A 132701-nucleotide genomic window follows, 5' to 3' on the forward strand; every position below is an offset into this window, starting at 1 on the left:
ACAATACAATCACATCCATTCACCACTTGACAGCTGATACACGGCAGACTGAGTTATAAAATCCTCTTTCGATTAGAAAGTTGACATGAAACCTAACCCACTCATATCAAAAGAACATCAACAACTCCTGAAACTGTCAGAAAGCCTTTCGATGTGATAATTTATGAGCGTAAAATGACAAAATCGGGCGCGTGTCTGAAACTCTGTCTTTAGTTGGTGTGTATATGTGCGTCTGTGTCTGCGTTTGCAGCTGTGTCTGTGTGTGTCTGCGTATGTGTCTGCGTGTGCGTAATGTATGTGCATATGTCTGTGCCTGTCTGCGTGTGCGTAATGCATGTGCATATGTCTGCGCCTGTCTGCCTGTGTGTATGATATTTATTGCGTGTGAACGGTCCAACCGTTGTGGCATTGAGCACGGCAGATCCACGTGGATTGATGACAGCTCATTCCCGAACCGTCGGCCACTGTTGACGGAATCGCCTTATGTCAAAGCAGTGCATAGTGTTCAGGTCCTCGCGTGTCTATATTCGCTTGTAATGCAATGCTTTCACATATCTGCAGCATCTGTCGGGGCAAATCAAGTTCAACAGGGTTATGAGCGGCATACGACTCAACTCACTGGAATAAGGACCTTGTATTTAAACAAGGTGGCAAGAATTGCGTGACAATAGCTGATATCCAAAAGATAAGCCTTGTTCCGTCTGTATGCAGTTTGCCCTATGTATATATGTACCATCCTTCCATGGGAATCGATATTCGTCCAGTCGCCGGACACACTTCCCGTGTGTCATTGTTAGTTAATCTAATGCATCCTTAACTGCCAACAGTTGTTTTTATTCAACTTCGCATTTAGTCATTCGTCTTGTTTTTATTGGAAATCAGCCTTTCAAAAGTAACAATTTCATTCATGAAGCAATAAGCAGCTTATGACTGAAACCTTGTCTCCCCCGCTGCATCCCGCCTACCCCCCTGTAGGGAATATGCGGGGGTGAGGATTGAGACCATATCTCCATTGTCCTTCTCGTGAGACTTGAAGCCACACTCGTAGGTAAATCAGGTTGTCATGACAACTGATCTAAGCCCTGAAATCCCGGCAAATCACCCTATAGGTCCAGACTATAAAACCGAAGAATCAGCTGTTTCTTTGGGAAACTGATTTCGTGAATGAGTATAGATGACAGCAATGGTGGACATGACCTTGGCCGAGTGACAACTACCCAGGTGAGGCAGAGTGTTGTGGCTAGACGCTTTCATTCGATTGGGTTTTTTAAAAACAAATTCGTAGCCATTGGTCTTTTTATACTTTATTTCTGTCAACCGGAGACATTTCCGTCATAATTCCGAGCTGGCGTGGTGCTGTGTTTCTTCGGCTTGCAGAGCGAGGCATGTCTAACGCGACCGATACCTTCATGGGCCTGCACATGTACTCCAGTCAAAATATACTTGCACCTTGTGATGCTTTATTTCAGGAAGATGTTGGTTCTGAAAATGTCTTTTTTAATATGAATATGATCATAAAGCACCAATAGCAAATTCGTGAAAACAGACGATAACAGTAATCATTGTAGGTCCTCGATAACATTGATCATTGTAGGTCCTCGATAACATTGATCATTGTAGGTCCTCGATAACATTGATCATTGTAGGTCCTCGATAACATTGATCATTGTAGGTCCTCGATAACATTGATCATTGTAGGTCCTCGATAACATTGATCATTGTAGGTCCTCGATAACATTGATCATTGTAGGTCCTCGATAACATTGATCATTGTAGGTCCTCGATAACATTGATCATTGTAGGTCCTCGACAACATTGATCATTGTAGGTCCTGGATAACATTGATCATTGTAGGTCCTGGATAACATTGATCATTGTAGGTCCTCGACAACATTGATCATTGTAGGTCCTCGATAACATTGATCATTGTAGGTCCTGGATAGCATCGATCACATCAGTTGGTGACATCAGCTTTGTACTAGAAATTGGGAGATATCTGTATACCTTGTGTACAAGTGACATCAACTCTCTTATACAAATTAGGAGATATCTGTATACCTTGTGTACAGGTGACATCAACTCTGTACTACAAAGCGGGAGATATCTGTATACCTTGTGTACAGGTGACATCAACTCTGTAATACAAACTGGGAGATATCTGTATACCTTGTGTACAGGTGACATCAACTCTGTAATCCAAACAGGGAGATATCTGTATACATTGTCCACAGGTGACATCAACCCTGTAATACAAATTGGGAGATATCTGTATACCTTGTGTACAGGTGACATCAACTCTGTAATACAAACTGGGAGATATCTGTATACCTTGTGTACAGGTGACATCAACTCTGTTATTCAAACTGGGAGATATCTGTATACCTTGTGTACAGGTGACATCAACCCTGTAATAAACATTGGGAGATATCTGTATACCTTGTGTACAGGTGTGATCAACTCTGAAATACAAATTGGGAGATATCTGTATATATTGTGTACATGTGACATCAACTCTGAAATACAAACTGGGAGATATCTGTATACCTTGTGCACAGGTAACATCAACTCTGTAATACAAATTGAGAGATATCTGTATACCTTGTGTACAGATGACATTCACTATTAAATACGAACCGGAAGGTAACGGTGTACCTAGTAGACATGTCAAATCTTGAAAATAATTAAATGCTAGACCAGCCGGTTTCACCGTATGTCTATATTCAGCTGCAGGTTCACACTGGCCTGGCAGTCCTTTAATGATGAGCGACATGATGCGAGATATCTTACCGTATCGAATGGTTCCAGAGCTATATTGTACTACATGCTGCTGTAAACTGAAATATGGTTTTCAATTATTGTTTGGCTGACACAGCTGTTATTGTTTCCGATGTTATCAGGGCTTATGAAATTGTTAAAGGTTCAAATATTGCTTTTGGGGTATAAATATGTTAAAGTAAAACGTTTCATATATGTTTGAGACCTATGTAAACGTTGAAGGGATTCAATGGTACATTTTGAGGATATCGAAGTTATGCTAAATGTTTGGATGTTAGATAACCTGTCGAATGTGTCAGTTAGGGTGTTAGAGGATAACGGCGTCATAATAATTGTTCAGGATATCATGTTACACTGTTCATGTTTCAGTTATCCACTACAAGTTGTAGTACATATATAATTAATAGATATAGTTTCGCTGTTGCTATGCAGCTGTTAACGCCAAACGCCAAACAATAAATGATTCAGCGAACTGAAACGAATTGACTAAGGAAGCTGTGAACGGTAGTCTAATAGAATGTGTTGTCAGTTGGTGTGATCTAAAGTCTAACAATATCAGATATGGTTGATGTGATCTAAACAGTGTCAGATATGGTTGATGTGATCTAAGCTCTAACATTGTCAGATATGGTTGATGTGATCTAAGCTCTAACATTGTCAGATATGGTTGATGTGATCTAAGCTCTAACATTGTCAGATATGGTTCATGTGATCTAAGCTCTAACATTGTCAGATATGGTTGATGTGATCTAAGCTCTAACAGTGCCAGATGTGGTTCATGTGATCTAAACTCTTACATTGTCAGATATGGCTAGTGTGATCTGAACTCTTATATTCTCAGATATGGTTGATGTGATCTAAGCTCTAACATTGTGAGATATGGTTGATGTGATCTAATCTAAAACTGTGTCAGATATGGTTGATGTGATCTAAATCAGATATGGTTGACGTAACTGCTCTAACATTGTCAGATATGATTGATGTGATCTGACTGTGTCAGATATGGTTGATGTGATCTAATCTATATCTGTGTCAGATATGGTTGATGTGATCTAAGCTTTAACATTGTCAGATATGGTTGATGTGATCTAAACTATAATTGTGTCAGATATGGTTAATGTGATCTAATCTATATCAGATATGGTTGATCTATCTAAGCTTTAACTGTGTCAGATATGGTTGATGTGATCTAAGCTATAACATGTGTCAGATATGGTTGATGTGATCTAAACTATAATTGTGTCAGATATGGTTAATGTGATCTAATCTATAACTGTGTGTCAGATATGGTTGATGTGATCTAATCTATAACTGTGTCAGGTATGGTTGATGTGATCTAATCTATTGATGTGATCTAATCTATAACAGTGTCAGATATGGTTGATGTGATCTAAACTATAATTGTGTCAGATCTGGTTGATGTGATCTAATCTATAACTGTGTTAGATATGGTTGATGTGATCTAATCTATAACTGTGTCAGATATGGTTGATGTGATCTAAACTATAATTGTGTCAGATATGGTTGATGTGATCTAATCTATAACTGTGTCAGATATGGTTGATGTGATCTAATCTATAACTGTGTCAGATATGGTTGATGTGATCTAAACTATAATTGTGTCAGATATGGTTGATGTGATCTAATCTATAATTGTGTCAGATATGGTTGATGTGATCCAATCTATAACTGTGTCAGATATGGGTGATGTGATCTAAGCTATAACAGTGTCAGATATGGTTGATGTGATCTAAACTATAATTGTGTCAGATATGGTTAATGTGATCTAATCTATAATTGTGTCAGATATGGTTGATGTGATCTAAGCTTTAACATTGTCAGATATGGTTGATGTGATCTAAGCTCTAACATTGTCAGATATCATTGATGTGATCTAAACTATAACCGTGTCAGATATGGTTAATGTGATCTAAACTCTAACAGTGTCAGATATGGTTGATGTGATCAAAGCTCTAACATTATCAGATATGGTTGATGTGATCTAATCTATAACAGTGTCAGATATGGTTGACGTGATCTAAACTATAACAGTGTCAGATATGGTTAATGTGATCTAAACTATAACAGTGTCAGATATGGTTGACGTGATCTAAGCTCTAACATTGTCAGGTATGGTTAATGTAATCTAAACAGTGTCCGATATGGTTGATGTGATCTAATCTATAACAGTGTCAGATATGGTTGACGTAATCTAAGCTCTAACATTGTCAGATATGATTGATGTGATCTAAGCTTTAACTGTGTCAGATATGGTTGATGTGATCTAATCTATATCTGTGTCAGATATGGTTGATGTGATCTAAGCTTTAACATTGTCAGATATGGTTGATGTGATCTAATCTATAACTGTGTCCGATATGGTTGATGTGATCTAATCTATAACTGTGTCAGATATGGTTGATGTGATCTAAGCTCTAACATTGTCAGGGGTGTGGTTAATGTGATTTAAACAGTGTCAGATATGGTTGATGTGATCTAAACTATAACAGTGTCAGATATGGTTGATGTGATCTAAGCTCTAACATTATCAGATATGGTTGATGTGATCTAATCTATAACAGTGTCAGATATGGTTGATGTGATCTAAGCTCTAACATTGTCAGGTATGGTTAATATGATCTAAACAGTGTCAGATATGGTTGATGTGATCTAAACTATAACAGTGTCAGATATGGTTGATGTGATCTAAGCTCTAACATTGTCAGATATGGTTGATGTGATCTAAGCTTTAACTGTGTCAGATATGGTTGATGTGATCTAATCTATATCTGTGTCAGATATGGTTGATGTGATCTAAGCTCTAACATTGTCAGGGGTGTGGTTAATGTGATCTAAACAGTGTCAGATATGGTTGATGTGATCTAAACTATAACTGTGTCAGATATGGTTGATGTGATCTAATCTCTAACTGTGTCAGATATGGTTGATGTGATCTAAGCTTATAACTGTGTCAGATATGGTTGATGTGATCTAATCTATAACTGTGTCAGATATGGTTGATGTGATCTAAGCTCTAACATTGTCAGATATGGTTGATGTGATCTAAACTATTAACTGTGTCAGATATGGTTGATGTGATCTAATCTATAACTGTGTCAGATATGGTTGATGTGATCTAAGCTTTAACATTGTCAGATATGGTTGATGTGATCTAATCTATAACTGTGTCAGATATGGTTGATGTGATCTAATCTATAACTGTGTCAGATATGGTTGATGTGATCTAAGCTCTAACATTGTCAGATATGGTTGATGTGATCTAAACTATAACAGTGTCAGATATGGTTGATGTGATCTAATCTATAACTGTGTCAGATATGGTTGATGTGATCTAATCTATAACTGTGTCAGATATGGTTGATGTGATCTAATCTATAACAGTGTCAGATATGGTTGATGTGATCTAAACAGTGTCAGATGTGGTTGATGTGATCTAAACTATAACAGTGTCAGATATGGTTGATGTGATCTAATCTATAACTGTGTCAGATATGGTTGATGTGATCTAAGCTATAACATGTGTCAGATATGGTTGATGTGATCTAATCTATAACTGTGTCAGATATGGTTGATGTGATCTAATCTATAACTGTGTCAGATATGGTTGATGTGATCTAATTGTCAGATATGGTTGATGTGATCTAATCTATAATTGTGTCAGATATGGTTGATGTGATCCAATCTATAACTGTGTCAGATATGGTTGATGTGATCTAAGCTATAACAGTGTCAGATATGGTTGATGTGATCTAAACTATAACTGTGTCAGATATGGTTGATGTGATCTAAACTATAATTGTGTCAGATATGGTTGATGTGATCTAATCTATAACAGTGTCAGATATGGTTGATGTGATCTAAGCTCTAACATTGTCAGATATGGTTGATGTGATCTAAACTATAACCGTGTCAGATATGGTTAATGTGATCTAAACTCTAACAGTGTCAGATATGGTTGATGTGATCAAATCTCTAACATTATCAGATATGGTTGATGTGATCTAATCTATAACAGTGTCAGATATGGTTGATGTGATCTAAACTATAACAGTGTCAGATATGGTTAATGTGATCTAAACTATAACAGTGTCAGATATGGTTGATGTGATCTAAGCTCTAACATTGTCAGGTATGGTTAATGTAATCTAAACAGTGTCAGATATGGTTGATGTGATCTAATCTATAACAGTGTGTCAGATATGGTTGGACGTGGTTGATCTAAGCTCTAACATTGTCAGATATGATTGATGTGATCTAAGCTTTAACTGTGTCAGATATGGTTGATGTGATCTAATCTATATCTGTGTCAGATATGGTTGATGTGATCTAATCTATATCTGTGTCAGATATGGTTGATGTGATCTAAGCTTTAACATTGTCAGATATGGTTGATGTGATCTAATCTATAACTGTGTCCGATATGGTTGATGTGATCTAATCTATAACTGTGTCAGATATGGTTGATGTGATCTAAGCTCTAACATTGTCAGGGGTGTGGTTAATGTGATTTAAACAGTGTCAGATATGGTTGATGTGATCTAAACTATAACAGTGTCAGATATGGTTGATGTGATCTAAGCTCTAACATTATCAGATATGGTTGATGTGATCTAATCTATAACAGTGTCAGATATGGTTGATGTGATCTAAGCTCTAACATTGTCAGGTATGGTTAATATGATCTAAACAGTGTCAGATATGGTTGATGTGATCTAAACTATAACAGTGTCAGATATGGTTGATGTGATCTAAGCTCTAACATTGTCAGATATGGTTGATGTGATCTAAGCTTTAACTGTGTCAGATATGGTTGATGTGATCTAATCTATATCTGTGTCAGATATGGTTGATGTGATCTAAGCTCTAACATTGTCAGGGGTGTGGTTAATGTGATCTAAACAGTGTCAGATATGGTTGATGTGATCTAAACTTTAACTGTGTCAGATATGGTTGATGTGATCTAAGCTCTAACATTATCAGATATGGTTGATGTGATCTAATCTATAACAGTGTCAGATATGGTTGACGTGATATAATCTATAACTGTGTCAGATATGGTTGATGTGATCTAAGCTCTAACATTGTCAGATATGGTTGATGTGATCTAAACTATAACTGTGTTAGATATGATTGATGTGATCTAATCTATAACTGTGTTAGATATGGTTGATGTCATCTAATCTATAACCGTGTCAGATATGGTTGACGTGATCTAATCTATAACCGTGTCAGATATGGTTGATGTGATCTAAACAGTGTCCGATGTGGTTGATGTGATCTAAGCTCTAACAGTGTCAGATATGGTTGATGTGATCTAAGCTCTATCTGTGTCAGATATGGTTGATGTGATCTAATCTATAACAGTGTCAGATATGGTTGATGTGATCTAAACTATAACTGTGTCAGATATGGTTGATGTGATCTAATCTATAACCGTGTCAGATATGGTTGATGTGATCTAATCTATAACAGTGTCAGATATGGTTGATGTGATCTAAACTGTAACAGTGTCAGATATGGTTGATGTGATCTAATCTATAACTGTGTCAGATATGGTTGACGTGATCTAAGCTCTAACATTGTCAGGGTATGGTTAATGTAATCTAAACAGTGTCAGATATGGTTGATGTGATCTAATCTATAACAGTGTCAGATATGGTTGATGTGATCTAATCTATAACTGTGTCAGATATGGTTGATGTGATCTAAGCTCTAACATTGTCAGGTATGGTTAATGTAATCTAAACAGTGTCAGATATGGTTGATGTGATCTAATCTATAACAGTGTCAGATATGGTTGATGTGATCTAAACTATAACAGTGTCAGATATGGTTGATGTGATCTAAACTCTAACATTGTCAGGTATGGTTAATGTGATCTAAACAGTGTCAGATATGGTTGACGTGATCTAATCTATAACTGTGTCAGATATGGTTGATGTGATCTAAGCTCTAACATTGTCAGATATGGTTAATGTGATCTATAACAGTGTCAGATATCGTTGATGTGATCTAAGCTCTAACATTTTCAGGTATGGTTAATGTGATCTAAACTATAACAGTGTCAGATATGGTTGATGTTATCTAATCTATAACTGTGTCAGATATGGTTGATGTGATCTAAACTATAACTGTGTTAGATATGGTTGATGTTATCTAATCTATAACTGTGTCAGATATGGTTGATGTGATCTAAGCTCTAACATTGTCAGATATGGTTGATGTGATCTAATCTATAACTGTGTTAGATATGGTTGATGTGATCTAATCTATAACATTGTCAGATATGGTTGATGTGATCTAAACAGTGTCAGATATGGTTGATGTGATCTAATCTATAACAGTGTCAGATATGGTTGATGTGATCTAAACTATAACTGTGTCAGATATGGTTGATGTGATCTAAGCTCTAACATTGTCAGATATGGTTGATGTGATCTAAGCCTATAACTGTGTCAGATATGGTTGATGTGATCTAATCTATAACAGTGTCAGATATGGTTGATGTGATCTAATCTATAACAGTGTCAGATATGGTTGATGTGATCTAAGCTATAACAGTGTCAGATATGGTTGATGTGATCTAATCTATAACTGTGTCAGATATGGTTGATGTGATCTAAACTATAACAGTGTCAGATATGGTTGATGTGATCTAAACTCTAACAGTGTCAGATATGGTTGATGTGATCTAATCTATAACATGTGTCAGATATGGTTGATGTGATCTAATCTATAACAGTGTCAGATATGGTTGATGTGATCTAAACTATAACTGTGTCAGATATGGTTGATGTGATGATCTAATCCTAACAGTGTCAGATATGGTTGATGTGATCTAAACTATAACTGTGTCAGATATGGTTGATGTGATCTAAGCTCTAACAGTGTCAGATATGGTTGATGTGATCTAAACTATAACAGTGTCAGATATGGTTGATGTGATCTAAGCTCTAACATTGTCAGATATGGTTGATGTGATCTAATCTATAACAGTGTCAGATATGGTTGATGTGATCTAATCTATAACTGTGTCAGATATGGTTGATGTGATCTAAGCTCTAACATTAACATGTGATCTAAGCTATAACAGTGTCAGATATGGTTGATGTGATCTAAAAACAGTGTCAGATATGGTTGATGTGATCTAAGCTCTAACAATTTCAGTGTCAGATATGGTTGATGTGATCTAAACTATAACTGTGTCAGATATGGTTGATGATTATGATCTAATCTATAACTGTGTCAGATATGGTTGATGCGATCTAATCTATAACAGTGTCAGATATGGTTGATGTGATCTAATCTATAACTGTGTCAGATATGGTTGATGATGATCTAAGCTCTAACATTGTCAGATATGGTTGATGTGATCTAATCTATTACTGTGTTAGATATGGTTGATGTGATCTAATCTATAACATTGTCAGGTATGGTTGATGTGATCTAAACAGTGTCAGATATGGTTGATGTGATCTAAACTATAACAGTGTCAGATATGGTTGATGTGATCTAAACTCTAACTGTGTCAGATATGGTTGATGTGATCTAAGCTCTAACATTGTCAGATATGGTTGATGTGATCTAATCTATAACAGTGTCAGATATGGTTGATGTGATCTAAGCTCTAACATTGTCAGATATGGTTGATGTGATCAGGTTAGATATGGTTGATGTGATATAACAGTGTCAGATATGGTTGATGTGATCTAAACTATAACTGTGTCAGATATGGTTGATGTGATCTAATATAACTGTGTCAGATATGGTTGATGTGATCTAAGATAACTGTGTCAGATATGGTTGATGATCTAAATCTATAACAGTGTCAGATATGGTTGATGTGATCTAAACTCTAACAGTGTCAGATATGGTTGATGTGATCTAATCTATAACATTGTCAGATATGGTTGATGTGATCTAATCTATAACAGTGTCAGATATGGTTTGATGATAAACTATAACATTGTCAGATATGGTTAATGTGATCTAAACATGTGTCAGATATGGTTGATGTGAACTGTGTCAGATATGGTTGATGTGATCTAAACTATAACTGTGTCAGATATGGTTGATGTGATCTAATCTCTAAACAGTGTCAGATATGGTTGATGTGATCTAATCTATAACAGTGTCAGATATGGTTGATGATCTAAAAGCTCTAACATTGTCAGATATGGTTAATGTAATCTATAACATTGTGTCAGATATGGTTGATGATCTGATCTAAAGTGTCAGATATATAACAACAGTGTCAGATATGGTTGATGTGATCTAATCCATAACCGTGTCAGATATGGTTGATGTGATCTAATCTATAACTGTGTCAGATATGGTTGATGTGATCTAAGCTCTAACATTGTCAGATATGGTTGATGTGATCTAAGCTATAACTGTGTCAGATATGGTTGATGTGATCTAAGTCTCTAATATGGTTGATGTTGATGATCTAATCTATAACAGTGTCAGATATGGTTGATGTGATCTAAACTATAACTGTGTCAGATATGGTTGATGTAATCTGTAACTGTGTTAGATATGGTTGATGTGATCTAAACTATAACTGTGTCAGATATGGTTGATGTGATCTAAACTCTAACAGTGTCAGATATGGTTGATGTGATCTAAGCTCTAACATTGTCAGATATGGTTGATGTGATCTAATCTATAACAGTGTCAGATATGGTTGATGTGATCTAAACTATAACTGTGTTAGATATGGTTAATGTGATCTAATCTGTAACTGTGTTAGATATGGTTGATGTGATCTAAACTATGACTGTGTCAGATATGGTTGATGTGATCTAAACTCTGACAGTGTCAGATATGGTTGATGTGATCTAAACTCTAACAGTGTCAGATATGGTTGATGTGATCTAAGCTCTAACATTGTCAGGTATGGTTAATGTGATCTAAACAGTGTCAGATATGGTTGATGTGATCTAAACTATAACAGTGTCAGATATGGTTGATGTGATCTAATCTATAACTGTGTTAGATATGGTTGATGTGATCTAATCTATAACTGTGTCAGATATGGTTGATGTGAACTAAACTCTAACAGTGTCAGATATGGTTGATGTGATCTAAGCACTAAAATTGTCAGATATGGTTGATGTGATCTAATCTATACCTGTGTCAGATATGGTTGACGTGATCTAATCTATAACTGTGTCAGATATGGTTGATGTGATCTAAGCTCTAACATTGTCAGATATGGTTAATGTGATCTAAACAGTGTCCGATATGGTTGATGTGATCTAAACTATAACAGTGTCAGATATGGTTGATGTGATCTAAACTCTAACAGTATCAGATATGGTTGATGTGATCTAAACAGTGTCCGATATGGTTGATGTGATCTAAACTATAACATTGTCAGGTATGGTTGATGTGATCTAAACTATAACAGTGTCAGATATGGTTGATGTGATCAAAGCTCTATCAGTGCCAGGCCTTTGTCCAGTGTTCTGCTGATCAGAGGCTATTGTTTGATGCCCTGTCCAGTACTATATTTGGGAGGACAGCACGTGTGCCTGATTAGCGTGGGACGGCTGGTCATCTATTCGTGACCTCCCTCCCGCTGTCACTCCTATGTGTATTGCCCAGAGACAATGGCATCTCACTGACCAGTGATAGTGTTTAATTACTTAATTTGTTTAATGGTTGGTGTGATCTAAGCTCTTATAGTATCATGTATGGTTGTAACTCATGATAGCTGAGAAAGTGTCAAACCACTTCGGTATTTTATTTTAAACTCACATTGCAAGATACAACATAAGACACTAAGTATTGACTCCAGCCAGGTGTCTTGAGACAGATTTTCAAACAACACAACTACTACTAACACAGCACTCAGCTGAGTTCGCGTTGACTTACTCAAGGGTCGTGCTTGTCTCTGGACATTTACAAAAGGCCTTTTTCTCGGGTTTGGCAATAGGAAGATCATTTTAATTTTGTGTGTGTTATAAAATCGGCCCTGTTATTTGCAGGGTTGTTAGGTTAAAGTGATCATAGCACAAAACTGAGGAAAGTAAATCTTGTAGAAGAACTTGGAAGGTGGGGCGTTTGATCGTTTTCATGAGAAGGTTTAACTGGAATCGCCACTTCCACCATCAATTACATCCATCTCCTTAACGGTCCACATTCTATACCCCTTGTGCTGGAACCAGGATGTGGACTGACAACAATGGGAGACCACGCACTATGCGCCTGTTTGCATACCAGCAGTGATGGTATCAGCGGTTTGTGAATGATCCACTACACCTGTAAACACGGGGGTATTATTCAGCTTGGATTCATCAGAATGTAGGCCCTGCCGCCAGTCAACATCACATGACGTGACACACAAACAGGGTCGTGTACTGCCTGACGTCACACAGCACACTGACGTCACACACAAACAGGGCCGTGTACTGCCTGACGTCACACAACTCACTGACGTGACACACAAACAGGGTCGTGTACTGCCTGACGTCACACAAAACACTGATGTGACACACAAACAGGGTCGTGTACTGCCTGACGCCATACAACTCACTGACGATAGTGTGCAGAGTAGACAGTGTCTGTAATTAACACCGAAATACGTGTAATGTGGTAAAAGGGGAACCGCCAGCACATGACAGAATTAGAGTTGCTGTTTTAGATGATTACACAAATTTGGCCAGTCACATAACTGTAGTACCAGTCTGAAATAGAATAGGACTCGTTTGGGGTTGTGTAGTCAATTGTACGACTACTTGTTCGCCATTCAATGAGTTTCCTGACGTGATCATGCTTTGCAATACTTCCGGTAAAGCCGGCAGTACCAGTCGAAGTGATCCAGCCATAACAGACGATGGTTTTATATTGAGCATTTAATTGCAGCTGCTTAGTCAAACATATGTGCCAGTCTCCCAGCACAGCACGCCCAAGAACATGTCTATTGGAACAGCCACGTGCCGCATCCACACATGTCAGAACAGTGGGATTTATTTATCCGGTCGTACTTTGACATCGTTTAAGGAAACACGGTACTGAAAGGTAGCTTTGTTAATCCAAACGGTGTTCCCAGTGAAACCGACTGGATTAACAAACGTTCGGATGTCCACAGTGACGTGACTTTACTCAAAATGGATTTTCTAACAGTTATCGTCCGGAGAAAAGGTTTAAATGATGTTTCACGGTATAGTTATTAATTCATACACACCTGTAGATGAGATACCCATTTGAGATGACCAGTATCAAACACCTGTGAGAGGTCATGTTACTTCATGGCGATGAACTTGTAGATGAGATACCCATTTGAGATGACTAGTATCAAAACACCTGTGAGAAGTCATGTTACTTCATGGCGATGAACTTGTAGATGAGATACCCATTTGAGATGACTAGTATCAAAACACCTGTGAGAAGTCATGTTACTTCATGGCGATGAACTTGTAGATGACATACCCATTTGAGATGACCAGTATCAAACATCTGTGAGAGGTCATGGTGCTCCCTGATGATGATCTATGGTCAAATCATGGTGGACTAATCGTAATTAGTTGATTGAGTGTAATTTGCCTCCGTTTGTGTTAGTGTGTCAGTAATCGTTCTTTGGACTTAGATAGTTTGTATTACCACCACTGCCCTGATCCACACATACGACAGTGCGTGTTTTGTACAGATTGCATAAGCAAACTAGACAAACTATGCACCAATGCGATGCTAATATGGTGGAGGTTTAGGGTGTTTCAGAAACTGATTACTTCTCTTGTAAGTGTAATACCCGTTTTGGAACAGCATATTGTAACATAAATTGTATCTCTATTGTTTACAAGATATAATAACTAACGTGTTACTATAGGCTCCCCCAGATGTTATGCATATATATTGCATATCATACGCATCACAAACTACGCATAATGAAAGGTGAGCAGGTAGGTTTTTGTACGCCTTACACAGCAGTATTCGAGCTATCTATTAGACTGTCTCTAAAAAGTCGAGTATGGACCAGAGGACCGAGAGACTGACACCATGAGCTTCGGAGTTTGCAGACAGACCTCAACAGAGACAATGTGTCTCCCGTTAGTCGCCTCGTATAACAAGTGTCGGTATGCTGAAGATAAACTGTAACCCGGATCTGCACGTATACTCAAACACAGCGGAATGAGTTGAACTTGCTGGAATAGATCTGTTCCTGTTCAGAACAAATTCCTAGAAAAACAGTTTTCGTCCAGGAGGTGTTGGTATTTGTACCTTGTTGCTCATGGTAGTCCCCTACGCTACCCAGGCAGTCTAGAGGAGGTAGTGTTGGGGTAGCCCGTCCAACGTAGAGACTAACCAGAATAAAGACCAGTTTCAATAACATTCTTCAGAGACAAGAGGGAAGCTGACGCTCACTTTTGTCACATGTGTCAAAGATCTTTAAGCAACATTTGTGTTTGTGTCCACCAAACCCGTGCCATTTTGTTACTGAGGAATGCATAAGGTGGCATTCAGTTTGATAAACAGCTCTGTGTCATCACATTTTCCTTCCTAAGACAAGACCCCCACTTTCAAGACTCGTGATGACCTTTTATTCCAATTTCCAAAAATACATATTTATCCGAGGTGGGTTCCCTTCTGGAAAAAAACCCTGTAATGGTCAAAAACCCATTAATGCTTGAGGTACTTTTTTGGTTTGTTCAGCCGTACCGCAGTTAATGGGGAACTGGAATTGGCCGTCATTTAACCCAGTCAGGGTGGGTGTTTCTAAGCACCATCTAATCAAACAATTTGGTTCGTTTACATTCATTCGCATGTGGGGGGAAATCAGATTATAGGAAGCATAGTGGTTCCTTTAGCTATGTATATTCCTGTGTCATGTCAAATGATGGGAGGCAAGGACACATAAGCTACATGATATTGTGTCAAGGACCTACAAATACCCTCACCACCTATCTAATGACTAACAAGGGACATCCCGTTCCATTCAAAAAGTAGAAACACTCTTCATCCCCGACTATCATCACTATGTTGGGACATCCGTTTACCGCAAGATTGTTGTAGATGATTGGCAGTATACCAATGATGCTTCACCAAAGGGGAGAAGGTTTGGGAAATATTTTGGGTAATTTAAGATGATCAGCATGGTCCATGCCCACGACTGGGGGAAGGTCAGAACAGGAGCACACGACTTCATAGCGACAAGTAGCCGAATTTAGTGTATAATATTCAATTCAATTCAATGCTTTATTGTACTTAAGGCCATAGGCCCATATACATTCGAGTTACATATATTTCTGAAGCAGAACAAAAATACAATGATGTTAACAATAGGATGTTTTGCGTAATATTAAAGCATGGTGTATAAACAGAGTAATTTGGAATTGGATTGTGGGGTTATTGCAGGATAGCAGCTTCTTAAAACTATATATAGACATAGAGTTGTATGAGGTAAGTACTTAGATCTAAGTTGAACATAGATGGGGCAGACATATATGAAGTGGTACTCGTTTTCAACGCCATTGTTACATATTTTGCAAAGTCGGGCTGATTTCTCGATGCCGTGGTGTCTGCCTTTGTTCACTTCCAATTCACTGAGACCAAGTCTGAATCATATAAGGGTATTTCTCAGAGATTTAGGTTTAATGTTGTGGAGATAGGTTTCAGTTTCAAAGATCGATTTTATATTGCGATATGTGTTGTATCTTGAGCTCTCCTCAACACATGAATGCCAATCCTGTTTGAACATGTCAGTGGCGCGAGTACGAAATATTTTCAGAAAGGAATGACAGTCGCCCACTGTTTGTGAAGTCCATACAAGGCCGAATCCATAGGTGAATAGTAAGTTCTTTATTGATGAGGCCCGAGTGTTTTTGCCGATTTCGTGTAGGTGGTAAAGCTTGTTATACGCTTTCTGCGGTAAGCGATGGGCTGGCATATGAATCAGTTTAGTGTATAATATGAGTTGTGAGCATAGGAGCATCCGGAACGGCTTGAAACAACGTTGCTAACCACACAGCAACAGCACCAACCAGGATGAGATGTGGCAAAGGGGCAACACACGTAAACCTACCCCATCAACTCCTGATATGGTAAATGTAATGCAGGTGTGTGCCAGTCTCTGTGACCTCAGGCTGTGTGTTCTGTGTGGACATGGATAGGAACACAAAGCCACAATACTAAATTGTGCTCGAGTGAGTGTCTGAAAGGTCAGGGGAAATAAGCTATATAAGGATAATCCTTCCTCGTGGAACAACTCAGCAACATTCTGAATACACGACCTACTCCTTACATTTTGGATAATCCATCTCACGCTGAGGTGATTTCAAACCTGGCCTATACAGATTATTGCACTGTGTATTTCTCCAAAAGCGTTCTTTGGTGGGTGGGGCGTTAATGATGTGTTTCTTACTTGATCAGTGCTATCGACTTGAACTGACTGAGACGGAGCAGTCATCACGTCCATACTAACCCTTCATACGGGACAAGCATGTAAAATACGAGTGACGGCCAAGTACGCTGTCACAGCCCGTGACAATGAAGCCTCTGTAGGCTGTCCAAATGGGTGGTCTTGTGATTTGTGGACAATAAAGTCTCCGTAAGCTGTCGAAAGGGGTGGTCCTGAGACGGGAAGACAATGAAGTCTCTGCCGGCTGTCCAAATGGGTGGTCATGAGACTGGTGGACAATGAAACCTACAACCGGCAGCAGGAGACAGCTTTACTTTCCTTACCCAACACTTCAAAGTGACCAGCCTCTAATCAAATGTGATTATTAGAATAACAGTGCGGCCACCTTTATGTCATAAATTGCGGGGGAATAATAAGAATGACTCATTGAAGACTGAAACGAGAAGGCTGGTGGACTATGACGTCTCTGCCGGCTGTCCAAATGCGTGGTCCTAAGACTGGTGGACTATGAAGTCTCTGCCGGCTGTCCAAATGGGTGGTCCTAAGACTGGTGGACTATGACGTCTCTGCCTGCTGTCCAAATGGGTGGTCCTAAGACTGGTGGACTATAAAGTCTCTGCCGTCTGTACAAATGGGTGGTTCTGAGACGGGAAGACTATGAAGTCTCTGCCGGCTGTCCAAATGGGTGGTCCTAAGACTGGTGGACTATGAAGTCTTTGCCGGCAGTCCAAATGCGTGGTCCTAAGACTGGTGGATTATGACGTCTGTGCCTGCTGTCCAAATGGGTGGTCCTAAGACTGGTGGACTATGAAGTCTCTGCCGTCTGTACAAATGGGTGGTCCTAAGACTGGTGGACTATGACGTCTCTGCCGGCTGTCCAAATGGGTGGTCCTAAGACTGGTGGATTATGACGTCTCTGCCGGCTGTCCAAATGCGTGGTCCTAAGACTGGTGGATTATGACGTCTCTGCCTGCTGTCCAAATGGGTGGTCCTAAGACTGGTGGACTATGACGTCTCTGCCTGCTGTCCAAATGGGTGGTCCTAAGACTGGTGGATTATGACGTCTCTGCCGGCTGTCCAAATGGGTGGTCCTAAGACTGGTGGACTATGACGTCTCTGCCGGCTGTCCAAATGCGTGGTCCTAAGACTGGTGGATTATGACGTCTCTGCCGGCTGTCCAAATGGGTGGTCCTAAGACTGGTGGATTATGACGTCTCTGCCGGCTGTCCAAATGGGTGGTCCTAAGACTGGTGGACTATGACGTCTACTGCCTATGAAGTCTCTGCCGGCTGTCCAAAATGGGTGGTGACGTCCCTAAGACTGGTCCTAAGACTATGATGACGTCTCTGCCGGCTGTCCAAATGGGTGGTCCTAAGACTGGTGGATTATGACAAATGGGTGGTCCTCTGCCGGAAGTTCTGTCCAAATGGGTGGTCCTAAGACTGGTGGATTATGACGTCTCTGCCGGCTGTCCAAAATGGGTGGTCCTGAGACTGGTGGATTATGACGTCTCTGCCGGCTGTCCAAATGGTCCTAAGTGGTCCTAAGACTGGTGGACTATGACGTCTCTGCCGGTTGTCCAAATGGGTGGTCCTAAGACTGGTGGATTATGACGTCTCTGCCGGCTGTCCAAATGGGTGGTCCTAAGACTGGTGGACTATGACGTCTCTGCCGGCTGTCCAAATGGGTGGTCCTAAGACTGGTGGATTATGACGTCTCTGCCGGCTGTCCAAATGGGTGGTCCTAAGACTGGTGGACTATGAAGTCTCTGCCGGCTGTCCAAATGGGTGGTCCTAAGACTGGTGGACTATGAAGTCACTGCCGGCTGTCCAAATGGGTGGTCCTAAGACTGGTGGACTATAAAGTCTCTGCCGGCTGTCCAAATGGGTGGTCCTAAGACTGGTGGATTATGACGTCTCTGCCGGCTGTCCAAATGGGTGGTCCTAAGACTGGTGGACTATGAAGTCTCTGCCGGCTGTCCAAATGGGTGGTCCTAAGACTGGTGGACTATGAAGTCACTGCCGGCTGTCCAAATGGGTGGTCCTAAGACTGGTGGACTATAAAGTCTCTGCCGGCTGTCCAAATGCGTGGTCCTAAGACTGGTGGATTATGACGTCTCTGCCGGTTGTCCAAATGGGTGGTTCTGGGACGGGAAGATTATGAAGTCTCTGTCGGCTGTCCAAATGGGTGGTCCTGTGACGGGAAGACTATGAAATCTCTGCTGGCTGTCCAAATGGGTGGTCATGTGACGGGAAGACTATGAAGTCTCTGGATGGCTGACACATGGCTGACCAGATTGGTGGTCCTGAGACGGGAAGACTATGAAGTCTCTGCCGCCTGTCCAAATGAGTGGTGACGAGACTGATGGACAATGAAATCTCTTTGGTTGTCCAAATGGGTGGTCATGAGACTGGTGGACAATGAAACCTTCAACCGGCAGCAGGAGATAGCTTTACTTTCCTTACCCAACACTTCAAAGTGACCAGCCTCTAATCAAATGTGATTATAAGAATAACTGTGCGGCCACCTTTATGTCATAAATTGCAGGGGAATAATAAGAATGACTCTTTGAAGACTGAGACGAGAAGGTTGTCTGTCTTCCTTCTTTTCGTTGTTCTTTATCAGTTCACTCAAACGCCCCGCTTACATCTCCATTGACACTCCAAGGATAGTGTTGTACAGTCTATGCCGAACTGTTTTAAGAAATTTATGATTCTCTTGAAGAAGAGACATTGTACTTTGAGCTGATTAGTGAATCTGTACATGGTACCGACGTCATTTGATTTGCCAAGTTCAAGGTCGACGCCTGTGTATCGGCTGGAACTTCCGTTGACCATTGCAGGCAGTGGCTCTGAGAAACCTAGATGATGGCTCCCGCCTTGCTGTCTGACTGGCAGATGGCAGGTTGGCCAGCATGCAAAATACACTGGGCTGGCATGGCGACACTGCAGATAGCAAGGGAGGAAAACAACTGTGGTCGGAGGCCATGAGTGGATTTCAGCTCGGTGGCCACCATCCGTGACGGAATTGTCAACTCATGACCGAATGTGAATGTAGTTTCACAAGTAAACGCGTCAGTTGGTTAAATAAATGGTGTTGAATATATGTCAAACGTGTTGAATACACTGTGTGCGACAACGTCCTATAGCTCACTAAAGGACTTCATAACACACGTGTAGGGTAAAGAACAGTTGCAGCCATGAAATGGTTTTTTATACTTGTAACAGGTAGATACTAAGTACAGCCTGAGGTTTTTTCCCCACATGCATATGTACCAAATATCACAGTTCTGTTGGCGTGACACCCCCGCGAAAGTCGACTCGCCCGCCTCGCTATATTGTACACCAGTCAGTGCTTTGGTAGAGTAGGATCTCGTAGCTAACTTACAAAATGGGGAAGAAACACGATGAAAACATTGAAAACAATCCTGAATTAACGGCTCCTTTGAATGCAGATTCCATGGAGACCCCTGCGATCGTTGCGGAGAGCGACCCCCCAAGAGCTGCCTGGGATAGCAAGATTCAGTACTTCTTCATGGTAATCAGTTATGCCGTAGGACTTGGAAACGTATGGAGATTTCCATATTTGACCCAAAAGCATGGAGGAGGTAAGATATGTTTTCTCTTCTTTATAATGCTGTTGAAACGTTAGTTAGGTCCAGGTCGTTCTGACTCCCACCCGGCCACGTGGTTGCAATACCTCCCTGACCTGACGCCGGGAGTCAGTGATGATGATGCAAGTGCACACACACACACACACACATAGTGCACGTGTACACCCACGTTAACGCGCGAAATGAACATCCTTGAAACTGACAGGCTCACGTGCCACTGGTATCATGTTTCGCGTTCTGGCATTCACGTGCAGACATGTACGTGTTTATGTATTTATTGTTTGTGGTGTGTTGCTGGTGAGCTACACTGGTGGTATGAATGATCGCCACATAGCACGCGGTGTGCCTGTTACGGAAGGATACGCGCAGTGGTCACAAACATGGGACATTTCGCGGCAAGTTGATAGGAGGGGGAGCGGAGGGGAATGAGGATATTGTCCTCAATATTTAGGTCAGCTTCGTGGAAATTTCATTGTTGTTAACCGTTGACAGGTGCGAATGTTGGGAAACTTGGAAATACTGAAATACTGTTCAGTTACTTAATAATTCAGCATTGCGTCTTCTGCATTGCTACAACACGACAATAATAACGTAACATCACCCCCTCCACCTGTTAACACAATCATATGTGCATTGAGCATAGTACATATTTGTTGCAAGCTTTTATTTCCATGTAAGTTCATATGACAAGTATGAGACGTCCGACGATTGTTCAGTGAGTGAGTGAGTTTGTAGTTTGTTTTTACGCAGATTTCAGCACTATTTCAGGCATATATTCAGGGGGTCTTTATTAAACGTGATGATTTCGTTTTGAAAATATTTACGAGGAAATTGAATTGTGGTTTGAAGAGATAGATATGATCTGAATATTATTTTGAACCATGATATATATTATTCTTTAATTTTTTTTATTTCGCCACAAGGTTTTACAAATAGTAATAATTGTCTGTTTGTCCTGTAAAAATATTTTGTGAGGAAAAAGCTGTAGAAAAAAAGACTTCCTTTTATGGAAACCAACTCTATGCCTTGTATCATGTAAGCATCAAATATTCTTGCTAAACACATGGGATAGTTTCTATTATTGATTATCATAGTTCTAATCGGGATGAAGATCAAGATAAGAATTGGTCTTAGGCAACACATGCCTGCCATAAGAAGCCACTGGACACAGTGGTCATGATATCCTGTTTGGGGTAGATCCACCCTCATGATGTAAGGGACAGTTCATAATTTATGACAAGGGGAGGTGATGATAATTTTAAGGGTGGGGGTGTCACCCATTTAGTTCCAGGGAGGTAGGGAGGTCAGCAATTTTGTACATCAGAGGGGTGAGTAAATTTGTACATAATGATATTTAAAAGTTATGCTTAAAAATTATAGGAAGGGTCACTTACTTTGTACATAAATTTTAGGGTGGGTTGGGGGGTGGGGTGGGTTAGTGTCATTCACATTGTACATGCTTCTCCATAATAATCATCAACCCCTCTGGACTGAGGGCTAGAGCTGACCTTGCTGTGGGAGTGTACACCCTACTGCCTAACATCAACATTTTCTATCTATTTCACTCAAACTTCAAACAAAGGAAGAATATTATTGGCTATTGCTACATAATTAGTCTGCCCTACAATAAATGAAATGACCAGACAGTGGGGAGTCCTTAATCTATCTGTCCAACTGAACTGACACTAAACTGGTTGACACATTTACGGGATGCTTTGAAGGAGATTATGATATTATGATAGACGTGCTTGCACTGGGGCAGAATCTTAAAGAGCCTAAGTTTAAGTGTTAGCTTAATGTCATTCTAATATAGGTGATGTCAGGGTTACTTTATAAAATAGTTCAAGGTAATTTCTTAAACTATGTGGACATGACTTTTGTCTTACTAAAAAGTGTGTCTCAGAGTGTGTTCTTGTCACCTCAGGCTAACATGTATCTAGAAACATCTGCTAAGCTATGCAGAGGTAGTATGTATACACTTTTTGATAGTATATCTTTGAGATGGGTTTCTATTACCTTAGACTGGTGTCTTTCTCTAAGCTATGACTGATAATGATGAAACTTATATTTTATATTTATATTTTCCTAATACCTGAATCCTACTCCATCACATTTTGTGGTAATAAATAATGATGAACTTTATTACTCCATGATATATCTGTTGTGTATTTGGAAGTGTTGATTTTACATCCTACCTCAGGGTCATGTGTGCATTTCAAAACAGAGAGAAAAGTAAATGATATGTATACTGAGAGAAAACGAATAAAGGAACATAGAAAAATTCAAGCGTTCCTTTAATATTTTCCAATTTTCATCACCAGCTTTGAATAGCATTGTAGGAGGAAATCTGAGAATAAATAAAGGAACACTGATATGAAGTGGTGTTTCCCTTATTTGTTTCCCTCAGTATATGAACTATACTAGAGACCCTCTCTACTCCAGCGGGCTTACAGAGCTGGCATCTGTATCATCCTCTCTGGTGCTGGGACAGACACGGGGGTGGTCCCCACATGGACATAGAGCAAGTTCAAATATATCATCAACTTGGGACAATAAATAATAAGTGTTGGATTTCAAGACTTTTGGCAAATATCCTTCTAACTCTGATCCTATTATGAAGCTGATGTCTGTGCTGGTTTTAGAAAAATCATTGTTTTGCTCATCGCTGTCATTACTGACTCACCTTTGATAAAACCCCAGTGAATATTGGTATAGTTGTGCACAGCTGTCTGGCCTATTGGTCATATGACCAGCAGCATGCATGTCAAACAACATGGATGACAGGACACATCAGTAGAAGAATGGGATGGCGTGGAGTGTAGGGACGTATACAAGTTGTAATGAAATGTAGTAATTTGTAATGTGAAGTTGAAGTATTTTGTTGTCAGTCATATAAAACACAAGCATACATAGTGATAGTTACAGTATAAGCATAAATACTTAATGAAGTTGATGAATGGGAACGATATGTTAGAGTGAATTTGTACATTCAGTCTGGCATATAAAACCTGAAAGTGACGAAGTTATTCCATCACAATTTAATCAGTTTAATACAAACTATAGAGGGATTGACTAGACCTGGTTAGAGGACAATATTCGACACCAAGCTTGCATCAAATGACAATAAAAATTCCTCATATAAGATATATGACAATACAATCATTAGAATGAATCAAATTTTTAAAAATACAATGTATCATGTTTTTCTTATTCCAGTTTGCCTACCAGGGGCACTCATTCAGAAAGCTGACAGTTTTTTGTTGTACCTAATGTTATCTGTTTAATGCCACACTCAGCTGTCTTCCAAGGTTCCACCAGATAAACCATGAAGTGAAAGAGCTTGTGAGCACTGATCCCCAGTTAAGATATGATGATATGATTTCAACCATGCCACCAAGTTTGTCCAACCATACATTTTTCAACAAACTTTGGTTACTCAAGACCAAACTGGAATCCCCTCAGGGTTAAAATATTGTATGATAATGTTTGGTATCGGAATCTCCAAAGGAGACCATGATATGATACTGGTGATGTTTGGTGCTGGAATGTCCAAAAGAGACAATCATATGATACTGGTAGTGTTTGGTACTGGAATCTCCAAAAGAGACAATCATATGATACTGGTGATGTTTGGTGCTGGAATCTCCAAAAGAGACAATCATATGATCCTGGTAGTGTTTGGTACTGGAATCTCCAAAAGAGACAATCATATGATACTGGTAGTGTTTGGTACTGGAATCTCCAAAAGAGACAATCATATGATACTGGTAGTGTTTGGTTCTGGAATCTCCAAATGAGACAGTCATATGATACTGGTAGTGTTTGGTTCTGGAATCTCCAAAAGAGACAATCATATGATACTGGTAGTGTTTGGTTCTGGAATCTCCAAAAGAGACAATCATATGATACTGGTAGTGTTTGGTTCTGGAATCTCCAAATGAGACAATCATATGATACTGGTAGTGTTTGGTTCTGGAATCTCCAAATGAGACAATCATATGATACTGGTAGTGTTTGGTTCTTGAATCTCCTAAAGAGACAATCATATGATCCTGGTAGTGTTTGGTACTGGAATCTCCAAAAGAGACAATCATATGATCCTGGTAGTGTTTGGTACTGGAATCTCCAAAAGAGACAATCATATGATACTGGTAGTGTTTGGTACTGGAATCTCCAAAACAGACAATCATATGATACTGGTAGTGTTTGGTTCTGGAATCTCCAAATGAGACAATCATATGATACTGGTAGTATTTGGTTCTGGAATCTCCTAGAGAGACAATCATATGATACTGGTAGTGTTTGGTTCTTGAATCTCCTAGAGAGACAATCATATGATACTGGTAGACGTTTGGTTCTGGAATCTCCTAGAGAGACAATCATATGATACTGGTGACGTTTGGTTCTGGAATCCTTAGAGAGACAATCATGTGATACTGGTGACGTTTGGTTATGGAATCGCCAGTATAATATGATCATAACCTTGAAGTAAAGTTTTATAATGGCTACCATTATTTTTGTCCCACAACTCACAGCATTGCCTTGTGTTTCAGGAGCATTTCTCATCCCCTACTTTGTCATGCTGTTTGTGGAGGGCATGCCACTGTTGTACCTCGAGTTGGCCATTGGACAGAAGCTGCGTCAAGGCAGCATGGGAGTATGGAACGAGATCCACCCTCTCATGGGTGGTGTCGGCATCGCCAGTGCGGTGACGTCCTTCATGGTGGCCCTATACTACAACGCCATCATCATGTGGTGTTTCTATTACCTGTTCCACTCCTTCCAGAGCCCCCTCCCCTGGTCTTCGTGTCCCTCCATCACAACTGCCCCCAATGTTAGCGTCATCGTCCCAGAGTGCAAGATAGGGGGGTCGACCTCATACTTCTGGTACCGCAACGCCCTTGACATATCATCAGGAATTGATGATGCAGATGGCGTCAAATGGAAGATGCTGTTGTGTCTGATATTCTCATGGATTGTGGTCTATTGCTGTATCTGCAAGGGAATTAAGTCTTCAGGAAAGGTAAGCTGATTCCTGATCTTCAGCAGGTATTAATACACTGGCAGATGTTTGATATCTTGATCCATGATGGGTTTTCTGACACAGAAACCAATTAGGGTCAACCCTATCTATTAATATTCCATACTATACCAATGATTAAGCCTGCTATACTATCTGGTGGTACATTTATTATAACTTACTTTTGAAATTAATAACTGTATTTGTGAGCTTTGCTTTTTGTGGTCTTTTAATACTTTTATTTTTAGACAAACTGTTGAAGTCATAACTGTTAATGTTTAAGGATTATGTAGACCTATGTGGTGTATTTAAGCAAGTGTGAAAGAAGAGAAAATATGGCTTCACCCTGTGGCGAGTGTCTTGGTACTGAGGCAGACATGGATGAACATCAAAGAATTAATTTATTAGGGCCTAATATTCACGTGACAAAAAAAGCATGATAATTCAGTCAAATGCGAAATTTTGCTGCTCTAGATGTTACTTGATGCAGCACCTCAATTTAAGAAAAAATGTTCTGGTATGTTATAGAATATAGGTTAGAATAGTTAATTAACCATTTGCAATACAACAGCTTTTAATGGATTAATAGCTTGCTGACACAATGTACAATCTCTCTGTCAGATTGTCCCTGCCTACTCTGACGTATGTCGGTGTTACGTATATGTAAATTAAGTGCAGGTGTGTCTTATCTATACTTACCATTAAAAATTTAGACTTACTAGTGTAAATATAGTGACTTATTTCAGGCAACTGTTCTAAACTAAAGTTTGCAAAATATTCAATTCTGTTTATCCCACAACTGGCACCTGCTGTAAGTAGTGACCCTGTGTGATGAACAAATTCTAGATGTCCCTCCACAAGCACCTGTTGTAATATTTTGACCCTGTGTGATGAGCAGGTCCTAGATATCCCAGCACAAGCACCTGTTGTATGTAGTCACCCTGTGTGATGAGCAGGTCCTAGATATCCCAGCACAAGCACCTGTTGTATGTAGTGACCCTGTGTGATGAGCAAGTTCTACATACCCCTCCACAAACACCTGTTGTGTATGGATGCTTTGGAAATATGATAGCTGGTTCTAGACAGAACCTAGAAAATATATGGAAATGACAGTATTCCCAAATAGTGGTATGACACTGGGTACTATTTATAGACAGATCCTTGCACACTTGTTTATAAAAAGTAATGTTTAGTACCAGTAAGAGAAAAACATGCAATTGGAGGTACTCCAGAACTACTGATTTCAGGGAAGATGAGGATCGGTAGAAAAAACTGATTGAAGGTTGTTTACAATGACAGTAGACGAATAGGCATGCACAGTCAGTCTTGAATGTTGATAAACTTGACGGTGGCAGACAGATGCGCATAAATCCAGTCATGTGAAAAGTCCCGTCGCACTACGTAACAACCAGCCTTTATATTATCCCCCGCAACGCGTTTTGCAGGGGGTATTAAAATGGACTCCGTCGCATCCGTCAAGGCGTCGTCGTCCGCCCGTCCGTCATTTGTTTTTCAGAGCAGAACTTTTAAAACCGTTCACTATTTCGTCACCAAACTTGGCAGATACATTCTGTTTTTGCCTTTTGGAGCAGAACTTTAAAAACCGTGGCAACAAGTTTCACTATTTCTTCACCAAACTTGGCAAAGATAGATAGATCTGGGTACTGGTGCCTTTTGGTAGTACTGGTGCCTTTTGGTAGTTTTAGGAACTCTGAATAAAATACTATTTTGGCTTTTCCGTGGCAACAAGTTTGACTGTTTAGACTGAAATTGGCAACAAGTTTGAGTTCACTGGTTTTCACCGAGCTGAACTCTAAAACTGTTCACTATTTCTCTACCAAACTTGGCACATAGATTGGTCTGGTGGTGTACTGGTGCCTTTTGGTAGTTTTGGAATTCTGAATAAAATATTTTTGGCATTTCCATGGCAACAAGTTCGACTTAGACTGAAATTAGTGGTAGTGCACTTTTCCGGAACAGGGTGCCATTGTACAAAGCGATCTTGTGCTAAGGTGACCGTAACTCCCATACTTTAACATAGGCTTAAGGTAGCCTTAGCGCTAAGGTTGTTTTGTACAACGGCACCCAGAACTCTAAAACCGTTCAATGTTTCTTCTCCGAACTTGGCACATACATAGATCTGGTGGTGTACTGGTGCCTTTTGGTAGTTTTGGATTTCTGAATAAAATATTTTGGCATTTCCATGGCAACAAGTTTGACATAGACTGAAATTGGTAATAGTGCTCCTTTCTGGAGCAGATCTTTAAAAACCTTTCAATACTCTCCTTCCACTTTTCTATATACACACCTAAATATTTGACATAATCATAACTCGTAGACATAATCATAACTCTTAGACATAATCATGAAGAGTATTTTGCCATTGCGGGGGATATTGATGACTTTGTCTTCTTGTTGCTCTTACTCAGTTCTCAAGCATTCTAGCCAAGCTGGGCTCCCTCATTATTCTCTCAGAACATTAGGCGATTTTCTCGAACATACGACCGGAAGTCAAAACAAAATAGAGCCAGATAAGGGAGGCAACTCTGAAGTGCTATAAAAAAGGCGTACCGCTAAAAATACTATTGCCATTGACCATATATGATGCGAGATGCGAGCCAAAAGACACACTCAAAACTTAAAACATTGTGACCCATAATAACTATCACTTAATCAATGTGATATTACAAATTACAAAAAAAAACACTCTCATAACATAATATTTATTAATTTTCAAATACACTTGGCAATATCAGTTCCGGTTTGAAATCCTCACCCTATAAAGGTCCTATTCAACATTACATTCTGACATCAAGTTTGTCAGTACAATTTTGGGAAACAATACAAAGAGTAACAATACTTGTTAAATGTTTTTAACCAAATATTCCAGAACACAAACAGTATTGCAATGTGTATCATTTGAGAAAAAAGCATATTGCAGTATAATGGTAATACCATGCAGTCCTATACCTCTCAGCAACATTTCCCACAGTCATGTATTGTAGGTAGAGTATTTCTCAGCAACATTTCCCAATGTCATGTATTGTAGGTAGTGTGTTTCTCAGCAACAATTCACACTGGCATGTATTTTAAGTAGTGTGTTTCTCAGCAACATTTCCCACAGTCATGTATTTTAGGTAGTGTATTTCTCAGCAACATTACCCAGTGTCATGTATATTTAGGTAGTGTATTTCTCAGCCACATTGCCCATTGTCATGTATTTTTAGGTAGTGTATTTCTCAGCAACATTGCCCAGTGTCATGTATTTTTAGGTAGTGTATTTCTCAGCAACATTTCCCACTGTCATGTATTTTAGGTAGTGTGTTTCTCAGCAATATATTTTCTTGTGCTGTCTATTTTAGTTAGTGTGTTTCCCAGAAATATTTCCCTATACAGTCTGCTGTAAGTCATGTATTGCCCAGAAATATTTCAATCTTTTATGCACACTAATAGCTGGTGGGGTATTTCAGATAATATTTCCCTATGTTGTGTGTTCCAGGTCGTGTATTTCACAGCAATATTTCCGTATGTGGTGCTTATCATCTTCTTCGGAAGGGGGATAACTCTGAGAGGATCAACAGATGGATTACTTCACATGTTCACACCAAGGGTAAGATTCTCAGTTTTGTATTTGTTGAGTTCTATCTCAATAACCCAATCCAGTGTGCTTAAGATGCCAACACCATGGCAACATTCCTTTGCTAAACTTTGCACAAATACCAAATTATGAAGAAATCATCCAGTGTAGAAAAGGGTTTCATTGTAACTCGTGTTATTTTGTAGTACATCTATAATCTTAGAAGGCTATACATTATATAGTCAGGGCCGTTTATCATAAAAAATATTCTGACAGTGAAACGTCAATTGATGTGTTTATATGGTAAACAAGTTTGGTTACATCTTGAGTCTGTTCAGAATCGGATTATCGGGGACCAAACTAACACAGCCTGACTGTATTAACTATATACAGTCGAACCCCGTTTACTCGGATCCCGTATATCCGGAAACCCCACCTTCCAGACGATTTTTAGGCGAAACAAATCTTATATTCAGTAATTGTACTCGCTTAGCCGGACCCGGACGGAGAATTTTCAAACCATTCCCATAGATTTCCATTGAAAAATGATCCTGTTATCCGGACAGAAAGCTCTGTACGCATGTGCATGTGCATGTGTATGTTTACTGCACGACTAAGTGTATTCATTTTTAATCTCTCGGCAGGTGTTTGATGTGAATTGATTAACTACCCATCAAAACACTAGGGACGTGGGTCACTTCAGTTCCAAATGAGGATTTGGCAGATGTGAGAACATCTCATCAGTAACGAAGTTAATTAGGATTAGGATTAACTACATTGTAATTGTATTGTAAATGAATAAATTTTCAATATTCATTGTCAATACGTTTTGCTTGTTTGATCCAGTTAACCGGACGCCTCGCTATCCGGACGATTTCCGAGTGTAACCAAAATGTCAGGATAAACTAGGTTCGACTGTATTGAAATATTATTGCCATTATACAAAACAACCTTAGCTTTGAGTCTGTCGAAAGACTATGTTAAGGTATGGGAGTTACGGTCTCCTTAGCAATAAGATCGCTTTGTACAACGACAACCTGGTGTGATCCTTGGTCAGAGCAAACCACCAGTACCCCTTGTTGCCTCCCTGGTGAGATCCTTGGTCAGAACAGGCCAACAGTACCCCTTGTTGCCTCCCTGGTGAGATCCTTGGTCAGAGCAAACCACCAGTATCCTTGTTGTCCCCCTGGTGAGATCCTTGGTCAGAGCAAACCACCAGTACCCCTTGTTGCCTCCCTGGTGAGATCCTTGGTCAGAGCAAACCACCAGTACCCCTTGTTGCCTCCCTGGTGAGATCCTTGGTCAGAGCAAACCACCAGTACCCCTTGTTGCCTCCCTGGTGAGATCCTTGGTCAGAGCAAACCACCAGTACCCCTTGTTGCCTCCCTGGTGAGATCCTTGGTCAGAGCAAACCACCAGTGTCATTAGTTGTCCCCCTGGTGAGATCCTTGGTCAGAGCAAACCACCAGTACCCCTTGTTGCCTCCCTGGTGAGATCCTTGGTCAGAGCAAACCACCAGTATCAATAGTTGCCTCCCTGGTGAGATCCTTGGTCAGAGCAAACCACCAGTATCAATATTTGTCTCCCTGGTGAGATCCTTGGTCAGAGCAAACCACCAGTATCAATAGTTGTCTCCCTGGTGAGATCCTTGGTCAGAGCAAACCACCAGTATCAAAAGTTGCCTCCCTGGTGAGATCCTTGGTCAGAGCAAACCACCAGTATCAATAGTTGCCTCCTGGTGAGATCCTTGGTCAGAGCAAACCACCAGTATCCTTTAGTTGTCCCTGGTGAGATCCTTGGTCAGAGCAAACCACCAGTATCAATAGTTGTCTCCCTGGTGAGATCCTTGGTCAGAGCAAACCACCAGTATCAATAGTTGTCCCCTGGTGAGATCCTTGGTCAGAGCAAACCACCAGTACCCCTTGTTGCCTCCCTGGTGAGATCCTTGGTCAGAGCAAACCACCAGTATCAATAGTTGTCCCCTGGTGAGATCCTTGGTCAGAGCAAACCACCAGTATCCCTTGTTGCCTCCCCTGGTGAGATCCTTGGTCAGAGCAAACCACCAGTATCCTAGTTGCCTCCTGGTGAGATCCTTGGTCAGAGCAAACCACCAGTATGAATAGTTGCCTCCCTGGTGAGATCCTTGGTCAGAGCAAACCACCAGTATCAATAGTTGTCCCCTGGTGAGATCCTTGGTCAGAGCAAACCACCAGTATGAATAATAGTTGTCTCCCTGGTGAGATCCTTGGTCAGAGCAAACCACCAGTATCAATAGTTGTCTCCCTGGTGAGATCCTTGGTCAGAGCAAACCACCAGTATGAATAGTTGTCCCCTGGTGAGATCCTTGGTCAGAGCAAACCACCAGTATCAATAGTTGTCTCCCCCTGGTGAGATCCTTGGTCAGAGCAAACCACCAGTATCAATAGTTGTCTCCCTGGTGAGATCCTTGGTCAGAGCAAACCACCAGTATCAATAGTTGTCCCCTGGTGAGATCCTTGGTCAGAGCAAACCACCAGTATGAATAGTTGTCTCCCTGGTGAGATCCTTGGTCAGAGCAAACCACCAGTATCAATAGTTGTCTCCCTGGTGAGATCCTTGGTCAGAGCAAACCACCAGTATGAATAGTTGTCCCCTGGTGAGATCCTTGGTCAGAGCAAACCACCAGTACCTCTTGTTGCCTCCCTGGTGAGATCCTTGGTCAGAGCAAACCACCAGTATCAATAGTTGTCTCCCTGGTGAGATCCTTGGTCAGAGCAAACCACCAGTATCAATAGTTGTCTCCCTGGTGAGATCCTTGGTCAGAGCAAGCCACCAGTATCAATAGTTGTCTCCCTGGTGAGATCCTTGGTCAGAGCAAGCCAGAGCAGGGCTTCAAGTGATACACCTGTACCTCTTGTGTGTATGGCAAAATTTTATCCAAGTACTTTTCTGTGTACAGATCTGACCACTGCAGATAGGCATTATAGCAAGTGGGTTAGTTCATCCAAAAAAGAAAAATAAGGTTGATGATTGTTGTAAGAAGGCCTACAACCTGGTTATTTTTGACTCAATGTGTCACATCTGAAACCAGTTGGGTACCCAACAGGGTAACCGGTGGGGTAACCAGTAGGGTAACCAGTGGTTTAACCAGTAGGGTAACCGCCGGAGTTGGGTAGCCGGGGTAACCACTAGGGTAACCAGTGGTTTAACCAGCAGGGTAGCCAGTTGGGTAACCAGTAGGGTAACCAGTAGGGTAACCAGTAGTGGCGGGTAACCAGTGGTTTAACCAGCAGGGTAGCCAGTGGGGTAACCAGTTTAACCAGGGTAACCAGTCGGGTAACCAGTGGTTTAACCAGCAGGGTAACCAGTCGGGTAACCAGTGGTTTAACCAGCAGGGTAGCCAGTGGGGTAACCAGTAGGGTAACCAGTGGTTTAACCAGCAGGGTAACCAGTAGGGTAACCAGTGGTTTAACCAGCAGGGTAGCCAGCAGGGTAACCAGTAGGGTAACCAGTGGTTTAACAGTAGGGTAATTGGTGGGGGAACCAGTGGGGTAGTCAGTGGGGTAACCAGTTGAGTAGCCAGTGGGGTAACCAGTGGTTTAACAGTAGGGTAATTGGTGGGGAAACAAGTATGGTAACCAGTGGTTTAACAGTAGGGTAATTGGTGGGGTAACCAGTAGGGTAATTGGTGGGGTAACCAGTAGGGTAACCAGTGGTTTAACAGTTGGGTAATTGGTGGGGGAACCAGTAGGGTAACCAGTGGGGTAATCAGTAGGGCAACCAGTGGTTTAACAAGCAGGGTAGCCAGTGGGGTAACCAGTAGGGTAACCAGTGGTTTAACCAGCAGGGTAACCAGTGGTTTAACCAGCAAGGTCACCAGTAGGGTAACCAGTGCTTTAACCAGCAGGGTAACCAGTGGTTTAACCAGCAGGGTAACCAGTGGTTTAACCAGCAGGGTCACCAGTAGGGTAACCAGTAGGGTAACCAGTGGTTTAACAGTAGGGTAATTGGTGGGGGAACCAGTAGGGTTACCAGTGGGTCAGTCAGTGGGGTAACCAGTTGAGTAGCCAGTGGTTTAACAGTAGGGTAATTGGTGGGGGAACCAGTAGGGTTACCAGTGGTTTAACCAGTAGGGTAATTGGTGGGGGAACCAGTAGGGTAACCAGTGGTTTAACCAGTAGGGTAATTGGTGGGGGAACCAGTGGGGTACTCAGTGGGGTAACCAGTTGAGTAGCCAGTGGGGTAACCAGTGGTTTAACAGTTGGTTTAATCAGTAGGGTAACCAGTGGGGTAACCAGTAGGTTTACCAGTTGAGTAGCCAGTGGGGTAACCAGTGGTTTAACCAGTAGGGTAACCAGCAGGGTAACCAGTGGTTTAACCAGCAGGGTAACCAGCAGGGTAACCAGCAGGGTAACCAGTGGTTTAACCAGTGGAGTAACCAGCAGGGTAACCAGTAGGGTAACCAGTGGTTTAACCAGCAGGGTAACCAGTAGGGTAACCAGTGGTTTAACCAGCAGGGTAACCAGTGGTTTAACCAGCAGGGTAACCAGTGGTTTAACCAGTGGGGTAACCAGTAGGGTAACCAGTAGGGTAACCAGTGGTTTAACCAGTAGGGTAACCAGCAGGGAAACCAGTGGGGTAACCAGTCGGGTAACCAGTGGTTTAACCAGCAGAGTAACCAGTGGGGTAACCAGTAGGGTAACCAGTGGTTTAACCAGCAGGGTAACCAGTGGGGTAACCAGTAGGGTATCTAGCGGTTTAACCAGCAGGGTAGCCAGTGGGGTAACCAGTAGGGTAACCAGTGGTTTAACCAGCAAGGGTTGGGTAACCAGTAGGGTAACCCAGTGGGGTAACCAGTCGGGTAACCAGTGGTTTAACCAGCAGAGTAACCAGTGGGGTAACCAGTAGGGTAACCAGTGGTTTAACCAGCAGGGTAACCAGTGGGGTAACCAGTAGGGTATCTAGCGGTTTAACCAGCAGGGTAGCCAGTGGGGCAACCAGTAGGGTAACCAGTGGGTAACCAGCAAGGGTAACCAGTGGGGTAACCAGCAGGGTTTAACAGGGTAACCAGGGTAACCAGTAGGGTAACCAGTAGGGTAACCAGTGGGGTAACCAGCAGGGTAACCAGTGGTTTAACCAGCAGGGTAACCAGTAGGGTAACCAGTGGTTTAACCAGCAGGGTAACCAGTAGGGTAACCAGTGGTGTAACCAGTAGGGTAACCAGTGGTTTAACCAGCAGGGTAACCAGTGGTTTAACCAACAGGGTAACCAGTGGTTTAACCAGCAGGGTAACCAGTGGGGTAACCAGCAGGGTAACCAGAGGTTTAACCAGTAGGGTAACCAGCAGGGTAACCAGTTGGGTAACCAGTGGTTTAACCAGCAGGGAAACCAGTGGGGTAACCAGCAGAGTAACCAGTGGTTTAACCAGTGGGGTAACCAGCAGGGTAACCAGTAGGGTAACCAGTGGTTTAACCAGCAGGGTAACCAGTGGGGTAACCAGTAGGGTAACCAGTGGTTTAACCAGCAGGGTAACCAGTGGTTTAACCAGTGGGGTAACCAGTGGTTTAACCAGCAGGGTAACCAGTAGGGTAACCAGTGGTTTAACCAGCAGGGTAACCAGCAGGGTAACCAGCAGGGTCACCAGTAGGGTAACCAGCAGGGTAACCAGTGGTTTAACCAGCAGGGTAACCAGCAGGGTAACCAGTGGTTTAACCAGCAGGGTAACCAGCAGGGTAACCAGTGGGGTAACCAGCAGGGTAACCAGTGGTTTAACCAGCAGGGTAACCAGCAGGGTAACCAGGGTAACCAGTGGGGTAACCAGTGGTTTAACAGTAGGGTAATTGGTGGGGGAACCAGTAGGGTAACCAGTGGTTTAACAGTTGGGTAATTGGTGGGGGAACCAGTAGGTAACCAGTGGGGGTAGCCAGTTGGGTAGCCAGTCGGGTAACCAGTCGGGTAGCCAGTGGGGTCACCAGTGGGGTAGCCAGTGGGGGTCACCAGTGGGGTAACCAGGTTTATGTACCACTGATCAGCATATGTGCCTTGTGGAACACCATATTTATCTTGTTGAACATATTTGTCTAATTGGTCAGCATATTTTTCGAGTGGAATTGCAAACTTGTCCAACCAAGAATATGTGGTATTAGCCTGGACATTTCTCCATGTTTTGTCCAACACTGGACAATTCTCATATGGAAACATCCTACCATAGCGATAAATATGGCTGTTGTAAATATAGGTGACAGTTGAGAGATAAGGAGACTACTACCAGGGTTTCTTGTCCATCTGGTCCTGGGTGTTCTGGAACTTGTCTCCCAACCAGAATGTTGTTGTAGCCCGGAAGCAATCAACCGGGGCACAATGGCTGTGGGAGAAGAGAATGGAAGGTCATCAAGTGTTTCTTCACATATGGGAACACCATGTTAAGTTAGCAGGTGTTGTGTTGGGGGAGGAGAATATGGAAGTATGTATTTCCAGCCAGACTGATGTACAAAACACTGGTGACAAGCAACTGATCTATGGATGTCTCTGTGTGTGTGCTAGACATGCTGTCTAGGCAAGAACTGCTGGTCTGCTGGTGCTGGTGTTTTTCAAGGCTTGCACCAGAGGGAGCCGATCCTAGCATGTGACAGCATGCAGAACCTGTAATAAGGATATATGTGTTGTTCCTAAAATACGAACACATTCTTCCGTGAGCACCAGGAACAACATCAACCTCTTTGAGACCTACAGCAGTTCAAGAACATTTAGGCCATAAAATACCCTGCTCAACTCCATCAAATGCCTGACAAATTCATCACGCAGCAGCATATATTATGCTGTATGTTAATCTGAATCTTGATCAGATCAAGTCACCTTTGTAACATTTTCAATATCAGTGACACTTCAGGAGGGATACCTTCATTCCAACATGATGATATAATTTTGAAAAGTATCTGAATAGTACGAGAAAAGTTTACTAGCATTTATAATATGACTTGTATTGTAATTCAGGACCTTTCTCTTTAAAAAGATATCTTAAGTAAAATACAGGTATCAGCTTAAAACTGATGCTCAAAATAAATCAAGGATACTTCTGTATATGTCATGAAGACAGTGTAGCAGATGGAGCTCATGCACCGTTACTATCTCTCTCTCTCTCTCTCTGTCTCTCTCTCTCTCTCTGTCTCTCTCTTGTGTCTCTCTCTCTCTGTCTCTCTCTCTCTCTCTCTCTGTCTCTCTGTCTCTGTCTCTCTGCCCCTGCCTCTCTTGGTTCTCTATCTGTCTCTCTCGTTTCTCTCTGTCTCTCTCTCTCTCTCTGTCTCTCTCTCTCTGTCTCTCTCTCTCTCTCTCTCTCTCTCTGCCTCTCTCTCTCTCTCTGTTTCTCTCTCTCTCTCTCTCTCTCTCTCTCTCTCTCTCTCTCTCTCTCTCTCTCTCTCTCTCTCTCTCTCTCTCTCTCTCTCTCTCTCTCTCTCTCTCTCTCTCTCTCTTGATGCTGCCACCATTTAGCTGGAGTATTGCTGAGTTTGGTGTTAAACAACAAATAAACTCTGACTCTAGATCTCTGTATGTCTCTCTTTCAATGCTAGATAAACATCCTTCTCAAGTATAATGGAATGTGCACATGATATTTTGATTGTTGATCCCCCGCAGAACGGGGGACTATGTAATCAGCGGCGTCCGTACGTACTTCCGTCTGATTCTTGTTAACGCGATATCTCATGAACTGTTGTACCCAATGTCTTGAAATTTGGTGACAGCCTTCATTGGGGGATTACGCACACACCAGTTGATTTGGGTGACCTTGACCTTATTTTCAAGGTCATCACGACACTTTGACAACTTTTCTAACTCTTGTGAACGCGATATCTCATGGACTGTTGTACCCAGTGTCTTCAAATTTGGTGACAGCCTACCTTAAGGGATTATGCAACAACCAGTTTTTTTGAGTGAGCTTGACCTTATCTTCAAGGTCACCACGACACTTTGAACACTTTTCAAACTCTTCTTCACGTGACATCTCATGGAATGTCGTACCCAATGTCTTGAAATTTGGTGACAGACTACATTGGGGGATTACGCATACACCTGTTTATTTTGGTGACCTTGATCTTGTCTTCAAGGTCACCATGACACTTTGACCGCTTTTCAAACTTATTTAAACGCGATATCTCATAAAACAGTGCACCCAATGTTTTCAAGTATGTTGACAGCCTACATTGGGTGATTATGCAGACACCAGTCATTTCAGGCATCTTGTATGTGACCAAAAAGTAAAATGTAGTAAATATGGATATTCCATTCTTTAGTGGCGGTGGACATTGCCATATCAGTGGCAAACACCTATTATTGCTTGAAAGAAGTCCATGTAGACAAATGGCAGCATAGACATGTAAACATTCTCAGTGCAGCTAAGCAATCCTCAAAGTGACAGTTCTATTCTGCATATATATGATATATGTGTGGAGTGAAACATGTCTGAGTGGAGGTTGTGACGGGATGTTTTTAATGGCCAGAGCCTGTCAGGAATGTAATAAACATGGCTCATGTCATAGAGAGTTGGCTTTCTGAGGGTTGGCAGGAATGTGGCATACACAAGCAGTGGTGTCTGGAAAAATGTTCCCTACTTGAGAGTGTTTACACTCAATGTTTTGTCATGTAAGAATGATTAAAAGGGCTTTAGTTTACCTACTGTTAAATATTACTGCTGGCCTTTTTGATGTAGTAGAAATCATTATGAAACTAGGAAAGGAGGTCTATTACTTCAGTATAAAATGTATTTGGGAATATCCTAATGACAAGTGTCATCTGGAATTAAAGTGTCAAGCCAAATTATGATGATCACCTCAACCTCACCACAACCTGTATGTGTCCCCTCCATTGAAAACTCTGATCAAAGACACAGTTCAACCTGGAATAAGATCTCCAATGAGATGGATAAATCTCATAGATAATACTAGGAGTACTATCTTCTCACAGACTGGAACAGTTAGTCATGAACAATTAATTGTATGATAAGGTAACTTTCAAATTATCCTTATGCCATCAACCCTTGAAAATATTTGTGAATTGATATTGAGGTAATCCAGAGACCATATGTCTCTGGGTAATCAAACATATAATTATGAATTTTATCACTTTAAGTTGAATATGAAGATTAGAATGCGATGATGAACCAAATATTTTGAAAGTCGTCCTCCAGTGCAATATTTACAATAGTTGTTTAAAGACGATTGAAAAGGAATATATGTCTTTGTCTAGGCAAGGATCATTTCAGGATTTGAAATGGTGATTGTTAGTCTTAGGGTCTTGTCTTGACAACGTTCTTGGTGAATGGTCTCAGGGTCTCCTCCAGGCAGGGGTGTTCAGTTGATGACACTGATATGACCTGTGTCAAACAGTTTCCAAAAGAGATGTCATGCACACACACACAAACACACACACAATATATATATATACTATCAGGGGCGTAGCTTCCATTATAAAAAAAAGCCCGGGCTTACACATGACTGTTGCCCAAAATGTTGGGCAAGCCCTCAATACTATCCAAACATTAAGCTTTGCAACCTATCGCCTGACTATTCCAAAAAAGAAACGCATAACCCAGAAATCTGTTGCGAAAATGTTGTATTTTCCAACATGTATAACTCGTCCACAACTAGACTTTAGTACATGGATTTTTACATCAGTTTAGAAGGAAATGTCTGTACAACCAAGTGGATAATGTTAGATAACGGAGACGTTGAGCACGATGGTGGTGAGGTAGCACGGTCCTGACGTCGGGTCTCCTGGCTCTCAGTCCAATCTCACTCAACCTGTTCTGTACAGTTTGCCCGGATATCCTCCGAAGTTCAGGCACCCTGGCTGCTGTGCTCTCACCGGTGGCAGTACGATCACACAAACGTAGTACCCGGATGTACCGATCTTTGGCTGTAGTGGTGACTCGAGGTCTGCGTGTACGAGGACGGTCATTGTTATACCTCTTTGGTTGTAACGAGCTGCAAGCCATGATATCTTGCTCAGACTAACATTCAGACGCCTGCAATCAGAAGATTGGTAATCTCCAGCATGCATTCTTTCAATGGCGATGTTCCGTGTTGCAGCATCAAGACGTGGTGTAGTGATTTGACCTTGAAAATCCTTCAAAACGAATGCCGATTTCGAAAGTAGTAATCTGGATTTTTATAGTCCGACAGTGCATGCTCTTTGCTGCACAATTTCAACTGGAAAGTGATTTCTGTTGCGTTGTGGCGATGCCTTTTTAATCCTTGTAAGAAATCTCATCAAAATCAACATTTTCAGGTAAAGTCTTATCTTTTACTCGTGCAATTGTGTAAAATCATGTTATCAACACTTTTGTTTCATATTTTGACGATTGTTTGAACACAATAGGTAATTAGTAGATTTTAAAAATACAAAACATCTATTCTTTTCTTTTTTGGGATAGTATATATTTTTCTGCCAGATTTGTCGTGAATGAAACCGAGTGTATATCTCCTGAGCTAGCCCTGTTGTACTGTGTATCCCAGTAACCCCGTGAGATGTCTGGGAACCAGCAGTGGACCAGTGGAACCTGACCCAGTCTGGACTCCACGTGTAACAGTCTGTCCAGTGTTTGGTTACATATCCATTACACTTGTGTGTAGCCTGGAGCCCCCACAGATAACCCAGGTCTAGTGTTCACAGTCGGCACTCTTCAGTACTGTCTGTTGTGCTAAGGTTTGGCTGAATTGGTCCTTGTTGGCACAGGTACTACAGGTAACCCCAGGTATCCTGGGGTATGTTTCTGTATTCTGATTTTGACTAGGGTACATTTCTGAATACAGTATACAGAAATTACCCGGGGTACACACCTGTAGTATCCGTGCCGACAGTGCCGCCTTCAGCTATAGTTTGTACTCAGTAGTAAGTGAGTTGGCTTTCAACACGGCTTTGAACAGTATTTCATTAATATCGTAATGTTGAAGGAAAGCCGTATATGAAGCATGTCTGTGACATTCACTGCATCACTGAAACCCATGAGTACAGATATTGTGCTGACAAACATATAAACTTTAGTCTTAAAACAGGGCAAATCTAGGATTCAAACTCACAATCATAGGTTTTTGCATCCTAAGGGGCATAACTCTGTAAAATATTAGCAGTGCCTGTGATGGGTAGGTTACAAATGTGCCTGTATTCAGAAAGGTTTAATTATGAGTTTCTGAATTTGAGAATAAAGTGCAATGTTTTATTATCTTTGAATCATTGAATCACCAGAAGAGTGAGTTTGAAATTTTAGATTCTTACACAAATAAATTCAGATTCTGGAGAGTTCATTTTGAGATGTTTTTCACTCAGTCACTATGTTTCGATTCAAACAAAGACATCACATTATATTCTATGGTAAGTATTTGCAAGCAACAATATGTTCCATAGTAAAAAGTTTCCACTGGTGAAGATTTTAACCTGAAATAGTACCCCAATATGTAAAATATCCCAACAATGAAACTCTTTTACTGTGAATTTACTGAAAGCACAGAGTTGTGGAACAATCCCAAGGGTCGATAGAAAGAGTTAACCAGGTATAGGTCATGCATTCATAAAATATTCAGGAACCTTTAAGAAACAGATATGCCAAATGAGCCAAGAGAATAATCTGATAAAATACTAAACATCATTAAGTGATTATTGAAATATATGATTAACTTAGTAAAAGAGAAAATAGGGATACTGTATATCGCCACAAGTGAGGCATACTTTTCATACCAAGAAGTAAAGGGTGGGGGGAGAGGTGCGCTTTATACAGGAGGTAGAAGATGCCACAATTATTTATTTTTTATTTTTTATTAAAATGGAGTCACATTGAACATTTGTCTTTTCCGGAGCAGAACTCGAAAACCGTTCAATATTTCTTCACCAAACTTGGCACATGGATAGATCGGGTGGTGTACTGGTGCCTTTTGGTAATTTTGGAATTCTGAATAAAAAAAAATTGGCATTTCCATGACAACAAGTTTGACTTAGACTGAAATTGGTTGTAGTGCTCTTTTCTAGAGCAGAACTCTAAAACCGTTCAATATTTCTTCACCAAACTTGGCACATAGATTCGTCTGGTGGGGTACTGGTGCCTTTTGGTAGTTTTGGTATTCTGAATTAAATATTTATTGGCGTTTACATGGCAACAAGTTTGACTTAGATTGAAATTGGTGGTTGTGCTCCTTTCTGGAGCAGAACTTTTAAAACCTTTCAATACTCTCCTTCTACTTTTCTATATACACACCAAAACATTTGACATGATCATAACTCGTAGACATATTCATGAAGAGTATTTTGCCATTGTGGAGGATATTGATAGGAGGATATATTCTTGTTTCTGACTGACAATGTCAGCTGGCTTCCAATTTCCATTAATATTGTTTGACAGTAAAACTTGGCATTTCGTTCAAAATAACTGTTCCAAGAACTATTTTGGTATATGAATCCATATCCTTTGTTCGTACTAAACATTCTGCAAGTAAAGTTTAAATGAGCCGCCTCCGCCCACTCCTTCTCTCTCTTCCCCAATTTTACATACCAGTATAGTTTTTAGACGGTGAACTTTTCATCTATTAGCATGTGTTGTATTAAAGACTACTGTATAAACATGCTCATAGTTAAACAAAACTAATCCTAGTTATTTGAAAGTTTGATGATTGGTGGTTAAATTTCGGGAAATAGACTGTCTTTGTCTGATCTTAGTTCAGTAATAAAAAATATATATTTTTACTGTCACCAATTTGTGCTGCACCACGTCAATGCACAAAATGGTGCCATATGCTGGAGTTCTATGCAATCAAGCATCCTAAAAACTAAAAATCAGAAACAAACATGTTTTATTGCAAATACAGGGATCATGTAGGTTCCCATGATGTGCTTCGTTCAGGGCTGCTTTGTAGACTGGGTATATAAATCAGCATGGATTCTGAAGGTTGAAACAAGGTGATAGCTTTATTGTACAGTATATTCAGTAATGATAGGGTTTATCTGAGCAGATGAAATGTACACCAGGGACCTTATGGTCTTGTGGACATGAATTAAATCATGAGACTTAATGCAGCTGACAGCTGTTAGATGATCAGGAATTAGGTACACAAATGAAGTTGAGAGTGTAAGGATCAAAAGAACTTGTAACAGAGCCGATTGTCTGGTATCGTTGGAATATTGGACCAGCTGCCAGTGTGTCACTGATGTTGTTTACCTGTAAGGTAAAATACAGCCTGAAGCTTAGGAATTGATTATAGAAAATATTCCTGGTAAAATATTACAGGAAAATGTAATACCCGGTTTAGGGGCTGGGACTGGTCTCAATTTTCTACCCGGGTACCCCACCCCCTATTACCCTACCCTACCCGGATACCCGTTATGTTAATTCCTGCATTCAAATTTGAAAGAAATGGCAATATATTCTTCAGCTTGGAGGCTATTGCTCCAATATAACTCAATATCTTAACCATGTATTATATTCAAAAGACGTGACTCTTCAAAGACAATACAACCTTTTAATCATGAAAGAATAACATATTGCATTGTTTAATATATTAGTCACATCAGCATAACGGGTCCGGGTATTGAGAGGGGTACCTGGATCCAATTCATTACCCACCATCACAGGTATCTGGTTAACCCTTCCCAGCCCAAAACCTGTTATTCCAAGGGAAAGTATTCCAGGCAGAATATATATCTAGTTACACATACATCTCTGGAAATACTTTGTTATGTTTGTTGATGCCATCATGGTCACCATAGAATCTCCATGTACAGGAACCCAATGTTGCTGAAAGGCCCTCAGTTGTCTGGTCATCTCACTCCTTCCTGTGCTACTTCCTTGTCAGTTATATGTACATATATATAGTGTTCACGAGATGGTCATCTCGCCTCCCTTTGTCCTTCATCGGTCTCTTCCCTTTGTCCTTCATCGGTCTCTTCCCATTGTCCTTCATCGGTCTCTTCCTTTTGTCCTTCATCGGTCTCTTCCTTTTGTCCTTCATCGGTCTCCTCCCTTTGTCCTTCATCAGTCTCTTCCCCTTTGTCCTTCATCAGTCTCTTCCCCTTTGTCCTTCATCCATCTCCTACCTTTGTTCTTCACATTTTGCGCGGGGTATTAGAATGGACTCTGTCCATCCGTCCGTCTGTCCATGCAAATTTGTGCAGAACATGAAAATCATTCTATATTTCTTCACCAAACTTGGCACATAGACAGGTCTAGTGGTGAACTGGTGCCTTTTGGTAGTTTGGGATTTCTGAATAAATTATTTTTTGCGTTTCCATGGCAACAAGATTGACTTTGTCTAAAATTGGTGGTGGTGCTCTTTTCTGGAGATAATGCTTCAATGCTCTCTTTCCATGTTGTGGCTATCCAAGAACCTAATGACATAAATCAACAGTACCACCAGTACTGAGGTACATCAAACCATACATTTGACATAGTCATTTGACATAGTCATGATGAGTATTTTACCATTGTGTGGGATATTGATGACTTTGTCTTCTTGTTTTCTTAGGGACAGCTGTCATTTCCTCTCAGGTATGCAAAGACCAGCCTGGTTACTGAGTATACATGTGTACATGGTGGTCATCAGTCGATCTCAGTTTCTGTTACTGATTAAAATGACAAAGATGCCTGCAAAGGGCAAATAACTATGAATATTTGTGAAACTCTTATGCAATAGTATAAACTTGACAGCAACATTACTGCTAGTATTATTGTGAGGGGGTAATTCTTGTTGTGCCATACACAGAGCAATGACATGTAGGCTGCCTGAACATGGCCTTGGCAATCAATGTGATAATTTGGTCATAGTATGAAAAAGGCATGAAACACAATGAACATGTGTAGCGCGATTACTTTACTGTTACACATGCATTGAAATATAAGCACACATACATTGCTGAACAGGAAAACACAACAAAATTGCAAGTTTAATGGAAAGACAAGTATGCTGCAAGTCACAAATGAGCAATGTGAACATGCCATGAGTAGGCTTAATGCTGGACAATCTGTAGCAGGAACCCTAGGCTCAGTTTTTCAGACAATAAACGGTCTGTGGACCTGTGTGAAACAGATGGCCAATGTTCCAGATTGACCAAAGCAGTGTGCCACCATGTGTGACATCACATTAAGATGACATACAAATCAGGTTATGTTATCTCTGCAACAGATTTGTGACTGCAACCTCCTCTAGCAAATAGTTGTGAGAGGTTGAGTGTCACCACATACCTTCAGGATGTATCCTGACGCAGGACCTATCTGCAGGGGGTCTTCTCGTTCACCCAGCAGCTTATGGGGGTTAACAGTTATGCTTGCTTGATTGTGCAAATACTGTTCATCACTGTGAGATATGGTCCGGCAAGCTGGAGGATTAGCTCACCTCATTAGCCTGCTGAGGGCAGTTCACCATGACACCAATGGACATTAAATTTTATTTGTTGTAACATCACTCTAAGTGAAATATGTTGACTGAATACAAGTATATAATGTTGCACTGTGGTCTAGTGCATTTATTCACCATGCCAAACGTTCAGGCTGACTTACATTTCATTCCAAGGGGTAATGTCACACACAGTGTTGTGTTCTTGAGGTTGACCGATTTGGAAGGTGCACTGTAATGGTTTGGGAAGCATCTTGTGCCAATGGTCAGTCTCAGTTGATTGTTGTCCAAGTCAATCTTACTGCTGTACAGTATCACGATCGGTACTGACATTTCAACATGAAAATACTAAGCCCCATACTGAAGCTTTGATAATGCCAGTGTGGATGTCATGGACAGGGCTTCCTGTTCCCCAGACTGAATCCAATCAAACACATTTGGGATGAGCTGTGAAGACCAGCAAACAGGAGGCATGGGCGGATCCAGAAATTTTGAAATGAGGGGGTTCACGGGGTTTGAACCCCCTGAACCCCCCATTGGCTCCGCCAACACAAAAAATATCTTCAATGTGATCTTAAGTCATTTTCAAAGGGGGGGTCGAACCCCCTGAACCCCCCCTCTGGATCCACCACTGGGAGGTGAACCAACCCCAGACCATGCTAGAACGTGGGCAAACGCTTATTATCCCCCGCAGCGCGTTTTGGGGGGGTATTAAAATGGACTCCGTCCGTCCGTGCACATTTGTCTTTTCCGGAGCAGAACTCTAAAACCGTTCAATATTTCTTCACCAAACTTGGCACATAGATAGATCGGGTGGTGCACTGGTGCCTTTTGGTAGTTTTGGAACTCTGAATTAAATATTTTGGGCGTTTCCATGGCAACAAGTTTGACTTAGCCTGAAATTGGTGGTTGTGCTCTTTTCCGGAACTGAACTCTAAAACCGTTCACTATTTCTTCTTCAAACTTGACACATAGATTGGTCTGGTGGTGTACTGGTTCCTTTTTGGTAGTTTTGGAATTCTGAATAAAATATTTTTGGCATTTCCATGGCAACAAGTTTGACTAAAACAGAAATTAGTGGTAGTGCACTTTTCTGGGGCAGAACTTTAAAACCGTTCAATGTTTCTTCACCAAACTTGGCACATACATAGATCTGGTGGTGTACTGGTGCCTTTTGGTAGTTTTGGATTTCTGAATAAAATATTTTTGGCATTTCCATGGCAACAAGTTTGACATAGACTGAAATTGGTGATAGTGATGCTTTCTGGAGCAGAACTTTAAAAACCTTTCAATACTCTCCTTCCACTTTTCTATATACACACCTAAATATTTGACATAATCATAACTCGTAGACATAATCATGAAGAGTATTTTGCCATTGAGGGGGATATTGATGACTTTGTCTTCTTGTTGACCAATGGCAATGACTTCTAGTTAGAGCGATGGATGGTGTGTGTGTGTGTGTGTGTGGGGAAGTGCATCTTGTGCATGGTGGCGGAGGTGTGGTGGGTGTGTGCATGCGAAGCTGGCGGGTTTTGAACACATTTACTTTCAACAAAATGCACACACTTCTTCTATTGTGGGATTCAGTGTCGAGTTTTTAACTTAAATGAGTATACCTAAACATGACAAGTTATCTGTAGAACTGTTGATGGAACTGTTTGTTTTGTATCAGATGGAGAGTTTAAAAGATCCGCAGTGCTGGCTGGATGCGGCTACCCAGATCTTCTACTCCTTCGGCCTGGCGTTCGGTGGCCTTATTGCCTTTTCCAGTTACAACCCCAAGAAAAACAACTGTGAAAGAGATGCAATAATTGTCTCCCTCTGCAACTGGTTCACCGCCATCTTTGCCTGCACAGTCATCTTCTCCATCCTAGGGTTCAAGGCCACGCTGATGTATGAGAACTGCATCAGTCAGTGAGTATTGTAACCGGTGATATTTTCCACTCTGTTTACAGGGACAAGTTACAGGGACTACCATGATCTTGGAATGATATTCAGAGAGTTTGTCATTTTGTAACAGTGAAAAGTTATGATACTCTTGATTTGTACATTGAGTACTGAGTCCCTGTTCGGACATCTGACAAACCCTCCCTATAGAGGCCATCTTAGTGAACTTCTAAACCTTGGCTCTGTTAGCACTTAACTAGGGCTGGGATGGGTCCAAATGTCCTACCCTGGGACCCGACCCCCTATAACCCGATCCGACCCGGGCACCCATTATAACACTAATTGCGAGGTATTCGCCTTCAATAAAATCAATCATGGCCGAGATTAAGAGCGGTGTCTGGAAATATTTTGAATCTGTCGCATCAGGCACAAAGTCAAACACATTCAATTAATTCTTCATTTATTAGTCATGTGATCAAGCGGGTCTGGGTAGTGTGATGGGTACCCCAGTCCAACTCTTTACCCACCTGTCCTGGGTATCTGGGTTATCGATCCCAGCCCTACACTTAACCTACATTTCTTTGTACAATCGTGTGGATCATTCAGAATGCAGATAACTGACTGATTCATCCAAAATAGGAACTAGAATAGGCAGTTAGTCCCAATGGGAAAAATGACATAAAGTCTTTTAGCTCACCCTATCACAAGCTGTCAAGGTAACTGTTTTATATACTGACATCGTCTTGGCACAAAAATGCATGTGTTCTTCATTTTGATTGGACAGTCAAAACCTGGTAAGGGTTTACATGACACAACCTGCTTTGAAGGTTTGGTCAGATTTTGTGGGAGAGAGGCATCAAATTAGAGTAAGAGATCAAATTGTTTATGAATTTTGTTAATAGTGACATTTATCCTTCTTTGTGTTCAGTATTTCCACTGTTTCAAGACCATGTCTTGAGGGATTCTGTAGTAGGGTTTGCAAAACAGACCAGAAATTAGATATTTTGGGGTCAACTCTGTTTTACATCTAGGTGAAATGAAAAAATACCAACAGAAATTTTATCACCACCTTTTCTTATGTGGATAATATGTTTAAGAGTATCTATATAACAGTGTTATCTTCAAGCATGTCACGTGTAATTCTTAGAATTTTGTAACGATATCAGTGATTTTATAATGATCAATTATTGAATGCATGTAATTTTTTATACCGATTAATGGCCCTTGAATGTGTTTTTCTAAAAAAAATGTTATGTGACATTTTCCTGAAATCTGAATTTATAAATCTCAGATATTTCATGTGCTTCATATACAAACTTATGATTTGTTTACCTTATTTACAATTTTTAAAGTCTCAATATTATTCCAGTAAAGTTTGTAATCTTACAAAACATTTACATGTGGAATATGTGAATGAGAACAGTGTCCTACAGTGTTCCACTATGTCCTTAAATCAAGGCCAAATCCAGTCAGTACTGAAATCAGACTTCTGCCATGACAGTATGCCAAGTTGTATTTGTAGAGGCCATTGACAAATTACCCTAGCTATGACTTGTGGAATCAATGGGAACAAGTCTCCCCATGGGCATTGTGAAGCACGACCTGGTGGGGTTATGTCTGATAACAAGTAACTTGTACAGGCAGTGTTCAACAGGGCATTCAACTCTTTGATAAACCAAATCTAGTCGGGAAAGGGAGGAATTATTCAGCTTGACTTGAAACTTGACTTGTGCAAGTTACTGAATGACAATGATTTGTCAGTAGTAAACCTGTTTTTGAAAGAGTTGAATAAATTGTTTTCAATGTGATATTGTTTGGCATGTCTGTTCAGTGGATGAAATAGGGGTGGCATCTACTGGTGCTAAGTGAAGACATCCCTATTCTTGGTAGTTATATCAAAGAATCCCTTATAAGGGCAAAGTGCTGATGTTCTCGTTAGGCTGCCCTGGGAAAGGCACATTAATTTATTTAATTTTTTAATTTTATTTGGGAACACATTAATTTTTTACCGTTTACCTTTTATTTTGCTGGAAGAAGAAACGTTACTGTCCTGATGAGCAGATTTACTTATTTTGATATGTCAGAGACAGGGAACAAAATAAAACAGAAAGTGTTGCTATAAATTGCAGATCTGAATGGTAAAATGAGACAAAATGATAAAGATAAGCTGATTTCAAATCATATGATTTTAGAATTGTTGTTAGTGTAGGCTCATCTAATAACATGAAATTCAGCTTCAGCGATTCCAAACTAATTTACAAAATGCCCTGACTTGTCATCTTATTAAAGGCCATATATTGTTTTTTGTTGGTTTACAAGAATGACAACAACAAAATGAAACGGGGGAATTACTTTTGACAAGAACTCTGTTTTACAGTTTTTCATTACCTCTGTTTGCAAGAAATTGTGAATAATATGCATATAAAACTCTTTTCGGGAAAGAAAAAACAATCAAACATCATTATCTCAAGTTTAAACTTGTTTCATCTATTTGGAACAATACCGATCTGGAAGTTGAAAAGTTCGGCTATATTTATCTGCGTTGAATTTAAGGCGAAATTGTTGGATAACAAGTTAAATGAGAATGAAAGTCCTAATGAGTATTCACGTTAATTATTTATAGAACATGTTCCATGTAGTGTCTGATGTTTGTTTGTCTCCCTGATTACATGTATTAATGAAATTACTGTCATATGTTGAAAATGTCAAGTTCTTGGTCCAAAACTGTCTTGAAACACAACAGCAATGTATAGAAAATGCCCTTTACAAAGTGTCAGCCCAAATATATGTTACACACTGCAGCAGCTTCACTGATTTGTGTGGGAAAATGATTATATTCCTTTGATTAACAGTGTTACATCTGTTTCATGTTTTTCAGAAACATTGAACTGCTTCTTGAAATAAGTCCATACAACCTTGAGTATAACGAGACGACACTGACACAGTCTGTGTACCTGGAACAGTTTGCTGACAACATCGCTAACATCACCAACACCACAGAAAAACTACGACATTGTAGCTTACAAGATGACCTCAACAAGGTAACAAGCGATAGAGAGAGAAATGACAAAATATTTATAAAGGAAGAATATACAAGTGAATGTTCTCAGTTCTAACTCAGCTTACTGAAAATCAAACAGGCTTATATCTTGGTCCCCTGTCCTTCATCCATTGACATCTTCTACACTAGTTCGCACCCTGAAGATTATTTCTAGCAGTGATGAAGTACCACTTTATTCATGTTGTGGCAACCATTTTGAAAAAATGTGTTGTGGCTCCGACTTGGAGATTCTTGTTCAAAATGTAATGAAACTTGATTTATATGCAGTTGGTTGTAGGAATATAAACATTGTATGTGATATTTTCAGTTCATCATAGATTTGACTTCTGCCTTTTGACAATGTTTCATGTGTTTGTTTAATTGTTATTAACATCTCATCAGAAATCACCATTGAATCTAAGACTACACCTTTCATCCCATCAATGATCATATTACAATTGGTCTTCAGTGACCCATACTTGTCCTAAGACACATGTCATCATATCTCAGTTGGGTAGATCGATATTCTGGTCCAGACTCTATTATTTACAGACCACCGCTATATAGCTGGCATATTGCTGTGTGTGGTGTTAAACCACAAACAAACAACTAATGATTATATCCAAGTTTGTTCAAGAGGTTTAAATCCCCATCTTCAACATGGCTGCCATGGAAGTCATATTGAAAAAACATACTTATCAGTATTTTGGCCTAAACTTCTGTGGCACTCCACTTATACTTACCATCATTTGGCATTATTTAAGTTTTCTACTTTCATTTCATAAGCTCTGTAAACATCATCTATCAGAAACTGCCAAACTTGTCATGACATGCATGTGATTTTATTTTGGTTTATTGATATTACATCAATTCATATTTAACAAAAGTTCATATATTGTTTTTATTAAAAAATTCAATGAAAGCTGAGGCTGTTTGTGTGTGATGATGTAAGAAGATATCATGATATGGTAGATGACTTTCTGTATTTTCTCAGAATTTGTAAAACTGAATTTGATGAATCTCAGTATTAATGTTCATCTCTATTTTAAGGTTGAACTTTTATAAAATGAATAAAAGATGTAACTAAACTTTTTTAAAAGTACATGGATAAAAATGTTCCTTGTGTGGAGCAATGTTAAGAGCATATTATCTCCAGTAACATTGGTGTAGGTGCAATAAAAGATGATTTTGGATATTTTTATAGATTTAGATTAATGCAACAACTGATGATTGAAAAGATGGATGGTTTGACTTGTCATTTACATCACTATGGCTACCTGTTTTGTTCATAAAGGGAGCTGAAGGCACCGGACTGGCCTTCATCATCTTCACTCAAGCCATCAATGAATTCGGACCATCGGCGCCATTCTGGTCCATTGTTTTCTTTCTCATGCTCCTGTCTTTGGGTCTGGGCAGTGAGTTTGGCACTATTGAAGGCGTTTCTACATCACTTCATGACCTTCAACTTTACCCTTGGATGAAGAAAAAAATGGCTTCTTTCAGGTATGCTTCTGTTTTGGATGGTAAAATTGTCATAATACTTGACAGTCAGCTGCTGAAATTTGCTGTTTTGTTTATTTCGATTGCACACACTTAATATATATAGTGTTGTCAGTGCTATTGTCAGCATCAATTCTTTCAGCTATGTACTCAACAATTATAATTACGATGCTCTGATGTGGCTCGCTTGTTGAATGCTGTGCTGAGTCTGGCAGGGTACAGAGGCATGCTGGGTAACTGCAAGGCCTTTTGGGTTCTTAGATACATGCCCTCATGATAATATACATATATACCAACATAAAGGTCCCAATTTTGCATAACAGATTGAGGTACTTTTGACAAATGTGCTGTAATAGTAACATTGACTCTTGTAGACCTGCGTTGGTGGTTTGAGTAGTGAGGATGTTAGAAGAACTGAGGAAACAGTTGTGCCACAAATGCTTACGTGTGACTTGCACTAGGACTGAATAGTTGAAGCAGTTAATTGGATGAAAATATAGATGGTAGCAGATGGTTCATACCATGCGTAATTTGATCATGTGCAAAAATGGTAATTTGATGAAATAACAGAAGTGTTTTGAATATTCTATACTATAGTATACCACATGCAAGATTTGTATTTCATCAATACATTTTGTGATTGATGTTATTAATTACCTTTATGGTTTCTTATTCAATTGTACTAACATTTGTTGTATGAGATTTTTACTGCATAGGGCTCAGATGTCATGCATGTTTCTCTGTACAAAATGTCCCTTGTTCGGTTGGGCGCCAAGAGCCAGCACGCAGCCTGAGATTCAGTGTGTATGTTAGAACAATAATTACATTGTTGATTTGCCATTGTGTTATAGTGAGTGATTCATATTTTCCTGAAATTCTTTTAGCAATATCTGCTTCTGCCACCTCTCGCTTTACTTTCCTTTATATCCTAAACAATATGGCTGTGTGGAGTATCATACTGACTGCCACCTACAACATGTACACAGGTGTCCGGACTAATCAGACGTCCAATACAGTTAGTACAGGCCATTACAATACAGTTAGTACAGGCCTTTACAATACAGTTAGTACAGGCCATTCCAATACAGTTAGTACAGGCCATTCCAATACAGTTAACACAGGCCATTCCAATACAGTTAGTACAGGACATTCCAATACAGTTAATACAGGACATTACAATACAATACAGTTAATACAGGACATTACAATACAGTTAGTACAGGACATTACAATACAGTTAACACAGGACATTACAATACAATACAGTTAATACAGGACATTACAATACAGTTAACACAGGACATTACAATACAGTTAACACAGGACATTACAATACAGTTAGTACAGGACATTCCAATACAGTTAGTACAGGACATTACAATACAGTTAACACAGGACATTACAATACAGTTAACACAGGACATTACAATACAGTTAGTACAGGACATTACAATACAGTTAACACAGGACATTACAATACAATACAGTTAATACAGGACATTCCAATACAGTTAACACAGGACATTACAATACAGTTAACACAGGACATTACAATACAGTTAACACAGGCCATTCCAATACAGTTAGTACAGGACATTCCAATACAGTTAGTACAGGACATTCCAATACAGTTAGTACAGGCCATTCCAATACAGTTAATACAGGACATTACAATACAATACAGTTAACACAGGCCATTCCAATACAGTTAACACAGGCCATTCCAATACAGTTAGTACAGGACATTCCAATACAGTTAGTACAGGACATTCCAATACAGTTAGCACAGGCCATTCCAATACAGTTAATACAGGACATTACAATACAATACAGTTAACACAGGCCATTCCAATACAGTTAGTACAGGACATTCCAATACAGTTAGTACAGGACATTCCAATACAGTTAACACAGGCCATTCCAATACAGTTAACACAGGCCATTCCAATACAGTTAGTACAGGACATTCCAATACAGTTAGTACAGGACATTCCAATACAGTTAGTACAGGCCATTCCAATACAGTTAGTACAGGACATTACAATACAGTTAGTACAGGACATTCCAATACAGTTAACACAGGACATTACAATACAATACAGTTAACACAGGCCATTCCAATACAGTTAACACAGGCCATTCCAATACAGTTAGTACAGGCCATTCCAATACAGTTAACACAGGCCATTCCAATACAGTAAGTACAGGACATTCCAATACAGTTAATACAGGACATTACAATACAATACAGTTAACACAGGCCATTCCAATACAGTTAGTACAGGCCTTTCCAATACAGTTAGTACAGGCCATTCCAATACAGTTAACACAGGCCATTCCAATACAGTTAGTACATGCCATTCCAATACAGTTAGTACAGGCCATTCCAATACAGTTAGTACAGGACATTACAATACAGTTAGTACAGGACATTCCAAAACAGTTAATACAGGACATTACAATACAATACAGTTAATACAGGACATTACAATACAGTTAACACAGGCCATTCCAATACAGTTAATACAGGACATTACAATACAGTTAATACAGGACATTACAATACAATACAGTTAATACAGGACATTCCAATACAGTTAACACAGGACATTACAATACAATACAGTTAATACAGGACATTACAATACAGTTAGTACAGGACATTACAATACAGTTAGTACAGGACATTCCAATACAGTTAGTACAGGACATTCCAATACAGTTAGCACAGGCCATTCCAATACAGTTAATACAGGACATTACAATACAATACAGTTAACACAGGCCATTCCAATACAGTTAGTACAGGACATTACAATACAGTTAACACAGGCCATTCCAATACAGTTAACACAGGCCATTCCAATACAGTTAACACAGGCCATTCCAATACAGTTAGTACAGGACATTCCAATACAGTTAGTACAGGACATTCCAATACAGTTAGTACAGGCCATTCCAATACAGTTAGTACAGGACATTACAATACAGTTAGTACAGGACATTCCAATACAGTTAACACAGGACATTACAATACAATACAGTTAACACAGGCCATTCCAATACAGTTAACACAGGCCATTCCAATACAGTTAGTACAGGCCATTCCAATACAGTTAACACAGGCCATTCCAATACAGTTAGTACAGGACATTCCAATACAGTTAATACAGGACATTACAATACAATACAGTTAACACAGGCCATTCCAATACAGTTAACACAGGCCATTCCAATACAGTTAGTACAGGCCTTTCCAATACAGTTAGTACAGGCCATTCCAATACAGTTAACACAGGCCATTCCAATACAGTTAGTACATGCCATTCCAATACAGTTAGTACAGGCCATTCCAATACAGTTAGTACAGGACATTACAATACAGTTAGTACAGGACATTCCAATACAGTTAGTACAGGACATTCCAATACAGTTAGTACAGGCCATTACAACACAGTTAGTACAGGCCATTACAATACAGTAAGTACAGGACATTACAATACAGTTAGTACAGGCCATTACAATACAGTTAGTACAGGTCATTACAATACAGTTAGTACAGGCCATTCCAATACAGTTAGTACAGGACATTACAATACAGTTAGTACAGGCCATTCCAATACAGTTAGTACAGGCCATTCCAATACAGTTAACACAGGCCATTCCAATACAGTTAACACAGGCCATTCCAATACAGTTAACACAGGCCATTCAAATACAGTTAGTACAGGCCATTCCAAGACAGTTAGTACAGGCCATTCCAATACAGTTAGTACAGGCCATTCCAATACAGTTAGTACAGGACATTCCAATACAGTTAGTACAGGACATTCCAATACAGTTAGCACAGGCCATTCCAATACAGTTAGTACAGGACATTCCAATACAGTTAGTACAGGACATTCCAATACAGTTAACACAGGCCATTCCAATACAGTTAACACAGGCCATTCCAATACAGTTAGTACAGGACATTCCAATACAGTTAGTACAGGACATTCCAATACAGTTAGTACAGGACATTCCAATACAGTTAGTACAGGACATTACAATACAGTTAGTACAGGACATTCCAATACAGTTAACACAGGACATTACAATACAATACAGTTAACACAGGCCATTCCAATACAGTTAACACAGGCCATTCCAATACAGTTAGTACAGGCCATTCCAATACAGTTAACACAGGCCATTCCAATACAGTTAGTACAGGACATTCCAATACAGTTAATACAGGACATTACAATACAATACAGTTAACACAGGCCATTCCAATACAGTTAACACAGGCCATTCCAATACAGTTAGTACAGGCCTTTCCAATACAGTTAGTACAGGCCATTCCAATACAGTAAACACAGGCCATTCCAATACAGTTAGTACATGCCATTCCAATACAGTTAGTACAGGCCATTCCAATACAGTTAGTACAGGACATTACAATACAGTTAGTACAGGACATTCCAATACAGTTAATACAGGACATTACAATACAATACAGTTAATACAGGACATTACAATACAGTTAGTACAGGACATTCCAATACAGTTAGTACAGGACATTACAATACAGTTAGTACAGGACATTCCAATACAGTTAACACAGGACATTACAATACAATACAGTTAATACAGGACATTACAATACAGTTAGTACAGGACATTACAATACAGTTAGTACAGGACATTCCAATACAGTTAGTACAGGACATTCCAATACAGTTAGCACAGGCCATTCCAATACAGTTAATACAGGACATTACAATACAATACAGTTAACACAGGCCATTCCAATACAGTTAGTACAGGACATTACAATACAGTTAACACAGGCCATTCCAATACAGTTAACACAGGCCATTCCAATACAGTTAACACAGGCCATTCCAATACAGTTAGTACAGGACATTCCAATACAGTTAGTACAGGACATTCCAATACAGTTAGTACAGGCCATTCCAATACAGTTAGTACAGGACATTACAATACAGTTAGTACAGGACATTACAATACAGTTAACACAGGACATTACAATACAATACAGTTAACACAGGCCATTCCAATACAGTTAACACAGGCCATTCCAATGCAGTTAGTACAGGCCATTCCAATACAGTTAACACAGGCCATTCCAATACAGTTAGTACAGGACATTCCAATACAGTTAATACAGGACATTACAATACAATACAGTTAACACAGGCCATTCCAATACAGTTAACACAGGCCATTCCAATACAGTTAGTACAGGCCTTTCCAATACAGTTAGTACAGGCCATTCCAATACAGTTAACACAGGCCATTCCAATACAGTTAGTACATGCCATTCCAATACAGTTAGTACAGGCCATTCCAATACAGTTAGTACAGGACATTACAATACAGTTAGTACAGGACATTCCAATACAGTTAGTACAGGCCATTCCAATACAGTTAGTACAGGCCATTACAACACAGTTAGTACAGGCCATTACAATACAGTAAGTACAGGACATTACAATACAGTTAGTACAGGCCATTACAATACAGTTAGTACAGGTCATTACAATACAGTTAGTACAGGCCATTCCAATACAGTTAGTACAGGACATTACAATACAGTTAGTACAGGCCATTCCAATACAGTTAGTACAGGCCATTCCAATACAGTTAACACAGGCCATTCCAATACAGTTAACACAGGCCATTCCAATACAGTTAACACAGGCCATTCAAATACAGTTAGTACAGGCCATTCCAAGACAGTTAGTACAGGCCATTCCAATACAGTTAGTACAGGCCATTCCAATACAGTTAGTACAGGACATTCCAATACAGTTAGTACAGGACATTCCAATACAGTTAACACAGGCCATTCCAATACAGTTAACACAGGCCATTCCAATACAGTTAACACAGGCAATTCCAATACAGTTAGTACAGGCCTTTCCAATACAGTTAGTACAGGCCATTCCAATACAGTTAGTACAGACCATTACAATACAGTTAGTACAGGCCATTACAATACAGTTAGTACAGGCCATTCCAATACAGTTAGTACAGAACATTACAATACAGTTAGTACAGGACATTCCAATACAGTTAGTACGGGACATTCCAATACATTTAGTACAGGCCATTCCAATACAGTTACCTAGCACAGGCCTTTCCAATACAGTTAGTACAGGCCATTCCAATACATTTAGTACAGGCCATTCCAATACAGTTAGTACAGACTATTCCAATACAGTTAATACAGGCCATTACAATACAGTTAGTACAGGACATTACAATACAGTTAATACAGGACATTCCAATACAGTTAACACAGGACATTCCAAAACAGTTAGCACAGGCTATTCCCTCTGCAGCTGTGTCAGTCAGATCCTGTTTGTCCTGGAGAGTACATCTCACTCACAATGTGTGAAGCTCCTTTCTGGTGTCCCCCGCCGTGATATTGCTGGAATATTGCTAGAAAAGCGGCTTAAAACTAAACTAACTCACTCACTCACTGACTCTTTCACTCACTAACATTGTCGTCCTCTCTCTGCAGCTGTGTCAGTCATTACATCTGACTCACTAACATTGTCGTCCTCTCTCTGTAGCTGTGTCAGTCATTACATCTGACTCACTAACATTGTCGTCCTCTCTCTGTAGCTGTGTCAGTCATTACATCTGACTCACTAACATTGTCGTCCTCTCTCTGCAGCTGTGTCAGTCATTACATCTGACTCACTAACATTGTCCTCTCTCTGTAGCTGTGTCAGTCATTACATCTGACTCACTAACATTGTCGTCCTCTCTCTGTAGCTGTGTCAGTCATTACATCTGACTCACTAACATTGTCGTCCTCTCTCTGCAGCTGTGTCAGTCATTACATCTGACTCACTAACATCGTCGTCCTCTCTCTGTAGCTGTGTCCGTCATTACATCTGACTCACTAACATTGTCGTCCTCTCTCTGCAGCTGTGTCAGTCATTACATCTGACTCACTAACATTGTCGTCCTCTCTCTGTAGCTGTGTCAGTCATTACATCTGACTCACTAACATTGTCGTCCTCTCTCTGTAGCTGTGTCAGTCATTACATCTGACTCACTAACATTGTCGTCCTCTCTCTGTAGCTGTGTTGTGTGGCACCAGCTGTGTCACTGGAATCCTGTTCGTCCTGGGGAGTGGATCTTACTGGGTGGCCCTCTTTGACACATTTGCTGGGTCCTTCCCTCTCATCCTGGTGGCTCTAGCCGAGACTATCGGAGTCGCCTACGTATATGGACTCAACAGGTATCATTGTCCTGGTTTATGACATGTGTCACAAATATCTCACCATATGTCTGTGTTTGTGAAGTCATACCCAGTAATGGTAGGTTTGTTTAATGTGTCACAAGTAGGGGGTATGATATATACAAGCTGACCCTACTAGTTAGATATGTAATTCATAGTATCTGATGTGTCAGAGATTATTTGGTTAAAGTTGGAGGAAGTGGTGCAAGTTGTAGAAATTAACTCAGGTACACCCATGGTAAGGCTGGTTGTAGAAATTAACTCAGGTACACCCATGGTAAGGCTGGTTGTAGAAATTAACTCAGGTACACCCATGGTAAGGCTGGTTGTAGAAGTTAACTCAGGTAAACCCATGGTACGGCTGTTTGTAGAAGTTAACTCAGGTAAAACCATGGTAAGGCTGGTTGTAGAAATTAACTCAGGTACACCCATGGTAAGGCTGGTTGTAGAAATTAACTCAGGTAAACCCATGGTACGGCTGTTTGTAGAAGTTAACTTAGGTAACACCATGGTACGGCTGTTTGTAGAAGTTAACTTAGGTAACACCATGGTACGGCTGTTTGTAGAAGTTAACTTAGGTAAAACCATGGTACGGCTGGTTGTAGAAGTTAACTTAGGTAAAACCATGGTAAGGCTGGTTGTAGAAGTTAACTCAGGTAAAACCATGGTAAGGCTGTTTGTAGAAGTTAACTCAGGTAAACCCATGATAAGGCTGTTTGTAGAAGTTAACTCAGGTAAACCCATGGTACGGCTGGTTGTAGAAGTTAACTTAGGTAACACCATGGTACGGCTGGTTGTAGAAGTTAACTTAGGTAAACCCATGGTACGGCTGGTTGTAGAAGTTAACTCAAGTAAACCCATGGTAAGGCTGGTTGTAGAAGTTAACTCAGGTAACACCATGGTAAGGCTGGTTGTAGAATTTAACTCGGGTAAAACCATAGTACGGCTGCTTGTAGAAGTTAACTTAGGTAAACCCATGGTAAGGCTGATTTTAGAAGTAAACTGAGGTAAACCCATGGTAAGGCTGGTTGTAGAAGTTAACTCAGGTAAACCCATGGTAAGGCTGGTTGTAGAAGTTAACTCAGGTAAAACCATGGTAAGGCTGGTTGTAGAAGTTAACCCAGGTAACACCATGGTGAGGCTGGTTGTAGAAGTTAACTTAGGTAAACCCATGGTAAGGCTGGTTGTAGAAGTTAACTCAGGTAACACCATGGTAAGGCTGGTTGTAGAAGTTAACTTAGGTAAACCCATGGTAAGGCTGGTTGTAGAAGTTTACTCAGGTAAACCCATGGTAAGGCTGGTTGTAGAAGTTAACTCAGGTAAACCCATGGTAAGGCTGGTTGTAGAAGTTAACTCAGGTAAACCCATGATAAGGCTGTTTGTAGAAGTTAACTCAGGTAAACCCATGGTAAGGCTGGTTGTAGAAGTTAACTCAGGTAAACCCATGATAAGGCTGTTTGTAGAAGTTAACTCAGGTAAACCCATGGTACGGCTGGTTGTAGAAGTTAACTCAGGTACACCCATGGTACGGCTGGTTGTAGAAGTTAACTCAGGTAAACCCATGGTAAGGCTGGTTGTAGAAGTTAACTCAGGTAACTTTAGGTAAACCCATGGTAAGGCTGGTTGTAGAAGTTAACACAGGTAAAACCATGGTACGGCTGGTTGTAGAAGTTAACTTAGGTAAACCCATGGTAAGGCTGGTTGTAGAAGTTAACTCAGGTAACACCATGGTAAGGCTGGTTGTAGAAGTTAACTTAGGTAAACCCATGGTAAGGCTGGTTGTAGAAGTTAACTCAGGTAAACCCATGGTACGGCTGGTTGTAGAAGTTAACTCAGGTAAACCCATGGTAAGGCTGGTTGTAGAAGTTAACTCAGGTAAAACCATGGTAAGGCTGGTTGTAGAAGTTAACACAGGTAAAACCATGGTAAGGCTGGTTGTAGAAGTTAACTTAGGTAAACCCATGGTAAGGCTGGTTGTAGAAGTTAACTCAGGTAACACCATGGTAAGGCTGGTTGTAGAAGTTAACTTAGGTAAACCCATGGTAAGGCTGGTTGTAGAAGTTTACTCAGGTAAACCCATGGTAAGGCTGGTTGTAGAAGTTAACTCAGGTAAACCTATGGTAAGGCTGGTTGTAGAAGTTAACTCAGGTAAAACCATGGTAAGGCTGGTTGTAGAAGTTAACTCAGGTAAACCCATGGTAAGGCTGGTTGTAGAAGTTAACTCAAGTAAAACTATGGTGAGGCTGATTGTAGATTCTAACAGCTCAGGTAGGATCACAGTGAAGGTGGTTGTTGATGCTGTGATTGAAAGTCAAGGATATAGTCCGAGTAAATAACATCTTGCAGTTACAGGATCTGTTAGGAGGGATCAACAATGTCAGCACTTCTTTTTACCAGAAAATCACAGTTATTCTGTCAAATGTTTAATGATGAATTAAACATTTACTGGCAGTAGTTACTCCAGAAAGTCAAAAAGGAGTCCCAGCAGATAGAGGCACACACATTTGTGTACATATGTCCCTGTGTGCACCATGTTGATTAAATGTATACACGGCTAATCCGTCATGTGCACATATTGCATAAAATAGGAGTGTGTGTGATGCCGGCTCCTGGAAGGTACTAGTTACTACTGTTGGTGATTGCAGGTTCTGTACAGATATAGAGTTCATGATAGGACACAGACCCAACATCTACTGGCGGATCGTGTGGAAGGTGGTGGCACCACTACTCATCATCACGCTCCTCATCTCGACCCTCATCAGCAAGTTCAGCAAGCCTCTCACGTACAAGCCTTATGATATAAACAATGTAAGATGGCAGGAAATATTCAAAAACAACTACACTCAAGCTCAACAGTAACTGTGTTAATTTTATATATCTAAAACTATGAATTCCTAGATCAGGAAAAAATGTGTCACAAGAAAGAGCACACAATATATACGTCACAGCTCTTTGCAGGTTAATGGAATATGAGATGAGTTTTGAGAATTTTGTTTCTAAAGATTCACAATATGAATAATGAAGAACATGGTCATGGGTGCTGCTCCTGTGAGACAGGTGTTACACCTTGTCCACAAACATCTGGTGTCATCACTGTAACATACCCGTTAACAGGTACACTCTTCAAGTAGGGCAGCAGCATGTAATTAATGACATCTTGGCCAGGCTAACTCCTGACACACAGTTAGGCTGGTCGCAATATGACATTATTACCGTTTGTGACCAGATCATTACGGTTAGCTGTTTGTCACTTGACAGTTCTTACAATAAACATGGGTGCTGAAGACTTTTCACCCAGATTTTGATTTGGGTCACTAATTTAGATAACTGTCTTGAAATAAGAAAATCAAACCTCTTTTTATATTGCCTTTGTTTGACGTCTTACAGGGTGAGCTGGCTGTTGATGAAAAGCCCTATCCATGGTATGCCTCCACTGTTTGTGCCTTCCTGGTTCTCTCCTCAATTCTATGGATGCCCGCTATTGCAATATTACGCCGATTTGGATGTCTCTCATACAACGTGGCCAAGGCAACGCGGGCCGACACACAGGGCGTTACTAGCTCTACTATGAAGTTCATCAGGAGCAACGCCACTATAGAGGACAATGACTCTGGACACAACTCCGATGAGGGGGCGGGGCATGATGAGATCCTGTACGTCGGAAAGTCATCTGGGCAAGAGATCCTACAGGAATTCAAAGCTAGAGATTCCCATGTATAATTCCTATGATATGCATACATTAGTTGTGGTGTACATACTGTGTCCTGATGGTTGTTTCACGAGTTGTTTGTGTTGATGATCTGTTGTCCTGATGATACCTGCGTAAAGCACTGCTGAGAATATGTGCCTTTATTCTTATGCATCATCACTGCTTCACCAGTTTGTACACATCATACTCCTCCATTACCCAGTAAGACATAGGGAAACTGTTTTGTTGTAATGATGCTAGTCTGTTAGTAATACACCTTGTATAAGCTAATGAAAGGAAGCAATTTTAGCCATCATAATTTAAAAATAACTTTTGACAGTTTTGTGATGTATGTGTGTGTGTGAGGGGATGGGGGGTGTTGGGGTGTCATCAGCTTCTTTTCTAAACTGGAACATACTGTGTCTTTACGAATTCTACATGTGTCCAGTTGCACATCATGAGATTATTTTCAAGTTTCATTTTTCGTTTTAAGATGTGTCAGCAGAAGTAAGCAATTACAAATTTTGTGTACTCTTTTTTTTCCGATTTTGAAAATGAAAATGCTTTCAGCACATCTGTAATCCGACGAATTAAAACTAATGGGCTTATTTGTTACTGGAGTCAGATTTGCCCTCTTCAGTGCCTGAACTTATTTTAACCCTATGTTAATATGTTAAACTACAAAGTTGCTGGTGTATTCACTGCTGTGAGCACTCAATGATTCCTAGAACCAGGCCTTTTGCTGGATTCAGTACATACACCAGTAGCCACTATACAACATGGCAGCCATGTGTGTTCCTGGGTAAGGGAGGAATGTCGTGTAACCACTGAATTATGGACAATGTCTTACGTGAATGTTTTCTTTAGAAGGCCTTGATCAAAGAGATGACTGACAAGGGTATTGAAATAATAGCTTCTCTTTTTAAGTGGAATATCAACAGTATAAGAACCTTTTTTTTTCATGATTTACAAACGAGCTTTGTATGAAAACATAGATTTGATAGATAGATAGGCACACACAATAACAGTAGACTGTTAAATATTCTGCATTAAGCCAACATGCTGCAGTAACATTACTAGTGGTAGTGCTATTGGTTAAGTCTAAATATGTGCATCAATTTGTACCCACTGACGTTGGGGATTATCTCCCTTGCGTCATCCTTGATGTGCCCATTATTCTCATGATGGCATATGATATATCTTGTAGTTTGAGGCATGTGTTGATGATTGGCACATGCTGCATACTTTTCAGAAGCATTTTTATATGCCGCACTCCGACATTATCATTTGTTTACCATTGAAATGATATAACTGAACTATGTGTAGGTGAATATCTGCACATGATTTCTCCAGAGGATGCTCGGTTAGAATTCAGACTGTTGCTTCACGTTCACACTTGTCACATTTAGAATGAACACAGGAGAATTCTGAACTGAACTCTCTGACATCCCAAGTTGGGAAGAGTTGCCTCCCTTTTGTGCATTTGTATTTTTTAAAACTAAACACTGTTTAGCTGTTTTATTCATGTGTAACTTTCTTGTTACTCCCCACTGTCACCCTCCTATTGTATCATTGTAAGTATTCTGCCAAGGTATGCTTTCCTTTGCCATGTGCATGCAGATAATGATACGTCCTAGTGGTGCCAATGGAGTTGAATACAGAAATGTACCCTAAACAAAGTCAAAATACAGAAACATACCTGGTACCCTAAACGGCGACAGACGAGTCCATTTTCCGCAAACCAAAACTGTATTTAGTTGTTCCTGTTCAGCTGATTGCGAGTGGTGTTGTGCATCATGAAATATTCCTTACTGTGTATGCTCATTCCTTATATAACACAATCAAATACATCTCATACAGCAGTATGATAGTTCCAATGAAAACACGCGACCAAATTTGGAATGGACTCGTCGTAGGGTACCTTTCTGTATTCAGATTTGTTTCGGGTTTGTTTCTGTTTACAGAAACATACCTGGGGTAAGCATCTGTATTATCGGTGCCGACAACAACCTCTTCACAGCACCAGTGCAGTTTTATATGTCTTCCAGTCCAACTTTACAAACCTGTCATTTTAACACTTTTTTTATTAGAAGCAAGGACATTATATAGGAGGATATTATATAATGACTAGAACCTTTGTTAAAAAGGTGGTAAGAATCTACATATTTACATAGCTGTGTGCCATGACAATATGCCTGAATGTATAGAGTTTGTGGCTTGATTTAGAGACTGTACGGCATTGATCCAAAGACTGATTCACGAATGTAAATTTTTAATAATGTAAATAGTTTTAAATAATATGTAACAGTGATATCATTTGTAGCAGTGTTATCATATACAATTCAGATGTATATTTCTATATAAACTCTGTATGTGTTATACCAAGTGCTACATATATATACAAATCTATATTTTCTTATACCGGTTATTGCCCCATACACATTGTGTCCAGACACTCTGGTTGCCATAGAAACTCTGCAATATTTTCATGCTGCCCAGACAGAGAGTATCATATACTGTAGACTACACCCCCTGCTTCTGTACTGGTGTTTCAGGAGCACCATGCCAGTCATACTTGTGTTTCCACAGTCTCGCCAACAACACTTTAATGGTACTGATAAAAACAATCTTCACCTGGTTGGTTTAAATGATATCATGAATTGTTTTTATTAATTCTTTTTAAGTTTTACATATTGCCAAAGATAGTTTCCGTGGCAACCGATACTGACGCCTTAATGTGCATCCGTCCCTGCAGCATTAACTGCTGAGTCAGCAAGGTTGCCTACCGTCCTCAGGTGATGACACTGTTTAGACCCTCAATAGTCACAGCACTGTATCACTGCACAGAATCTCAATGGTGGTCGCACTATAATATCACTGTATGTAAACCTCAATAGCTGTAGTTTTATGATCTCACTGTGCTTAGATCCTGGATAGTCTTAGTGCTATGATATCAGCATGGTTAGATCCTGGATAGTCTTAGTGCTATGATATCACCATGGTTAGATCCTGGATAGTCTTAGTGCTATGATATTACCATGGTTAAACCCTGGATAGTCTTAGTGCTATGATATCACTGTGGTTAGACCCTGGATAGTTTGAGTGCTGTGATATCATTGTGGTTAGACCCTTGATAGTCTTAGTGCTATGATATCACCATGGTTAGATCCTGGATAGTCTTAGTGCTATGATATCACTGGGCATAGACCTTCCATAGTCACAGCACAATAATTACACTGGGCGTAGACCTTCCATAGTCACAGCACAATAATTACACTGGGCATAGACCTTCCATAGTCACAGCACAATAATTACACTGGGCGTAGACCTTCCATAGTCACAGCACAATAATTACACTGGGCGTAGACCTTCCATAGTCACAGCACAATAATTACACTGGGCATAGACCTTCCATAGTCACAGCACAATAATTACACAGTCGTGACACCTTCCATAGTCACAGCACAATAATTACAGTGGGCGACCGCATATAGTCACAGCACAATAATTACACTGGGCACCGTAGACCGTACATAGTCACAGCACAATAATTACACTGGGCGACATTGGGCCGCATATAGTCACAGCACAATAATTACACTGGGTGGAATTACATAGTCACAGCACAATAATTACACTGGAAGTAGACCTTACATAGTCACAGCACAATAATTATACTGGGCATAGACCGTTACATAGTCACAGCACAATAATTACACATGGTAGACCTTCCATAGTCACAGCACAATAATTACACTGGGCGTAGACCGTACATAGTCACAGCACAATAATTACACTGGGCATAGACCGTACATAGTCACAGCACAATAATTACACTGGGCATAGACCGTTACATAGTCACAGCACAATAATTACACTGGGCGTGGACAATAATTATACTGGGCATAGACCGTCATAGTCACAGTCACAGCACAAATAATTACACTGGACCGCATAGTCACAGACAATAATTATACTCCATAGTCACAGCACAATAATTACACTGGGCATAGACCTTCCATAGTCACAGCACAATAATTACACTGGGCGTAGACCTTCCATAGTCAAAGCACAATAATTACACTGGGCGTAGACCGTACATAGTCACAGCACAATAATTACACTGTGCGTAGACCTTCAATAGTCACAGCTTCAGTAGGCCTGGCACAATGTCATGTTCATGGACCTTCAATAGCCACAGCACAATGTCAGCATGCATCGACTTAAACAATCTAGGCACAATGATGTCACTGTACATAGATCGCTGATACCCAGTTGTAGTGCTACGATACTGCTGTGTGGATAGGGTCCCCAATCTGTTTGGTGAACTACCTCATTTCACATCTGCCAAGTGGCTTTGTTGTTCCATCTGGGCATCGACAGCATCAACATTCGACATCATCGTTTGTTTTTGTTTAAGGGCAAGTTTACACGAAAATTAACCTTTTGTCTTGCACTTTTTCATCATAAAAAGTGTTTGTCAAGTTGTTTTATAGCCAAAACAGTATTTTATCGTGTACACTTCCCCTTTAAGTACAATACGTATATTTCCAGTCATGTTAAAGTCTGGCATTTTTATTATGAGAGCTTGTCAACAAATACTGTATCAACATTCAACCACTCACTCAACTAAGCACCCCAAACCAAGGTCTTTAACTGCTTCTCAAGTAACCTTTATAAGCAACCCTGAAACATTCAACCTAAAATGCGATGTATTCTATTGAAAGTGTGGTCAGTGAAATAACTGGTCTTTTGCCACTGAAAATATTCATTTTGCTGTTTTAAAAAATACAAATTTGGTTCCTTAAGTAACTAGGATGTTGTCATGTTGTGTTGGTAAATGTGATAACTGTGGTGTCATCAATGAAGTGTTTTAAAGATCATTTAAGTTGGGTTTAGTTTTGTGTCGCCCATGGAAATTGTAATGTTTACTTTCATTTGATCCTTAGGCATATAATGTGATCTGACGAGTGTTTGTCTGCCCATACATTTGTTTGTATAAGTATATCAGGTAAATAATTCTTCTCTAGAAAGTGGAGCCCTTTACGGATGATTTAGAACATTTTCAAGCCACCAACTGTAGAGTGAAGTGTTTGTTCCTAAAACCAAGAAACTTGTCACCGATGTCATGTCAACATGATGGGGAAATGGGGCTTTTTTTATGACAAGATGTATTTGGAATTCAAATGAACTGAAGCTTGGGACAGAATCCTGTATCAAGCACAAAGACCAAGCAAATATGGAAATGAGGTTGTGAAGTAAGTCCCATTATGTGTTCTAGGGAGAACAGTGATATAGACCTCTATATCCCCCCCCCTTTGAAAATGACTTAAGATCACATTGAAGAATGTTTTTTGCGTTGGCAGAGCCAATGGGGGGTTCAGGGGGTTCGAACCCCTGAACCCCCTCCTTTCAAAATTCCTGGATCCGCCCATGGAGGTTATCAAACTTTGGTTGTTATCATTCAACACTGCAATTATCTGAAGGTAGGAAATGTTACTGTTTATAACGACGATGGCTGTTTTTTGCCAAAATACACACAGCCCCTAGGTTTTACTGACTGGGACCTTTTTCATTCGCATTTAAGACATACGTACTGTCTTGCTGGAGGTGATGGAATGTATTTCTCAACTAGATGTTTGTGCTGGTAAAGGGGATGTAGGTGTGATTAAGGTTCTGGATTTTGTTGCTGAGACTGTCATTATTGCAGATTACACATCAGTTGAGAGTGGCAATTAAGTCAGTACACTTAGTCAGAGGAAGAGGCAAGAAGTCACCCTGAAACACTGTCGCAAATCATAAAGAAGTTGATATCAATAGGCTTCATGTCTTCATTTTCTACCACTTCTAAATGCCCTCCAAAGAGCACAATTATAAGTGAGAAAGACGTTGACATTTCTCAAGTTTTATTATATTTGTGTATTTGATGAATATTGTTTTCCTTAAAGTTTGTTAAGACATGGATGAAATGAATATGTCTTGATAGTATACCCGTAACCTATTAGTGTCTTCCATAATAAATGTATTCCGCATTCTAGAACAGTTGCTATGACAACACCAGAGAAGGGGTAGGGGGCTAAGAAACATGGCTGTGTTTACCCTTCAAAGATTGAGTTTTCTATATTGTTGTGTGTGGACCTATGTGTATATATTCGACCTCAGTATTTCTGCATTTTGGCACTACTGTGTTATGTTCAGCATGGCATTAATATTCACCTGTTTTGTAGTATTTGAGATGAGCGTTCTGTCGTCATTATTTACCATTTTTCTCATTATTTGAGACACACATTATGAATATTCTTGGCCTGTAAAACTAGTAGTTAAATGAACTCCCTATGTTTGTGAAAGTATGTAGTGGAACCTCACTAATGTGGACCCCTGTGAAAATGTACACAAATTCACAAATGTACAGTTGAATGAATCAAGGGTATATATGTAATTATATACTTGTCAATTATTAAAGGCACTATTTCACACCACACTTCTCTAAAAATAAATAATGCATTTCTCTCAGTAATACTAACTATTAGCCCTCACTGAGAAGCCAAAGTATAATTTATTCCCAGAAGAATTACGTATTTAGATTACAATATTGAATTAAAAAGTTGAAATGAATTAATGCAAAATTGCATTAAATCGACTCTTACGCCCTCCACCGGCCAAACATTATTTCAATCGAATCCCATAGAGTTATGTCCCTTGGGGCGCTCTTTACGAATATCCTACGCACAACTTGTGATTGAAACCAGTTCGGCAAACACCGACAACACAGCATGCACCAGTTTTCGATGTATGGAGCAATTGTTTCCATACCACATATGGCAAGTGTTCGCTGTTTGGAAGCTGTTCACCCTGAAGTCTCAATTATCGATTTCAGGCAATTCGTAAGGGATAATAAGCCTTTTATTGCATCAATAGGAAGCTTAAGTGAGTGCATATGCCCCAATATAATATAGGCCAAAATATTGTCGAAAATGTGTGACATTGTGCCTTTAACTAAATAATGAGAAAGAATCAGTTGTTTCCCTAGCATTTCTTTCAGTAATACATCTGCAGTTCCTGCATGTAAGATACACAGGGTCGAGACTGATGACGTTTCCCAGATGTATACTTGTTCGGGACTGTTAAACAAGACATCACTTTCAGAACCAAAAAAGATGGTGGATAACAAACAGAAGATTGAATTTGAATTGTTGAAATTTTAAAAGCTAAAGTTTTAAATTCATCTGAAATCTGCTAAACTGATACTCCCCACAAGAATGGTGCCCACAAGTTGGACAGCAGGCCTCGATTTAGAAATGTTTCACCTACTCGCACCAGGTGCAACCTAAGATAAAAACCTAGTAACACCAGACAAATTCCATTTGCACTGCTTTTATTTTGCAATTGGTAATGAAATATGCTATTGAATTATTTAGATGTTTTATTCAGAAGTTTACCCACTCAAAAATTTACTTGCACTTGGTGCAAGTTAGACTAATAACTAGGTTGCACTTTGTAATATTGGGTTGCACCTGTGCAAGTAACAAAGCACTCAATCGAGCCCTGGACAGCATTCCTTAACTTCAGATTGGTTTAAGAAGGACCTTAGTGGAGTATTCATATTCACCAAATAGAAGTAAATTAATATGAAACATCAGTGGCAAATTACCCAGTAAATTCAAATGACTAATGTTATTCTGATGTTACATGTTTTGAGCCATCAATGTTTTCCCACAATGACAACTCGACAAAGAGGACACACAATCCCTTGTTAGATCACTGTTGTCCTGATATATGTATTTAAATGTTTTTGTTGGACTTATTTTAATTGTTATATAATCCAGTTGAGCTGATGGGAGAGTTCTGTCAGTTTACACAAGCCGTTTGGCTTCATCTTATCAACATTGCAGTCTATCACAAGATTCATTACCCTATTGAGGCTTATCCTTGTAAGCTCTACCCTTGCAGGTTTCTTATGTCTCTACCAGATCTACCTTTGCAGGCTCCTTATGTCTCTACCAGATCTACCCTTGCAGGCTCCTTATGTCTCTGCAAGCTCTACCCTTGCAGGTTCCTTGTGATTCTGCAGGCTCTACCCTTGCAGGTTCCTTATGTTTCTACCAGATCTGCCCTTGCAGGGTCCACATTTCTCAGCAAGCTCTACCCTTGCACTTTCCACCTGTCTCTGCAAGCTCTACCCTTGCAGGGTCCTCATTTCTCTGCCCCTGCAGGTTCCACCTGTCTCTGCAAACTCTACCCTAGCAGGGTCCACATTTCTCTGCCAGCTCTATCCTGCAATCTCTACCTGTCTCTACCAGATCTACCCTTGCAGGCTCCATATTTCTCTGCCAGCTCTATCCTGCAATTTCTACCTGTCTCTACCAGATCTACCCTTGCAGGCTCCACATTTCTCTGCCAGCTCTATCCTGCAGTCTCACCTATCTCTCTCAGACTGTTTGAATCAAAGGACGGATCTTGTGAGGTGAAACTAACCAATAAGGAAGTTATTAAACCATTTTTTATTCGCAATTTCTTCTCCCGTTTTCCAAAGAACACAAGATATGTTTGTTGTGTTGGCAGCTGCAATGTGTACAAGACTAAAGGTTGGACTGTCTTGTTTGTTTAAAGCATTACTGGAATTTGATGACAGCTATCAAAACTGATTGTCAGCTTTTACCTCTGGATATCTGTCTTCAAATTCCATCCTGACTTGTAAAGCTTATGATTTTCAGAATAAATTGCATTCATTGTGTCTGCAGGAACTGTTATGTTGTTTTTCAATAGTGATTTTTACACTTTTGAATCTTTACATTAGCAGTGTGTTGTATGTAATAGACCTTCAGCATCTTTCCAACCATATCACAAAGAGTGAGCTTCTCAGATGGTAATCGATCTGGCTTCTAGGCAAGGCTCATAATCTCTTCACCACAAAACAAACCAGCAGGAAGCACATGAGGTGAAACATACTGAGTTTATTCAAAGACAATGGATGTGTACTCGTAACCCGGTAACACCACCACCCGCCTTACCGTAACCGTTCCATAACACGTACAAACACGCATCCTCGCTTTCCAAACTGTCGGTTCCAAATACGGACGGATCGGAATACGGATCCATAAACCACGCACAGTCGAAACAAACGTCACACTCAATACATTATAAGAACCACTATTTCAGCGACGAATTCTTTCCTTCTGCTGTTCCATTTTCCTGTCCTTCCATCCATTCCAGTTTAACCTTCTCCACTCCACACTTTACCACCCATACCCAATACCCCAATCCATCACCTCCATCATTACCCACCCTTGCCACCAGTGTTCTCCTTTGTCCTGTCATCAAGGCTGTCATCCATTGTCCATTGAGTGTTCATCTGCATCTGTGTCCATGTCTTCCTGGGTCTTCATCTTCAGCACATATTTCATGTAAAAACATGCCTTTATCCACTAAACTATTTCCTTTCAATTCCTGCTGTATGTCTTTTCACTGTCCAACGAACTGCACTGGTTATCAATTCTGAAACCACCACCTCACCCTTGCAAGCTCCACCTTCCCTTCCACCTTACCCCGCACCCACCTTCCCTTCCACCTCTACCCCGCAATCTCCATCTTCCCTTCCACCTCTACCCTGCACCCCCACCTTTTTCCTGCACCTTTCCCTTCCATTTCCACTTACTCCTGTGACCTTTCCTCTTTGTCCACCTTTCTGTGTCACCCCGCAATCTCCACCTTCCCCCTTCCACCCCACCCTGCACTCCACCTTCTCTTCCACCCCACCCGCAATTCCCACCTTTTCTTCCACCCCACTCCCTGCAATTCCACCTTTTCTTCCACCCTCACCCCGCAATATCTCCACCTTTCTCTTCCACCTCACCCCCTGCTCCCCACCTTTCCCTTCCACCCCACCCCGTAATCTCCACCTTTCCCCTCCCCCACCTCCACCCTCTCCACCTTCTTCCTGTACCCCACTTCCACCTTCCTTCCACCCTACCCCGCACCTCCACCTTCTCTTCCACCCCACCCTCCACCTCCACCTTCCCCTTCCACCTCTATCCTGCACCTCCCACCTTTCCTTCCACCTCTCACCCCCACCCACCTGCCCCTTCCCTTCCACCTCCACCCCTGCACCCCCACCTTTCCTTCCACCTCTACCCCTGCACCCTCCACCCTTCCACCTCTATCCTGCAACCGACCTTTCTCCTTCCTCACCTCACTCCTGCAATCTCCACCCTTCTCTTCCACCCTCGTGACCTCCATCCTTTCCACCTTCCACTCCCTACTCCTGGGCCCCTCCTTTCTCTTCCACCTCACCCCTCCACCCCACCTTTCCCTTCCACCCTACCCCTGTCCGCACCTTTCCCTTCCACCTCTACCCTGCAATCTCCACCTTTCTTCCACCTCACCCTGCAATCTCCACCTTCCTCCCCACCCCTGCACCTCCACCCTTCTTCCACTCCACCCCTGCACCCACCTTTCCTTCCACCTCACCCTTCCCACCTTTCCCCTTCCACCTCTACCTTGTGCAACTCCACCTTCTTCCACCCCACCCTGCAATCTCCACCTTCCTTCCACCCTACCCTGCACCCCACCTTTCCCTTCCACCCTCACTCCCTGCACCTCCACCCTTCCCTTCCACCCCTACCCCTGCATCTCCACCTTTCCCTTCCACCCCACCCTGCACCTCCACCTTTCTCTTCCACCCCACCCTGCAATCTCCACCTTCCCCTTCCACTTCCACCCCTCCATCTTCCCACCTCTTTCCACCCTCTATTCCTGTCCATCCCACCTTTTCCCACCTCTTCTTCTACCCTGCAAGCTCCCACCTTTCTTCCTACCCCCACCTCCACCCTTCCTTTCCACCTCACTTGCCTCCACCTTTCCCTATTCCACCTCTACACCCTATTCCACCTCCCACCCCGCAATTCCCCTTCCCACCTCTACCCTGCATCATACCTTTCCCACCCTTCACCCTTCCACCTTTCTCCCCTGCAATCTCCACCTTTCCCTTCCACCTTCCACCTCACCTTTCCCTTCCACCCTACCCCTAATATCCCACCCTTCCCTTCCACCTCTACCCCTGCAATCTCCACCTTCCCTTCCACCCCCACCCCAATCCCACCCTCCACCTTTCACTTCCACCTTCCACCTCTACCCTGCAATCCCCACCTTTCCCTTCCACCTCTACACCCTGCAATCTCCCACCCTTTCCCTTCCACCCTACCCCTGCAACACCTCCAATCCCACCCCTTCCACCTCCACCCTGCAATCCAACCTTCTTCCACCCTTCCCACCTTTCCCCTTCCACCTCACCCTGCACCCCACCTCTTCCACCTCACCCTGCATCTCCACCTTTCTTCCACTCTCCACTCTGCATCTCCACCTTTCTCTTCCCACCTCTACTCCTGCAATATCCCACCTTTCTCTTCCACCTCTTGCAATTCCCTCCCACACTTTCACTTCCCACCTCTACTCCTGCAATCTCCACCTTTCCTTCCACCTCTACCCCCTGCAATCTCCACCCCTCCCTTCCACCTCTACCCTGCAATTCCACCCTTCCACCCCTTCCACCTCCTAATCTCCACCTTCCTCTTCCACCTCTACTTCTGCAATCTGTCCACCTTCTCTTCCACCTTACCCTTCCATCTCCCCACCTTCAATCCACACCTCTTCCCACCTCTACCCTGCAATCTCCACCTTTCTCTTCCACCTCTACCCTGCAATCTCCACCTTTCCCTTCCACCTCTACCCTGCAATCTCCACCTTTCCCTTCCACCTCTACCCTGCAATCTCCACCTTTCTTCCACCTCTACCCTGCAATCTCCACCTTTCCTTCCACCTCTACCCTGCAATTCCACCTTTCTCTTCCACCTCTACCCTGCAATCTCCACCTTTCCTTCCACCTCTACCCTGCAATCTCCACCTTTCTTCTTCCACCTCTACCCTGCAATTCCACCTTTTCCCTTCCACCTCCACCCTGCAATCTTCACCTTTCCCTTCCACCTCTACCCTGCAATCTCCACCTTTCTCTTCCACCTCTACCCTGCAATCTCCACCTTTCCATTCCAGCTCTACCCTGCAATCTCCATCTTTCCCTTTGGTTCTACACTGCAATATCCATCTTCATCTTTTCTCTTAAGTTCACTATCTTCCTTCCTGCACCTTCTGCATCTCTATCCCTTCTGCTCTATCTTCAATCTACATTTTTCTCTTCCATTCTATCCTTCAATGTCCACCTTCCCCTTCTCCTCAATCCTTCAGTCTACATCTTTTTCTTCTCCCCTGCAATCTCCATCTTTCCCTTCCATTCTATCCTTCAATCTCCACCCTTCCCTTCTCCTCTATCACTCAGTCTCCACCTTTCTCTCCCAGCCTTTCTCTTCTAATTCCTACCTCTATCCCATGTCCATCCTTCTAATCTCTACCATTCATTCCACGACCCAGATCTACCTCTGCAATCTCCACTTTTCTCTCCCAGCCCTACTCTTCTAATTCCTACCTCTCTCCCATGTCCATCCTTCTAATCTCTACCATTCACTCCAGGAACCAGATCTACCTCTGCAATCTCCACTTTTCTCTCCCAGCCCTACTCTTCTAATTCCTACCTCTCTCCCATGTCCATCCTTCTAATCTCTACCATTCATTCCACGACCCAGATCTACCTCTGCAATCTCCACTTTTCTCTCCCAGCCCTACTCTTCTAATTCCTACCTCTCTCACATGTCCATCCTTCTAATCTCTACCATTCATTCCACGACCCAGATCTACCTCTGCAATCTCCACTTTTCTCTCCCAGCCCTACTCTTCTAATTCCTACCTCTCTCCCATGTCCATCCTTCTAATCTCTACCATTCACTCCAGGGACCAGATCTACCTCTGCAATCTCCACTTTTCTCTCCCAGCCCTACTCTTCTAATTCCTACCTCTCTCCCATGTCCATCCTTCTAATCTCTACCATTCACTCCAGGAACCAGATCTACCTCTGCAATCTCCACTTTTCTCTCCCAGCCCTACTCTTCTAATTCCTACCTCTCTCCCATGTCCATCCTTCTAATCTCTACCATTCACTCCAGGAACCAGTCCTACCTCTGCAATCTCCACTTTTCTCTCCCAGCTTTTGACTTTCTTCTGTATCTCATACAGATCTGCCTTTTCTGACACATACTCCATGACCTCTGGCACACGGAAGTCTGCTAGCTGCTGACGCAGTTTGCGGTTAATGTTCTCAGCCTTGGCTCGCTCCTGAAAATTCGAAGGTATACATCATATATCCATCCCTAAGAATTATATAGAATGACTTGAACTATTCAGAGTTACAAAGTACCTACAAATGTAAAATCAATCATGCAAAAGTAAGGTCAGTTCCCCAAGGTTAGTATTTTCAGTCAGCTGCCACTCTATGGAAAGAGCATTTTAACCTTGAGAATGAATGGACAGTGGTTTAATCCCTGGTGACATTATACCAACACTTGTTTAGAGATGGTACTAGTAAGTCTGCCAAGCACTCAGAGTCAAGGCTATAACAGGGACTAGCGAACACAGGACACTGTGTCTTAGTTGTCTCCAGGATAAACTACGGTATGATATGTCAGGGGACTTGCACTGAGTCATGGTTAGTCCGAAAAATTAGCATGAGTACAAGCAGACACGTGCATACAAGGGTACACATGTACACACACCCCATTTCACCATACATAGATATACTATCTGGTGATTTTTGTAAATCCTGGTAACCTGTACCTGCTCAACAACCTTGGTCTCAGCATCTATCTTGGACAGCAAGTCATTTCTTGAGGATATCTCTGATCCAAGACGTTCAGACTCCATTGTTAGTGTATAGAGCTTTTTCTGCAATGACAAATACAAATGACAAATTGGGTACATCACCTGGGCACTCACAGCACATCACTAATGACCAGAAGCAGCAGTGACAATCAAGTCATTCTTCATGAATCTGACCAACTAGTGCTTTATAATACACGGCTCAATTTAGTGACATATAACATGCACCAGTGTAAATAACTTGAAAAAATGCAAAATTTTAAAATTGTGTCATCGCTTGCTCTCAATTTGTCAACACATAGATCTTTGAATACACGCAATGCCTCTAAGCATTTTTTCAACATTCTACAGTGTTTGGTACCATATATTAACCAGACACAATACGGCATATATGTCACAAGGCGATACTCTTATCAATTCACCAACTTCAACACATGTTCATAACACTGTATTCACCCGTGGAGATCTGGGTTAGAATTGATCTTCAGTAACCCATGCTTGGCAAAATAGGTGAATAACAGGATCGGGTGGTCAGGCTCGGTGACTTAGTTGACACATGTCATTATATCCCAATTGCGTAGATCGATACTTATGCTGTTGATCACTGGATTGTCTGGTCCAGACTCCATTATTTACAGACCGCCGTCATATAGCTGGGATACTGCTTAGCGGGCATAAAACTAAACTGACTCACTTACACATAACAGTTTATTTCCTATTCTCCAGCTCATATGGCGTTTATTTACCTATTGGTTTGTCAAATTGCTGTTTGACATTGAGTCCTAAAACTACACAGCCTGACTGGCCTCACCTTGTACGAGTTGAGGACCTGCAGAGTGTTCCCTGCCATCAGCTTGAGGCGCAGCAGGTCCTGGTTTCGCTCATCTATCTTCTCCAGGTACTGCTGGTTCTCGATCTTCAACTGGTTGAAATCCACCTCATGCAGCACCTCTCCCATCTCCTCTTTCTACAACACAGATACTTCACACTTACAGACACATCCAGCCATTACAGAGGCATAGTATTGTTCAGACAAACACATGGAACACATACAGGGGCTTCTACAACACAGATACTGCACACTTACAGACACATCCAGTCATTACAGAGGCATAGTATTGTTCAAACAAACATCTGGAACACATACAGGGGCTTCTACAACACAGATACGTCACACTTACAGACACATCCAGTCATTACAGAGGCATAGTATTGTTCAGACAAACATCTGGAACACATACAGGGGCTTCTACAACACAGATACTTCACACTTACAGACACATTCAGTCATTACAGAGGCATAGTATTGTTCAGACAAACATCTGGAACACATACAGGGGCTTCTACAACACAGATACTTCACACTTACAGACACATTCAGTCATTACAGAGGCATAGCATTGTTCAGACAAACACATGGAACACATACAGGGGCTTCTACAACACAGATACTGCACACTTACAGACACATCCAGTCATTACAGAGAGACATAGTATTGTTCAGACAAACACATGGAACACATTCAGATTTCCAACTCACCTGTTTACAAAACAAATGCTGAACTTATATTGATGAGATACATCTACTCAATACAGAGGCATGTGGTAGGCACAAAGTTCTTGAAAAACATACAGACTGACACATGTATGTTGACACTCACCTTTTTACAACACATACTGAGCATGTGTTGTAAAACACTTTTTTCCATTCAGACACATAAACATGTATAAAGGTGGTCGAGTCACCACATCCTGAACAAAACAAAGCCAAACTTGTATACAGGTAGTCCAACCCCCGATATATAGATGGTGAATACCTACAGACAGGCATGTATTCTACAACAATTATTGTTGATTTGATTACATATGTAACTCACCTTTCTAAATTGAGGATGAGGTACAATATTAGCCTGACAAACATATCAAACATATGGATGGTTGCTGTTTCATGACACACTCAGAATTAGGGATGTCACAGTACATGTGCATCATGATACAGGTGTCTCACGATACAATATGTATCTTGATGCTAAAGTCATGATACAATATGTACCATGATATTGCATTTCCAACATTTTGCTTAACAAGCAGCCATTACCTGAATGCCAAGCTGATGATATAATGAACTCACTGACACACATTTAACAAATAAAGTAAAACCTAGCCATGTACTTGCTCATTTTGCCCAGAACATAACATACTACTTGCATCTTTCAATGCAGATAAACACCAATCATCAAATGATCTCCTCAGACCTACAACATGCCTACTGATAAGTTTAAAACATTCAGAGTTAATGTCCAACTTGGCAAATGTACCCAAAGGACTCTGTCCCAATTCAGACCTCCTACAGACTTTCTTTATGACTGGAGTCTAGTCGTCCCGGGCAGGAACTCAAAATCAACAAAATCCATGACTATACTTTTGATATCTAGAAGAAATGATGTGTCTTCCAATGGTGTATGTCGAGGTCACTACCATGGCCAGGTCTTATCCAATCATATTTGACTTAATGTTTTATATCTTAGGCAGAAATGTAGCCAGACTTGTTATCAGGGTGGTTCCCATTCATCATAGGGCCAATCTAGTCAGTGGGCCTGACCACATGTTAGATGCCTCTTACAACAAGCATGTGATACTGAATACCAATTCTAACCTGAATCTTGATGAGTTGATAAATATGTTCATGTACATAATCACAACAGGAGGAAACATTTCACAATCTGGTCAATATCTATATCCACAATGGTTGACCCACTATCCAGGCTGAGACTTGTACCGGTATTTAGATTTTAGCAAACCTTGTAACTGCCCAATACAGATATAACAACATTTCACAATGTGTATAATGATGTGAACTCTTTAAGACTGATAAGACAGTAATCCACTGTGTGTTGAGGATGAAGGTCAGTAATGTGAGGCATTATACTAACCTGTTTCAGCTGAAGATGAAGCTTTTTCTTCTGTACTTTCAGCGTGGAATTTTTCAGTCGCAACTTTTCAATAAGTGTATCCTGGGGGGAAAACACACACATATACATATACTCCAACTATGCCAGAATACTGCCTAAAAAACAGTTGAGACAAAGTAATATTAGTACTGTTTTTCAGGTGAAGTTCCGTCTAGGATTCAAACCCAAACTCTCAGAGTCAAACACCTGCCTGCCTCTGAGAGTGTGGGTCTGAATCCCTGATGGACTCCGCCCCCTCCCTTGTCAACCCCCAATTTTGTACTAGAATCTGCACTTTACTGAGAAAGTGTAATCCCAAATATAGCATGTGTTACTTTTCACCACTTTCTACATGGCATTGTGTATTCATGATAAATGACAAAAGTATATTTTAGTCACTTGAAAAATCAGCTTGCTGAGATAAGCATATGCCATGCTATGAAAGGGAGAACCAATTTCCTAATGAAAATAGGAACATCAATCAGCAAGTCCAGTAGTACTGACATCAGACCTGCCTGCCATTCAATGTTTCAGTGAAACTGAACTTTTACGAGAAGGCAACAACAGTTGTTAATATGCTTACCCTTGCTCTTAGTTTATCTTCAAAATAACGGATGACCTTCTCAGCAATCACTTTGGTTGTCCTCTGGTTGACAGCACCCTTAACAATATCTCGGTCAAACTCATAGGAGTCTTTCTTCATCTCTGCTAGACGCATGTCCGCCTCCTCCATTATTGCCTTCAGGTTTAACGGTTGAACAATTAGATGAACAGTTGAAATTACATTAAATCACCTACTTTAAAAAAAGTATACTAATTGTCATTAATTATTCATAAAAATCACAAAGAATGAGGAAAACTTCACATTTTCCTTAGTAATGACTATAACACTGATTATCATTTATACATGCCATTGACAATCTGTTATTAACAAAGCATGAAATTTAAGTTTGCTTAATGTGCTTGACCATATTAACATAAAGAGCACTTATGTCACTTAACAAGACAAAATTATCATACAAGACTGGCTTTTGACTTCAGGCTAAATCTGCAGTCTAAAATAATATTTTCATACAGTTCAAAGTTACACCAAGTATATTCATGTCTGGAATGTTCATCTGATACCGGGTAGGCGGGGTAGCCTAGTGGTTGAAGCGTTCGCTCATCACACCAAAGACCCAAGTTTGATTCCCCACATGGGTACAATGTGTGAAGCCTATTTCTGGTGTTCCTGCCGTGATATTGCTGGAATATTGCTAAAAGCGGCGTAAAATCAGACTCATTCACTCATCTGATACAACACACCTTGTAAGTGTCCATGATTTTCTCAGAGTCTTCCTTCAATTTCTCTATTTCCTCTCGCAACTCTTCTATTTCTCTCTGAGCAATGTCACATTTCTGTTCAGCAGTAAGTTTGAGGGACTTATCCAGGTTGCTACTGCGTGACTTGGACCGCTTCCGTCCCACACCTCTCATTTCCTGGGTGGACTGAGACTGAAGGGCTCCCATGGTTGGTTGAACCACCACTCCAGGCATGTCCTTCGGCTCAACACGCTTGAGAAATTTCTCAAACATCTGCGTTTCTGCAGCAAGGACCTCATTTGCCCGTCTACAAGTAATGAAGTAATGAGATGAAAATTAAAATGAGAAATTATGACAATCAAAATCTTCATGTCACTAACTTTTTTAAAGGTGTTGTATGATTTAGGCCTTTTTTCCTTGTGACCCAGGGCAAACTTTGAAATACTGACAAGAAAATGATCAGACATGTTCAAGTAGCTGATAACTGGCATTTTGTTCTTTCTTAAATTAGCAGGCTTGAGTTTGCCTACAACAAACAATTCTCTCAATAATAAATATGTGTGTAAGAGCCAATGACACAAACAAAATAACTACACAGGGATATAAGTAAGTAATCAAGTCATTGAAGATGTTCATTGGACTTCACTTCACTTATGTCCATAGATGACATATTGTATTTGTCACTAAGAGGAATTGCTGTCTAAATAACATAACATAACATGAGCATGATTATTCATTTTTCAAACCACCGCTATTTTGGTGGGGAAATCATATGGTTATAAATTTTCCCAATTCTTTTCAGAATTGAACGTGTGAATTGCAATGACTTAATCAACATGTGCATTATCCTGGCTGATCATTACCAAATGACAATTACTATTGGGTTTGAGTTGGTGCAACTGCTTGAACCTGGATTTTAGATATTCTAATACTTCCACTCTAAAATGTCCTTCTGTCTAGAAACTAAATCTGTTATGTAAGTATGTGGTTTACAATAGCATGAAAAACACAACATATTGATAATTCGACATTGCAAAGTACATTGTTAACAAGGTTGTGTTGCATAAGATCTTTGTGATGAACATGGGTTTATATCCTTTGATCAATTGAAGCTTAAATTTGATATAAAAGGTACTCACTTAGATCTTGGATATGTTATATATATTTTACCTGAACCTTGGAAAAAGACTTTAAAGGAATATAGATATATAAACATTAATGACCTCACAATAAATTCACTCCAAAAGGATTTCATATCCCCAAGAAAAGGTTCAAGATTATTTTATGATAAATTGTTATCTGAAAATGTTAAACCTCACATGTGCCAAAAATGGGAAACATTATTTGACTGTATTGATTTTGATTGGCATCTGATTTTTCATACTTGTAGAAAAGATTTAAGAGATGTGAAACTGTTAGATTTTCAATATAAATTTCTGCACGGAATTGTTTATACCAAAAAAGAACTTTTTAGAATGAATCTGGTGGACAATACAATATGTTCTTTGTGTAATGATTCTGTTGAAACTTTATGCCATGTATATTGGGAATGTGATGAAACCAAAACTTTCTGGAAGAAACTTGAACAGTGGATTACTTAAGCGTATCCAAACACTTAATTTGACAAAATCTTTGATTTGGTTTGGCTTTTTAGGTAAGAACCCATTATTGAACCACAGAATCTTATCTGCTAAGAGATATATTTACACTTGCTCTTTGACAAAAACAATTCCAAAAGTTGATAATTACTTAAGGATATTGAAAGACATATTTACCACTGAATCATTCATCGCCAGAAAAATAATAATGTTGAAAGCTTTTTAGTCAAATGGTTTCCTCTCATCCCTGAATTTAACCCTGAATGACTATTAAACAAAGAACATATCACTAACATTGATATTCAATGCACTTAGTGTACTATATCGCTATTGAGCCCACTAGCTTGTATGATTATGACACATTCCTCTATATGCTTGTACTCATCATGTTTTTGTACTCATCACATTGGGAACAATAAAAAAAAAAAGAGGAAAAAAAAAAAAAAGTTTAAAATTATAATCAACTTGTAAATGCCATTTTCTTATGAAACAAGAAATTGGAATTCAGTGAAAAAAAAAAAAAAAAAAAAGAAGCTTGTGTTGCATGAATTGAAGTTCTTAGCAGACATTATGCCATGGATATACAGTGCAGGGCTCCAGATAATTTTTCAACATCAGGAGTACGTACTCCTTATTTTTTCAATATAGGAGTACTGGAGTACATTTAGAGTACTGAATGGAAAATAATGGCGTATCAGTAATCTTGTGTTTTGTTTTATATATGCACCACAACATTGCTGATCTTGTGTAAACAGGTCAATAAACAATAAAACAATACTTTTTCAGATAAATACGTCTGTAAATGGTTTTAAGACCATACACCATTGCTGTGTGGTGCGTATCTGCGATGTTTTCTAAATTATTTCCTACGGTATCGTGCATATTTTCTATCCGTACATACACCGATTCGGCCCTTATCTGGAGCCCTGCAGTGATACATGATATCTTGATATGTATTATGATTTATGAATATTTTCAGAGGCCCAGATAAGCTGCGTATCTGGGTAAAATACGTATAGAAAATTTTCAATTACGCATTGGAAAATAATTGTTGTGTACCAATTACGCATTTAAAATGTTAGATACGAAAAAAGTTTAAAACAAATGCGTACGCAATATATTTATAAAAATCGATGCGTAATGAAAAAGACATTGATTGCTATCAAGTTGTACTGTTAGTATAGGACTAGTGTTGTACTGTCAGTATAGGATGAGAGATTTTTTATGAAATCATTTCCATTATATTTAAGTTGGTTTTGATTAGGTATGACAAAAGGCAGAACATACCTGCTTAGTAAACTTACTCAATGACATAATACTTAGGTAAGTAAATGACTGAAATACGCACATATTTGAAAGCAGTGGGTAACGGAAAATGAAATACCCACTCAACATTCATAATACCCACTCCAAAAATACAGTGGGTACAGTACCCACATGAGCTAAATCTTATCTGGAGCTCTGAGTTTCAAGTAACTAATAGCTAAGAGTATATATTGGTAGATTTATAGCTAATCAACTTTTATCTTAAATATTTACATTACACTTGTTTTAGCCACACATTTTCATAAGTTATTCACATTTTCTTCAGTGTGTTCATTTCAAAATCCCACCAGAGGTATGGCAGCTATGTTACGTGCAAGTTTACACAAATTGACAAATACCCATACATACCTTGTAATCTACACTATATATCTCACTCACCAGGGAATGCTTCTGCTTAAGATATTTTAAGGAGTCATTCTTTGACAGCCTTATACCTCACTGTGGTGGGAATTAGGGTAGAAACAGCGTTATTGTTTTGAAAAAAAATAGTTTCCTTGTACATAGGACAATATGAAATCCTTCCAGACAGGCACAAGTCTCTATTCGCCCTGTCCCGAAATAACACCACGAATGGTAATTTGAAAAACAGAAGACCATGAGAATGATAATATTTTGGGAGCAATATTTTCAGTCAATGAGAAAGTTTCATTTACAGTGTTTGTAAATCGATGTGACTACCTACTATCGTGTTATAAATCGTGAATGATTCATATACTCTGTATACAATCTTAATACAATCTGGGTGTTACTATTGTGCTGAATCAATGTTGTATACGAAAATATTTACATATCGAGCAAGACGTTGTTGAACTGTTGACAGCAAAGATCACTGATCTCAGATTTCGCGGTGAAACCAGAAGTTTACAAACACTTTTACAATCTACCAAATCTTAGCAAATACATAATAGAATACATACAGTGTCTCTTCGACGAGTTGAAATAATTGTTCATCTGTAAGATCTTGAAGTGGATCTTCAGCTGTATCATTGCTGGTGTCAACACTCATCGTCTCCGATTCAGCCATTTTGACTTGAATGACTCGTTGCTATAGTGAACATCCGGGGCATTTGGCATTGAAAATAAAAATATGTTCAAATACCTATTTAGTTACCTTATATCTACACATATATAAATATGATGTTAATATGTCTGTAACTGTAGAGAAGTCTCAATATTTGCGACGCATGTGGAACAATGATTGTTTTACTACTATTTTGTATGATGTCAGCGGCCGTTGTCAATCGGGTAAATTCGGCATCACTCGCCCAGCCGATATTGCCATTAAGATCCTGTTGCCATGTCATGTTGCAGGTTGCGGAATAGAGGCTGCCAAGGACCATTCTTTTCGATAACTGGGGATATTTGCTTAGTAATATCGGCATGTCGATGTTTACGTTATCATAAAAGAGTACATCTGACAACCCCACTCGTTGATAAATTTTGTAGTAGTTAAATTCATTAAAATATAATTAATTTAACATATCAAATGATATATAGTTGAATGGATTTCATTGATCACCAGATGATACCATCTCTCAGGATTTTGTAAAAACCAGGGGCGTAGCGACCATTACGAAAAAGAGCCCGGGCTTAAACATGATTTTGGCTAAAAGGTTCGGCAAGCAATACTACCTAAATATATAACGCTTTGCAACCTATCGGGCTTACACAAAAATGGCTTGCTACGTGCCTGAAAACAATTTAAACAGCCATCCATACGCACTCGTGGAAAGGATGTGTCGTCACTGAATATTTTGAAGCGTTCCTAAATTGTGTTGCTGTCAGTCATAACAACCTGAGCAACCAATGGTGAGAGAGGACTATCTGTGGATTGGGTGGTCTGGGTAGCTGACATTAGGGATTGCGTGCCGCAGCCACTGAATTGTTGAATCTCGACTTGATATTTCAGAGGCACTTGCTCGAAGGAATTAGGCGGTCAATTTACTAAATTGTTTACCATTGCACAAATAAAATTCGAAAATCAAAAGTAAGCATATACAATAATTAACTCAGATGAATTGCTGACTACACTATTTAGAGTTTTTTTTAACCCCGAATCCTTATTCTTCAAGTTGAAGCATGGATGATTATGGCTTTATGTGTTGGCGATTAGTTGCCTGACCCTCATAGTGTGGGTTTGAATCCCGGATGGGACACAACCTAACAAAAGTAAAGGGTTGTTAAATATGTATGATAATCCACAGTTATTAATATATACTCTCCCAAAAAAGAAACGCATCATGAAAATAGCAATTTCATGTAGCAATGAATTAAAACGTGATTCATTTCACAAAAGGTTTTGCTCTGTTTATGAGTCCTATGGTGTTGATGTTTTGAAACATCACAACAAAACGCACCATCTGTAAAATACCCGTATTTAACAGCATGATTTTAAATTTCGGCGTGTAGTGTCACAGAATACACAGTTCACATGCAATGCACGTGAAAGTTGGGGATCAGATAGTCTCAATGATGGGTATAAAAGGTTGATCGCTGTCTGTCGATTATTCACTGTATTTGGATATTGTTGACGAACGCAAAATGCCACGTCTAAGTGAAGCCAACCGTCATATCGCCATTGGTTTGCTTGAAGCTGGCCAGTCTCAACGTGCAGTTGCCCGACGCATGAATGTTCAGCAAAGCACCATTTCACGGCTCTGGGAGAGATATCGCCGGCAGAATTCGGTAGCAGATGACCCTCGTAGTGGGGGTGTCCTCCCATTACGCAGACAGCCAGTTCGGTTGTATCCCATTACCCCTACATCCCATTACCCCTACATCCCAGTACCCCTACAATTAGTTAAAACAACACACGGCATTTACCTGTCTGGCATAATGAACTTACCCATGGGAGCGATTAAAGTGTTGTGTATACAAATTAGAAAGGATTAAGGTGTTCTTGGTTAGAGAAAGTTTGTTAAGATGCAATGAAGTAAATGTTGAAATTGACACTGAGATGAGAAATGTTTTGAGGAATGCGACGGAGCATAATCATCCGCCTGAGGATAGCCAGAAGGTCCGGTTTGTCAGCAACCTGAGGAAGAGAGCGAGGGAGGAGTCAACATCGATTCACACCCTCTACAACAACGAGATTACGAACTTGGACAATGATAAGATACCATTGATGCCATCCTTCCCGACCATGAGCAGTGCTATGTACCGCCATCGACAGAAGACAATTCCTGTTTCGCCGCAGACGAGATCGGAAGTGAACCTTCAAGATTCCTGGACGCAGACAGCAGATGGTCGACCCTTCCTCCTGTTTTCAAATGGTGATGACGATAAGATCCTGGCATTTGCCACCATGGATAGTCTTCAGGCCTTGCAGTCTTCTGAAATCATCTATATGGATGGAACCTTTACTGCCTGCCCTGGTCTGTGGAATCAAGTGTACATCCTACATGCAAGACGTGGAACCACAACCTATCCCCTCATCTTCACCTTAGTCCCCGACCGTCAGACTGAGACCTACTCCAGACTCTTCAGACTCATCAAGAATGAAGTTCAGCAGAGACTTAACCGGCCGCTTGTCCCATCCTGTGTCCAGACAGACTTTGAGCTGGCGGCAATTCATGCTATAGAGAGAGAGTTTCCGACTGCTGAAGTGAAGGGTTGCTTCTTCCACTACTGTCAGGCCATTTGGAGGAAGGTCCAGGATCTGGGACTTGCTGTTGCTTACAGAGAGGATGTCCAGAACAGTATCCAGGACACGTGGGTTGGCGCCATGGACGACGCTCCCGATGTACCAAGAGCGGCCACCTTCAACGATTACACCGACGACGATGCAAGATTCCGTCTGCCACTGTGGAACCATCACTCAACAACAGGTCCAAGGACAAACAACAACCTAGAGGGATTCCACAACCGCCTGAACCGGGGACTCCCACATCCACACCCCAACATCTACCGATTTGTGGAGGTGATCAGGAAAGTTGAACACGCTGAGAGATCGAAAATTTCCCAGATAGACTTTGGAGCAGCACAGAGAAGCAGAAAGAGAGTGTACAGGGAGATGGAGCATCCTTTGTGTCGCCTCAAGGAGCAGCTCAATCTTGGGATGAAAACACCAATGCAGTTCCTTGACGCTGTGGGCCATCTCCTCAAATTGGGATAGAGACTTGTTTAAAAGACAAAAATTAACATTAAAAAGTTAACATGACCTGCTGCTCATATTCATGTCACAACCAGGAAGATATCTGTGTATTATATTCATTTATTTGTGTAATTAAATCCATAAATTAAAACATTAAATCTTGTGTTCATGTGTTTGGGCTAGTCCATTGTCCAGGTAACAGGGCGGGGATTAGCAGTGCATTGGATCGTGAACTTTGTTGTTATAAGCTGTAGGGGTAATGGGATGTAGGGGTAATGGGAGGATACCGCCAATTCGCAGACACCTTAAAACAACAACATTTACGGTTCAGTGAACAGATTATCTACTACCTGTTACCTACACATTATAATGGAATAGTCCAAATAAAAACATAGGAACAAACTGAAGCTATATTATTTATTTTGAAAGATGGACGAAAAGACAGTAATTTGAATTTTTATTGCTGCAATATACAAACAGTTTATTTATTAACAGGTTATTTATTTTCATAAACCTTTCGGTTTAACCTTCTAGTCTAACGGGAGTCGGCATCATCATATTGAAAACATTAGCTTAGCTATTAGAAATTGCGACACTGTTGTATTGTATAAATCAAATATAGATAAATGTGAACCTAAATATTATTCATTTGGAATAAAGAAGTTATATGTTTTGAACACAATATTAAGATATATGACGAATGAACTTTGTTACGATTTATTTAGAATAAATATTTAAAATATGACGCATCATGTCAATGTGGCCATGGATGTGAGAATATACTACTCAAAGACATAAAGTGTTACAATCTTTAGAAAGTATTGTTGAAATTAGAACACTGATTGGTGTTAATGGTATCTTACATGGCAATGCAGGTGTCTCATTTACTGCAAATAAGATTTACTGCAAATGTTTTCAAATATGTACATATCTATATCTCTCCAACAAAACGTTTTCTCAGTTAACTTCTGTTGTACATATGCTATTATTGGGAGGGGACTTTTCTATCAATACACACAATCAAACCTCTCAGTGACAAACCTGTTTTTATATTCGATAGTAATTGATAGTAAAATCAATTTTGAGAAGAGAAATCATTTTATCACAACAAAGTTCTATTTACCCACAATCAAACTTGTCAGTAACGAACCTGTTTCAGGCTCACCCTGCTCTACTCACTAGACAGTGGACTGTTCCATTATACCCGTAGGTGTTACCCTAATTAACCTTCTAGTTCAGTGTCTGTCAATTGGGTGTCTGTCAATTGGGTGTCTGTCAAATGGGAGATAACCGTAGTGGGCGACCTCGAGCGACCACTGCGGCGCAGGATCGCTACATCCGGGTACATCACCTGCGTCATCGAACAGCTACGGCGACCAGTACCGCTCGACAAATACCCGGATTGAGGAGGCTTTCTGCACAGACCGTCAGGAACAGGTTGAGAGAGGCTGGTTTACGTGCCAGAAGACCTTATTTTGGCCCTGTGCTTCGACAACAACATCGTCGACATCGAGTTCAATGGTGCACCAACGTTCAGGCCTGGAACCTACCGAATTGGCGTAGAATCTGGTTCAGTGATGAATCACGATTTCTATTGGAACGACGCGATGGAAGAATGCGGGTGTACAGACGTCGACGTGAACGTTTCGCCGACACTTGCGTTCCCCAGGTGGACTGATTCAGCGGGGTAAATGTTATGATGTGGGGAGCGATCACCTGCCGTAGGAGAAGTGATTTGGTGATGATCCAGGGCAACCTGACAGCTCAACGGTACTGTGACGAAATCCTACGCCCACACCTCCTTCCCATCATTGATCGCCAGAGGGAGCTGTTTCAACAGGACAATGCCAGGCCCCACAAAGCACGTCACACTAGAGACTTCCTCCAGAACCACAACATCAATGTGCTCCCCTGGCCCCCAAGATCACCGGACTTAAACTTGATCGAACATCTGTGGGATGCCCTGGACACACGGGTGCGACGCCGTAACCCTCAGCCCCAGACGCTTCAGCAACTCGCACAGGCATTACAGGCAGAGTGGCTGCGATTGGGCAACATGAGATTCGTTCAATGCCGAGGCGATGCCGTGGAGTTCTGGATGCCCACGGTGGTCACACGAGGTATTGACTTCAGCGCCACCACACGTCTCCATGTGACACTCAAACTGGCTTTCCTCGAGTTGGTGCCAAAGACGGATAAGTCTGCATTCCCAGTGTGCAATTTCGCTATATTTCATTGATTCATAAAGCCTACAAGATGTTTCAAAATAAACATAAAAATACAGTTGAAATTCCTATATGCGTTTCTTTTTTGGGAGAGTATATTTTGTATCCATAGTAACTTTGCATTGGTTGTACAATGATACATTTTAATATAATTATTTACAAAATTGGGAAAGTTTCTTATCATTCATAGAAGTTGCAACGAATAAGTGACTTACATATGGCGCCGTTTTGACTCTTTGCCGTTTTAGCCTGATGCAGTATACATTCCTGTAAAACTCAATGTTTGATGTGACTATGCTGTTACGTCACAGCCTCTGTCTACACGTATATTGAGAGAGGCGTTCCCGCGGTGCCCAGTCACAGTAGTACACTGGTCTCCAGGTCCTGTACAAGTATCACGGATCCTCTGTGTATTGTACACAGCAAGGTAATTCAGCGTATGGATACTTAGCTGTATTTAGGTATACTAATGTGTAATGTTCTTCGATTGACAGGTATATCTGAGGTATTTATTTCATTATGTGAACGTCACTGACACACTGCTATTTTCTATTTTCGTTTTGGCTCGTGAATCAAATTTCACTTTTGTTTTGACACAGAACAGAAGCAGATTTCAAAAGCCCATTAACACCACTTCGTTCTCGAGCTGTTTATTCACAAAGGTACATATACCTGAGACTGTTTGTTGTACGGAATAGCCACTGCTCTTTTATTTTTAATGTTTTTTTAGTACTATGTTTTTCTTACTGCGTATGCACTTCTGGCCATCGTTCTGGGTTGTAAGTAGTATTATTGTAGCTCATTATTTCAAACTGTAAATAGTATTGTGATGTTAGGGTGTGTGTAGATGACAGAAAGTCACTTCCTTATTTAGAGGTATGGAAGGACTTTGTTTTGGACTGACTGACTGACTGAGTTTGGTTTTACGCCGCTTTTAGCAATATTCCAGCAATATCACGGCGGGGGACACCAGAAATGGGCTTAACACATTGTGCCCATGTGGGGAATCGAACCCGGGTCTTCGGCGTGACGAGCCAACGCTTTAACCACTAGGCTACCCCACCGCCCCACTTTGTTTTGGACAGGGTGGTAACTGCGCGTGGATTGTAAGAGCGGTTTGGTGTGACATTTAAAAAGTGCATCGCTGTGAGTGGGGAAACTGATATACGACTGTGATGGACGTTATGATTCTTCCACGATATTTGTAAGTGATATATTTGCATATGATATATGTATTTATGAAAGTGTAATTTATCAAAAAAATGTTCATTTGAAGCCAAAGTCGTTTGAGTGTTTCCACTGTGTTGTGAGGTGTGCATGTTATTACTAGGGCTGTAACGATGCATCGAACTATCTATGGAAGAAACGAAAAACATTCTGGGGTTAACATCTCAAGACACGAAGACTTCTTCCAAGAGCATCCCACGTGTGTTCGATGGGGTTGAGGTCAGGTGATCTTTATGGTCAGTCCGGACACCAATGCCTGCATTTCGCAGGTGCAATTGTGCCCAGCACAGACGTTCATTACGGTTTACCGGTCCCAGAATCGACCCAACATAAGGACGTCCTTCGTATGGTCTGAGCAGTTACCCATAAACAGTGTGTTACTGGTTGACGTTGCGGTCGTAAAACTGTTATGCAAAGGACGCAGCGGAATTTGATTGTCCTCGGCATGTGAAGTCACACGAGGCGGTCCTGACTCGGGGTGATGAGATGTCGTACCCGTTTGATGGACACGTACCTTCATGGTGTGGATTGTCCTCATGACACGTGCAGCAGCTATATTTGACTGACCAGGATCGAGCATGCCAATTGCACGTTCATGTTTAACAGTTGTAAGGCGTGGCACGCGAATTGCTGATCTCTCAAGGATTGTAATGATGTTTTGTCTGATCACCAGCAAATTTGCACACGTTTTGGTACTTAGGCACATGACACTGTGATCACATGACTCTGCACACGTGCAAGGTGGCGTTTTCACAAAAGAGCTTGCTGTATGCACCCCGCTTGGTTCACCACTGTTGAAATATGGGCGAATGAGCCAGGTTAGACCTGGCCTTAGTGGTATTTGCCCATATCTACCTTGTACTACCTATTTTCAATATGATTAATTTTTCCAAATGTGAAGTGTCTTTTTTTGTTTGGTATATTAGTAATATTTTGGACATTTAGGAACGAAAGACGCAGATACGAAGAATAAATAATTAATTTGTTGTGACTTAAAGACCTGCGCCTGTTGCTAAGTGTATCTGTCTATAATGTATTGTGTGCCTTCATTCAATCAACCCATGCTTGTTGTAAGATTAGTCTATCGGGTGGTAAGGTTCAATGATTTGTATATTTGGTTACCAAATGTCATCGTATCCCCACTGCCCAGGTCGATGCTCATGACGTCCACCACTGGATTTACGGACCGCTGTGATACAGCTTACATATTGCTGTTGTGACGTTTAACAACGAAACACCCTGTTTCAACCAGGTCATCAATGATACCGTAATGTGTTATCAAAGTGTAAAACTTGTAAAACTGTGTCAAACCTCCATATACTAATTATCATATTCTCTTGTATATCAATCTTTGGGTGTTTGAAGTGTATTTCCCTTTGTTAAAAGGAACGGAATATACCATGGCTATGGCTGGGCCACTGGACCCTCAGCAGAGGCTGAAGCATAGTCTGATTGATGTCCCTCACTCTCTCCAATTCGACCACATCGTCAACATCACACATGAAAAACGTGTCAACATACTGGAACGAATCGAGTCAGAAGGATTGCAGCCATGTGGCTATGAAGAAGAAGAAATCAGACGAAACAATTTCTTATCATTGCTGCATTTCACAACTCGTGAAAAACAGAAAGCTTTGGAATTAAATTCTAAAGTTTGTGAAAATGACCCGACCAATATAACAGCATTAGTTAACAAAGCCGTGATGAAAATGGCGACTGGGTATGAGGGTGAGTCACGAGCAGCTGTCGAAGAGCTGCATAAACTGAGGACTAGAGATGACTACAAACAGTTAGTCGTGGTTGCCAAAGCCGAGCAGGCATACTGCATGTCTCGCATTGGCCCTCACCTGTATGTCAAAGCCATTGATCTTTATGAAAATGCCATTAAAGAATTTCCTGAACAGTACATGTGGAAATTCGGGTGTGCATTGACTTGTAGGAGATGCTTAGGGATGCCGAAATGCATTAAGGACATGACACCGGAAAGGGTTAAAGAGTTTTGCGAAAGAGCAGTACGATATCTTTCTGAAATTACTATCAACTGCAAGAAGCAACTGCTTATTGCAAAAGCGTTTGTGGAGTTGGGAGACCTGTACCAATTACTGCAAAAACCTGTTTACCCTTTAACTCGGCAGATTGTTGACCAAGTCAGAATAGAAGGTCCATCATTGACTGCAGAGCAATGCCTTGATATAGCCCTTGAAACAGTCAACAAGGCCTCTCTAAAAGATGAGTTCGTTCTTGGCAGATGTGGCAAACTTCTGCTTTATGTAAGACCACGCTCTCAGTTTCCTAACACTTTACTGGAATGTCGTAAGTTACTTGAGCAGGCATATGCTATCCGACCAAGTTCATTTATTTGTGATAATCTAGCGAAGATATTATTTAAATTGACAGAGCAAAGCTCTTGTGATACTGGTGGACGTGGGCGGGGGCATGGGCGCGGGCGTGGTGGCTGGAGGGGCCACCGTGGACATAGACAGCCTGGGAGTCACGCAGGAGGCACTGAAAAGCCATACAGAGATCCCTCTGATAGAAGCGGGTATGCCTCCCTAAGTGGTAGCATAGAAGAACCGAAGAGGGCACTTGCTGCTAAGTCATCACTAAATGCATTGGCTGCAGAATTTGTCCCAAAGATGCAGGCGAGCAGTGATCAACATCTCATGTCAGACAGTGCCACAACTGATCTGGCTCCTGAGTTTGCGAAACTCTCAACACAAATCCACGGATCACCACGAAACCAACTGCGAGGGGGCGGGTCTCCTCAGAGGCTTAGGAAAATGCTTAACTCTCCAAAGCAGTTAGTAAAATACCCTAATGACGAATATATGATCAAGGCTGTGCATTATCTTCAAGAATCAATTGATATGACCAAGGAATGCAATCACCACGCCATGTATCACTTAGGATTAAACTATAGACGACTTGATAAGGTGGAAACTGCAGAGGAGCAGTTTCGCAAGATCATCGCTGATCCGAGTGCTTCACCTTATCACAAGAGTGTCGCATATGAACAGTTAGGCTTCTGTCTGTTTGAGAAGATCGAGGGGAGTCAGTATAGTGATGAGGAGAAACAGGGCTTCAGAAAGGACGGCATGATGATGATGAGACGATCCATAGAACAAGCAACCTTTATAGTTGCTCAGAGCCCAACAATGGGAGAAGATGCTTTAAATTCATGGGAAGCGCTGCCCACACTACAACAGCTTCTAAAGAACGAACCAAACGAGCTTGATAGTATCAAGGAAGTAGCAAGTCTGTGTGCACTAGTCGGCGCCCACAGAGAATCCATAGAGTACTACGAACAACTGCTACTCGTGAAGCCTGGCGATCCTTCTTTGCTTTCTCAAGTCATTAAAGAATACATGTTTTCAAGAGATTTTGAAAATGCCCAGTCGTGCCTTAACCTTTTGTTGTGTACACGCGAAGGACGACAGATGGCCGACCACGAAGAAGATTTAGTTTACCAAGTTTATCTTGAGACTGCTAAGTACCTACTCGGCTCCGAGCCCACTCCTTCCAACGAAAACAATATACGGTCATGTTTTCAGAGTGCTTTCATTCACAAACATGGATGCACGTCCAGTGAAGATGATAAAACTTGGGACGTCTTTGTACTGGATGACCCCGAACAGACAGATGCTGAGGCAGACGCAATCCAGTCATGGTTCAGGGAAACATGCGGCTTGTCTGTAACCCGGAATTATGAAAATGCTCTGGGTTGTGAATTTGAATTCATCGCAGAAAGTAATAACATGAGTAAATGCAAATGTTTGGTTGTCCTGTTGGGCAAAGGGACTGCTACCAAACGACTCGAGAGCCTTGTTGCTATCGCCCGCAAGTGTGACGGCCTGGATGTAATACTTCCCGTATTGACCTGCCCTCAAAAGATGTGGCAGAGCTTGAAAGACAAACGTCCAGTTGAGTTACCACCAGACTTTCTGACATGTCAACCATCTCAACCTCTCATGCATATTTTTTTATCACTCCTAAACTTGGATTATACCAAATTTGCATGGTTGGGTGAAACAAGTAAAACTGAACTATAATTCCATGTACATGGACACTGCCAATAGGAATGAGTGTCTGTGAAGCAGGATGGGTGTCTGTCGATCGAGATAGACGATGAAAGAGTCCCTCTTCTCTGGAAATTGCGAAACCTTGGACAGACTAGCTATGTTTAAATGTTACAGATTTTGTATTTAGACATGGCCACTCATTAGACATGGCCACTCATTCTACGGGTTTGTTTTTGTGAAATGTGCGACTCAAATTGGAAGGTGAAGTTAAAATCAGGGGCGGATACAGCTTTTTGAGAAAGGGTGAGTGCACACTCTTGGGGAAGAGGGGGGGGGGGGCACACTTCATTTTCACGGGTCATTTGATATTTCAGGACCCCTGCATCCTCCCTCTGGATCCGCCTATGGGAGTATACAATGAAAATGTGTATATATAGCTATGGCTTGTTTACCGCTACTGTCCTATCTACAGTGACTAATTTAAAGTAAAGTAATGGCAGCTGCATATAGTGCCTCCCGATGGAAGACAGAAAGTAGATGTATCAGCTTTGGTTGCAAACTGTTGTACTGCGTAATTTCATTATAAACATAACTGTCCCAAATTAGAAATTGAAAGAGAAAAATACATTCACAAGTATTATTATATTAGACCAAATATGTTTGAAATGGATATACTATTTAACACCAATAACCTAGGATGTAACTTGGTCGATGTACATTGCTTCTATCATACCGTTTGTTTATACGTTTTATGTTGTATATTGTATACATGTTATGTTATGTACCCCTTATGTTGCAGTTTGCAGCCTGAATGAGTGAATAAAGTTCCGTAAAAAAAAATAATACATACGCTACTGCGTAGATAGGCTTTAACAAAATATCATAATTGATTTTTTTCAGAAAGGTTCATTGCTATTTCAATATTCCCATGCAGGTAGTTAATACACGTCGGAATAAATAATTGATTGAGTACGGGTGAACACCACTTGAACGATATTCCAGTTATATCACGACGATCGAGCACAGTATTATGGCAAACCGGAATTTGAATCCACGATATTTTAGGTTCATGGTTTTGTCCAAGGGACACAACTCTGGATCCGTAAAGCGAATTCCATCGCCTTGTAATGACACAACCTCCCGTGACTGTACATATATACTAGGGCTGCAACGAATACACTATGTGGTGAATATGATATGTATCATGAATTTTGGGTGATGAATACGAATGATTATTCACGAATACAATATTGTAGTTAAGTGATTGATGCACTTTATGGAACGTCCATGTTGACAGTTTTGATTTGTCACAGCAATAACCAGTGATCGTATGACACTCAAATTTGGTATGTAATAGTTACAGTCGACAGTACCATGTGCAGTCTTGGCAAACTAACATGACTTGCACTACTGCAATGCTAGTACATGTTCCATTCTTGCATATCTCACTTTGGAAAGGACATAAGGGTTCAAGTAAAACATGCTCCCTTAACAAAATCGTAAATATTCGGTTATGGTGACCACGAATAACGAATTGAATTCATGAAGGGCTACGGTTCGATTCAGCGAATATGCGAGTGAATTGTTACAGCCTTAATATATACTGCGGATAATATCTATCTCAAGTTGTGTCTATCACTTGAACGCACGAACCAGTCAAAACTACGGTGTCCTCCCATTTGTGAGACATTAATTAATGGTTCAGTGCACATAGGTGGTGTTTCCACATCCCTACAATGAAAGTAGGATCAGCCCAGCCCAGCCCAGTACCCACAGGAGGCATAGTTCATTGATGAGTTGGTTAATGAAATAGATTATCAAAGATTATATTTACACAGAAGAAATAGTTCATTGAATATTTTATTTATTCAGAAGAATATGTAATTATGATAACACATTTTTATTGACTATTATGAAGTTTGAAAGTCATTTTGGTTTAAACATATTTTATTATTATTTATGAAAATGAATTAGGATTGGTGAAGTATTACTGCTTATGTTAACACCGCTCCCACGCAACATAAAATATAAAATGAAATGGAGGATGTGACGTCATCGATATTGACTATTGCATTAATATATTTTTAAGTACATATAAATATATACAGATTACATCAAATACAACTATTCTTTAAGTAGTCATAATAAGAGACTTACAGTTGTGTGTGTGTCTAACAAGGTATTGTAGGAATATTGATCAATCACGAGAAGGTTGTTGAGTTAATTTCAGTATTTCCCTGTGAAAATTTGAAGTTTGTGTCTTGATATAATCGTGGACGGAGAAGACCGATATTATCGTTCTGCGTCCAGTCCCCATTTCTTGTTCTTAAAATACGAAGGAACTTTGAAATGTTATCGGAACTTCGATATTTGTAAATACTGAATATTATCCGGGTGAATAGATATTGTATGCTTCATAACGATAATACATGGTCAGACGTCTAGAGACAAGCTACTTGTCACAACACCTTTTACCGTCATGTTTAAAACATGTTACTTCCTGTATTGCGTAGTTTGTGCAATGACGTAGACTAGGCCTAGAACTCCGAGAAAAGACCAGAGTTTATTCTTCATGTAACATTAGTAACAGCGACCAGGAGGTAAGTAAACAGCGAATTGACTATCCTCAGTTTGTCACACACCCAACTGTCAGCTCATGATCACACAGAGCGCGATTGAGTGGATTCTTTCCCATGGGATGATACTTTCCCGAAGCAAATTATATCTATGAAAGGAACGAATTACTTTAGAATATTCCCCAAAATGTAGTCTATATTGAGAACTGAAGGCCACAACACATGGTACAAGTCTATACAGTGCTCAACAGCAGAGTGGATTTATTTTCTTAGGTGCATCGTAAATAAACAAAGCAATAAATGTAGATGTTTGATTGGCATTTTTGAAGATGCTATTTGATGAACACAGAGACTTTTCTGGGTTTCATCTTCTATAAATAAATACAATAAAGGTAGTTTGAATTATTATACAACTACTAGCTGTGTATATATTTGCTTCTAAGTTTCTTATAATGCATTAGTAGAAACATGGTATTCGTGTAACAGCGGCATCACGTCAAGATTGAACACAGAAGAATACTTGTAAGGGGTTCAGGGATTTATTGTCTTGGATGATGGATCAGGTGATAAAACCCTTGAAATTAAACATAAACATCTCAAATTACTGGTATACAGCAACAAGTACATAGTAAACATATAATTATATTTAGCATTTTCTGTACACCACAAGGGTTACTCAATCTAAGTATAAATATAAGCCTATCTTACAAATTACAGACATACAGATGAAAATCTGATATGTAACATAACATTAAGAACATAACCCATGCAAGTACTAACCTCGTCTCAGGGACGCAGGTAATCCACAGTCTAAACCACCAGTGGCAAATGAGTGCTTCAAAGACCTAATAATAAAATAACACAATTAAATACAATCTATATTACACACACATGCACGCACACACACACTCTTTCTCGTGTCATCCATAATATGTACCTAATCTACAATTAACCAAACGTGTAATAATCATAATACATAACAGTGTGTCATGATATTAAGCATATAAAATATTTACATCATATCATCATGTAGATGATATAACAACACATAATATATTTCAGACATATGATTAAAACTAACTAGACTAAAACATCATATCCTAACCTCCTTATGATAATATACATACAAAGACATCTAAAGTAACTTACCCCAATAAGTGTAGTGCTGTGATAAAGGAGACAGAGTTGAAATAGTTGCAGTCAGAGTTGAAATTGTAGCAGTGACCAGGAAAAAGAATGTTGGGGTACATAAAACTCCAGATCTGGTCACATGCTCTAGAAACAATAGCAATTCAACCACTGGCCAAGCCGTGGCTGGACCAGGAGTCTGAAGAAAACTAGAACCCCATGCAGGCTTACATAACTTAACCTAAGGATTAGTAGAGTGCTGTGTTAATTCAAAGGGTTGTTATATTGCTTAACTATATTATATACTAAGGTTTAAAATACACAATATTTACATTCTGCTACATTCGCATTCAATGACATTTAATTCACAACACTCGCATATTTTACAGGAACTATTTTGGAGTTTTGCATGTCACTCTTGTATAAAACAATCTCTGTTTCTTCTTACAATTGGTTTAAGAAAAACTGTTTGCCTCTGACTCTCTTCCATATCCACGCACAGCCAGTCTAAACAAAACTGTTTTGAAATGTTTGAACATGTGTCGCGCAGACGATATATAGCCAAAGGTTCACATAATACAATTTTTATTCCTAATATTTGATATTAATGATACGGGAACACACTCGGTTAATAATCTCTTGATCATATAATGTCATTCTTAAAATTACTCTAAAAATTACGGAAGCGCTGAAGGGACCTGATGAAATATAATTTATCTTGAGCGCACAAGTAAGTATATTGAGCGCACAAGTTAATATATTGAGCGCACACGTTAAGATGTTGAGCGCTCAACTTGGTATCTTGAGATACACTGCTCCATAAGCAGTTCATGTGGAAGCAAGGAGGAGCGGGGACGCGAGCTGATTCATGCTTATTTCAGTCTTGGGTTCCAATACAAACACATAACACATCTTCTTGTCAAAAATCATGGTATAGTATAGTACGCCATTCGAAGCGTATTCTGAGGTGTATGTCCCTCCTTCGCACCAGATACCAGATTTGCTGATGTTACAGTGAGTGAGTGAGTACGGTAACACCGCTTTTAGCAATATTCCAGCAATATCACGGTGGGGAACACGAGCATTGGGCTGCACACATTGTACCCATGTGGGGAATCGAACCCAGGCGTGACGAGCGGACGCTTTAACCACGAGGCTACCCCACCGCCCCGCTGATGTTACATACTTTAGTGCGGACAACTTCGACGATCTGCACAAAGACATGGTTATCGTTGATGCATCAAAAATGTATCCAATGCGGTTTAATCGTGAAACGGGATACTGTACGGTCGTTGTTGGACCCGGATGGTGTTGAATTTCGCCCAGGACACTGTCTTCATCGACGTGTTTATTCTTCAACTTCCTGTGTTGTTAAAACACACATACGTATACATAAGAGATTGATACGGAAGAAGTGAAACGGGGAACACGGTATTATAGTAAGAAATAAAGTCGGTATATATGCTATACGTGCACATACTAATGGATCAAATAAATCAGACGGGTTTTACATGATATTGTACAGAGTTAAACTGCCATTGTACCCACGTTAGGAAACATTACTGATACATGCAAACCAAGACTACAGACTATAGTTCCCTGAAAGTGGTCGACTTTACTTCCAATACATCAGACATTAGCTTTATAATTAAGATAATTAAGTATAACACTCAATGTTTACATTTTTCATGGTCATGTAATACTACATATACATAATAAAGCCGTAGCACAAAACAAGTTATCCAAGCTTTAAGCTAGTGTTCATAATACTATGTACCAATATAAGAAGTAAGTGAAACCACTATTAACCCCTGCAATAAACTCCTACTCACGTTTATGTTTTAATTCTTATTATGACATTACACATACCTAGGCCTGCTGTATGTAATAAAGCAAAAAGTGGTAAAATCAGATACAAAGAATAGTATTGACAAGCATAAAGACGATGAACGTTTACATGATAAACATTATCAATGTTCATGATACATATGCATACTTTTACATAGTCTCATCATAAACACCTATAAACACCTATGTAGTTAACTCCGACTTTGCATCGTTTTAAATCTTCCAAAAAGGATATAAGTGTGTACATTTTAGCCAGCAGTCAAGCAAATGTGCGTTCCATTAATGCCATTAGATGCTTAACACGAAGTTCAGCGTTCATGATATTAACTTGTGCGCACAAGAGACTAACTTGTGCGCTCAAGATACTAACTTGTGCGCTCAAGATATTAACTTGAGCGCTCAAGATATTAACTTGTGCGCTCAAGATACTAACTTGTGCGCTCAAGATAACTAACTTGTGCGCTCAAGATAAGTAACTTGTGTGCTCAAGATATTAACTTGAGCGCTCAAGATATTAACTTGTGCGCTCAAGATAATAACTCGTGCGCTCAAGATAACTAACTTAAGCGCTCAAGATATTAACTTGTGCGCTCAAGATAATATTTATTTCATGAGGTCCCTTCAGCGCTTCCGTTAAAAATAGAAGCAAATCGTACGTGAATTTATATAAGGAGAATCGAGCTTTCGCGTAAGAATACTTAGCGGTACACCAAGGTGAAGGTCGTTCATGACGGCGGCATATAGTTGTGATTAGTCGCTAATACAGTGCTAATATAACCCATACTTAAAATAAAATCTTTCTGTCTTAAAAAGAACAACAAAATCGGGCACGGTTTTCTTAGCTGTGTTTCTATTTTCATTGCGGGTAATCACCTCATCAATATCAGTTTCTGATACCTAACGGAATCGATTCGTCGTCTGTATTGTGATCGATAGATCGAAATCCTTGGTTGGTACCTTCCTTAGACGATTGCCTTTCAGTCGTACCTGATAATTCGTACCTTCAAATTGAACGAAGTACTCCGTTTCATGTTTTCCAAAGTCAATTACTGCAGTAAAGACTCCAGACCCTCGGTCATCAATTCTTATAGAATCACCAATTTTGAGAATGGGGGCAGCCATGTTTGTTTACAAACAATGTAAACTCGCGGCATCAATGAAATATTAAACGTTTTAGGATTCGCATGGCGTGTATGGAGTTTTGTGAAAGTAGTTCGTGGATTGACGTAATTTGCATAGTTATCAGATTTGGATACCAAGTTTATCAGATTGCTTTATTGCACCGATAACACCCTCCATTAGATGATAATGGCATTTATCATCCAAAACTGTGTTCCACAGCAGAGATAGTACTTGTGTGAGATCAAACGATATCTCCTAGTTTGGCAGTAGATTTTGTACAATGCCCTGACAATGCTATCACGTCATGAACTTGATGACGTCACAAGGCTATGACATCGCTGCACTGCAAGTCTAATGACAGTACCATGTTCAGAGTTGTACATTTTTCAATTAAAACTAATAAAGAGTGATTCTGGATGATAAATAGATTCTCACCCTCGTGTCTCCTGATATCAAATGTATCACCACTCGTTGATAAATGTTTAAATATTTGTAACTTTATCAACTCGTGTTGATATCAGAAGACACTTGGGTGAGATTCTTTATACAACATAAAAGACCATTCATAGTTGCCATTCGCACATAACATAGGAGTAGGACGCCAATCCACATAAACATATATCATGGTGCTGTAGGCGCTACATTTAAACCATATTGTTATGTAAATATTCTCTATTATTTTTACCTATGTGCACACCAGATTTTATACTCTTTTTAACAACTGTAAAGAAATATTTGATATCCCTACTTGGATGGTATGGCATCCATGTTAAGTATACATGCTTTGCCAGCTTATTAAAGTTATTCTTTTTATAGCTTGGACTTGTTCATTATTATACATTTGTGTGGTCATTTACCTAAATGCAAATTTAGACTGTATCTGTACTCTCCCAAAAAGAAACGCATATAGGAATTTCAACTGTATTTTTATGTTTATTTTGAAACATCGTGTAGGCTTTATGAGTCAATGAAATATAGCGAAATTGCACACTGGGAATGCAGACTTATCCGTCTTTGGCACCAACTCGAGGAAAGTCAGTTTGAGTGTCACATGGAGACGTGTGGTGGCGCTGAAGTCAATACCTCGTGTGACCACCGTGGGCATCCAGAACTGCACGGCATCGCCTCGGCATCGAACGAATAAGTCTCAGAATCTCGTGTTGCCCAATCGCAGCCCACTCTGCCTGTAGTGCCTGTGCGAGTTGCTGAAGTGTCTGGGGCTGAGGGTTACGGCGTCGCACCCGTCTGTCCAAGGCATCCCACAGATGTTCGATCGGGTTTAAGTCAGGTTGCCCTGGATCATCAGCAAATCACTTCTCCTACGACAGGTGATCGCTCCCCACATCATAACACTTTCCCGGCCGAATCTGTCCACCTGGGGAACGCAAGCGTCGGCGAAACGTTCAAGTCGACGTCTGTACACCCGCATTCTTCCATTGCGTCGTTCCAATAGAAATCGTGATTCATCACTGAACCAGATTCTACGCCAATTCGGTAGGTTCCAGGCCTGAACGTTGGTGCACCATTGAACTCGATGTCGACGATGTTGTTGTCGAAGCACAGGGCCAAAATAAGGTCTTCTGGCACGCAAACCAGCCTCTCTCAACCTGTTCCTGACGGTCTGTGCAGAAAGCCTCCTCAATCCGGGTATTTGTCGAGCGGTACTGGTCGCCGTAGCTGTTCGATGACGCAGGTGATGTACCCGGATGTAGCGATCCTGCGCCGCAGTGGTCGCTCGAGGTCGCCCACTACGAGGGGCATCTGCTACCGAATTCTGCCGGCGATATCTCTCCCAGAGCCGTGAAATGGTGCTTTGCTGAACATTCATGCGTCGGGCAACTGCACGTTGAGACTGGCCAGCTTCAAGCAAACCAATGGCGATATGACGGTTGGCTTCACTTAGACGTGGCATTTTGCGTTCGTCAACAATATTCCAAATACAGTGAATAATCGACAGACAGCGATCAACCTTTTATACCCATCATTGAGACTATCTGATCCCCAACTTTCACCTGCATTGCATGTGAATTGTGTATTCTGTGACACTACACGCCGAAATTGAAAATCATGCTGTTAAATACGGGTATTTTACGGATGGTGCGTTTTGTTGTGATGTTTCAAAACATCAACACCATAGGACTCATAAACAGAGCAAAACCTTTTGTAAAATGAATCACGTTTTAATTCATTGCTACATGAAATTGCTATTTTCATGATGCGTTTCGTTTTTGGGAGAGTATATTAACATCAAAATTATTTGATAATGGATCAAATTTACGATAGCCCTCGGGGATATTGGAAAGGTAAAGGAGCAATACAATAACTAGCTTCAGCAACTAAGGTATCTGAAGTGGGGTCCAGACAATTCCCCACACGGGCAATTCCTCACAGGACAATTCCCCACTCGGACAATTCCCCACACTGACAATTCCCCACACATTAAAAAAGAATAAATAACAACAAAAGTAATATTTACTTTTTTACTATATATTTATTCATTCGTTCACATTCCTTAACAATAATCTGAGTGTCAGTATGTCCAGTTTAATTGTCAGTACATCAGTATTCAGGGCACATTTGCAAGATAAAGACAATCTGCTTGAACAAAGTTTCAACCCGTCACGGTTGTTCTTGATGAATTTCATCTTGAAATCTATAATGTCACATGTTACACTTTTACTTATATACTACCGGCATGTTTTGATTTGCTGTTTGGGATTTAAATAAAACATCCTTCTCACCTCTCCTCATTTCCTTCCACTTATACGTTATAATCGTTCAATAAATTCAAAACCTAACAGTGGATACATTATCCATTTCATCTCAGTTAAATTCAGTAGTGTGTTAAACTGTTCGATAAACATTTGAAATAACATCACCTAAATACTATTTGACTACTATCACCAGCGGCTGAGGGGATGGTGTAAATCCAGCTAGGGTCCATGCAGGTGTCGTTTAGGCAAACAAGCCTAAATGGCTTATATAAATACCGCTCCATATACAGGTTCACATTTATGTGTAATGTTGTACATATAGTTGTAGTTATAACAAGTAATCTCTCAATAATAACAATCTGGGATATCAACAATTTATCTTAGTTTTGTTTCGTGGCCAGTTGATACAAATAGGAAAATAATAGAAACTACAAAACCGTTGACATCACTTGCTTGACAACGACATTAGAATGTCGAAACGTCGCCCTTTAAATGAAGTTGTATATCCATAAAAATTGTCATCTTTCTAAAAAACCTTTATGAATCAAATCGGTTTGATATAATGATGAATTGATGGACTGACTGTAGAATATCCATATTCGTCTGATGTGATACTGAGTTATTACCATTTAGCGCATACCGCAGGGAGAACCCGTTTACATAGGTGTGGGGAATGGTCACTCAGGTGATGGGGAATTGTCACTCAGGTGTGGGGAATTGTCACTCAGGTGTGGGGAATTGTCACTCAGGTGATGGGGAATTGTCACTCAGGTGTGGGGAATTGTCACTCAGGTGATGGGGAATTGTCACTCAGGTGATGGGGAATTGTCACTCAGGTGATGGGGAATTGTCTGGTGGGGAATTGTCACTCAGGTGATGGGGAATTGTCACTCAGGTGATGGGGAATTGTCTGGTGGGGAATTGTCACTCAGGTGATGGGGAATTGTCATGTGGGGAAATGTCTGTGTGGGGAATTGTCCTACATCTTCAGATGTTGCTAAAGCCTGGTTAAAGCTAAGCACAACTTTACAGATTCTGATACCTTTCAGAGGCATATCTCAATGTCTGTTTTATTGACACCTATGTGTCTGCCTGCCTGTCTGTTAATGACAATATGCAATACACAACTTCAATCAATGACCACATGCAATTTATCAAGCTACACACCATAAACAAAACACATTGATTTATGGCTCGTGCACCTGAGTTCTGTCTCTGTCACATTATGTAATTACACAGACAGGCAGGTGTGATACTTGTACACATGACATGTTAGGACATAATCAGCAATGTATATTATATGTCATAAATAAAAAATAATTGTGTTTTAATTATGTTTATTTTGTTGGTTGCATCTAAGCTTTAAAGAAACAAGCAATATGGATGCAGCCTCTGAATGTAAAGAAGTAGATCCACTAACATCAAAGATTCACCTGAAGGAACTAATGCACTGGATCCCATATAAATCACCGTGAACAATTAGAATGGTCAAACAATTAGAGCAGATCATGCACGCGAGTTGGGATCAGTAAGTAAACTACCAGCCGATGTTATAATCAGGCAGGGTGAAGAAGAGACCCATTGTAGCCTGGCTATCGCTGAATGATTTAACCGAATATTAACAGAACGCTTTACGTCATTATGGTCAGGAGATCATGGTGACTGATCAACCGACTGGGTGACACGACTCTCAGCTGTAGTGTCGGCGCTAACTAGGAGGTAACAAGGGTATTTGGCAAGAAACTGTCCCATGCTATCAACATGAATTCTGTGACTCCTGAATCTGTAAAGCCACGGAGAGGTAAAGAACAAAATGTCCAGATAGAATGTAAGATATTTATACAAGCCTGGTGAACTCGAGGTCAACGAGGACTTATTTTGTGTACAATCACCCATACACCTCTTATCACAAGTAACCTGTTTTCCCACCAACACAAACTTACACTGATTCCCCTGACCGCCATATTGCTATGTACTGCCTGTTGCGAGAAGCGCAGTTGCCGTCAAGCCGAGTATGATGCATGCTATCTTACCACCATTCTGACACTCTTACGGTGTATAGAATCCTTCTCATCATTACGGTATCCCAAAATTAAGATTAAGACAGGTATAATTATAGATATCAAAGATTCTATATTTGAGTGTAACACTTCATATGTTGAAGACAAGTTATGTGCCTTACGCTTACAAGCTAGTCTATACAAGCAGGAAGAAGATATATTTAAAACCTACTGGTATAGTACCTGATCTAGGATATTTGAATGATGTTGAAATTAAAGAACCCAGTAAAAACACAATGTACAATCTTACCATCACTGATGATTATAAATGGACTATGATCAAAACACAAATTGACTGGCTTTTCCCCACTACATGTATATGTGATGAAAGGGAAGGGAATATCATTTAAATAAGATAGTGAATAGTACGGCTAAGCTTGGGGCAAGCTTGGGGATTATATTCCACCAAAACCAGCCCATATGTGAATGAGTCGCCAAGCATTAGAAGATTCAATTAAATTTGCTTTCGAGGTACATACCTCGACGATCTACACTGTATATTGAAGTCTGCTCAAGTTGGCTCTTTCTCTTGCAGGCTCTATGAATATAGTCTATAGTCCTAATATATATAAATTTTATACAAACGAGCAGACAGTTCAGACAGTTGGGGGTGGGGGTGATAAGCCAGGTTCAAACAGCGTAGCTTTCACTTGGATACTTTTGCCCAATAATAGACATCTAATGTATAGTCAATGGACCATTTAAAGACTTTTGAATAATATATATTCCCCACCAGACAATTCCCCATCACCTGAGTGACAATTCCCCACACCTATGTAAACAGTTTCTCCCTGCGGTATGGGTTTGTAATCTGCACTCCATTAAATATCTGGAAAGATGGGTACTGAAGATGTTTTTCGATTACATCAATTTATGTGAAATTAAACATCAACAATTGAGTGAGTGAGTTTAGTTTTACGCCGCTTTTAGCAATATTCCAGCAATATCACGGCGGGGGACACCAGAAATGGGTTTCAAAATGTAGGGATATTCAATAAAAAGGTGTCCAAGCTATGTATATGTTATGTATTTGTGGGATGAATAGTTCAATAGTGTACCAGGGACACATGACAGATTTGCATTAGACGATGATCCCCAGATAACGTCTATCACGTCATTTACAGTGAAAACTCAAATCATTAATATCCGCCTCCATTCTCAAGACAATCCCGGATTCTAAGAGGCATAGTCTTATTTAAATGTCCAATGTCAGCTTGGGCCATTCCATCCCCTTCTTCATGCAGGGCAGCGCCAAGTTCGATGAGAGTGACCGGTGGTTGTTGACACACCATTACTGAGCCACCCTGAAAACGATCGTTCTGGCCCTAACGGAAACGGTCATTCTGTCTACGCCATACTCTGTTGTGCACGTCAGAGAAGTCCAAAGTTAACCTTTATTCATCCGAAAACATAACTTTGGCCCAACTATGATCGGTCCAGCGGTGCCGCTCTTGACACCAACGACGTCGTATTTGCCGATCCTTTAATTGTGCTATAACACGTGGACGTCAAGCATGCAGAATCCATCTGTGTATCCGATTACGAAACGCTCGTCTACTCACTCACCTGCAGCTTTGTGAAGCTCATCTTCATGAGGGTACTTTGTTCACGGCTTCGAATAACATCACTCTGAAGAAACAGTCTTGTGCGCAAGTTGTCGCCCTTGGTTCTGCATCAACGATTGACCCCGTTAATAGCTCGTGCCACAATGCTGTATCTTGTTCCAACTTCCAACATGCTAACTGCACGTAGCCGTTCCTGACGTGGCATACGCGGCATGTACAAAAACACACTTTCAACTGAGTTTCAAATAATCAGTCTGGTTTTCATCACTGAAATGTATACCAACACAGTGGCAATTTTCGAATTTTATCACATTGACCTTTTTAGATGACCAGACACTCCATGATTGTTTGATACAAAATGGAGATCACTTATTGAGAGAAACAAAACAGTTTTATATGAACTTGCGTTCCTGAATATGTAGAGATTATCACTCACTCACTCACTCACTCACACACACACACACACACACACACACACACACACACACACACACACACACACACACACACACACACACACACACTCACACACATACACTCACACACTCAACCCATATCTGACCTTGGCCAAACGGCCTCTCTCAGATATGGGCGTCTCGGGATGATGCGGGGTAAGACATGGAAAGGGAGGGTCATAATATTTTTATCACCTAATACAAACCACATCAGAATCATCTATCATTTATAAAAACCTTTCATACTCTACAACAATATTTCACTCCAACACTCTAAAAACGCCCAGACCAAATTTTATTCAACATTAATTCAACAAATGTAGAACGTCATTTGCAAACGTTCATTCATCGTCGGTGTCTATTACCGGGCGTCGGTTACTCTCCAGTCATGGAGAGAAAAGTATATGTATAGCGTTGTCTGAAACACACACATATACACACACACTCCAAGGTGACATGTTTGGTCCCCCAAACTGTTATTTACGGAAGCCTATTAGGGCCACGCTACGCTATTATTCAGCATCTTTTATGCTGAAAATTCAACTTGCTATCTTGAAAATTCAACTTGCTATCTTGAAAATTCAACTTGCTATCTTGAAAATTCAATTTAGTATCTTGAAAACTCAACTTAGTATCTTGAAAATTCAACTTAGTATCTTGAAAATTTAACTTAGCATCTTGGAAACTTCCGTAGTTATTAACGTTTCATAATGTATCCATGTTTTATTGTCTTACACAAAACAAACGTATCTTTTACTGGGGTTGGAGAAGTGGGTTGGGGATTGGTGTACATTCAGTTTTGAAACCTCTACATACTAAAATCACTGAACTGGTCAACAAATTCAGAGCAAATTCTAATAAATGTATGTTGAACTTTTTATGCATGCACTGCTGTCAAATTTGGTATAAAACATATATATAGCAGCATTTAACTAGGCTATAGTTAATTGTCACCTGGCTGAATAACTGCTGATATCAAATCATATGATTTAACACTTATAACAGATCGGTTTTATTAACCCCTGATTATCATGCTAAAAATGACCAATAAATAGCAAATGTATAGTCTGATACTGGTCTGACTGACTGACTGACTGAGTTTGGTTTTACGCCGCTTTTAGCAATAAAACATCACGGCGGGGACACCAATGGGCTTAAACATTGTACCCAGCAAATCGGCGTAGCCAACGCTTTAACCATTAGGCTACCCCACCGCCCCGATACTGGTCTGAAGCCAAACATACTATGTAGCATACTATGTAAGTTTATACATTCAGTTTAGTCAAATAATGTGTCAAATTTATTGTGTTGAGTTTGTGTGCACAGATAATTTCATCTGACATGTTTATTATAATCGTAAACATTTTTAATGATAATGTATGAAGAGTTTTTCATGTTGTTTTGCAAACGCTTTCAGAAACCAACTTTTATAACATTCTGTGAAACAAAGTATATACATTTTTAATAAATACAAATTATATATGCCCGAAAAAAATTTAAACTAATGAAAGTATTTTTCCGTATTATTATCCCACAGAGACTAGACAATTTTATAAGCAGACACACAGTGAAAAAAACCCATTGGATTGAAATATTGATCAATTATGTCTTCATTATGCATTAGAAAACAAATGCATGATAAATGGTTTTTCATATAACAAAAATCCAGAGGCTAAATATTAGAAGCAATGACGAACCCTGTTATTTTACTGGGTGATCGAAAAATAGTTCCGCTAAACTGACCATGTAACGATGGCAGTTATGGGACTTTTCGTCATCAATGTTGCTAAAATAAAGATGCTTACGATATCTAATTAATGTGGTCATTCAGGATCATGTTTTATGTGTACGATTCCGACACAATAGCGAGCTGACACGCAATATCAAGGCACATATCGGTGTTGAAAATGGGGTGTATGTCATCGTTTACTTTTCTCCCGTGTAACGACGACTTTTGTGTCTTGAAACTGCTTGAATAACCTTTCCTTGCTTCCAAAGTAACGATGGGCGTTGGCCTGGTGACGTATACTTCGCCATAGTATCGATGAAAATGCCAAGATAAAATTCTAACCACCCGTTCTCGGACTTTTCTATAATTAGGCGTACCAGTAATAAAGGCCGTGGTTAGTGAGAAGCGCAAGCGCAGCAGACCCCGAGAACCAGCCTGATATCCCGGACGTGAAGATTACGTAATACAAACGCTAGCCATGCGCTTTTTCCATTACGTAATTTCGTATACTTCCGGAAGAGGAAGAAATCGGAACAACACGGGGAATAGTTGATTGTTTTGTCTTCGGATAGTGACACATTTCGAGGCATTTCTATACAAAAAGTGACATCAGACGATGTAGTTACCACACAAACTGGAGCTTTCATCTCCGGATTTATACCTATCTGCGTTTAGACTGGTAACAATGAAAATAAGGTTGGTGTTCAATTTGTCCACAGTGACGATCTGATCATAGCCCAGATTTGACAAAATACTAGACGACCCGACCGAAGAACAATTTGTTTATTTTTTATGTTGACATCTTACATACTGTATTAATGGGTGGTACATTGTATTTTTAACTAGATTTTGATTGCCGGCCAGCGTTTCCCCAAGTGTAGGAAGCCCCTCGCCTGCATGAAGCCAGTACGCTGTGTAACAGTGTGTGTGCTATTTTCGTCTCGTGTGTACCGCAGAACATTCTCGATGTTATGGTGTTATTGTGTTTGCCCTCAGACAAGCGAGTATATACAGGGGCGGATACAGCTTTTTGAGAAGGGGGTGGGTTGGTTTGCAGACTCTGGGAAAGGGGTGGGAGGGGTGCACACTTCAGTTTCACCTGTTTTCACGGTACGTCATTTAATAATGACAGGATAATTTTTAAAAGGGTGGGGTGGGTGGGGATGCGTGCGCCCCTCCCCCTCTGGATACGCCTATGAGTATATGTCAAATTCTGATTCTGTCTTATTCAATCTGACAAAGAGTTTCTCTTCATGCTTGACGGAAAAAGCCGGACATGAGATTGTGCTTTCGTAAATGTGACAACTCTAATAAGCCCATCCTGTTAAAGGGTGGATTGTTTGTATGTTGTTTTACGCCGCACTCTGCAGTATTCAAGCTGTGGCGGTGGTCTGTAAACAATCAAGCCTGGACCAGGCAATCCAGTGATCAACAACATGAGCATCGATGTACGCAGATGGGATACGATGACATCATGTGTCAACTAAGTCAGCGAGTCTTGACCACCCGATCCCGTTAGTTAGCTCTTATGATACGCATGGGTTACTGAAGATCGATTCTTACCCGGATCATCACGGGTCTGTTGATGGGTGGACTAGGTTGTTACGAAGCCATTGATAACTACATAGTAATCTGTCGGAAGTGGTTTATTTGTATCCACTATCTCACATTGATGGATATAAAGCGTTACTGATTTTAAGAGTAACTGTGTGTATCGGTGTGGTCTAAAACAGATTGAATGCCTCCTTGGTGTGGTGTCCCGGTGTACCTAAACATACGAAATCAGAACACAGAGATATTATCTACCAGCCCATGGAATAGTATTACTACAGCAGGTCGCGTCCGTTACGCAGTGTTATTTCATTGACAGATGTTACAAGGAAGTCCACATGGCACTGCATAGGCTATTGTCCTGTATACCATCTAGGATGTGATCCATATCAGTTAAGGCAATAAGTGTGCACTTTATGTTTATTTGAATTGAGGGACTTTTGAAAGGTATTTGGTTAGCTCCAAGGGTTGTTTTCGGGTATGAATTCATTTTGCAACTAAGTTCCCCCAGTCAGCGTGTAGGAGGCCTCATGAGACTAGGCGAGACGAGTGAATACTGTGTAATGTGAGTGGAGAGGAGTTTTAGCGTCGTTAGGACGACGACAGGTATTGGTCTGAACGGAATATATCACACGGAAACGGAAGGCAGTAAAATACTCTGTGTTATTTTCTTGATTGTTTATAAAACACGCATAGATGCGCCTACTCCGTTTTGGAAGGGATCTTTTAATTACAATCAGTTAATGTCTTAGAATATTTTCCATCCATATGTTCTTTTAACACATGGTTATATTAATGCTACGTCATTCCGCAACACTATAGATTCGAGGGCAAAAGCCTGTACAGTGAACTTCATTTCGTCATCAGCACCCAGCAGTTATCACGAAATGGCCGTGCATCAGATGCACCTGTCTATTCCCGTTGCTGCCGTGCGCCCCTCCATGCCAACTGTCAACAATCATGTTTATAATGATGATACATGTAGTTTGTTAAACAACTTTTTCTGTGGTGCATGACAATTTCTAAAAGCTGAAAAGGTGTTTGGGTATCGGTTATTGATGATCATCTTGCCTCGTAATATTTAATAACTATCTTTCTAAACTGATATATTTAGCAATTCATGGGGACACTTTCTTGTCAAACAGACTGTAGTACAAACTAAACACCGTCATGTATACATTTGTTAGCTGTTACACAAGGACGAGATTTTAAAGTCGAGACGGCTTTGAATTTTGACTGTCGCAAAGGTTAATGTTTTACCAGCTGTTTTAATGTCAATTAATGATAGGAGATGTGTTGCCAAAGTATCCAGAAAGCTTCTGATACTCTTTAACTGTGATAAACAGGTGTTCTACAATTGATAGGAATACTGATATGAAACAATGCTGTTATTGATGAGGCACACCGATGTCACTCAATACCCTCTCGTTTTGGTTTGCTTCAGGTCGAGGAATATTGAAGAATAAGATGGATGAAGACAGACTGAAGGACTTCCCAAACAGCTTCCAACTGGAAGAGTTTGTATCCCTCCGTCAGAGAAGATGCAGAGCTGCTATCAAGAACTGCACAAAAGAAACATTCGACTCCGAGTTCGAGGAAATGAGAAATGAAAATTTCTTAACACTTCTCCTGTTTAAGTTGGGTGACACAGAGGAAGCATTGAAGATGAATCAACGCGCCCTACTGAAGGGTCCAAATAATATTGTTGCGCTTGCCAACAGAGTGTATATCAAGTCCTGGTTAGGATATGGAATAGATGCTGATGTTAGTTTTGAAAGACTAGAAAAATTAAGGCAATCAAGTAGTTTTGGAACACTTTATGATTCAGCACTCGGAGAGAAAGCGTACAGCTACACCCGGATGGGCCCCAGGTTTTATCATCGAGCAATTGATTTGTTTGAGGATGTTATCAAACGACATCCAGAAGACTATTTGCTGATATTTGGCCTTGCCCTGACGTACAGACGATGCCTGTCTCAGTATATATTCTCTGTAAACCCTGTGCAGGACATTGGAGATAGTATCACTCGTGCAATCAACCTTATGGTGACAGTTGTGCAGAACTGCAAAGCATCCGATCTAGTTGGGAAGTCCTATATTCAGCTTGGAGAACTGTACAAGATGTTAGATGACTGTGAGTATCCACTGAACAAGGAAGTCGTGTCACGTGTCAATGTTAAGCGTATTATGAGTCCAAGTGATTGTTACAAAAAGGCCTATGAAGTGGCTAATAATTGGTTTGTTCTCGAGAGGGCTGGGCAATATTTCCGCAAGCTTGGAGAGAATCGACTTGCAGTAGATCTCCTGACTAAGGCTTTAAAAAAGAGGCAAGGTTCAACATTTGCTCACTATCAGTTAGCTATGTTGTATAAAGCAAAGATTAAGCCGAAAAACTCAAATGTATTGTCAACATGTATGAAAGAGGGAGCAAGGTCATCAATATCGTCTGGTTTTAGAGGCAATGAAAATGATGAAACTCCAGGTACTGATGCCCACAATAGCTATACGGAAGATGCTCTGGACCAGGCACTGTACCACACCAAGCGGTCAATCCAGATATCAAATGGAAGCAATACAAAAGCTGTGTATGAACTGGGCATGCTGAACATCATGATGGGGAGAACACAGGATGCTCTTGAACAGTTCAGGAAACTGATACAAAAGGACCAACCATATGCTTTACCTTTCGAGAAGGCTAATGCCTATGAGCAACTTGGCCTGTGCTATCGTGCTATGAGTGTGGATCGTGCATATACAGAGCAGGACCAGAACCGTTTTAAGACAGAATGTCAACGAATGTTGACGAAGGCGATCGAAGAAGCTGCTAAAGCTGTCATTGAAGTACCAGGCATGCAGTCTTCAAATATATTTGAATCATGGCAGTGTCTGCCAAAACTCGAGGAACTTCTTCTCTCCGACAGCGAGGATTCAGAAAGCATGAACAGTATGAAGGAAGTGGCAAGGCTTCGAGGACTGATGCGCAAGTATAGGTCTTCACTGGCTATGTATAATAAGGCGATGACACTATACCCTGGTCATGAAGCAGGTGTAGAGGTCCTGGAAGGGATTATCACAAGTTACCTCACTCTGCAGGAATTCGAGAATGTCCTTCCAACTGTTTATATTCTACAGAGCACTTATTCAAACACTGATATTTCAAAAAGGAAGGAATTTTGCACCAATGTGTTTTTAGAATGTGGTCTGCGTTTTCTAGAACAGTGTCAACAAGAATATTTGAAAGAATGTTTCCAAAATAGTTTTAAGACTGCATATCCGGTGTGTTCAGGCCAGGACTCCGAATGTTTTGACGTTATGATTCTTCAAGAATTTGAAAGTGACTGTTCAGACACGGAGGGACTGAGAAGCTGCATGGAATACCTGGGACTGCGTTGTACGAGAAATGGCGATGCAGTAGCCGCGGGGTCGCTGGAGATATCAGGTATTACATCCATCATAGAAAACAGTCGGACCCTCATCATCTATATCTCCATGGATACCCTTTCAGACACATTTTCCTTCTACTGCCAAACTGCAGTTACACTGGCAAGAGATAACTACAAAAACATTTGCTTGAGTAACATAGTGATTGTTACAGATTCTCCATGCGTGCCCAGCTGGTTGAACACGTATAGTTGCATTGAGTACAGACGAATAGTAGACGGGAAACCTCAATCGTCCCAGGACCAGAAGTGGATTCGTGAGCTCTGTTCTAAATTACTTAATGTCAAGTGTCCAAGACATTAGAATGGTTACACTTGTTTAGCATTGCGTAATAGTATACCTGGCAGATGATATCCAATTTTATTTAGAAAAATGTTTTTTGTCGTACAATAAAACGTTAGAGTCCAGAATCATTATCTCTGCATATTTACATCATGTAGCGTAGGGCGGATGTATCAGTACGTTTATTGTATAAATATTGCTGACCTCATGGTCTGTTCGTGATATTAGATATTAGATAAATGTAGTTTGTGGTAATGTTGTCCATTGTATACCGATATTCCAGGTATAATACATTGTAGATGTAGTTTCAGTAAGGCTCAGTGGTGTCCATTGTATACCGATATTCCAGGTATAATACATTGTAGATGTAGTTTCAGTAAGGCTCAGTGGTGTCCATTGTATACCGATATTCCAGGTATAATACATTGTAGATGTAGTTTCAGTAAGGCTCAGTGGTGTCCATTGTATACCGATATTCCAGGTATAATACATTGTAGATGTAGTTTCAGTAAGGCTCAGTGGTGTTCACTGTGTACCGATATACATGTTATGTGAAAGAAATTAGGGCTGGGTAACCCCGGTACCCGGGACGGTGGGTAATTATGAGTTGGACCCAGGTACCCGTCACGTTACCCGGACCCGCTTTGATCATGTGACTAATAAATGATGACTTAATTGAATGTGTTTATAATTATTATATATATTTACAAGGAGATTGTTGTCTTATGTTTGAGATTGTGGACTAAATTAGCACAAGGTATCAACTGTCGACAACTAAGCATGTCACGTGTAACATAGGCTGCAAGTACGTCAAGTAGTTAATTGTTTGCATGTAAAAGACTCAGGAACGAAGACGTCCGCCTCAAATAGAGTCTGAACAAACCGCGAAGATAGACCTATTGTTATCGATTCTAGCACGACAATGTGTGATACTCGATTCTGATTGGCTGAGAGCTCATCAAAACCGTAATTAAAGTGACCGATTCACCGCGTATGAATACAACGAACTCGTTGACCATACATGTCGGACATCGGCAATTTCTATCTCGGCAGCATCTTTGGTGTTTTTGAAGTAAAAAGCGAATGGTTTGAAGAAGAATTTCTTGACCCTAATCCCAGTGAAGAAACTACGAAGCTGGAAAATCCGTCAGCAGCGCAAAAGTGGCAGTATATTCAAAGCGGGTCCAGATCTACGTGTGTTGACGTCGACAACAAACGTCAGCCCACACGTCTTAACCTGACCGCTTCCGCCCCGGCCGTAATGCCCAGTCCTTCCACTTCCACTGTACATGTATCCCACATAAAACGTGGCATGTCAGGTCTTTTCCAAATTGGGAATAGTAGGGTGGTTATCAACAATTATTTCCGTGAATAAAGTTAGCGGCGACTAAACTTAGCGAGTTCACGGCTTGCATTTGGGCGAGTCGATTGCAATACAGTAGGGGAGATCAATAATTCGCTTGAGAAAAATCACATAATTGTACTTGCTCACAAGTATAAACTGTATTTTTTTATTTATGTATGCTATTTGTTACAAATACAAGCATACTGGTTCCTGAAATATAGCATTTATGTTGTTGAAAATGTCTTATTTTGTTCATTACACAACCTGTCCCTCAACGGGACGATTCCAAGTAATTTCCAGGAAAAAGGCCCCTTTGCGCCTTGCGCGCCAAACAGTTCGGTTTTAAAACGCTTATCAGTCGTGCTAGAATGAAGATAAAGCTACTCTGTTTTCAATTTTGCCGTCCTTTATCGTTGATTTAAGACCGCTAAATTAAACATTTAGCGGTTTTTAAATCAACGATAGAGGACCGCAAAATTGAAAACAGAGTAGCTTTATCTTCTAATTACGTAACGCGGTTTCAAAACAATTACCAAGCTGTACGGTGCATTACTTTGGCCAGTTATAACTTAAGGCATTTCAATCTATGGAACAGAGGACTATTCATCAATCAACGCAATGCAAAACCGTGCAATGAGATTTTACCTAGGTCTAAGCAAGTGAAGTCGAGGCTAATGAAGAAGTTATTGGTGACATGGGATGGAACCCTGCAACTAAGTGTACGACAAGATATATGTTTGATTCGTTACTGGAGGAGAATGATGAATATGGACCAAGAACGTATGTTATATAGAGCCCTATGTTTTCAATTGGGAAAATAAGCAAGCACGGAACAGACACAAGCCTTGGCACTTAGCTTTTTACCGGCGAATGAACACATTAGGAATCACCAAAGAAGCTCTTTTAAACAACATCATCACTGTAAGAGACTGTGAAGAAGTATCGTTACAAGCTTTTGATGAGACTGGTCGAACAATGTGGACATATTGTCTTTGATATATTATATTTAATACAGTTTCGGAGTATGGGGAGTACCGGCTGTTGGTAACGTGGAATGCTGTATCTCGGGCATCAAATAGTGATTTTATGACTGTTTCGTTGTTCTGTCTTCAACGTGTCATTTTCACACACACACACACACACACACACACACACACTCTCTCTCTCTCTCTCTCTCTCTCTCTCTCTCACTCACACACACTCACACACTCCACCCTTGTAAATGCTTGAAAGATATATACCATTCCTCCACATAAGGTAAATGTACCACAACTCACGTGTATACGTGCTTTTGAAAACATCATCGTGGATCCGTGTTAGAAGTGCTCTCCAGCAACCTATGCTTGTTGCTAATGGATCGTAAGCACTGCCTGGATGACTTGGTTCAAGTCATGTCAACGTTTCACCTCCAAGCTTATGGTGTCACACGTACAATTGACTTCGTGATGTTTTGTTGTTGTTTTTGTTGAATATTGTACACCAATTAACTTCACTTCTGCTTACACAAAGCTGTTGTGATAGTAAGAGGATTATTATATCTCCAGATATGAAACCATGTACATGTTTTGGAGAAAAAAAACACTTTCTTAGAAAAAATACTCTATTGTTCTGAGTAAAAGGAAAGGTTTTACCTTTTGCATTACACCAACATGGATTTGGTGATCTAACTTGGCGTTATATCCAGGGAATTATATATAGAGGGAATCCGTTCTGGCAACTCATGACGGTATAACCAGTTTGGCGATATAACCAGTTTGGCGGTATAACCAGTTTGGCGGTGTAGCCAGGTGTGATTGTACTTTGTAGCTTCTTATTAAGTACACACATTACAAATACATTATTTTCACGGATTACATAATCAAAATGGGAAAGTAAATGGCTTACTACATTTTTATTGTATTTTACCATCTATGTTAACGCTCAATTTTTGTTTCTTTGCCTTCGAGACAAATACAGCTGTATAAGCGTTAGTCGGATCAATCCTTACAACCCTACTGAACAACGTCAGGATATTTGATAACAAAATACTCTATAACCACCCATTACAAGGAAAGTATACACTCAGTAAATATTCCGTCGTGGTACCTTACAAGTCAAATTGTTTGAATGAAATCAATCTCGGGGTTTGAGGTTAATCTTATTAATTGTTACTTCACCACAACAGTCCGCCTTTTAATTGTGTTTTCTGTAAATTTCAGTATTTCTTCGGTTCGAATTTCATTACAATGAAATGCACCGATAAAACTCATTTTACACATAAAACAATTTTAATACCTACATGTGCAAGTTGTGTTCCTCGGTAACATTTATAATATGCGAAATCTAACTACAAACAACCTTTATCAACAAAGCGCGTTCAAAACATGTTGCCATCGTACATTATTTGTAGCCAGTGGTGATACCACTTCAACAAGCATTGGATTGTGCAGTCGTATCATTCCCCTGAATTGCACATGCTATTGGGAGACTATATAGTCTATCTTCTATCTCTTACAGTGTATGACCGCCTCCGTGGTGTAGTGGTTAGTGGGAGAGCGGAAGGTCGCGGGTTCGATCCCCGACCGCGTCATACCAAAAGACGTTAAAATAGGGTACTTGTTGGTCCCTGCCTGGCGCTCGGCATTAATGGGTACAACAAGGACTGGTCGGCTCATAGTCAGTATACTGTGTCTGAGTGGGTATTCATGCTTCACTGCGGCATGGTATGTCAGTGAGCTAGCACTAAAAAACCAGCTTAAGTCTGGGCTAGTACAAGCAGCCGCACATACACATACACACGCATGCACGTCGTCATATGAGCGAAATATTCTCAAACACGACGTTAAACTCAATTTCACCTCACCTCACCTCTTACAGTGTATTGACTAGTGGTGTAACGATTCGTCGATAGTATCGATGTTTGCATCGTCAACTACGCGATACGAGTGCATCGATACAAAACACGTTTAGGCAATATATTAGGATATTTATATCGCGAGGGTCCATGATACATCGATGTATCGCCACAAGAGACGATATATCCCGATACAACTTAAATATTACTTAAAGTTGTAGGGAGTATTGCATAAGTAATAGGAAGGGAGTCTCTTTGAAATTTTTCTGAATTTTAAAAACAAACTGAACCTAAAAGGAATTTGTTTGTGTCTGCCATCTTTGTTACATGAACAAAGGAGTTAGTCTATCAGTGAAAGAATGTGAACAATCTCTGTGAACCATTTATTAACAACTATGAACGATGTCTTAGCTTTGTTAAGAAAGAGAAGATAAAATTTAGAAAGCATACTTATGAGTTTTTTTGCAGTGATTCTGGTATAAATTACTGTATAAATTGCCTGTGCAAGCATTGGTGCAGAAACACAACTTTCCAAGGGAAACCTAGAGCAAGGTATACTGAATATGTTTGATTGTACTTTCTTAAACATTAAATGCTGAAACTTTATTACATGAACAGCCTTTTAAGTGTGTGTGAATGTAACACATGTTCTGCTGAATAACAAATAAAGATTCAGTCATTTTATCTATCATATATGTCCTGTTTTTAGGATTGTAAAGTATCGGGATAAGTATCGTATCACCATCACTGTATCGTGATGACAATCGTCTCGCAGGTTCCTTGCCAATACTTTCATGATATATCGTCTCGCCTCATTAAACTAGTATCGGGATATATCGTCTCGCCACTTAGGCCACGATACACAGCTCTAGTATTGACAGACTATAGTGTGACCACTATCTGGAACATTGTATTGACAGACTATAGTCTGTCCACTATCTGGAACATTGTATTGAGAGACTATAGTCTGTCCACTATCTGGAACATTGTATTGAGAGACTATAGTCTGTCCACTATCTGGAACATTGTATAGAGAGACTATAGTCTGTCTTCTATCTGGAACATTGTATTGAGAGACTATAGTCTGTCCACTATCTGAAACATTGTATAGAGAGACTATAGTCTTTCTTCTATCTGGTACAGTGTATAGAGAGACTATAGTCTGTCCACTATGATGGCACTATCTAGAACAAGTTATTGAGAGACTATAGTCTGTCCACTGTCTAGAACATGTTATTGAGAGACTATAGTCTGTCTTCTATCTGGAACATTGTATTGACAGACTATAGTCTGACTACTATCTGGAACATTGTATTGAGAGACTATAGTCTGTCCACTATCTGGAACATTGTATTGAGAGACTATAGTCTGTCCACTATCTGAAACATTGTATAGAGAGACTATAGTCTGTCTTCTATGATGGCACTATCTAGAACAAGTTATTGAGAGACTATAGTCTGTCCACTATCTGGAACATTGTATTGACAGACTATAGTCTGCCCACTATCTGGAACATTGTATTGAGAGACTATAGTCTGCCCACTATCTGGAACATTGTATTGAGAGACTATAGTCTGCCCACTATCTGGAACATTGTATTGACAGACTATAGTCTGCCCACTATCTGGAACATTGTATTGAGAGACTATAGTCTGTCCACTATCTGGAACATTGAATTGAGAGACTATAGTCTGCCCACTATCTGGAACATTGTATTGACAGACTATAGTCTGTCTTCTATCTGGAACATTGTATTTAGAGACTATAGTCTGTCTTCTATCTGGTACAGTGTATTGAGAGACTGTAGTCTTTCTTCTATCTGGTACAGTGTATAGAGAAACTATAGTCTGTCCACTATGATGGCACTATCTAGAACAAGTTATTGAGAGACTACAGTCTGTCCACTGTCTAGAACATGTTATTGAGAGACTATAGTCTGTCTTCTATCAGGAACATTGTTTTGACAGACTATAGTCTGACTACTATCTGGAACATTGTATAGAGAGACTATAGTCTGTCTTCTATCTGGTACAGTGTATAGAGAGACTATAGTCTGTCCACTATGATGGCACTATCTAGAACAAGTTATTGAGAGGCTATAGTCTCTCCACTGTCTAGAACATGTTATTGAGAGACTATAGTCTGTCTTCTATCTGGAACATTGTATTGACAGACTATAGTCTGACTACTATCTGGAACATTGTATTGAGAGACTATAGTCTGTCCACTATCTGGAACATTGTATTGAGAGACTATAGTCTGTCCACTATCTGAAACATTGTATAGAGAGACTATAGTCTGTCTTCTATGATGGCACTATCTAGAACAAGTTATTGAGAGACTATAGTCTGTCCACTATCTGGAACATTGTATTGACAGACTATAGTCTGCCCACTATCTGGAACATTGTATTGACAGACTATAGTCTGTCTTCTATCTGGAACATCGTATTTAGAGACTATAGTCTGTCTTCTATCTGGTACAGTGTATTGAGAGACTGTAGTCTGTCCACTATCTAGAACATGTTATTGAGGGACTATAGTATGTCCACTATATTGAACATGTTATTGAGAGACTATAGTGTGACCACTGTCTAGAACATGTTATTGAGAGACTATAGTCTGTCTTCTATCTGGTACAGTGTATTGAGAGACTATAGTCTGTCCACTATATCGAACATGTTATTGAGAAACTATAGTCTGTCCACTATCTAGAACATGTTATTGAGAGACCATAGTCTGTCCACTATCTAGAACATGTTATTGAGAGACTATAGTGTGTCCACTATCTAGAACATGTTGTTGAGAGACTATAGTCTGTCCACTATCTAGAACATGTCATTGAGAGACTATAGTGTGTCCACTATATCGAACATGTTATTGAGAGACTATAGTGTGTCCACTGTCTAGAACATGTTATTCAGAGACTATAGTGTGTCTACTGTCTAGAACATGTCATTGAGAGACTATAGTGTGTCCACTATATCGAACATGTTATTCAGAGACTATAGTGTGTCTACTGTCTAGAACATGTTATTGAGAGACTATAGTGTGTCTACTGTCTAGAACATGTTATTGAGAGACTATAACCCGTCCACTATCTAGAACATGTTATTGAGAGACTATAGTCTGTCCACTATATCGAACATGTTATTGAGAGACTATAGTCTGTCCACTATATTGAACATGTTATTGAGAGACTATAGTCTGTCCACTATCTAGAACATGGTATTGAGAGACTATAGTCTGTCCACCGTCTAGAACATGTTATTGAGAGACTATAGTCTGCCCACTACATTAAACATGTTAGTTATGGAATTGCATTTTTATGGCAAAGCTAGAATATTAATGTAGCCGTATTCAGCTTTACTTGTCAAAGAATCAATTCTTTCTTTATATATCAATATGAGAATATACGGAAGCGTAAGCCTAGTAGGGCCACGGTGAAATGTTTTTGGGTGTTACTATCTCCTACGTAGGACATACTATCTAATAATAATAATAATAATAAGTATATTTCTAAAGCGCCAAAATTCCACGCCGGGGGCATGCTCATAGCGCATACAGAGAGTTCTAGTTGCAGTGATGTGATACTGAGAAAAGGTGAGTCTTGAGGTGAGATCTAAATAGAGTTAGAGTTTGACATGTTCGCAGATGATTGGGCAATTCATTCCATTTCTTGGCCGCTGCCACCTGGAAAGAACGGAAACCATATGATTTCAGCTGCCAACGAGGAACATGCAGTAGGTCTCTGTGACTGGAGCGAAGCGGTCTACCGGGGATGTACGGCCTGAAGAGTTCCTGGAGGTACACTGGAGCTGTTCTGTGAACACACTATCTCCTACGTAGTACTTAATATCTCCTACGTAGGACTTAGTATCTCCTACGTAGTACTTAATATCTCCTACGTAGGACTTAGTATCTCCTACGTAGGACATACTATCTCCTACGCAGGACTTAGTATCACCTACGTAGGACTACTATCTCCTACGTAGGGCATACTATCTCCTACGTAGGGCATACTATCTCCTACGCAGGACTTAGTATCTCCTACGTAGGACATACTATCTCCTACGTAGGGCATACTATCTCCTACGCAGGACTTAGTATCACCTACGTAGGACTACTATCTCCTACGTAGGACATACTATCTCCTACGCAGGACTTAGTATCACCTACGTAGGACTACTATCTCCTACGTAGGGCATACTATCTCCTACGTAGTACTTAATATATCCTTTTTAAGGTTCGGATTATGAAGTATGGTTATTAAGTTGAGAAATGTTTGGCTATGCCTGACGTTAGTTACTAGTAGTAGAAATGTGAGTCAGTGAATATCCATGACACTAACGCAGTGTTACTATACAGTGTTATTGTGTGTGTATAACGTTAGGGTGACGTGGACCCTGTTCTAATTGCAGTAATGGAGGTTTGGGTATGGTTATGTTTAATTTATCATACATACATCTATTCACACACACACACACACATACACACACAGAGGTGGGTGGGATGGTTGGGGTGAGGTTCTGATATGAAACTCGGGTTATAACACAACCTCCGCAAGTTGTTGCTTGTCTTCAGATGGGGTTAGGTTGGATCGGATGCAACGCTCGTTTGCGGCTCGTTTCTTTCGTAATTGTTTACATGTTGACTTGACTGGGGTGGAAAAGTGTTGAGTGCGGCGTAAAACAATACGAAATTCAAAAAGGCAAAGAATTGTCCTACGGAGGAGATACTAAGTCCTACGTAGGAGATATTAAGTACTACGTAGGCGATAAATGTAGTAAGACCCAAATTTATTTTCACCGTGGCCCTACAACGCTTCCGTAAGAATATTACTCTGTTCAGCAGCTCCATTCAAATTATATGATGAAGCCAGTTAAAACAAATATAAAAAGTCCTTAACTGCAACTCAAAAGTTGAGATGGAAAATACATTCTTCAAAAGAAGGGAACGCATAAGCCATTTTAGAAGAATTTATTGCGTTAGTTAAAGATCAATTATTTCATGTAATTTCAAGGTAGGAAGGTGAAAATTCACACGTCTGTAGACAAAGAGTTCGCCAACACAACAGCAGCCTTTATTGTTGTGTTTCTGTTTACTTGAGTCCACAAGATGGCGTCAAAGTCAGTACCCTATATGGCCACCATTGACAGCAATTACTGTTCAGCACCGTCTCGGCACAGACTGGATAAGTCGACCAAGTCACTCTCCCATTTTTGGAAGTGCCTGAAGGTGTTTTGACGTTGACGTAGACGTCGATCGAATTCATTCCCCTGATGCCACACTAAATCAGATCTTTTTGTGCTGGATATCTCACCCCACACCATGACACTCCGACGAATCTGTCGACCTGTCGAATGCAATTAGGGACAAAACGTTCATTTCACCGACGGTAAACACGCTGTCTTCCATCTAGCCGGTGAAGAAGAAAACGTTCCGGACTCCATGACACCAGTGCAGGCGATTGCGCCGATGGAAGTCCCTCAAAACAGGGGCGACAACTGGCCTTCTTGGTCGAATCCCCCCGTCACGCAATCGATTCCTGAAGGTTTGGTCGGAAATTCTTCTCAAACCAGGGATGTGTTGTGTAGTCTCCAAGGCTGTGGCAAGACGATGATGCAAGTGAGCAACCCGGATGTAGCGATCCTAAGGCTTGGGTGATAGCTCTTGAACGGCTGCTTCTAGGGCGATCTTGGGCGGAATTGGTCCACAGGAAACGATCCCAAACCGAGATATGGTGCTCTGATGAACGTTGAAATGTCGGGCAACTGCAGACTGCGGCTCCCCAGCTTCAAGGCGGCCTATGGCGATGTTTCGATTTGCGGCTGTCACTCGTGGCATTCAGTCATGATTTCCTTTTATTCAGGCAAAAACGAATGACAAAATTAAACACAACGTTTGCCTTCTTACAGTGATCGACACCGCATGCTTTTCCGCTTACTTGCTTGTGCATTTTGCTTTGCATGTTTTCTTGGTGACGTTTTGGCTAATATTTCTTCAAACGCTTCTAAAACAAGGGGGAAATTTAAAATTGTCGCGTTTTGGCGCTGTAGCTGTTTACAATCACACAAAGATGACGTTTAGGAAAGAAATAGTATATTTGTATGGTTTTTTGCCGCAGCTACATGAGTTCAATATTCTCAAAATCACCTATGCGTTTGTTTTTTCGTAAGCTACAATATCATACTTATCAGTCACTAAAGTGATTTGAAAACAACAAGGTTCTGCCAAAATAATGTTTTAATTAAGTAGAATCATGTACGGCTAAAATTCGTAATTTGGAACATTGAAGGCCTAAAGCAAAATTTGAATGCTGAACATTTCCGGAACTTTGACGTGATTGGATTAGTCGAAACGTGGGCCAGTGGTTCGGATATATTTATGTTTCCTGGATACACGCAAGTTAGTAAAACTAGACAGAAGTGGATTTGAGTCATCAGGAGGTATTTTGTTACTTATTAAAGATTCCCTAGCACAAGTTAAACAGCTGCAATCGACCTCGTTTAATATACTATGGTTAACATTTGACTTTGATTACACGTATCTATTCCTGTGCACTGTTTACTTTTCACCAGAGAGATCAAGTGAACACTCTAACGAAGAACTGCTAGATATTCTGGAAGAAGACATTATAAGCATCCATTCCAAGTGGCCTAATTCCATGATAATAATACAAGGTGACTTTAATGCCTGGACCGGTGATGGTTTACATGCTGACTCTATCCTTAATGACGACCCGACCCACTTGCCTGTAGATGATGAGGTTTACTATGTCGCCGATGACAGTTCAGGCATAAGATGTTCTCAAGATCATGTTCTGAATAAACGTGGCAATTCATTGTTGACATTCTGTAAGTCGACAGGATTAGTATATGCAATGGCCGTCTGTTTGGAGATAGTGGCATTGGCAAAATGACTTGCCTAGCGAACGAAGGTCACAGTGTTGTGGATTATGTTCTGTGTAACAAGAACTGTATGGAACAGCTCAACTAATAACACAATTGGACATTCTTAGTGAAATCTACTCTACCCCACACGCCAATCTCTTATTCAGTTGCTGTAAACAATGTAACTGTCAATCATGTAATCAATTGCAACCTGACAAAACAACCACGTTTTGTCTGGAACGAAGACAATATACCTGCTTACATCTCTGCATGGAATTCCACCCAAGGTACTAATATAGATGACTTTAATAAACATATTGAAGAAAATAATGTCAACAAAGCGCTTGAATGTCTTCATAATAAAATCTATTGAATCATGCATGTGCTGCTGACTTCAATAACAGAGAAACAGCCTCGTAATAATAGGAACAAGGGCGACAACTGGTTCCATGCGGAATATAGATCTGCACGGACACTTGCTCGCCAAACACCCCGTGCATTCCATGCCAGCAATCTGGAACGTGACTGCCTCTACTTCAGTGAAGCGAGAAAACAGTATTGTCAGTATAAAGAACTGTGTCATATAAAATCATCCAACTCCTTTAGAAACTATGTTAATAAACTTGAAAGTGCTCTACTGTGTAAGAATAGTAAGTTTTTCTGGTCCCGGGTAAAGCTGGGGAAAGATTTCCGCCCGTAACCCCTAAGATTAATAGTAAGAATAGATGTTTTTTTATAGAAAGCCTATCCTAACCCTAACCCAAAACCTGACATAATGCCGAATATAAACCATAAACCTAAACCCTAACCCCTTGAAATAATCATAATAAATAGAATACTTTTCAAGCGGGGGTTACGGGCGGAACTCTTACCAAAGCTGGGTCAACCTCTAGTTCGTCGAAACATTGTTCCAACTGATTGGATTAATCATTTTCAACAATTGTTTCGAGGGACAAATATATCACCAAGTGAACATGATTTTTTTGCATCTGTGAATGACTTTGTTTGTTCTGTTTATGACGAACTAATTAGCAGTACTATCGATAATGAGAATATTCTTGATCAAGATATTACGATTTGTGAAATCCATGAAGATCTTTTGAGTATGAAATCTGGAAAAACACCAGGATATAGTAAACTGCCAATTGAATTTTTAAAAATGCTCCATTTAAATGTCTAGATATGTTAAGAAGTTTGTTTAATCTTATTATATCGACTGGTATATATCCACAACAATGGACACTGGGTGTTATTATTCCTATTCACAAACAAGGTTCAGGTAACGACCCATCTAATTATAGACCAATCACTTTGTTAGAAGTCAGTGGGAAAGTATTCTCTAAAATATTATGTAACAGACTTAACAGTTGGGCGATCGATGAGGATTTTATTACGCCAGAACAAGCCGGTTTTCGGAAAGGATTCCAAACCATAGATAATGTTTCTGTGAGTGATACTATTATTAAGAAGTACTTATCTCTATATAAGGGAAGGTTATACTGTGCCTTTGTGGACCTAAAGGCTGCATTTGATTGTGTCTCGAGAATGTCACTGTTTTATAAACTCTGTATCGGTAACGTTAAGGGTAGGACATTTAGACATATTTGCCATATGTATGAAAATGTCAAGTCGTGTGTGTCACTTGAACAAGGCTGTACGCCATTCTTTGATTGTTTATTTGGTGTTCGCCAAGGCTGCCAGTTGTCTCCCTTCTTCTTCTCTTTTACATAAACGACCTTGTTTAGCTACTTAATGCAGACGGACAGAGTTGTATCGATATCGGTGTCTTGAACATGTTTATTCTGTTGTTTGCTGACGATATTATCTTGTTCGATAGTATTGTAATTGGACTTCAGAAGAGGTTAGATAAATTGTCGTCTTATTGTGATAAATGGCAATTACATATTAATTTGGATAAAACAAAAGTCATTGTATTTCGTAAAGGTGGCAGGCTGCGAAAGTATGAAAAAGTTAGTCTGCAAGGTAATTCCATAGAGATTGTATCAACGTATATAAGTACTTGGGGGTTCACCTATCTAGTACAGGTTCATGGTGTACCACTCAGAAAGTGTTGTCCCTACAAGCATGGAAGGTTGCAATTTTGATAACTTACCTGTTAAGGTCCTGATACATATTTTTTATATTACAATTTTACCTATTTTGCTTCATGGGTCTTAGATATGGGGTTTCAATCCCTCTACCTAACATAATGAATATTCATGATAAGTTCTGTAAAATTATCTTACATTTGAAAAGAAGTGTTGTAGCTCGAGGCGAATTGGGAAGATTCTCACTTAAAGTCAATCAGTATGTAAACATTATGAAATATTGGATAAGATTATTATCCCAGAGTGATAATTATATTCTCGAGCATATCTATTAATATCAATAAACCTTGCTGAAAGAGGAGTAGATTGTTGGGCATTAAAGGTGAAAAGGTTATTATTTAGCTATGGCTTTGGAAATGTATGGGAAACGCAGTTTATGGGAAATAAAAAGAAATTTATTATTTGATTTTAGGCAAAGGTGTATCGATATTGATAATCAGCTGTACTCTGAGGCACTTGGTAAATACTGTAGTTCGTCATTCTATAGAAGTATTAGAATTGATTATACTGTTGAAACATATTTGACAGAGTCAGATATTCAAGTTTATAGGATTTCATTGTCACAATTTCGTTGTTATGTCCTTATATCACATGGTAAAAAGCTTAACATTCCAAGAAAGGAGAGATTGTGTCCCTTTGGTATTATACCAGAAGTGGAAACTGAATTTCATTTTTGTTTTATATGTCCATTTTATAACGAACTTCGGCAGAATATTTTACCTAAATATTTTTGGAGTTACCCATCAGATAGAAAGTGTGTCCAATTATTCTCTTCAACTAATCCATCAATTATATAAAGCTTAGCCAAATTCATTTTCTTAGCCCAAAAGAAGAGACAGAACTTCCTTACATTTTGACAATGAATTGACCATATGTCCAATTCTTCACCATTTGTATACTGGCGCTCACATGTACATGTACAACTTGTAAAACGTGAAAATGTAAAATGGGCCGGTGGCCCCATTACAAGGAATAAACTCAGAGGAATAAACTGAAGACAGTCACGGCAAGACAGAAGCTGTTGTGACCCCAGTTCTTCCCTTCACAGAAAGCAATGTACCGTAGTTCATTCACATCAGTGACCTGTTTTAAACCGTTCATAAATGGCTGGTGTGTGTGTGTGTGTGTGTGTGTGTGTGTGTGTGTGTGTGTGTGTGTGTGCGTGCGTGCGTGTGCGCGCGCACACAGTATCTGTCAGTGGAGGCATGTTGGGCATAGAACCAACGATGAGTGTCTGCCTCTTCATGGTTGCACTTGAGAGAATTGACAACTTCAACACTTCAGTGATCATGTGACACTCCTCTTCATATGCAACAAACAACACCTTCCCATCCAGCTACTTCCTGTATCTTTCAGTGTTCCGGTCAGAGGAAGTATATTAACTGAGTCTTGTTTCTTGATCCTGATAAAAACTTCCTCCACTGTTGTAGTTTGTAATTCCTTATGACGTACTTGAACAGCGTTGCCTCAGATGCACCCTTCCTATCGGTTCTCTTCATTAATACATCGCAATAAACATAAAATATGGCATCTATTGTCTTGCTCTCAATCTTCTGGCATAAGCCTTCTAAATATTGTGTCGGCAAGATCTGAAAAAGTGGTATGGTGCTCTTTGACCTTTTGAAGAAAACCCATATCATCTGCCTTGCTGAAGGATCTGGAACACGGAACACTCTCTGCTGGCGTGACCAATTTCTCAAGATTGTTGGCAAGGGCTGCTATGATTGCTTTCTGAAGTGACCCATCAGGTATTGCCAGGGACCACGGGAGAGGCCCTAATTGATGTTACAGTACATATCTCATTAACAGCTTGCGACCCTCAGCTATGACTACCATTTGGCCAAAGTGGTTCCTATCAGCTGTCAAGATCAAAGTTTTGTCTTTAGCTTTTACCAGAGTGGTCCTCACGAGATTTGAGAATGTCTTTAACTTAAGCTTCGGAATGCTGTCATATAACGCCTATACTGGATTCGGTAGGCAGACCTGTAGATAAGCAACACGTCTTGCCAATCTGTAGTGAATGGATTGATCCAGTTGCTTTGGAACAAGTCCAGGAGTGATGTAACATCAGCCTCGTCTCGACGAATCATGCTGCTTGTCATATCTGGATGTGTATATATACCTGCTAGTATCTACCATTTCTCGCAGCTGTCGATTGCAGGCACTTCTATAGTCTACACTAATGCAATATCTTGCAACTACCCCTGCACGGGTACTGGAACCGTTGGTGCCTCCATGTGCCTGAGTGTCTTTGCTGACCGTTTCTCAAATTGTCTGATCCATTGGTATCTTCCCAAATTGGTTTTGTTGCCCAAGTTGCACAGAAAAGCCACCACTGTCAGAGAGGGAGAGAGAGAGAGAGAGAGAGAGAGTTATCTTCCTTTAAGCCTGCAGTAATACTTGTGAGAGCACCCAGTGATTCACATTCCTCACTGTGTTCAGCCTGAACCCATTTGGTGAATCCGCCCCAAAATAGCCTCAAGCACCCCTCATACATAAGCTTGTGAACTCGAACAGCTCCATTGTTGGGACGACCTTCAAGTACACCACTAACAGATCCTTCAGCCACCACCTCAGTTTCTAAACAGATTTCTCAACAGAGCGCTTTCCAATGATAGACAGTAGGGCGCAGATTGTGTGGAATGCAGTCGCAGAACAAGGCTTCTAAAGTTCACTTCACCATGAAGTCTCTTCATTTCGCAAAGTTGAAGAACCTTGTCTGGACCATTGCTGGTCAGGCGGATCGATATACAACACTATCTTGAACTATACTAACATTCTTGCGGACTTCTATATTGAATTCCGCCCAGCTGGAAACAGTCTGGTTGGTTGGATCCGCCTGACGAGCAATGGTCCAGACAAGGTTCTTCAACTTTACGAAATGAAGAGACTTCTTGTATACTGACTATCATACTTATGCCATGTTTAGCAGGTCAGTTATGTTAACTACCCATTCGTTTTACCTGCAACCATGGGTGAAACAATACATAATCGTCTGTCACGTTCTGGTGTGTGGAGTAAGTCACATTGATACCGAACGCCTGTACGAAATTTATTACAAACATCAAGAAACAATGTATTATCTCTGAAGGAAGTATGTCACATTACATTTACTGTCCTATTCTGCCTCTGTGCGATCGTTACTGCCAATGTAATCCTTTCAAGGATGGTTTAATCCAATACTGAAGATCCAAAACAGAAAGTAATTTTCGAACATCAGATTAACAAAATCTGCCATTGCCAATAGAATTCTGGAAACCCATTTGCCTCAAAGCTCACCGCGTTTTGTCCGCTCTCGGTTAAACTTTACCAAATTCAACATGCTGCTTACATGGCAAGAAACAAAGAAAGGGAAAGGTATTTCTTTGCAATGTGTACGTTAGACTTTTCAGACTGAACATATAGAGCTCAATATTATTCCGTATAATGTTTGTACACCTGTGTGAAATCTTATGCCAAATTTGAAAGGAAATATACATGCATATTGATTTGTTGTTATCGAGTATACATGTATATAGCATAAACCACATACACAGATGCACGTGACTAGTATAACCTACATTCATAGTATAAACCACATGTGTGTAAACATGTATAACCAACGCACACACATACACAAGTGCTCCTATAGTATACGATTTTTTTAAGTAGAGTTATTAAAAAACGAAAAAGGTTTCATAACTATTGGTGTTTTGTATCTTTAATGGCATAAATATTTTAACAGTTTAACAATATAACATCTGACTGGGTTTTGCATTAATCGTTGAACGTCAGATGAACATAGATTTTGTCAGAGCGCCGTGAATATCAGGTCTTCTGCCAGTCCACAAACTCCCACCCCACACCATTACTGAGACACCCTGGACCCGTGAAGATCCGGGTTAGAATTGATCTTCAGTAACCCATGCATGTATAGTAAGAGGCGACTCACGGGATCGGGTGGTCAGGCTCGCTGACTTGGTTGACACATGTCATCGGATCCCAATTGCGCAGATCGATGATCATGCTGTTGATCACTGGATTGTCTGGTCCAGACTTGATTATTTACAGACCGCCGCCATATAGCTGGAATATTGCTGAGTGCGGCGTTAAACTAAACTCACTGACTCACTGAGCCATCCTGAAAACCACCGTTCTGTCTAACCTTTACGCATGAAAACGCTCATTCAGTATACGCCACACCTGTCTTAAAAGTCCAAAGTAAACCTTGATTCTTCTGAATACGTAACGTTCGCCCAACGACGATAAGTCCAAGGCGGCCGCTTGTGACACCAACGACGTCTCGCGGTTATGACACGCTCCTTCAGTCGTGAGGAAACAGGTAGACGTTGGGAAGTCTCATTCCATCCGTGTAGCCTGTTACGAATTGTCTGACCACTAACTCTTAACACTTGTATATCTGTGAAGCTCATCTCCAATTTGATAGGCACTGTGAGCATGGTTCTCTAACTCAGTC

At 40.3% G+C, this 132701-nt stretch overlaps 3 protein-coding genes and 1 long non-coding RNA gene across 5 annotated transcripts; 3 read left to right on the forward strand and 1 right to left on the reverse strand.

Annotated features, from left to right (window-relative positions):
- Positions 1–20508: 20508 nt before the first annotated feature.
- On the forward strand, positions 20509–64770 carry LOC124255231 (sodium- and chloride-dependent transporter XTRP3-like). Its single transcript, XM_046689075.1, is given in 10 exon segments — positions 20509–20765; positions 25325–25794; positions 29291–29401; positions 46391–46632; positions 49484–49646; positions 50940–51128; positions 51130–51148; positions 58250–58409; positions 61055–61217; positions 61797–64770. Coding segments are annotated over 10 exon segments (2067 nt in total). The 5' UTR covers positions 20509–20548; the 3' UTR covers positions 62130–64770.
- A 4016-nt stretch (positions 64771–68786) lies between these two features.
- LOC124255232 lies at positions 68787–70837 on the forward strand. The gene is made up of 2 exons (XR_006892645.1): positions 68787–70149; positions 70184–70837. It is a non-coding gene; the product is annotated as an uncharacterized LOC124255232 (long non-coding RNA).
- Positions 70838–71423: 586 nt separating this feature from the next.
- LOC124255234 (coiled-coil domain-containing protein 113-like) lies at positions 71424–84092 on the reverse strand. Its single transcript, XM_046689077.1, has 8 exons — positions 83950–84092; positions 80112–80415; positions 79390–79545; positions 78789–78869; positions 76667–76822; positions 75814–75921; positions 75160–75315; positions 71424–71483 (listed from the first exon to the last, which is right to left on the reverse strand). Exons 1-8 carry the CDS (start codon positions 84054–84056, stop codon positions 71424–71426), a joined length of 1128 nt encoding a protein of 375 aa, XP_046545033.1. The 5' UTR covers positions 84057–84092.
- A 5560-nt stretch (positions 84093–89652) lies between these two features.
- On the forward strand, positions 89653–115316 carry LOC124255223. Of its 2 annotated transcripts, none has more exons than XM_046689067.1 (2): positions 89653–89777; positions 112789–115316. In XM_046689067.1, the coding sequence occupies exon 2, from the start codon at positions 112812–112814 to the stop codon at positions 115086–115088; it is 2277 nt and encodes a 758-aa protein (XP_046545023.1). In that variant the 5' UTR covers positions 89653–89777; positions 112789–112811; the 3' UTR covers positions 115089–115316. The 2 variants fall into 2 exon arrangements, with proteins under 2 accessions (XP_046545023.1, XP_046545022.1); XM_046689066.1 differs by lacking the exon at positions 89653–89777 and adding an exon at positions 110280–110489.
- The last annotated feature ends 17385 nt before the right edge of the window (positions 115317–132701 follow it).

The sequence above is a fragment of the Haliotis rubra genome, unplaced genomic scaffold (genome assembly GCF_003918875.1).
Source record: "Haliotis rubra isolate DU_JTF1 unplaced genomic scaffold, ASM391887v1 Scf599, whole genome shotgun sequence".
Classification (NCBI taxonomy): Eukaryota; Metazoa; Mollusca; class Gastropoda; order Lepetellida; family Haliotidae; genus Haliotis; species Haliotis rubra.

Bases quoted from the DNA above. Each gene is read 5' to 3' on its own strand.
- LOC124255234 (XM_046689077.1), bottom strand. From the start codon at position 84,056: ATGGCTGAATCGGAGACGATGAGTGTTGACACCAGCAATGATACAGCT. The intron at 75,922-76,666 runs GTGAGGCCAGTC...TTGTCATTGCAG, and splicing joins AGGTCCTCAACTCGTACAAG to AAAAAGCTCTATACACTAAC. The intron at 75,316-75,813 runs GTACAGGTTACC...TCGAATTTTCAG, and splicing joins AGACCAAGGTTGTTGAGCAG to GAGCGAGCCAAGGCTGAGAA.
- LOC124255223 (XM_046689067.1), top strand. From the start codon at position 112,812: ATGGATGAAGACAGACTGAAGGACTTCCCAAACAGCTTCCAACTGGAA.